Raw genomic sequence first — 141,359 nt, 5'->3', positions numbered from 1 at the left:
AGGGAAGCCCTAGTTCATTATTAATAAAGGAACAATTAAGATGTTTTAAAATGGTTCAAAGGAGAATTCAAAGAACAGACACATATATGAGCAATCCGGGATGCTGAAATTAACTTGCTAATAGATGCAAAACTGGCCTTCTCCACAGGGGGAAATCAATTACATCTCCATCAGACAATTCATTTGCTTCTCTGGGCAATAATCATTTCTGTCTCTATCAGTTTTCTACGATTTACAGGGTTATAAAATAGCTCAAAGGCAAAAAAAAAGAAAAGCAATATTCATTTAGAATCAGGTAACTCAGAAGGGACATCTAGTATTACATAGGTAGTAAACCCAGTAATTTTTTTTGCTCCTTTCAAATTTTCAAATCCTTTCCAATTTTCCTAATAACCTTCTGCTTTTCAACCATAAAAATCTCAAAGATTATTCTTGGTTATTAAGAAAAACGCTGGCCTTATTAGATTTGGCCTGATAATTTGCATAGGTGCAGCAGGTGTTAATTAACCACATACGCTTTTTTGGGTTTGCTTTGCAAATCCAGAGGCATGCAGTATTGAACAGCTATTGGAGCACAGAATTGCACTTTTAAAAGTCTCTATTATTTGCCAGCTCAAGGCTAGGAAAGCAAGCCCAAGAAACCCCACTGTATTTCACCTGCACTGTCTAGAAATTTGGATGAATTCCTCTCCATTTGAGTTCCCCCCAAATTTGCTAAGGATCCTGACCTTCCAGGAAGTGCCCTTTCTTACCATCTATAAGGATGGTACTAGGCCAGCTTTCCTGGGATGGTTTTATAGGTATTGGCTTTATAAGTAAAATCAACCTTTGTTCCTTAGAGGTGTTTGATTAAATGAGCATCATTCACAAATATGATATTACAAGGAATTGATACACAATTTTTCCAACTATATACTCGTAGAAAGGAAACTATGCAAATAACTATTGTTGTGAAAAAGTAAAGGAACTCAGAGCTTTTTAATTTGGAGGCAGAGGGAAGTTGAATGAGTTTAACTTCACTTTACAAAAGCAGAGTCCACTGAGTTGTAGATGAAAGACAGCTTAAGAAGAAAGAGAAATGGCCTCCTTATATATCCAGAAAATAAGAGTATTAAAACAACCTCAACACAACCACAGTAAGATTTCCCTCATCATCTCCTTCCATTACTTGTAATTTTGCTCTGCTGGATCTTGGGTTGATGTTCTGCTTTCATAAAGTTGTCTGCTTCTGGACTAAAAGCGGTCGTGTAAATCCACACTCACTCCACAGGTACAGCTTGAAAGTTGTCTAAGTAATGTCAGCTCAGAAGCTCCTACCCAGGAGTCTATTCTTTGAAGTGTTAATAGTTTAATGCACTTGGCACACTCCTTTACCAAGAGTCGCTGGGCCTGTGTGTCTTTGCTAAAGAACCAGATTTGGGCCTGTAGCTTATAACAGGGCCTCAGGCAAGTTTCAAGGAGAAATAGAAGAGGCTATTTGATAATGAGATGGAAAGGCTGTGGTTCATTTACTAGGTAACTAATGGTTTCCACTCTATCATAGGTATCCTTCCAGGTAACCTTGAAGAACTGTGTAGTATTCCACTGAAAGGACACCCAGTAATCATTTTTACCTATTTCAAAGCCTTTCACAGTTTTCCTATCACTGTCTGTATATCTGTATCTCATATATATAATATCTTAGAGAGGGGAAGGCCTTTCTTCGTACAAAAATACAGAAGTCACAAAGGAAGTAACTGATCTATAAAACTGTGCAACTCTCTATGACTTACAAAAGTGCCAAAGGGCAAAAAAACCCCAAAATCCAAATGAGAGACAAAACTAACATTTGCTGCACATGGGTTGCAACTGGTATGACCTGACTCTCAAATTTGACGTCGAAATTATTCAAAGTATTCCCTTGGTCATATTACCAGGATGCCCCATGTCTCTTTCTTGATGCTCCCTCCCCTCCAAAGTGTCCAAGAACCCTCAAGGCATTTGGCTTCAGAAGTGCTTGCTTCCAAACTCCAGGCAAAAGAGAAACTTACTGGTGAATTTAATCAGTTCAGAGCAGGCTTCCTTCCCACTGCAGTGCAGCTTCTGTTGCTACCACACGGTGTCACTGTTGAACACTAGCTCTGCACAGTTTGTTAATCTGTGTCTACTGTTAACAGTGGTGCCCTCACAGGTCCACAACTCCACCAGGGCTGAAGCCATGGAGGAAGGGTAACTAATCCACACAGTGCTATGGTGACTGCCACCTTGGGAACCCAAGCAAGGTAGAGCTGTTTGCCACAAGCTTGTTCCCAGCTCATGCCCTCCAGGCTGTCTGGCTTAGGCAGGGCTCCAATTATAGCTGCACACTTTATCAGAGCCAACGCTCTCCCTTTCCCCCACCCATGGGCACTGAAACCTGATATTGACGCCAGGTCTCCACCCCGGATGTCTCTCATGGTGAGTTTCCCTTTGGGGAATCTATGGGAGAGGTTCTAAAAGTAGTAAAATTCAAAACAGAAGGTATTGAGTAGGAGAATTAATATTATCTTTGTGGTGCCTCTGCAAATTTGCCTGACTCTTTCCAAAAGTCATTGTTTCAATATCCCAAGCGATGTTTGGCTTTGGACAGTCACATTAAACCACAAAAATGTTTCTGGTACAGTCTTCCCTTGAGGTAATGCCTGTCTGTTTGACTCCTATTTAGAACTTTAGAGAGGTCATTCCACTGACTTTTTCTTGTTCGAAAGTTACTAAACTATATTCACAAAGAAGCATCTTAAAGTTCTGCCTACCCAGTCCTTGGCTACATAGCATAGAGCTCGTCTCCTTAACTAGTCAAAAGCTTTTAAAAATCACTAAGAAAAATATTTAAATCCCAACAGAAAAATGGGCTACAAAAATGTAAAAAGGAGCTACCAGAAAGAGAAATAAAATAAACACTTGAAACAATGTTCAATCTAATAATCTAACTCATAAGTAAATAAATCTAATGTAGAACATTTATATACCTTTTAAAATTTTACTTTCATATCAGAAATGATTAAAACTGTTGCTATTATAGTTCTGGTAAGGGTGTAAGAAACAGCCAGTTTCATATGCAGCTGGTGAGAGTATAAACTGTTGCAATTTTTTTGGCAATATCTATTAATATTGTAAATGCTCTTCACTTTTGCCCATCAATTCCATGCCTGTGGATTTTTCTAACCCACAAGAAGTAACAGAAATAAATGAACAACGTAGTGCCAGATTCTCATCATGTCTCTTCATCTCAATTCATATCCCTGTTTTTCTTTTTTTACTGTTTCTTCTGTCCTTTGGGCTGTTTCTTCATCTCTTCTCTTTTCTTAATAAACTCTTGGACAGTCCTTATGTTAACACCACCCCCTCAGGTAAACCCAGCCCCAATCCCTATTTTCCATATTCAGGCTCCCAGTTAGCCTAGCTCCAATCACAGATAGAAATTAGAGACATTTCTCGATCTTATGCATCAGAACATTTTAATTGGTAGATTCTTGTTCAACGACAGCTTGGTTCTTCATAGCTAGTTCCAAAATGGTGATGGGTAGGTTTTATATATTTTATGAATTTAGGACAGCTTTAAAAAAATATATGCCAGAGTATTTCTTCAGGCCAATTCCATCATAATCTCTCGTGGCACAGCCAGAGATATTTTAAAAATTATCCAAAACTTAGAAATAAGACAGAGAGAAGACACAATATTGAACTGGGACATTATTTAGCAGTGCCACCCATGGATTATTTAATAATCTAGAGGAAGTACTTCTGTTTGATATGCTGTGTACTACTGACTAAAGTACCAGATTTTGTGATAAAGCTGTAAGTTGTAATATTACAACATACATAATTACATATTGTAATAGTTAAATGTAATGTGTAATTATATATTTATATATGTAATCTGTAATATGTATTGATAATTGCATAATTACATATGAAATATGTAATATTTATATACAATATGTAAATATTACAAATTATAATTTTTAAATATCACATGTTTAATGTTAATTTATAGATTTTTGTCTGTTAGAGATGCAACTGATTTCTTCCCAGTAGAAATATAACCTCAAAAGCTGTGTATTTAATCTAGCAAACTTATTCTATCATTCCTTTTTAAATGCTGATAAACAACCAATTCCTCAAAATGCCCTTTAAACTGGTTTTACTAACTTAGTTCAGATTGGCTATGTATTACCTTCAGCTTATTATTTTTATTAAGAAAACTCTAGGATGTGAAATTCCTATCCATTTTATGATATTTTATGTTGCCATATTCACTGTTCCCCTAAGCATAGATTATTTTTTATCTTTGATTCTCAGCCTCTTATTCATAATATGAACACTCTGGACACAAATTAATTCTTGATACTTTTTTTGTGGGCAAAATTTTTGATACTTTTTTTTTGCAGACAAATATTGCAAGTCCAATTTTTAAACATATTACGCAGGCCAAACTAAACACATCTGAGAGCAGGATGGGTCCCTGACCACTAGCTGGTGCCTTTTTCCTTAGGCAGTTGGAAACACACTAGGTCTGTATGACAAAAATAAACTCAAAATGGATTAAAGACCTAAATGTAAAGCCAGACACCATAAAACTCTTAGAGGAAAACATAGGCAGAACACTTTTTGATATAAATCACAGCAATATCTTTTTTTGACCCACCTCCTAGAGTAATGAGAATAAAAACAAAAATAAACAAATGGGACCTAATTAAACTTAAAAGCTTTTGCACAGCAAAGGAAACCATAAACAAGATGAAAAGCCAACCCTCAGAATGAGAGAAAATATTTGCCAATGAAGCAACTGACAAAGGATTAATCTCCAAAACATACAAACAGCTCATGCAACTCAATATCAAAAAAACAAATAACCCAATCAAAAAAATGGGCAGAAGACCTAAATAGACATTTCTCCAAAGACATACAGATGGCCAAGAAGCACATGAAAAGCTGCTCAACATCACTAAATATTAGAGAAATGCAAATCAAAACTACAATGAGGTATCACCTCACTCTGTTCAGAATGGCCATCATCAAAAAATCTACAAACAATAAATGCTGGAGAGGGTGTGGAGAAAAGGAAACCCTCATGCATTGTTGGTGAGAATGTAAATTGATACAGCCACTGTGGAGAACAGTGTGGAGATTCCTTAAAAAATTAAAAATAGAACTACCATACGACCCAGCAATCCCACTACTGGCCATATACCCTGAGAAAACCATAAGCAGAGCAAAGACGCCCTTACAAGCACAGATGCCATGTCTGATTGGGAGCAAAGCTAGACTACGGTATGTGTGTGTGTGTGTGTATGTATGTGCACACACATGATGCCTGGTCCTCTCTTCCAGGATTCTCCCAAATGACCCAAGGACAAATGGCTTGTCTAGGAGAAAGTATAATCTTTCTCAGTCTCAGTTTTCTTGACCATAAAATGGGAATAATAATAGCCACCCCATAGAGTGGTTGTGGAGGAATAAATGGGACACCACATTATAAATCACTTAGCACAGTAAGCCTGGAATACAGGTTATCAATTATCATGATGATGATCTTACTTGTGGGCCCATATCCCATGTTTCCTCTGAGTTGACAACAGAAACGGACAAGAAAACTCTACTCAGCAAGTGCAGAAGCACTGTTTATACCAGGTTTGAGGCCAGTGTAAAAGCCAAAAGAATGTTGTAGTTAAAGAGAGTCCAGATGGAACCATAGCTCTTCTGAATTCCCAAAGGGGATACTCAAGGTGGAGCTGTCACAGAGAGTCTGTGACTAGACCATTGTGTAAAAGCCAAACAAACTGCGTGCGTTAGAAAGGAGTTCTTTTCACAAGAGCAATTGGCAGAGACTGATACAGTCAAGAGGCGAAGCAGGGTAGATTCTCACCAGGAAATTGCGCTGGCAGCAGAGACTCCTGGCAGGGGGCATGGAGCGTTAGGCTAGGACGTCAGATTTGTGGGCTGCTGGGTCACATAAGTAGGGCCAGCAGGGCAAAAGCTCACCAGGAAAAATTAATGGCAGCGGAAGTATAAGAACACCAGTTCCCAAGAAGCATGAAAGGTCACGTGTGCTGTGGGACAGCTGGTTCCTTCAGTGTCTGAGATCATCATCAGATTCAATCTTTTTCTGTAATAATATATCACCTCTATTAATTTGCAGATTCCAGGGTGGGATAATATGGAAAGTACTAGATGCTGCGCAAATGGCCCCTTATATATAACTAGAAGTTAGGCGCATGGTAATTAGTTTGCTGTAACTAAAACTGTGAGCTGCATCAGCGTCACGTCAATCTTGTACCTCATGGCATTAGACGCCTGAGCTATTTTATTTTATTAACTGTCTTTGGCAGCTACCCAATAATACCTAGAATGAAGCAGTCCCTTGCCCCCCACCCAGCCTCTGCCCTGCTCCCATGTAGTCTATTAAGCTTGTTGAGTAATAAGGGCAGGAACAGGGAAAACTTCCTCACCTTCAGTCAAACTTCCTTAATTGGGCAATCTATTTGCGTATCTCCAGTCCTGACAAAAGAGAAATGTCATTTTGGCTTTTCCGGAGCATGCCCTAAGACTGCAATTCATTTATCTGAGTTCTTGCTTCTTAGTTACACATACGTAACAGCAAAGAAACAGGCTCAGCTAGGTGTACGTGTACTCTTCTTCATACTTCATCTTTCTTGCCTTTTCAGCAAGCAGAGGTTTAAAATCATCAGTTTAAATAAGAAAACACTCGATGCTGAAATGTTTACCCTTTTATTCACCTCAGGGTCATTCAGACTTATGATTGAAACAATAGCCCAAAATAGCTTTATGAGTGATTATATCTGCACAGACATCCTTTATTTAAAAGAACATTATTTAGTCATAAAAAGAATGAAATAATGCCATTTGCAGCAACATGGATGGACCTAGAGATTATCATGTTAAGTGAAGTAAGTCAGACACAGAAAGACAAATATCATATGATATCACTTATATGTGGAATCTAAAAAGAGATACAAATTAATTTATTTACAAAACAGAAATAAACTCACAGACATAGAAAACAAATTTATGGTTACCCAAGGGGAAGCGGGAGGGTGGGATAAATTAGGAGCTTGGGATTAACAGATACACACAACTATATATAAAATAGATAGACAACAAGGGTTGACTGTATAGCACAGAGAACTATATTCACTATCTTGTGATAACATATAATGGAAAAGAATCTGAAATATAGGGCTACCCTGGTGGCACAGTGGTTGAGAATCTACCTGCTAATGCACGGGACACGGGTTCGAGCCCTGGCCTGGGAAGATCCCACATGCCGCGGAGCAACTAAGCCCGTGCACCACAGCTACTGAGCCTGCGCATCTGGAGCCTTTGCTCCGCAACAAGAGAGGCCGTGATAGTGAGAGGCCCGCGCACCGCGATGAAGAGTGGCCCCCGCTCGCCACAACTAGAGAAAGCCCTCGCACAGAAACGAAGACCCAACACAGCCAAAAATAAATAAACAAATGTGGGTTTTTTAAAAAAAAGAATCTGAAATATATATGTGTGTGTGTGTGTGTAACTGAATTACTTTCCTGTACACCTGAAAGTAACACAACATTGTAAATCAACTATACTTCAATAAAAAATTTAGAAGTTAAAAAATAAAGCGAATTCAAGTACGACATTATTGGTGAAGTGATCTGAATAATTAGTTACACAAGTCTGTTTAGAATGGAGAGCTTTTTTCACCTTTTGTTCCCACATGGTAGGTGCTCTTTAAAGATTTGAAGTAGATTTGCAGGACTAGGGGCAGTTGGTTCCCAAACACCTATGTATATGTTGACCCAGGATCTAATTTTCATTGGTCAGGGGAAAAAAAATGAGAAAATTAAGGATATTATAGTGAGTTTTTCATATATTTGAAATTATTCCATTTAAAGGACTGACCTTTGTTCTAAGATTTTTGGTCTTCTTTGTATTTCCATATTTCTTTTATTTTTAATTGTACTTGTTCATGAAATTCACATTCTGGGAACCACTGCTGGAATGTCCAACAATATGAGAACCTGCCCCTAAGAACTGGCTGAGCTCACTATATTCACATTGTACAGGCTACAGAGAAGCTGCCAGCTTTGGGTCAATAGCAATCTAGCTGATCTACTGAAAATAGCCCCAGATGGTATCTAGTCTCTCCTGGTCTATTAAATCTACTCCCTCCCCAAATCTGGACCATCACTAGGTGCCTCCATTTTAAAATATGGGAAACCTTAGCCCAAACTCAGCCTTTATTTGAACCTAAGAAGAGTGAGTGAGTGCTGGGTAAACCATGCTGAATCCTGTATGACAGAATCATCCCTGAAGAATAAAAATGGAGGGAAACACACATTCTCTCCTCTCTAAAAAACAACAATGATCACCCACCTAAGAAATGCATAGGCAGGTGGCACCATTTTGATTCGGCTAGACAATTTCGCACTCGTGAAGAAAACATTTTGGCAAAAGATTATTTTAATCAAGAAGTAAAATACAGACTTCCAATCTTAGCTGAGGCCACCTATTATAACCTACATGAAAGTGCGCTGGAAGGAAATCTCTCTATCCATTGCATTGTAGTAGTTTCGATACTCATTGGACCTCTTAACATGAAGCCTCAACGTGAACACCTGTAACTGCAGCACATCTTGGGCTGAACTGGCTGGGAAAATGTATTCCCTAGAGGAAGGAAGAGCATGAGAATCCTGGAAGAGAAAGACCCTTCTGGGGCCTCCGACTGGGACTCCAGCCCACATGGATTTCAGATCCTTTGAGGTGTTTATGTTTCCATCCGTTTTGTATCATTGAGGAAAAGAAAAAAAAAAAAAACCCTCTCTCTTTATAGAAGATATTTTCAGATTGAAACTTTAGATAACTCCAAGTTCTTTCGCACTGAGGACAAGATACATATAAAACTGGCAATTTGATGAAGTCCTAGGAAAAAGTTAATGTAATTTTATAACCTTATCTGAGTATCAACAGCCATCCCTTATGCCCTCTCTTCCATAACCAGTTATCAGCTCTAGTTACATGGTAATCTTCTCAGTGATTCTTTTGGCTAGGTTTTATACCATAAGGGAAGCAGTGCTTCTGAATTTGACACACAGAAAATCTTGCTGCTAGGGATTCTAAGGAATTGAAAGCAGCGATGATAAAACAGAAGTCTGGGGCAAGAGCTTGTGTCAGTGTCCTCTTCCTCTACCTTATGTTCTCCTATTTCCTACTACCCTCCTCCGTACACACCTAAGGTCTGAGGAGGCATCATTTAATGTGATGAATAATGGATTTTGAGTAGCTCTTCGATGCTCACAAAGTATGTTCACTTTCCTGATATATTTTATCATCACAGAACATATGCTGCAGACATTCTTACTATCCTTAACTTATTGATGAAGAAACTGAGGTTCAAAAATGGATTGCAACACCAAGAAATGTGGCAGAACTGGAAGTCAAATATCAGTTTTCTTAACTTCATATCCTGTGTTTTAAGTAGCACTTGAGGCTAAAGAAGTAACTGTATAGAGTCAGAGGAAAAAATCTCAACATTTTGGTTAAATAGTCTTTCTTTTTTTTCCTCGAGATTTGTAATTCCCCAAGTTCCTAAAACATGGTTAAGAACAAAAAAACTGAAAACAAAGAATACAACCTGAGAATAGCAGAGACTTCCCATCCAATTCTCCCCTTCTCTAGGGAGATTACAGCGAAGAGCAGGAAGGAGACAGTGGACAAGCCAGTAAGACTCTGAAAGATACAGGGAGATATAGAAAAACAGTGGTATTAACCCACAAGTTAAATCAGTGAAGCTGTGCCTTGGGCCTGGAGAAGCAGGCCAAGAAACCAAGAAGAGTGCCCTCTAAGGATTAGAGAAGCTACATGAGGAAAAAACCCAATGACCGGTACCAACCTGCATCCTGGAACATCTTGACACTCCCACATATACAATGTTTGAACAGAACAGACAAACCTACTGATTCTCAAAAGATGAAACAACTAAGACTCTGCAAACATTTGGGGAAAACTAACACCTTGAAACAAAGACCAAATTCAACAAATAAAATATCTTGAACAGAGTTAAAAGAGCTTACAAGTTTTTAGAATACACATAAAAATATCTCTGGAAAGATACAAGCTATTATAACTAAAGCATTAACTGAATATTGTAGAAATTAAAAATTTGATCATAAAAGTTAAAAGGTCAATTTGGGAGCTAAATAGTAGAGTAGACACATATGAACAGCATTTTGAAATACCAAGCTGACGAATTCTCTCAAAACATAGTGGGAGGGGGCTTCCCTGGTGGCGCAGTGGTTGAGAATCCGCCTGCCGATGCAGGAGACACGGGTTCGTGCCCTGGTCCGGGAAGATCCCACATGCCGCGGAGCAACTAAGCCCGTGAGCCATGGCCACTAGGCCTGCGCGTCCGGAGCCTGGGCTCCGCAACGGGAGAGGCCACAACAGTGAGAGGCCCGCATACCGCAAAAAAAAAAAAAAAAAAAAAAAAAAAAACCCATAGTGGGAGGGACTTCCCTGGTGGCACAGTGATTAAGAATCCGCCTGCCAGTGCAGGGGACACAGGCTTAATCCCTGGTCCGGGAAGATCTCACATGCTGCAGAGCAACCAAGCTCGTGTGCCACAACTACTGAGCCTGTGCCCTAGGGCCCGTGTGCTGCAACTACTGAAGCCCATGTGCCTAGAGCCTGTGCTCCACAACAAGAGAAGCCACCACAATGAGAAGCCTGCGCACCACAACAAAGAGTAGCCCCTGCTCACCGCAACTAGAGAAAGCCCACACAGAGCAACGAAGACCCAACACAGCCAAAACAAACAAAGAAAACCCCCAAAACAGAAGACAAAACAAAACAAACAAAAGAACAAACAAAGAAAAACATAGTGTGAAAAGACAAAGAGAATATGAAAGAAAAATTAAGAAACAAGAAGGACTGACTCAGCAATTCCCAGAGCCATTTGATAGGGGTTCTGGAAAGAGAGAACAGAGAGAATGTAAAAGAGGAGATAAATGAGGAATTAGCAAAACAAAGTTTCTCAGAGAAAGAAGGTATTCATGTTGGTATCCACCAGGTTCCAAGTAGGACAAATGAAAAACAGAATTTACATCTAGATCCATCCTTGTGAAATTTCAGAATGAAAGGAATAAAGAGGGAAATCTAAAGGCTTCTAGAGTGTAAAACACAGATGATCTGCAGAAGAACAATGATCATATTAACATCACACCTCATCAATCATACTGAAATCAAGAAGAAATTGGAACAACATCTTCAAAGTTCTGAGGAAAAAATTTGACCCTTAAATTTTAACCTAGCCAAACTATAACTCAAGTGTGAAAGCAAAGACATTTTTGTAAATGTAAGGACTCAAAAAATTTATCAAGCGTGAATCGTCTTGCGAAAAAATTAGTGAAGAATGTACTTTCAAATAATGAAAAATAAACCACAAAAGAAGACACAGGTCAGAATGGCCATCATTAAAGTCTACAAATAACAAATGCTGGATGCTAGAGAGGGTGTGGAGAAAATGGAACTTTCCAACACTGTCAGTGGGAATGTAAATTGGTGCAGCTGCCGTGGAAATCAGTATGGAGGTTCCTTAAAAAACTAAAAATAGAGTTGCCATATGATCCTGCAATCCCACTCTTGAGCATATAGTTGGAGAAAGCTCTAATTCAAAAAAATATATGCACCCCAATGCTCATTGCAGCACTATTTACAATAGCCAAGACACGGAAGCAACCTAAATGTCCATCGACAGATGAATGGATAAAGGAATGGTATATCTATACAATGGACTATTACTCAGCATAAAAAGAATGAAATAATGCCATTTGTAGCAACATGGATGGACCTAGAGATTATCATACTAAGTGAAGTAAGTCAAAGACAAATATCATATGATATCACTTATATGTGGAATCTAAAAAATGATGCAAATGAACTTATTTACAAAACAGAAATGGACTCACAGATACAGAAAACAAACTTATGGTTACCAAAGTGGATAGCAGGGGCAGGGGGTGGAGAGATGAATTAGGAGTTGGGATTAACACATACACACTACTACATATAAAGTAGACAAACAAGAATTTTCTCTTTTATCACTTGTACTTTTGATATTGTATCTACGAAATCATCACTTAACCCAAAATCATGAAGATTTACTCCTGTTTCCTTCTAAAAGTTTTATAATTTTGGCTTTTACATTTAGACCTATGATCCACTAGGGTTTATATTCTAAGTGTTATCACACAAACAGCTTGGGAGTTGAGGATGGTGCCAGTTAGGTCTTGGTAGGGTCGGGTCATGTGATGCCATTCAGCCGTGGCACATTTGCTTTCTTCCAGCTCTGGTTGGAAAAGATTTGGAAGCTGTGAAAGAAAGTTATGTAATGACCCATGGACTAAACCTTATTGTAGTGATTCTTTAATACAGTGTCTCACTACAAAAGTCATAATACCTTGGGATTTGGGGGACAAGCTCAGTTATAATTCTATAACCCAAGTTTTATTGATTCTTTGCTACAGACCAGTCAGTTTTCTAACTGATTAAAATTTCTTCTGTAATGTATTGATCTTCAGAGAAAATTAGTTTTCCTTCTGTGTACGCATGGAATGAACAAATCATTCTGTACTCCAAAGCAAAACTTTCCTTGGACTCTGAGAGGTAAGTGTGGTGTTTATTCTCTTCTTTCCCTCTAGAACTCTGTTGCTAACCAGGAGCCTGTTCCTTTGTAGGTTTATTACTGCCAGATTCTTGACCTTGATGTTCCCATATATGACCAGTTTGACACCCTTCTATAAAACTCAAGGTTGGACACTCCTGAGGAACATTTCACATTGTCAGAATTCTGCCTTATTTTTGACGTATCTCAGATGATGAATTTTTTTCTCTGAACTCTTGAAATCTGTTTTTCTCAAGCCTCATGTGTATTTTATCTTTGCCCCACAATCACTTTTTTGATAATCAGAACTTTGAGATGATGTAACTCCTTTTTCACAAGGTTTCTGCTATATCACCTTAACAAATAGTTTCCTTTTTTGCTGATCAAAATTCAAGCCAGGATAGCCTTCGGAGACTCCCAAAAGACAAAACTGGTGAGCAAAGGAAGTAAAAAGTACATCCTGGTGGCGCAGTGGTTAGGAATCTGCCTGTCAATGCAGGGGCCATGGGTTCAATCCCTGGTCCGGGAAGATCCCACATGCCGAGGAGCAACTAAGCCCGTGCACCACAGCTACTGAGTTTGTGCTCTAGATCCCGCGAGCCACAACTACTGAGCCCATGTGCCACAGCTACTGAAGCCCGCGCCTAGAGCCGGTGCTCCACAAGAGAAGCCACTGCCATGAGAAGCCCGCGCACCACAACAAAGAGTAGCTCCCGCTCGCCACAACTAGAGAAGGCTGCGCACAGCAATGAAGACCCAACGAAGCCAAAAATTAGTTAATTAATTAATTGATTAATTAATTTAGAAAAAAAAGTACATCCTATTCTCTTCAATTCCATAATATCATGCCTTCATTTTGGTTTTGTAATCCACAGTAAGAAAGCACTATCTATTCCTTCCATCTGGCTGGTAATTCCTTGGTCTTCTGCCACAATAATTCTACTCCTGTTTCTTTTGATTTGATGCTCACCAAATGTTTTTCATTGTGCTCTACCCTAAAATTCAATGTTATTCAACAAATATTTACTGAGAATCTACTGTATGCAAAGTACTTCCTGGAAAAAAAGAAAACTCCATATAGATACATTACTTACATATTTTTTGCCAGGTAATAATTTTCCTTTATTGGTTAATAATTGTTTTATCATCCTATAATAGCTCAAATAGCTCAAAAGTAAAACAGATGTATCTTGGTTTATATCATTTTATCAGCTTAATTATTTCATGAGTATAACAGTACATATCAATTTCAAATAAATACTTAGTCTATATTCATTTTTTCATAAAAGCATATTGCTACAGTCTATAAAAAGGGACTTAGTTGTAGTTGCTTGATCTGCAATCTAATTTGTACAAGTATATGAAAAAGAAAATCAGATAATCCAAAATTTAACTTCTTTTCAGAAAGTCATAAGATATTGGTTATGAACTTGTGCTGTAGTAATTGATTTAGAAGAATTATGACAGTGCTGTGTAAGCAGAGGATGCATTACTCCTTCACAATATTGTTGATGGTAAAATCGTCTTGAATGGTAAATCTATCCATGGGCCTGCTATCCTATTGACTGTACTTCAAATTCTAGAACTTAGATATATTACTTCTCAACATACCTTTAATCTTTACAATTTTAACTAGGTCCTTCCCTTTTGAACAAGGTGTGTCACAAACTGCTCAAAGAAGAGAATCAAATATACTTTATTATTTTCTTGCTAATCAGTTTTGCCTCTTATGAAGCTCATAAATTCTGACCAAAAAGGGACAGAATATATATCATGAATATGGGCAATTCAAGAGCAACAGCTTTATTTAAAAAAAAAAAACAAAAAACTTAGGTACAAAATTATATTAAAACTTTATGGATTATCTACAGTCAAGGCTTCCTCTAAGTGTATAAACATATACATGTCATATATTATATGTATGTTTATAATATAAATATATATTTAATATATAATATAAATAATAAATATTTTTACAGCATCATTTCTGTGACACTTCTGCTGAAAATGCATTACCCAAATGTAATCATGAGGAAACATCAGACAAAGCCAAACTGAGAAATACTCAACAAAATAATTGGCCCATAACCTTCAAAAGTGTCTCGGTCATGAGAGTCAAGGAAAGACTGAGGAATACTGTTCTGGATTAAAGTCCACAACTAAATGTAACACACACAATCTTGAACTGGATCCTATAACTATAAAGAATGTTACGGTAACAAAAGGTAAACTTAGTTCTAATTCTTAGAAACAAAAACTTCTGGGAATTAGGTGAAAGTAATGTACCAGGGTTAATTTCTTGATTTTGATGTTTATATTGTAGTTCTGTAGGAGAATATCCATGTTCGTAGGAATTATACTCTAAAGTATTTGTGAGTAATGGTGCATCGTGTTGGCAGTTTAAGCCCAAATTGGGGGGGGGAGGTGGACTTATTTGTATTATTATTATGCAATATATATCTGATCCTAGAGTATGGGTATGGTGACAGCAGAAAATCACTATTTAGCAGCATGGCTGGCCCTGTTGGTAGCCAACCCAACTGTCATTTCTTTCTCCCATTCACTCTTGCTAGTAGAACCCCAATTTCATTGAGATATGAGTCTTTTCTACCTCCAGGAGGTGAATTTTCATTGACCTAAGCCAGTAATGGTTTAAACATGAGCATGTGATATGTAATTCTGGCTAATAATACATGATACATGAAAGCAGGTCCGTTGGGGTGGGGATAGTGGTGCTTCAAGGAAAGATTTTCCTTACAAGTAACAAAAGACCCACCGAGTAGAAATGGCTCTTCTTCTATCTGATGAGGTCATGCTATATGTAACACCTAGAATTACAACAGTCGTCCTGCAACCATGAGGAGACAAGCCTAAGGAGAAAGCCAAGACAGTAAAGATGACAGAGCAAAAAGAGAAAAAAAATCTATGTCCTTGATAATGCCATTGACTGCTAAATTAAGCACCCTGTAATCACCCTATCCCCTTGCTTGTTATGTGAGATAATAGATTTTTGCTTATTTTATATATATATTTGATATATATATAATTATTTATATTCATGTTAACATATAATATATATAATATATATTTATATCTTTATTAATGTCTTTGATTTTAAATCATAGTTATAGATTTAGAAGTGGCCTTAGAGGTCATCTATATTCTAGTCCAACCCTTTCATCTATTTATAAGGAACAGCTTAGACAAGTGAGGCATCTTGCCCAAGGTCAAAGTTAGTGGCTGATGAGATTCTAGATTCCAAGTCTTTGGGTTCCTTTCTGAGGACATCATTGTGTCTACTCCTCTAAAAAAAATGAAGATAGTTCAAAAACTTTCAGGTCATTTTGACTGAGGGGAGGGACATTGGGTAACAAATTTCCTGACAGGGAATGACTGATTTTCATACAGTGAAAGATTAATTCTATCATTTTAATATGGGCTTCTGCCAGGGACAGACAATTTCTACACCAGAAACAATTTTCTGCCCAGATTCACAGAACTGCTGTAGACTTTTGCAAGAAACACTGGCTTTTATCTAATTTAAGTAAGTATGTGGTGATTGTTTTCCCCTAAGTAACCACAGGTATTCAGAGAGCCACATACAGATATTTAGACATTATTTCATATAGAAAACTTTAGAGAAAGAAAGAAATTTTCATCTCTTGGGAAGTGACTTTTGAAAACAAAAATATATACGCGTTTACTTTTCTCTCTTTATGACTTTCACACCCAGGAGGCTAAACTGAGAAAGACAACAAACGACGACAAAGCATTATCCAAAGTAAAAGCAGTGCTGCTGGGAGTTATATATTTTGTGGCTTTAACAGTCTGCTTCCTTGTTGGAATTTGAGTAGTGTTGCCATTTTAACCACCTTAAAGTTTGCACCTTTTCGACAGGTTTTTATATCTTCATAAGTACAGCACTGTGGTTTGCAAAGGTAAGGGCATTTTCTGGACATTTTGCTTTTCAGATACAAAGAATGATGATACACATTTTTATGTTACTACCCACCATAAATAAATATACTGCTATTTTTTGCTAAGCACATTGCTGATTAATCACTACAGATTAAAACAATCCCAAATTGAAAACAGTAGTTTTTTAAAGGTTAAATCGTATTCATATGTTATTGTTGCTTTAACAGCTCGATTTGCAAATAAAAGAGCAATAATAATCATTTACCTCTAAAAAAAATAAAACAGATTTATAGAATGTTTTCTTTCATGAAAACAGCACCACCATCTGGAATCCTACAGCTTGTGCAATGAAAGAATTAAATTACAAGGTTTCGTTTTGTTTTGTTTTAGCTGGTAGAAAAGTAATTTGTCTCTTCCTGAGAGGTTTTACAGGTAAAAATAATGCAAAAATAGCATTTTGTTATCAAGTTAGAAATAGCTGTATTCCTCCCCACCACCACAAGGCATCCATGTCATTTGTGTCCTACAGGAATCAACTGATTTTAATGGTATCAGACTCTCACATGATTTCTTTTCTAGCTAATGTTATTATAAAATTAACATTTCAACAAGGATTAATTTTATTTGCTTTCCTGACTATGCATTTTCTCCACAATAGAAAAATGCCTTTTTTCTTTAACCTAATATTAAAGAAGCTGAATGTCCCAATTTCTTTGATTTTTTAATTTTATTTATTTATTTTGTTTTTTGGCTGCGCTGGGTCTTTGCTGCTGCTATCTGGCCTTCTCCAGTTGCGGCGAGCGGGGACCACTCTTCGCTGCGGTGCGCGGGCCTCTCACTGCAGTGGCCTCTCTTTGTTGCGGAGCACGGGCTCCAGGCTCACGGGCTTCAGTAGCTGTGGCTCGCCAACTCAGTAGCCGTGGCTCATGGGCTCCAGAGAGCAGGCTCAGTAGCTGTGGCGCAAGGGCTTAGCTGCTCCGCGGCATGTGGGATCTTCCCGGCCCAGGGCTCAAACCCATGTCCCCTGCATTGGCAGGCGGATTCTTAACCACTGTGCCACCAGGGAAGCCCTGGTGTCCCAGTTTCTTACTTTTTTTTCAAGAGTAGAGGTTAATCAGGGCACATGATGAAAAAAAAAAAATGGAACCAGTCCTCAAAAATTGAAAAATTTTTAAAATATTTTTAAACACTATACAAGTGTACAAAATTTATTGTTATCATTATTATATAAATTCAAGGGACCAATAATAGCATGGCATTTATAAGTATACACATGTGAATCAAATATATCTGTTTAATAGTTTTACTCAACAGTATATAAAATTATGAGAACTTTGAGTTCTTTAAAAATGAAGACCACTATGTAATGTTTGTTAGAATCCCTGCTATTCTCATGAATGGAACAGAGCAATTGATTCAAGAGCCAAAAATCACATCCAACACTCTAAACAATCATTTTCTTGTATTGTTGTATGAGGATGTTTTAATCAATGGCTTAACTGACATTGTTTTTTTTGTAAATCAGCCTGAAATCTGAACACTGCAGTGTTCCATTCAGTTGCCAAAGTCAGGCTCATCCTGCACTGAGCCATGTGCACCCTCTAAAGTGGAGCCAAGAACAATTGTGTTTCCTGGAAAACAAAGGCAAAGATTCTCCAGCTATGTCAAATGAACACCACAGATAAACATGCTTTTATTTATTTATTTTTTAACATCTTTATTGGAGTATAATTGCTTTACAATGGTGTGTTCGTTTCTGCTGTAGAACAAAGTGAATCAGCTATACATATATATATATATATCCCCATATCCCCTCCCTCTTGCATCTCCCTCCCACCCTCCCTATCCCACCCCTCTAGGTGGTCACAAAGCACAGAGCTGATCTCCCTGTGCTATGCGGCTGCTTCCCAAGAGCTATCTATTTTACATTTGGTAGTGTATATATTTCAACGCTACTCTCTCACTTCATCCCAGCTTACACTTCCCCTTCCCCCTGTCCTTAAGTCCATTCTCTACGTCTGCATCTTTATTCCCATCATGCCCTTAGGTTCATCAGAACGTTTTTGTTTTTTTTTCTGGATTCCATATATATGTGTTAGCATATGGTACTTGTTTTTCTCTTCATGACTTACTTCATTCTGTATGACAGACTATAGGTCCATCCACCTCACTACAAATAACTCAATTTCGTTTCTTATTTTTTTTAAACATCTTTACTGGAGTATAATTGCTTTACAATGGTGTGTTAGTTTCTGCTTTATAACAAAGTGAATCAGCTATACATATACATGTATCCCCATATATGGGGATATATATATATATAAATGTATATATATATATGCTGCCTTTGGGTCTCTCAGAGATGTTCGCGTGTATTTGGTGGGCAGAAGAGTTAATGCAGACTAGGGGGGAAAATCTATTTTTATTACAAGGGGAAGTACTTGATATGAGGACTTAACCTCTCAAGGCTAATTTAAATATAATCGTCCGGAGGATTTTTTTTTGCCCCACTAAGATTCAGCTGGAGAGGGTTTATAATTTCCTTAATCATCAAGATTTTTTAAAGGTTGCTGACTGGAACAATGATATTTTTGAACAGTACCATAAATAGGCTCATGAACTAAACCAGACAAGGTAAGTTTTTCCTTCAAAGACTTAGCCTCTCCACACTCAACAAGCAGTTTTTAAGCCCTGACTCTGGGCGGAGCACAGAAGATACTAAGTAAGTACATGAAACATAGTCTCTCTCCTTATAAGGTTTGCTTTCTAGCAAAGGGCAGACAGACAGGTAAACACATAACACAGTTAACTCTTATAGATGCTACAGTAAGAGTAACAAACATAGGGGTACAAAGAAAGTCTACCTGGGGAGTGAGTGAAAAAAGCTTCATAATGGGGTAACTCTTGAGCTGGGTCTGGGAGAGGTAAAAATATCTGTCTTCAGTGGGGAAGGGGCTCTTGAAATGAAAGGTCTGGATTTAGATCAAACTCCACCAACTTTGTGATCTTGGGTAAGGTACTTCAGTATTTTCATCTATAAAAGGGGATAATAATAGTACCTAACTCATGGGGCCGTTATGAGGATTAAATGGCTAATGCATGTAAAGAGTTCAGAGCAGTACCGAGCACAAGGTAAGTGGTCAGTAAGTATTAGCTGTGATTATTATAACAGCTGGTAAGGCAGTCATTGATGGGGTTCAGGACACACTACCACAAAATATGACACCTCGGTATACTGAATATTTCAAGCTGAAGAAGTCTGAGAAAACAGCAGAAACAAGACTGTCACTCTAAACACCCCCCACCCTGTCCTTCTCCCCTGAAACAATCATAAAACCCTCATGTGAGAGGTGCCCTCCCTAAACCTGGAAGAAAGGAGCATCGTTAATCTCTGAAACAAGAAAAAAGGACCTTGAGAAAGCTCCTAACACACAGGCCTTGCTAAGTTTCCCCAGTTTACTATGTGTACCTCACACCCCTTGCCCTGTTATATTTCTCTACGACTGTCCACACTTCATCAAACCCCGTATGAAAATACTCAGATTGAATTGGTTTTTTTCTGGTCTTCATTTCCTTGTGAAGGCTCCTGTGTCACGTGAAACTTGTATTAAATAATTTGCATGCTTTTCTCTTGTTAATCTGTCTTTGTCAATTTAATTTTTAGACCCAGCCAAGGACCCTAAGAAGCTTGGGGGAAACGTTTTCCTCCCCTACATCATCTTTTACTATCCTTACACCTAGCTTTCTTTCTACATATTTTTTCAAATGAACCTAAAATAATTCTGTCCACTGAATTCTTGATTCCTACTCATACATGCATAGCATATGTATCTGGAAGAGATTACAACACACTTGTAACCATAGTTTCCTCTATAGAAGGAAGTAATTTGGAACTTTATACAACTGAATTTTTAACATGTGCATATATTATTTTTTAAAAATAAAAACCTCTTCTGAGTTTTTTTTAATAACACCTTAGTATTTTAATTTGAATTGCATTCATGTGTATTGTAGACTGATTTTGCATATTTATTATAAGAACCTGGGGGCTACTGAGCCACTGAAAAGTGGCTAGTGTAACACTTTCAAGCTCTTCTCCACTCTTTTGGGTGGTGAGAGTAGGTTCTTAAGGAAAGAAGTGTTACTTTCTTTCACATTTTAATGTAGCCAAGCCTCAGTTTCAGTCTAATGAGGCCGGCTACTCTACCCCTAATTATTACCCTTACAGTTCAGAATTATAGCTCCTCCTTCAGGTATCTGTCTCAACCTCACGACTGTGAACTGCAATGAGGGAGGAGGCTAAGGCGAGTCTCTTGGTCACCAAGACCATCTTATATCCCAGTACCCAGCATGGTCCTGGGCACATGGCGGGTGTCCATAAAATATCTGTTGAGGGCTTCCCTGGTGGCGCAGTGGTTGAGAGTCCGCCTGCCGATGCAGGGGACACGTGCCCCGGTCCGGGAAGATCACACATGCCGCAGAGCAGCTGGGCCCGTGAGCCATGGCCACTGGGCCTGCGCGTCCGGAGCCTGTGCTCCGCAACGGGAGAGGCCACAACAGTGAGAGGCCCGCGTACTGCAAAAAAACCCCCCAAATTTGTTTAAAAACTGACAAAGGAGAATCCAAAACAGTGCCATGGGTCTATAAAGTAACAGAAGAGTCTCAGTTATTTAAATAACTGTCAACAACCTGTCTTCAACAATAATCATCATTTAAGAATTCCGTAATAAGAAGACAATGTATCTTACTTAATAAGCATGCAATAAAAGATGACACTATCAGCTGGAACTCCAAACACAACCTCACCAAAATGTAGGGTTTCAATAGTCTGTTCATCTGTGTATCATCTGTGAAGTGTCACTGTTTTATACATATAATCAGAGCCCTTCCTGCAAATTTTTTTTTAAATTTGAAGTGAAGAAGATAGAGAAACTAATGAAGACCAAGTTTGGTTTTTTTAAAAAATATTAATTTATTTATTTGGTGGTACCAGGTCTTCGATGCAGGTCGCGAGTTCCTTAGTTGTGGCATGTGAACTCTTAGTTGCGGCATGCATGTGGGATCTAGTTCCCTAACCAAGGATCAAACCCAGGCCCCCTGCATTGGGAGGAAGGAGTCTTATCCACTGCACCACCAGGGAAGTCTCAGGAAGATTAAGTTTTTAAAAAGAGGTGTTCAGAAGCAGCCTCATAGCACAGGGAGATCAGCTTGGTGCTTTGTGACCACCTAGAGCGGTGGGAGGGAGACACAGAGGGAGGGGATATGGGGATATACGTATACATATAGCTGATTCACTTTGTTATACAGCAGAAACTAACACAACAATGTAAGGCAATTATACTCCAATAAAGATTTAAAAATATATTAACTGAGGCAAACAAAGGATTAAGGAAAGATAAAAGAGAGAAAAAAAAAAAAGAGGTGTTCAAGGTCTCCGGAGGGGAAGGAACATTTAGGGTGAGAAGAGGCATCTATGATTTTTTTACTGTAAATGAACAACATACAAATTTAATTCAAGTTATATGCAAACCAGAGTCTACTATTCCCAGTAAACAGCCTATATTCCCAGTGAGCAGTAATTCTTTTCTATAACAGGACAGTTGTAGCAAAATAACAACAATAGTAATATTAATCTCTGCCAAAATTATAATCAATATGATACTCTTCCAATGGGACTAGGGGAATGAGACAGTCCCTAAAATTAAGTCCATCAAACAAACGAAAGACAAAATGCATGGATTTTTCTAAGTGATGTGTGGCCTTGAGTTTGTGAACAGGACAGGCAGTTCACACCAGAGCCCAGGTGCCCTGGTCCTGTTCATTTGGGGCCACATGCGCAGGACAACAAGCCTTCTCACAATAGTGTGCCAGTGTTTCCTCACCCGGGCACAGAGATAGAGTGTAGCGATGTCTACCCTGTCCTTGGCCTTCTGCTGGGCTTGTCAACAATGGTGCCACTTGGTACCAGCTCTGAGGCCCCATGGCGCTGAGAAAGGACCACCTCGTTTCCTGTGCACGAGAAAATAGTCTGCAGATGTCCACAGACAAGTCACCACCAACCTAGACTGGATTTTGACATGAGCTAGATATCCCCAAAGTCAGCCTTTCAAAGAGTGCATGCTGCTTAGATAAGAGCCATTCTTTGAAGGACGTATTTGTTAGATGAGTCCAATATAAATGTCTTCCATTTGGTATTTGACCTGATTGGACCTGAAGGGAAAGCCAGGAGACACACAAAAGCCTAAAATTATCTTAGGCCCCCAAAAGAAAATACAAGGCGTCATACAAGGGATATTGTATGATACATACAATTATCTTAAAATATTTGGATTATGCATTCTTTTAAACATTTCCACATGAAACTGGAAATAGAGACAAAATTTTATTATGCTGTGAGTTGGCAGAGAAAGAGAGGCTGTCTATTCTGCAAGTCAGCTGGATCAACAACCCAGACAGAACTGATGTCAATTCTTTTAAGCCAGCTAGTCAATTCAGCTAAACAATAAGTCATTGAAATAAATGTTTGGTGTGTTTCTCTCTTTTTCAATGAATTAACTGGTTGCTTGATGAAAATGTTCAAAGACGTTTGATATTTTAACATTAGTAGATGTAAGTCAGACTCTTTGTTAACAGGTTTTTAAAAAGGAGAGAAAGAAATCAAAACTGCCTAGCATATATTTTAGGTGCCTCTGTAGGTAAAATACACCACCACCATTTCCCATAAAAAGGTTTGAGCACGTCCCCACACTTTCACCTCGACTGTTCAATTCAGCAGCATTACAGAACAAAATGTCTGGTGCTTATGAATAATGTCTCATTTTAGTAAGTGGTAAGAAAGGGGATTCAAATAAAACATATTGCAGGGCAAACCTTTCTTTTCCACAAACAAGTTCCTATCTTGGCCCATAAAGTAGGAGCTTCCTCCCTCTCTCCCCCTTTTCTGTCATCATCCCTGCCCAAGGGAAGAGAAGTGAGCTACCCAATTAGGGTGACTGGGATACCTAGGAAGCAGGAGCTGAGTGTGCAGGGTGCAGCCTCCATCTCTTTGCCTTTTTCTCTCAGTCTCTCCGTCACTCAGAATGGACTGACCTAAGACAAGCACATTCTCTGCTCCAACATGCAGAAAGTGGTCTGCCCCTTGGAGAGAGAGTCACAGCCTCGTATGGTCCAGCCCTGCCAGCAATGGGGTGAACTCAGTTCAGGGCCAAGGAATTAGGAAGCCCCCTTGGCCACAGAGCTGTGCTGTGATCCCTTATCAAGTTTGTTAACAATTTAGTTGAGATACTGATCTTTTATCTTACCCTCGATTCCAAACTCAGGAGGGGAAGAAAAGGATGTTAGTTATTGCCCTTTCTAGAAAATTCAATACATTTAAATTCTAATTGTCTATTGTAATTGATATTTTGATTCTTCATCTGACTTTCTAATTCTGGCATCAGATTAATGCTGAATACAGGAATGGGAAAGCCTGGAATGCCTATCTATAAATATTGATGTGCTGGTAAACATTCACCAACCAGCTTTCTGGGAAGAAAAAGTCCTGGTTTTGATCATTTCTGTGGTGTGAATACTGCTATCATGGCCTATTTCAAGCCGTCAATATCAGTGACATCACTGCCTAAATGTGGAGAAGAGAGGCCGCTCTCACAAGCTGAACTAACAGGCTATTGCACACCACTATCTATAAAGTACACTCAACTTCTGTTATTTCCCGAAAATTAAATTCCAAGGATTACTGTGTCACTTTTATAAACAAACTACTACTTTATCATCTATTGGAACTAGTAAGTGACTACAACACTTATTATCCAGCTAGCTGTTAAAGAAGAATCACCCACTTCAACATGCAATTCAAATAAAACGTCTTTAGTTGAACCAGCCTTCTTTTCTTTCCCATATTGTTGTTGTTTTTTTTTTTTTTTTTTTTTTTTTTGCCTTCTCTCTTCTTTCCTCTACAAACCAGACTGTTTGGCTCTCAGTAGTAGCAGCAGAAACAAGTGTGGCGTGCTCCCTAAGCAGCTCTGCTTCTCTCTCCTCTGCTTCTTTTTTATTTTCCTTCAGGCAAGGCTTTATTGGGGCCCCTGTTGCACCAGTGGAGAGCGAGAACAAACAACAGGTTCCCTTGCTTGCTTGCTTCCTGAGGGGAGGGTAGAGGTGTGTCCAGGGGTCAGGCCGGAGGGGTGGCTTAGGTGTTTTGCCCACCCCTTAGGGGGTGTTGTGTGCAGGGGGCATGCTCAGTTCCCTGCTTTTGCTCCCAACACCCTGTTTTTGCTCCAGGCTCTTCAAAAGTGTCAGTTGGGTTTTTTGGTCTTTTGCATCTTTTTGTCTAGAATTTGCCCCAACTGTGCATGCACAGTTATTTTTAGTCCCATATAGTTTCTTAGTATTTTGTTGCTCTGGGAGAGGTGTGTCCAGGTGCAAGCCCTGCAGCACCGCAGCAAAGGGGCCCGGGTCCCAGCCTGTCTCATTCCCGCCTGAGAGACTCAACACCCTTATTCTTAAAGGGGAAGCATCCGAAGTCCTCTTCTTCTGAAAATTCTTCCTGCTGGACAGGGGCTGCAGACCCTAGCCTACCGCAGAGGTGTAGAAGTCCCTTACTGACTGTTCCAAGGACCTGTAGCGACCTGGGCCACTCGCTGCTGAATGGGTTGAACTCCTTGAACCATCATGAGCCTTACTTCAAACTGTTGGAGCCTAGAAGACACAAACTTAACCAAAAGTTTAAACAAACAAGGGCCTAAAAGGAGAACAACAATAGCCATTAAAGGGCCTAGAAAGGGAAGGAATCAGGTTAACTTTGGGAGGACTTCCTTAACTGTTGACCATCGCCCCTGTCAAGAAGCCATTCTTCTTGGGTATATATTTTTGTTAACCTCAGGGTTAAAGTTTAACATGTTTCTCTATTTTTAGAATGGAAGGTCCGGACCTGTTGGTCCCAGGTCTCCTTCTTGGACTGAAAAGCCTTAGTCACAGGTTTATAGTAGTAGGAAAGACAACGGAGCACTAGATGAAATATGGCATAAATCAGTATGACTGAAAAGAAAAGGGTTATGGGAAAATGAAAATTGCTTGCCAGAAATTTTTTATACCCTGTGGGATCCAAGAGATCAAACTAGAGAACCAGTTTTCAATTTCCCCGCCCATATTGAATAGCGAGGACTGGTAGTTATTTGTCTGCTGAAGCCAAGTAGCTTGCTGTCGAATTTTCTCAGTGTTGGTTTCTACCTGGTATGGGCATCAGGGCTGCTTTCTTTGCTTCCCAGTCTGCCCTGATGTTCCCTTGGGTAATTTGAGAATTTTCCTTTTGGTGCCCGCAGCAGTGAATGACTGCTACTAGCTTTGGTTTTTGAGCCGCTTCTATGAGATGTAAAAGCTCAGCCCCCTATTTTACAGTACAGGGGAATTTTTGCATTTAAAGGTCCTCTTTCAGATATGGGAACATATGTATATGTATAACTGATTCAGTTTGTTGTAAAGGAAAAACTAACACACTATTGTAAAACAATTATACTCCAATAAAGATGTAAAAATAAATAAATAAATAAAAAATAAAGGTCCTCTTTCTTTCCAGATAGCTGCATGGGCATGTAAAACAAAGAAGGCATATTTTGAGTCTGTGTACATATTTATAATTTTTCCTTCCCCCAAGGTTAAGTCTGAAGTTAGGGCTGCTTGGGACCTCCTAATCGTAATATGGCTCCAAGGGACCCCAAAAGGTCTCTCCCCGGTAGTGTGGTAGGACACTCAGGCACAACTAAAAAGCCATGTGAGATTAAATGCTGCTCAAATTGGCAAGTGAGAGGCCCAGTGAAGAAACAGGTGCAAGGCTTTCCATTGACACCAGTCACAGTACAGTTTTTGGAGGAAAAAAAGGCCCAGAGTGAGAGAGCAGGACAAAGTAAGTGGCGTCTGTGTCAATTAAAAACTGGTTTTCTTACCTGCCACGTCAAGGACCACCCGGGGCTCCTCGATGGAGACAGACGTCTCATTGCGGGGAGCCAGCAGAACCCCGGGGCCGCCTCAGTCATCCAGCACGGCCATCTCAGGAGCAGGAGCTCCCCTCGCCCTTTGGGACTGGGGACAGTCCCACTTCCAAGGACCTATTCATTTGCAGACTGCACATGGACCAGGGGGTTCTTTTTGGCACTTTGGGGCCCAGTGGCCAGTTGACTTACACTTGAAGCATTCCCCCTTGCTGGTTTTACCTCCAGATGGATGGTTAAACTTCCTTGGCCACCTGGGGTTGTAGCCTGTTTTCACATCAGTTTCTCTCTTCCTCCTCAGCTTGATCTCAATTATTAAATACCCCAAAGGCCTCTAGGAGTTGGGTCACTGGGGTTTGTGGGCCTAATTGTAACTTTTGGAGTTTCTGCCTAATATCAGGGGGCAGACTGGCTGATAAAATGTGTTGTCCCAGCAGGGACTGATCCTCAGGAGTGGATGGATCAATGTTAGTGAATTTTCTAAAAGACTCCACAAGCCATCCCTGAAAGAGGGCTGGGTTTTCTTGGATCAGTGCTTTTAACCTTTTCATAGTTAACTGGCTTTCTGATAACACTTTCTCATCCCTTCTAGCACACATTGGACCATGTGCTTCCTGGCTTCTGTTCCCACGTGGGAATCATAATTCCAGTGGGCTCCTGATTCGGGACTGCGTCTCCAGCCATAACAAAATGTTTGTGTTGGTCCCTGGCTAGCTGGTCAGAATGTCCCTGGGCTGTTGCCCAAGTTCTCTGTTTTTCCTCAGGGGTACAGCAAGTAGACTGTTTGGACATCCTTCCAAGTTAAATCAAAGGCCAGAGTTAGTGCCTGAAACCCTTCAATAAACCTACTAGGGTCTTCAGAAAACTGGCCCGGTCTCTGTTTGCACTGGGCTAAATCTGTTAAAGAGAAGGGCACACGTGCTCTGATTGTCCTTTTGCCATTTGCCACTTCCCTAAGGGGGTGCACTTTCCCTGATCCTGGGTAACAGGAAGTTCCACTAAGAGTTACCCCAGAGGAACTAGTCTCTCCCCTCTGGTGTAATGGAGCGTATTAAGGGACATAGGGAGGCTGAGTGTGGGATTGGTCAGAGGGCTCTGGAGAAGTAAACAGGCGGCTTTGGAGAAGCAGAGGATACTTGGTTTTCTCCCTGAAAATGTGGGGAAGGTTAAAAAGGGATCATGTAAAATGTCAGAAGTGTTTTCTGATTCCCCAGGGGTTTTGACTACAGGAGCCACATTAGAGCAGGGTTTTGGCAAAGGACCATGAAGGCTTAGACATACGGGATGTCAGTCCATTTTCCCATCTTGTGACAGAAAAGATCCAATTGCAAGATGGTATTGTAATTTAGACACCCATTTTTCTGGCCATTTTTCTCCATCCCCCAACTTATATAAAGGCCAGGCAGTGTTACAGTAGAGTTTAAGTTTTTCCCTTTTCAGCCCATCTATTTTTTGTTTTTAATTTCCAGTTTTTAAGGATTCATTCCAGAGGTATTTTTTCTGGCTTAGAAGAGGATCCTCCCATGTTGAGTAACCTGCAAGCAAGGGTGCTCCTAGAAATGAAGTCCAGCATCCCAGAGACATTTACCAGGAGGCTTTTGTTGGAAGGGGGTTGGAGTGTCCTCCAAATTCCCTTCTTACCTAATGGGATTTTGAGCATCCTCTACTGTCCCTCTCCTAACCAGACATCTCTGGCTGTCGGTCGCTCATGTGAGGAGTCCCTGATAGGGGATGTTTAAACCAGTACCAGTGCATTGCCAGGACTCTCCTTGAGGGGTATCTGTTGTCTGTAAAGCTTATGTCCTATAACAATGTTCCCTATGTTGTGGTGTAGTCCTTGAGACTGAGCATCTATAAAGCCTAGGATGTGGGCTGCTTGGAAATAGCCAGCTCAATAGGTAGTCTGTAACAAGGTTTGGGCTGCCAAAGCCTGGAGTGCAGGCCTAGAGGTGCAAAAAGGAACTCCTGGAGGAATTGGAGTTGGGTGCAATGGAAAATGCCATGGGGTCAGGACCTGAGGGCCTAGACGTGGGAGTATTCCCACAGGGGATTTTTCTGGACACAGCGTAAGGTGAGAGACTAGACAGCAGAACAACCCAAAACCCTTTCCCCTGTCTGCTTGGCGGCTACGAGAAAATCGGAGAGAGCCTGATGATTCCATCTGAAACAGGCAACAGTGAATTTGGACAATGTTTCCCGTGTAATTTAACATACCAAATGAATTCAATTAATTTAGGATTTCTCTTTGGGATGCTTGAGGAGCATTTTGAAGCACCCCAAAGTTAGTTGGAAGTCAAAAGAACTTTAGTTAGAATTCGATATTTAGGAAGTCTATCAAAAAGTTTCAAAACACCTAGTGAGATAGAGTCATAAGTCACTGTGAAACAATTATTCCTTGAGCTAAGGTGAAAAAAAAATTTCAAAAATAAATACAGATCACTTAAAGGCACAGAAACTCACACAATCTGATATCAAAAGCAACATTCCAGGAAAACTTTGTTCTCTTATGAGAGAGAGAAACCAAATCCAGTCTTACATCAGCCTCTACTCTTAATAAAATCCATTTACCTAATTAAATTTAATCCAACCTTAGAAAACCCTGATCACATACAAAATTCTTTTCTCAATGTTCCTCTTCTGCAAACCTTCTGCAACTTTCTGTAGCCATACTTTGTCCCATATTCTTTCTATTTAGAAATAACCAGCCTTAGGACAAAATCACCCTTTTTCCTTTAACGAAATATATTTCCATTCCTCATACCTTCTTTTCTGAAAACACACATCCTACTTTCCTTAGGCAACCATGAACTGTCTTTTTCATTAGCATTCTGTAGCTCGGTAGAGAACATCTCAAGGTGGCACTAAACAGCTTTAGTTTCTCTCTTACAAGAAGACTAAAGTAGGTAAATTTAGACCTGTTTAGCAATTAATGTTCCCAATATTTAATCTTATTTGAAATGGCCTGGATACTCAATGAATTCCTATCATTTAACTTAATTTAGTTTCAAATTTACCAAAATTTGAAGAGACTGTTTTAGATGGATGTTTCCAAAACATAATTATTCCTATAGAGTTTACCAAAAAGTTCTTATTTCAGTTACATTTACTTTAAAATTTAATCATATCAGGTTATTTTCCCTGTTGACAAATTTCATAACAAAAACAGTATGTACTTACTGACTTTCAGTAACCTTACGTACAATAAAAATATTATACTTACTGCTGATGACTCTAAAGACAGGTCTGTATTAATTAAACCCACAAGCTTAAGCCAGACAAACCAATTTCTGCAGAACCAAAGGTCTCATAGTTTTCCCACTTGAATTTTAATTGGCCCGTTTTTTTTTTCCCCTCAGTCTGGGAACTGCAGAAGAATCCAATAGTTCCTGAGAGTCCAGTCAGATGGTTATATTACAAAGGAGGAGAGGAGACAGATGCAAGCCCCTCCAGCTCAGGAAGAAAGAATAGTTACCCTGCAAAAGCAGAGGAGGGGAAAATGCAAGCTCCTTTCTTTTCTTTTTGTTCTCTAAAATCCCACCAAGTAACCCAAGACTGGAGTCTCAGGCACTGTGAGCTGCGTTGGTATTTCGAGGTTTAAATGCTCCACTATGCCCACAGTGTTGGCAGAGCCTTGCAGGAGCAGTTGGACAGACAAAACTACATAAAACAAAGATGCCAATGACAAAAAACTTAAAGACACAAGCAAGAAGCTTTCAGGATAAAGGGGACGGGTGTACAGATATAAGGATCAAGGCAGAGGTATGGGGAGGAGGGACAGAAATGACTGAAAAAGAGAAAGAGACAGCAGGAACATAAAGGTGAGAATACGGGGACAATCAGACTTCCAGCCACTACACAAAATGAGGTTTAAACCTCTACCACGCTCATAAATCTCCCGTCAGGGAGAGTCTGCTGGACCAGGATCTGCACGGTAGGAGGTGAGCCTCTCCCACCTCTGTTTGCCATCCATCAAGGTGAGCCACAGGGAGCTCACCTGTTGGCCACAGGGAGCGTGGCCTCACAAGCTGGGAGGAGTGATGCTGTAGCTGCCGGACATCCGCTCTCTGGGAAGGAGAAGACAGAAGTAACAGAGGACAGAGAGAGAAGAAGTAAAGAGAGATTAGGAGAAGGAAAAGGACAAGGGGGAGGGGAAAGCATTGCCTGAATGAGGGTCCGGAGGCCCCCAGGGGCCAGGAAGACAGACTTACCAAGTGCAGTGATGCTGAAATAAGAGGTTCAGGTGGCCACTTGTCACCCACTGGGAAGCTGCGTTCAGTGGTCCCGGAGGTGCCCAGATCCTCTCCCCAGAAGGGGACAACGGGCCGACGTAGGGTGCCATAAATCTGATACCACCCAGCGTTCTTGGCCTTCCCCAGGCAATAGAAATTGACTAGAGGCCAGACAAGAAATTCAGGGAAGGCTTTGCTGGGGCCCCTGCTGCAGCAGTGGGGATGGAGAACAAGCAACAGGTTCCCTTGCTTGCCTTCTCTCCTTCTCTGCTTGTTTGAGCCAATCTAGCCACAGCTTCTTATACAGCCCACATGCTCCCCCCAACTCCAGACACTCCAGTCAAACTCTCTAAATGAAGCGCTCTTCACTTGACCCGAGGTGAAGGGGAATCACACCCTCCCCTCTCCCCATGACAGTGGAAGAAGCACACAGCGTCCAAAAACTCTCTCCAAAACACATCTTTCATTCCCCTACTCTTTGGAGGCTAGGGAATCAGTCCTACCACTTCGTAGCATGTCCTGTTTGGAGAATCTGGCTCCTCCCTTTAGATTGTGGAGTCCTTGGTACCCACTGTATTGTTTGTAGCTTCGGCACTATCAACCAAAACTGAGACACAGAAAGCCACATCAATATCCTCGTCCGGGCCTTCCCTGGTGGCGCAGTGGTTGAGAGTCCGCCTGCCGATGCAGGGGACACGTGTTCGTGCCCCGGTCCGGGAAGATCCCACATGCCGCGGAGCGGCTGGGCCCGTGAGCCATGGCCGCTGAGCCTGCGCGTCCGGAGCCTGTGCCCCACAACGGGAGAGGCCACAACAGTGAGAGGCCCGCATATCACAAAAACAAACAAACAAACAAAATCCTCGTCCACCTGCACTGCTGCTCCTGCCTTCTCTTTGTTAGTATTTTCTAGTATATCGTTTCCTGTCCTTTTACTTGCAACTTCCCTGTGTCATTTTGCTTTATATGTGTCTATTATAGACAGTCAATTGATTTTTTTAACCTAATACATAATCTCTGTATTTTAATTAGGTACATTTAACTCCTTCATTGTGATATTGAATTTATTTCTGCTCTTTTCTGGTTGTTTCTTTCCCCCATCTCCTTTTTTTTTTTTTTTTGACTTTGGATGAGTTTTCTTTGTTCATTTTTTCTCAAATGGCTTGAAAATTGTATAGTTTATTTCTCTTTTAATGGCTTCTATTATTAACACACATATTAAAATTTTTTTTCTAACAGTTGCCAGCATTAATCGGAATCTATATCCCCTAAATAATATAAGAATCATGACAGGATTTTACTGACCTCTGTATCTGACCAATTCTCCCTTTCATCACCCATGTTGATTTAAATCTCTTTGGATTTTAATTACAGATTGTTATTAAATTTTTACAAACAATACCAGTTTCCAGGCTATTATGCCAATTTAAAAATGTTATTTTCTTAAACAGACTTTTGGGTAAATGACCATCTTCCTCTGTATTCCACATACTTTCTCCACATACTTTTCTTTGAAGGATTTCTAAAAGCAAATTGGGCCAGTTACTATTGGGAGAGGCAGAGAGCAGAGTGGGTAATACCTCTGTGGCCAAGCCTCAGCTCCTGGCTTTGATCTCCACTGTACCCTTGGAAGGAGCATTTTTTACCTTTTCTCATCTCCTTACCTGCTCTGATCTGAACATGGTCCTGACCACTCTCTATCCAAGCCCCTATACCTCTACCCATTTCTTATTCTTTATTTTATTTCTTAGCACTTAAAAGAAAAAAATCTATTTAGTGATTTAAACATAGGATCCATGAAGGGGTGGGGGGGAGTTTGCCCATTTCACGGTAGCCATGAAGCCATTCTCAGCCCAGCCCAGTTTCACGAGATGCCAGCCTCAGTCATTGTCCTTAGACAAAGTGGGAAGTCTCTTGGTCTGTTGTACTATAGGGCTCCGAACTTTTTGTGATCTTGCTTGTCTTGCTCCGCATAGGCAGAGCAGCATCCTTAGGGTCTATTGCCTTTGCTTCTTATCTAGCTAATAATTCTCCCGGCCATACGAGGAAATGACTCGTCAAGCTCCCCAAACTCAAGCTCTGGCGCCCTCTAGTGGCCATTGACAGACTTGCAACGTCAGCACAATTCCAGGTTCGCCTCTGAGCTGTTCTCCTCAAAGGCGTCATTTGCAGTAGTAGAAATCGAACTGCAGGAGCAAGGATAGGAATTGAAAAGGAGAACTCAGCACACTCTCCCACCGTCACCTCCAACATTGTCCCCTCTCCGCTACCACTCCTTCCGAAGAAATTCACAGACAGCTTGGAGACACTTTAATCTCCCTCTTTTAGAAGTGCTTATCTACGGTTTTCAAGCATGGCAAGAGGGTTGTCTTCTGGTTCTCAAACTTGAGGGGGTATCTGAAGGTCAGCAGTGCCCCTCTTTGGTAGTGGACATCCAGAAAACCCCTCCAGCTTCTTAGCAGCATTAAGCTGCAGGTTCAATGTCCCTTCCTGGTGGTATGACCACTGACACCATCTGCAGACTTTGCCAGGAATCTGTCTGCAAACTCCACTCACAGAAGAGTTGCCTCATCTAAAATCTGAAAGTGAACAATTCAGTCGTGAGCGTCTAATTCTTCGAAGGACTCCAGTGGGACTGGATGAAAGGAGGTACTAAGTATTGCCGGTAGCTTGGGCTTTTGCCCTCCCTCCCAAGGACCCACCACTGACCCTCGCCCAGTCCTCCAGTCACGTGTAGTGTGGTATCCACCTTCTCATGACAGGGCAGTCAGTGGGAGGCCATCTTCTCAGTAGGTATAGAGACTCAGAGATGTTGGGCACCTCTTGTGACACAGGCTATATACCACTACAGACGGACACTAACAATGGGTGACAAAGGACCCGTCATGGGGAGAGGAGGTGCTGCTGCTGCCACCCTGCGGTCCTCAGCCTTGCTTGACTCAAAGCCATGGTCAGTGATCACCTAGGACAGGGACTGGTAAGCTATGTCCACGGGTCAAATCTGGTCTGCCACTTGTTTTTGTACGACCCATGAGCAAAGAATGCCTTTTATATTTTTAAATGGCTGGGAGAAAATCAACACACAAAAACTATAGGAAATTAAAACCTCCACATCCATTAATAAGGTTTTATTGGAATATGGCCATACTCATTCCTTTATATATTGCCTGTGGCTGCCTTCATGTCATAATGGCAGAGTTAAACAGTTGCAGCAAAGACCATATGGCCCACAAAGCTGAAAATATTTACTATTTGGTCCTTTACAGAGAAAGTTTCCTAACTTCTCTCCTAGAAGATCAATGTCTTCTAGTTCATTGCAAACGTCAGGGACTCGATTGGGTGGGGTAAAAAAAAAAAATGTGTAGTGGAGCCTTGCAGGGAATAAAGGTGAATTCACATTGTGAAGGCCCTAACTGAAGATTTTGGATTTAATCCAGTGGGCCATAGCGGGTCTTTAGAGTTTGTGCAAGAATCAGAGAAGGACATTCTGGAGACTTAACATGGCACTAATGGGTAGGAAGGATTGAATGAGAGGAGACGTACGAGGTAGAGAGACTGGTGGTGAGGAGTAACAATTGAGGGCTTGATGTAAGAAGAGTCCAAGAAGAGGAAGAAGTGGCTACTGGTGACATGCTGGGGACAGGGACAGAGAGCAGCAGATAGGCTGTGATCAAAGAGGCAAAGACAAAGAGCCCGAGGACATCAGTAGAGTGTAGTAATGAGACACCAAGAGCCTGTGTCCACAGGACCTAGGGACATCCCTGAGCGTAATCTGGTTTTGCCAACTGGTGTCATTCCTAACAAGATAATCCTGCAGGTAGATTGACTTTTGCTCTCCACCAGCATCTTTAAAGTACAACACAGAAACTGACAGATTATAGACATGAACACAGGGATGGACACAGGAGGTAAGCAATTTGAGACTGATGGGTGTCATTGTATACATTCATAGGTAGAAATGGCAGGGGAACTCTGCAAGCTAATAAGTCTTTTTCAAATCCCCCTGAAGTATCCACTTCTGCCCAGACACCTCTTGGTTCCTTGCAGTACATTTTCATTAGGTTGAAATTAACTGGTATGATCAAGATTTATTAAGGAGTGGAAATCATCGTAATTTCTAAAGAAAAGCAGGCTACATAATTGTTCCTATAAAATTATATCAGAAGATAAGCTATTATCTCAGCCCTGAAAGTTTCCATGAGCAAATCTGTTTATGATAGGAAAGGGGAAAACCATGAATTTAATAGTTTCTAAAAGGATGCACATTGATTGTAATATGAAAATAACTTCACCATATTACTTGAACTTACATATGGTACTATTTACACCTTTCAGAACTCATCCTCAGTTTGTAAATGTACTAGAAAACATAAGGTCCCAATTAAACTTTGAGTTTAAGACTTCAGTGATGGGAACTGTAGTGGAAAGAACAGTTGATTTTTATCTTTTACATTTTTCCATTTTAGGGTGGAGAAGTTTTTTCTATGAGCATGACTTCATAGCAGCATAGATCATTGTAACAGACATAGATGGGATTTTTAAAGTAACAATTCATTGTTGTAAAATAGTTGCAGAGCACAAATTTAAGGGTAAGTCCCTAAAATTTTTGTATATGTTTACTTTTCTCTCATCAGTCTCAAATTTCTTACACTACTCTTAGTTCATCAATTTACTATTGCAGAACTTACTCGCTCAAAATACTTTTTAAAATGATGTTATATCTAAGAGTCTATAAGATGGGAAGACTTTCTGAGATTTTTAGCCACAAAAAGTCCATGATGCCCAAAGCTATACAAGAAGCAGTGACCGGAATCAGATTAAGACTTTCAGAACACCTAAACTGCACAAATGTGAAAAACTCCAAATGACTTTAAAAAAAATCATTATTTCAGGGCTTCCCTGGTGGCGCAGTGGTTGAGAGTCCGCCTGCCGATGCAGGGGACACAGGTTCGTGCCCCGGTCCGGGAAGATCCCACATGCCGCGGAGCGGCTGGGCCCGTGAGCCATGGCCGCTGAGCCTGCGCGTCCGGAGCCTGTGCTCCGCAACGGGAGAGGCCACAACAGTGAGAGGCCCGCGTACCGCAAAAAAAAAAAAAAAAAAAATCATTATTTCAAAAGCAATTCTGAACATAGAAACGTAAACACTTTATTTTTTATTTATTTATTTTTTTAAACGTAAACACTTTAGATCTGTATACAGAAATACCACATTGAAAGAGGTAAAGGAGAGAAATTTTAAAATAGGAAAGCTGTATAAATAAAAGGCAAAAACCAAGAGAACATTGGCCCACTTTTGATGTTCTTTCTGTCCTGGCCTCTCCCAGCACTGGATGACTCATATCAATTTTCCTTCCTCATAGAAAACTGTCAGTGAAGCTCCTGGTTCCTGACTCCAGCTGGCTATGGCTTAGAATGTAATATCTTCCTGGTGTTTGGCCAACATGGAGCAGGCAGACCCTGAGCTCACCTCCTCCTACAGGCTCACTACAACTGCGCCATTTACAGAGCAGCCATCTAGGAGAACAACCTGAAGATTAGCAGGAAAAAAGCGTGCACATCTAAAGGTGTAAAGAAGAAACCACAATCACATGGGTAGGAGGGGTGGAGACACAGCACAGTCAAGACCCATACTCCTGGGTAGGTGAGCCACAGCAGTAGGATAGTCACAATTGCAGAGGTTCTCCCCAAAGAATAAGGGGTCCAAGATCCACATTGGTCTTCCCAGCCCTGTAGTCCTTCAACAGGAGGATGAGCCCCCAGAACATGTGGCTTTCAGTGCCAGGGGGGGCTTGTGAACAGGATAGCCAGAGGGCTGTGGGAAACAGAGACTTATCTTAAAGGGTGAATGCTAAATCTCACCCAATCCAAATCCCAGTGAGGAGGCAGTAATTTGAAAGCAGCCTGAGTCAGACCCACTTGCTGATTTTAGAGGGCCTCCCAGAGAGGCAAGAGGCAATGGGGACTCCTCCTGGGGACACAGACGCTGGTGGCAGCCATTCTGGGGAGCTCATTCTACCACAAAAACACTGGTACTGGTAAGCACTATTTGGAATTCTCCCACTAGCCTGTTTGTTCTGGGGGCTTACCCGAACACCTCGGATGTTGCAAGCCCTGTGCTAGGCACTGGGGTACAGCAATTCTGTAACTGAGCAGGACCCTATGGGGCCTTCTTGGGACAGACCCCTTTTCCCATGTCCTCTGCCTGCCTCTTGTTTGTAGAAAAGCTGTAGTTTCCCAGGCCTCCCCTGAGTCACAAAAGCCTGGCTGAAGAATTAACGATGGAAAGGGTGTGAATGTTTAGTGACAAAAATAGCAATTGGGCCAGGAGAACTGGTAATAATTCAAATGGTAAATCAGCCATATGGCAGTCACAGAATCTTAAGTTCCTCCCTGAAGTACCTAGATAACAGTATCTGATAAACATTTCCTGAGTTGTTTTACAGATACTAAAACCCCCAGCAAATAGAAGTTAACTACTTGATGACCATGAGCACATAACCCCCAGACCTACTGGAGCCTGAAGGTTGATAATGTTAACCCCTGTGACACCACCTTGTTGCCTTACCATCATCCAGAGAATTGTGCACGAGCTGATCACATACCCCATGATTCTCCTCCCTCACATTGCCTTTATAAACCCTTCCCTGAATACCATCAGGGAGTTCAGGTCTTGAACATGAACCACCTGTTCTCCTTGCGTGGCCTTGCAATAAACTTTTCTCTGCTCCAAATTCCAATGTTTTGGATTGTTTGGCCTCACTGTGTGTTGGGCACATGAACTTGAGTTTGACAACAATCCTATCCTTAGGCAGCTTATAATCTAGTGGGGGAAGTCAGAATAAACAATAATTGCAAGTAAGATGCATGCCACAAAAGCAGAAGCACAGTGTGCTGTCTAGGATGCCAGGGAAGGCCTTCCTGAAAAATTGGCATTTCCACTGAAGGATGAAGTAGAATTACCTGGGCAAACAGGGAAAAGATGGAAGTTGGGGCTTGAAGAGAATTGCAAGCAGAAGGAAAAGACCCAGAGCTGAGAGAGGGTATCATCTCTATAAGGGACTAAAAATATCTAGTATGGCTAAATGTAACAATTAAGGGAAGAGTGGTATGAGATGTGGCTGCAGAGGAAGCAAAGGAGAGCTGACCAGCTATACCTGCAAGTCATGTGAATGCCTTTGTGTGAGTGTCTCTGGTCACAGCTGTTTCCTGTTTGTCTTCAGTAAGGGTTATTAATAATTAAAAAAAAAGTCTACTGTGACTGCTGAGGGCAGGGCTCTAAGTCCAGAGCACCCCACCACTGAGGTCTCCTCTGACTTGGTGGGCACAGTCTCATATGCACTGTTGATGCCTAGGAAGACCTTATCTACCTATATCACCCACTAATGCATCCTTATGTGACAAGTAAGTTCATGTCTTTTTGAAAAATAAACTTTTCATTTTAGAAGAATTTAAGCTTACAGAACTGTTGCAAAAATAGAACAAGAACTTCCACATACCTCCCGCACAGTTTCTCCCCTTTTGTTAACGTCTTACATTAGTATAGTACATTTGTCACAACTAATAAACCAATATTAATACACGATTATTAACTGAAGTCCATATTTTATCCTGATTTCCTTAGTTTTTACCCAGCGTCCCTTTTTTGTTCCAGGATCCTATCCAGGATTTTATACTACATTTAGGCATCATATCTTCTCTAACAGTGAGAGTTTCTCAGACTTTCCTTGCTTTTGATGACCTTCACTGTTTTGAGGAATACTGGTCAGGTATTTTGTAGAATGTCTCTCTATTTGGGGTTTGTCTGATGTTTTTCTTATGATTGAACTGGGGTGTATGCATTTTTGAGAGAAAGACTGTAGAGGTAAAGTACCAGTCTCAACACATCATATCAAGGGTACCTACCACCAATCAGCCAAAGCCCTGCCTACTTTCCTTCACAGGCCAAGCATGTTCCTGCTTTAGGACCATTGCACTGGCTATTCCCTCTGTCTGGAATACTCTTTCTCCAGATCATTGCATGGCTGACTCTTTCTCAGGTCTCTAATCCAATGTCATCCCTGAAGAAAATCCTTCTCTGACATCCTAACTTAAACATTTCTTCTTCTGCCACCACTCTATTCCACTATCTTGTTGGTGTTGACCTCGATCACCTGGCTAAGGTAGTATTTGTCAGGTTTCTCCACTGTAAAGTTACTTTCTTTCCTTCCTTTCTATACTGTCTTCTTTACAAGGAAGTCACTATGCACAGCCCACACTTAAGAGGTGGGGAGATATGCTCTACCTCCTTGAGAGCAAAGTATCTATATAAATAATTTGGAATGCTCCTGCACAGAAAATTTGCAAGTATTTAATTTATTTATTCAATCATTTCTTTATATTAGTATGGACTCATAGATATTTATTTTATTATGTGGGTTATGATCCAATACTATTCATTTGTTTTGTGGCTAAAATTGTCCCAGCTTAGGCCATTGGGAGCTCTTTCAGTTGGCTCTTGTGGCCCTTTGACAAACCACATTGCTGTGGTTTTTATTTCTTTGAGCATGTCTTTACCTTCTGGAACTACAAAACACTACAGGATCACAATGTATGTTCCTTGTCCCCTCTCTAGAATAACCTTTTCTCCAAAAAGCCCTGGTTCCAAGGAGAACAGTACTAGAAATCAAGATCTGGGTGTTGGGTGTGTTCATAGCTACTGGGGTGTCATAGCTTCTCGGCTCTCTTAGCTGACGGAGAAAGGAAATACATGTTTGTGTGCTGACGCACATATGCACACGTATCTGAATATTCATGTATCCCTCTGTACCTATATGAGGCTAAACATGAGTTCGTATTGACGTTTCTAACTGAAATCCTTGACCACATATATAAATCATTCCGAACTTTGCTTCTTTTCTTGTCTATAACCTCCTACTTCGACAGTCAGAAACGTAGCTCCCACAATCTGCTATCCACTCACTTAATTCCAGCATACATTTTTAGTGATTTCAGAATTGTTAACTCATATCTCCATGAAAAATGACTTTACCAACTAGAGTACAGTGCTTATGTGCAGTTCCTTTTGCATTTAGTCTTTGTTCCCACTCATTTCCAAAGTTAGTTAGGTCAGCACATCCCCTGACCCCACTCCCCTAAAAAGTTACAGTCTTTTCTCACAGTCTGCATTCCATCCTGGGATTCCCCAACCTCCTAAATAATTTTTAAATTATTTACATTTGCTATCAATACATTAAGGTTCCCTCTTTGTGTTGTAAATTTCTTTGGATTTTAGCAAATACACAATGCCGTGTATTTATTATTACAGTGCCATACAGAATATTTACTGCCATAAAAAATCTCCTATTTTACCTATTCAAACATCCCTCCTCCAAAACTGATCTGTTTACCATCTCTAGAGGTTTGTCTTTTCCTGAATGTCGTATAAATTGAATCATAAAAGATATAACCTTTTCAGACTAGCTTCTTTTTCTTAGCAACATACATTGTCTCATTCACTCATTGATAACAACTTCAGGCTAAGAAAAAAAATCTGCTGCTTTTTACTAATAGTAACAAGGGTAAAAAGGGCTTACATGTCAAGATATTGAGTAGATATTAATATAATGTAGCCAAATTTTACTTGACATCGCAAATTATGTCACATTTTTACTAAGGCCCAAATTTTACTGCATAGTGATGATGGAGAGTCTCTGATCCCTTGCAAAGTACCCCCTAAGTAGTCCTCAGATGTCTTACTTGTCCTTAACTCCCACCATATTTATTCTATTAGAGTACAGAAAAACAAAAACACTCTCCCACTGTTTTATCTAACAAAGTAATTCTTTGCTGATGACTACTGCTGCCCTATTGAGCACTGGTGGGAACTTAATACCATCACATGCTGTTCCTCTGCATTTCATTGTCCCTCCTACAGCTTTGCCAGGCGCAGCAGTTTTCCAGAGACAACCACACTTAGCTCTCATGGTGCCCAAGCCTCATTGTTGTCCAGAGTAGGAATGGGCAGATGGCTCCCTCAGATTTCTAAACTACTCTGAGTGCAGTGCCAAAGACGTTTGGGACCCAGTGGGTTAAAGATTTTAGTAAAAGAGTTCTTTCTGTTTTTACTTAAAGCCATTTAGTTTTCTCTTCCTGGGATCCAGAACTTTGTCCAGGGAGCTAGACCCAAGGTAGACTGAGTAATAATCACTGAGCTATACTCAGAACCCTATTCCGCCAGCAGAAAATATGGCCATATCTCAAGCTGAGAATCTCTATGTTCAATTAGAGGAAAGCATTGCTAAAATGTTTTTTCTTACTAAATATACAGAGGAATAATATTTAAATTGAATACTGATAATATTTGAAGTGTACAGAAGGATAAGACTTGAATTTTAAACAATTGTACCTTTTATTCAACAATTATTTGTTACTCCTCAGTCTTTTCACCATTAAAATGACATCACAGAACTTCTGGTTTCCAATCCAACATATAAGGAGGTTGGAAGTTGCTACTCCATCGCAACAACAAGTAAAAAGCTGAACAGAAAAGATGAGTGGTTGCCACGGGTTTGTGGGGGAGGGAAGGATGAATAGGCAGAACACAGAGGATTTTTACAGCAATGAAACTATTCTGTATGATTCTATATTGGTAGATATATGTCATTATATATTTGTCAAAACCCATAGAATGTACAACACCAAATGATACACTTTTAGTGAAAATGATGTGCCATTGTAGATACATCAACTGTAACACATACACCACTCTAGCGAGGGATGCTGATAATAGGGGAGGCTATGCATGTGTAGGGGTAGGAGGTATATGGGAAATTTCTGTACCTTCCACTCAATTTTGCTGTGAACCTCTCTAAAAAATAAATTTTACAAATTTTATATCTATCTATCTAGATATAGATCTAGAGAGATAAGACTGAGGCGTATTGCTTAAAGAGTCAAATATACCCAAGTGGGCTTTTGAAATTCTTAAGAGGGTCAAAATTCTTGGATGTTAAGGTTTTTATTGATAAGATTCAAGGATTTCAGTAATTGCAAGAGCTAAACTTTGCTCAAAAAGGGGGGGAGGATTATTTTAAGTTCTCAAAAGCTGTGAGCCTTCATGCCATAAACAACACAATTGGGCAAACTGGGGACGATGTTAAGTTTCTACAATCCAAAACGAGATTAACGTTTATCAACCTTAATGGGAGAAGGGGAAAAGAGAAAAACAAGAGAGAAATAGGCACAGATGTGAGTCTTTGAGAAGGGAACCTGCATACTCACCCTGGGAAAAATTCTGGATTGGTAGCCAGAGAAACCCCAAAGAAGTTTTCAGGCTTTGGGGGGTAAATGGGTCTTGAGGCAGCAAGCCTGATAGAGAAATCCTCCATACAGATTGCTGAGGTTAGTCCTAGCATGTCTAAGCTAGGAGGGCCAGAAATCCCTCCCCCAAACTCTATGAGGATCCCCAAATGATCAAAGGAGAGCATATGAAAATTTTCCAAGACCCTGAGGAGGGCACAAAGTGGCTTAGAGAGACCAGCGGGTGGTGAGAGGCTCTAGATCATGCTGAGTGGATGCCATTGTGTTCCCCTGACAAGTAAGAAGGGCCACAGATATGAGAAGATGCATCACAAACAGAGGCTCATGCCCAAGGACCTACTAGGAACAAGGTACACCTTGCTATGATGAATCTGTGGAGATCAGAGATCACGAATGAGATACCCTTATGTCTACCATGGTTTGATTCCTAAGTTCTCCCCAAACTCAGAAACTTCCCTAGAAGAGGAAGGTAAAAACTGAATTAACCAGGTTTAAATTAAATTCAAACATGAAATGGCAGCAAAGCACTGCTTTGACTGAGTTGATCTGGAAGTGATGAGATTAAGTTTTCTGAATCAGTTAGAAAGGGGCCTTGAGACAGAAAGTAAATTCAATTATATAAAAATAAAGTTATATTTGGTAGTCTAAGTTTCTGATTACAGATGTTCATACCCACTTTTTGGATGACTCTCCTCTACTCAGTAATCACATCCTAATGATGCAGAGGACACCTTAACTACCATCCAAGTCCACTTTCAGCTACAGTTGAGTATGGTGAAGAGGCTTCTTTGCACAGGGCTGCTCCTTTGGGCATAATATTTTGTAGCCAAAACACATTTGGGGAGAATAAGCACAAACTACCCAGCCTGAGTCAACTCAATCGAGTGTCTGTCTTGTTTGGCTTCCTTTTTGTGACATTTAACTCAAATAAAACCAAAGCATTTAAGCCTCCCATGTATTGGAAAATATTTCTTTTTCATAGAAAGAGTATATCTCAGTACTCTCACAACATATCATCTCCACCAAACACACTATAGTGGAGTAGCGGTAAGCACCCATCACAAAACCTCTCGGGTGTGCCTACTTGAACTGTAGAGGCTGGGGAACTAAAACTACATTCCCTGGTGTCCCTTACACCTAGGGCTCCAGAAGTGGCCTGGGTCCTTCCAGGCAGACAGAGTTGCACAAGACTTAATAGGAAGAAGTGAGCAATGTGAGATAAGTCACACATGAGGAAATTGATCCTTCTTGCAAACATGATGGCAAAGTTACTGGTTTTTCTGGAGAAGTTCTGGAGGAGGTGCTAATGTCTGGTCCTAGAATAACAGGTGACAATCAGGGTAAGGGAGTGGCAGTGGGTATTTTTTTAGGACAGTCTTGTGGTGTGGTTGGATGCTTCTTCTGGCTGCTATTGCTGTTGGTTGTGCAGCAACCCACATCTACTTCGCTGGTCCTCTCACAGTTTTTACAAACCACCTGTTAACCTCTAATAAATCCCTCTTGCTTAAACTTGCTAGAGTAGATTCTGATATCTGCAATCAAAATCCTTGATCCTTTATATTAGCCCATGCCAGAGTATAAAGCAATCTTGATGAAACACTACTAAGGTTTAAATTATAGTAACATCACAATAAATTCAATCAATTCCGTCTAAATGTCAATCTGGATATCTCTGTAGTTATGCGCACACATATATAATGAATGTTCTGGCATTGTGTTTAAACAGTCAGATACATACAGATCTGTCAGGCAGAAGTCTCATATCTCTGGAAAAGGGCTAAAGTTTTATATGATCAAAAGAGAAAAGATACATTAAATTACTTATAAAGATCTCAACGGATGTTAGATTTAGGAAAATTTATTCTTCCAGCTATGCAAGTGACAACATGATTAAATAGGCATTGGATAAGATAAACTTAAAATTTCCAGCTAAATAATCCAAAAATGGTCGTAAAGTCAGCTGCATTTTAAAAAAATCCAGTCCTGTTATTCTGTTTTCTATTTTATCATGGAACTACTCCCAGTTGACTCTAATGACCCACCATACAAGGAAAAGAGATCAGTTACACAAAGCTTTAGAGTGCTGTCATAACAAATGTTTCATTAGTTGTTTTAATAATGGAAAATTCTCTTCTGTGTTCTTCTCTGATTATTTATAATGCTCCTAGGAAACTCTCTTTGTATGAGGAAGACACTAAACAATTTCCAATAGTAGTGGCTCTAATCCTCTGTAGCAAAAGATTCTAGTTTTCTTTTAATCTAGGAGGATCCTAAAACCAGTATTGAGGCTGCTGTTTCTTTCTCTTTGCTAATGAAGACTAGGGCTGGGGTCTGAGGTGGCAAGAACTGATGGGCAATGTCACTTCTATCTTCAAGACATTATCTTCCCATATGCTGTATGGTTAGTCAAAAATCTAGATTTTGAAATCATTAAAAATTTGGTAGATGTATATGTTAACCTAGAAATTTGTCCAAGACGTATTCAGAAAAGAAAGCTCCATAGCAATGGGTATAGTTTGATTCCATTTTTTTTAAAGAAAAATCCTTTCTATTTTAACATAACAGCGTGTAAGGCTGGAGATCTGGTAAGGAGGGAGACAGTCTACATTGTTAATAGTAGATACCTCCAGTGGGTGGGAGTTGAAAAAGAGAGGAGAAAAGGAGTAATTGTTTTCTTTGAATATGTCCATATTCCTTTGCAATTTGCAGAGGGCACTTGTGAGAATTTATTAAACGGCTTTTCAAAAGAAAAAAAATGAACAGGAAATTATTTAGGTGACTGAGTTAGTTCCTAAAACACTGATTCTTCTACAGATAACAAGTATAAACTTCGGACAAAATACAACAATTACTTGAAGATTCTGGAGAGTAAGTACAGTAAGAAACAACAGGCAGTTCTTGGAGGAAAATTTTTAAATTGAGAGATGGGGTGGCACAAGGCATTTCACATTTTGGGGTGTAAGATGGTTTAGCCTGAGGTCAGGCCACAGTTGTGACAGTGTTCAGGACTCAAACAATCTGTAGTCTATCTGGCCTACAGAATGAAAATACAGAGTTCAGGGCAACCTGAGTCCTTAGAAGGTGTGAGTGGAATCCTAGAAAAGAGAGAACCAAAGAGGGATGCCTAAATTCTGTATCTAAAATATTACCAAGTTTCTAGCTGATCCCTGAAGCATGAGCACACTGCAAATAGCTCAGGTATAAAAGAACTAAACTGAGATTTGGCCTGTCACTAAAAGAGTCTGCTGTTTAATACCTGAGTTAACTGCAAGCTCATCCAAAGAGATCAGCAGTCTTTAAAACAGAATCCAAAATCACCACAATGTAAAATTCATAATATTCAAGATACAATCCAAAGTTAAGTGGCATGGCATATGAAGGATCATGGAAATGTGATTTACTCTCCAGAGAAAAGACAATGAATGGAGGCCAATCTAAAGATGACTCAGATGTTGGTATTGGCAGACCAAAGTCAGCAGACAAGAACTTAATCTAGCTATTACGACCAGGCTTAATGAGGTAAAGAAAAATGTACTGTAATAAATTGAAAAGAAACTCACAAGAGGAATACAAATTATGAAAAAGGATCAAATGGAAACCCTAGAACTGAAAAACACAATATCTGAAACAAAAATTCACTGCTTTTACCAGCAGAATAGTGATAACAAAGGAAAGAATCAGTAAACTTGAAAATGTATCAATAGAAATTATCCAATCTGAAGAACAGAGAAAGAGTGATTGAAAGAAAATGAAGAGACATTAACAAACCTGTGTGAAAATACCACAGTCCCAAGATATTTGAAATTGAAGTCACAGAAGGAAAATAAAGAGAGAATGAGTCAGAAAAAAATTTTTGGAAAAATAATGGTTGAAAATGTACTCAATTTTCAAAGAAAGCAAAAGAAAGAAAATGTCAGGTTCATGTGGATTCACTGGTGAATTCTGTAAAATATTTAAGGAAGAAATACTACTAATGTTACACAAACCTTCCAGAAATTAGAGAATAAGGGAACACTTCTTAACTCATTTCATGAGGCCAGCATTCCCTAACACAAAATCTGACAGACAGTATTGAATAAAACAGATGAAGCTTTCATGTTAAAGGGGCTGGCAATAAATACTTCTGTAAACAAATATTCATCCCCAAATATATGTAAACTCGCACCTATGAACTTGCAGGCTTACACTTTTCTACTAAGACCTAGATTGTCTTATTATTAGACACAGCTGTATGAAGGAATATTGTGGAAACTTAGAGCTATTTAATTAAATTAACACTGTTTCTTAGCTTTTTTATTTATTAAACACTTTACAAAGCTTTATTTCTATTTCAGTAATCTTTGTTTTGTTTTTATACAGCCTCAAATCATTTTTCAAGTATGTGAAATATACACAAAGACATAACTGAACTATTCTAGTAGCTAGAAAGAAAAACAACAATTAATTAAATTGTGAAACATCCTCATAGGAATATTGTAGTAACTCAATTCATGTCAATCAAATGACAATAGCAAAAGTTTTATGCCATAATAACAGAAAAATAAAAACATAAAATGTGTAAACACTTGAATTGTAACTATGTGCTATGTGTACTATATGAAGAAATACTGAAAGAAAACATGCATAAATGAAAAAAATATTATACGAGTGGGATGATGATTGCTAATTTCTCCTGCTCTGTATTCTAGAGTTGTTTTACTGTTGTTCAATGTTCATCATAATTTTTGGACGGGGAAAATTAAGAACAAATTCACTTTTATTTATTGTAAAAAGCAGGTGTAAAGAGGCACGTTCTGAAAATATTTCCCTGATGTTAGAGCTTAATTAAAGACTGTGTTTAAAAGTTTTTTGTTGTTATAGAAAGCACCGAGACTAAATTACTTTGAAACCAAATCCAACCAAGAAAAGATTCAATTTGTAAAATAACCAATTATTGCTTGTCTGCATACTAAAATAGATCTTTCTGAGAATAACTTCATCTCAAAGATGTTTGTTATACTATTTAAAAATGAATCTATAATAGAAAGCAGAAATCAGTGAAACTCATTTATGAATTCAGAAGAAATGCAGACCTATATATATATTGAATGTTAATATTCTGCTGGTTTGAGAGGTGTACAAATATGCTTGTTAAAAATAATAAGACATAAGAATTCCTTAAATATACTGATAAATAGTAAAAATTAATAATAATTTATGTGGCTGGCAAAGTATTGTTGTTAGCTGAATATGAGTATATAAATTTTTATATGCCAAGTATCATTTTAAGAAAGAATATGGTAGCTTTTTTGAATACCCTGTTTTCTGTTGGCTCTAACTATTATAGGGTAGCTCTAGGGTAATGGGACTTAAGTGGCTGGTTTATTAAACTGATGTAAATTTTCCCATACGTTTTAATAAAGGAATTTCTCAAGGGTGAGCATATATTTGTCTAATAAATCCCATTGTGTCTTTTGGGTTTTCAGTGCTTGAGAGAGTATTTTCTTCCTATTTCCTAAGAGAGCTTCTAGAAAATAGCCAGAATCTTTAAAGAGTAAAATATCTCATTTAACATTAAATAAAAATTTTAAATTAAACTAAGTACCACTATTTAGGACTGCTTTGAGTAGAACTGCCGTCTTTTCTGTAGTCTATTTCTATCTTTAATTAGTTGTATAAACATGGGCAAGTCATTTTATCAATCTGGACATCAGTTTCTTAATTTTTAATGAATTACAGATGGAGAATGAAAAAAGACAGGTAAACATGTATATGATCCTGGGGCCAGAGTCAGTGGGAGAAGCTTTTCTAAGCATGGCACAAATCTGGACATCATAAAGGAGAAGTTTGAAAGGTTTTATTTTCTAAAAACCAAAACCAAAATTTCTCCTTAGTAAAACAAACAAAACTTCATTATAAACAATGCCAAATGGGGAACTCCCTGGTGGTCCAGTGGTTAGGACGCTGTGTTACCACTGCAGGACGCATGGGTTAGATCCCTGGTTGGGGAACTAGGATCCCACTTGCCGTGCAGTGTGGCCAAAAAAAAAAAAAAAAAAAAAAGCCAAATGGCAAACAATCACCTGGGGAAATTATTTGCAATATATATGATGATATACTAATATTCCCTATATATAAAGAGCTTGAATGAATTTACAAAATAACAAGAAAAAATATTCAAATAAGAAAAATGAGTAAAATCCCAGGTAATTTCCAAAAGAAGAAATGTTAGTCTCCAATTTTTAAAAAAATGAAATGACTCAACAAATGCAAGCTTTTATAAGTGTGATATCTTTGTTACTTGTCAGATTGGTTATGACAAAACAACAGGGAATATCTAGCATGGTGGAATGAAAAAAAATATGTGACTAGTTTGTTTTAGGGAAAGAGCTGCCTTTGCATTAAGTCCCCTACATATGAACGAGTTCCATTCCGAGAGTGCATTTGCAAGTCCAACAAAGTTAGCAGAGGTACCCAACTAACACAATTGACTATATAGTATTGTACAGTAATAGGCTTATAATATTTTTCAAACAAATAATACATTAAAAAACAAACACAAAAAATAAAGAAAACATTTTTAGTCTTACAGTACAGTACCTTGAAAAGTACAGTAGTACAACAGCTGGCGCTTCTTAGCAGTACCAGCTACATCACCGCTGCTTTTACACTTGCTTCTGGACCTCCTGGGCTTGAAATAAAGATACTGTACTACGATACTCTATACAGTACTGTGAAGTACACAAAAGCACAACCACTTGTAGAGGGTGCATGCATGTGACAATGTACGCCAGACACGTGAACATGTGATTGGACATGCGAATGCATGTTCGTCTCTTTGAAAGTTCCCAACTTTAAAGTTCATATGTAGGGGACTTACTGTGAAAAGATCTTGGTAACTTATTTGGGATTGGCAAAGTAAAGAGAACTAGATAAGTCATTCTACTTAAGAAATAAACAGGGATTTGGGGATGGGGCAGGGAGAAGAAAAAATAAAGAGAATGGGGTAAAGCTCCTTACAGAAGGCTGAAGCTTGTTTTGGGAGAAATGGCCAAGGTTCTTTTTCTTTAAAAGGGAAGCCAAATATTCAATTCTAAACTATTGGCTCTATGGTTCTTTGATGAGGCTCTGACATCATCTCCTGAATTAGCAGTATAAGTTAAGTAACATTAATGTCTTGCCTTTATCTGACAAGGCTACTAGTTGCCATTAATAAAAGTGGACTCTGGCTGAGTTAAGCAAAAAGGGATTTATTTTTAAAAAATATTGGGCAGCTTACCGAAGCACTAGAAGGGCTAGAGAACTAGGCCTGGAAAAAGCACCCAAATCATGCCTGAAGCCTGGTTCTGGCAGGGAGGTACTTATCACTGTGGAGAGAAAGAGAGAGAGAGAGTGGGAGGGAGAAGGGGAGAGAGAGAGGAAGAGAGTTTTACCTTACTTTTAGTGGCATTAGATCTCAAATTATATGCAAACTAACGTGTGTCTGATTGGTCGTATGCCCCTGTCTTAGAACCAAAGGAGGTTGCAGAAGTGAACTGCTTTAATTCCTGCAGTGAGAAATGGATTTTTCTCCTTACCAAGACTCACAAGAAGTTCGGATTTCAGGTACCAGGTAAATGATAAATGATCACTACAGCGGTATTTGGAGGAAAATCAAGGAGAAGTAGCCATGCCCCATATTTGGGCTAAGAGCTGGACATTGATGAAGAATCAATTGCAAAAGACAGAGGTGAACTAAGAAATCAAATGCAGCTACATATAAAAAGAATTGTACACCATAACCAAGTGAAATTTATCCCAGAAATGCAAAGTGGTTAATATGAGAAAAATCAATTAATGTAATGTTCTAGTGAACATTAGAACAAAGGACAAAAATGGCATGATTGTTTCAACAGATGCAGAAAGAGCATTTGACAAAATCCAACACCCCTTCATGATAAAAACATTAAGCAAACTAAGAATATAAAGGAACTTCATCAACCTGATGAAAGACTTCAGTGAAAACCCACAGTTAACATCATACTTAATGATGAAAGACTGAACGCTTTATCCCTGAGATTAAGAACAAGAAAGGATGTCTGTTCTCACTGCTTTTATTCAGTATTGTACAAGGGCAACTAGGCAAGAAGAAATAAAAGGCATCCAGATTGTAAAGGGAGAAGTAAAACTTTCTATTTGCAGATGTCATAATCTTGCATATAGAAAATCCAAAGGAATCCGCTAAAAAACTATGAGAACTAATAAATGTGTTAAGCAAGATTGCAGGATGTTAAGGTCAATACACAAAAGTCAACTGTATTTATATACACTTGCAATGAACAATCTGAAATGAAAGTAAGAAAACAATTCCACTTGCAATAGCATCAAAAAAAATAAAATATAAATTTAACAAAAACCTCACAAACCCTATTCACTGGAAACTATAAAACACTGTTGAAAGAAATGAAAGAGACCTAAATAAATGGAAAGGCATCCCATGTGTTAGATTGGAAGACTTAATGTTAAGTCTTAATGTTGTTAAGATGGCAATACTTCCCAAATTGATCTATAGATTCAACCTGATCATTATCAAGATTCCAGCTGCCTTTTTTTTTGCATAAATTGATAAGCTGATCCTAAAATTCATAAGAAAATTCAAGGGACCCAGATTAGCTGAAACAATCTTGAAAAAGAAGAACAAAGTTGAAGAACCCATACTTCCCAATTTCAAGACTTATTACAAAGGTATAGTAATCAAGACATAAGATCAGCTGGCACAAGAGGAGACATATAAATCAATAGAATAGAATTGAGAGTCTAAAAATAAACCTTCAAATTTATAGTCAATTGATTTTTAATAAAGATGCTTGATAATCTAATGGGGAAAGGAAGTCTTTTCAGTAAGTGATGTTAGAACAAATGGATATCCACATGCAAAAGACTAAAGCTGCATAAACTCAAAATTTATACATATATACATACAAAAACTAATAGATCAAAGACCTAAATGTATGAGCTAAAACTATTAAACTCTTGGGGGAAAACATATGCATAAATCTTTGTGACCTTGAATAAGGCAATGGTTTCTTAGATAAGACACCAAAGCACAAACAACAAAAGAAAAAAATGGAGGGAATTCCCTGATGGTCCAGTGTTTAGGACTTGGTGCTTTCACTGCCAGGGTCTGGGTTCAATCCCTGGTCGGGGAACCAAGATCCTGCAAGTTGTGTGGCATGGCCAAAAAAAAAAAAAAAAAAGGAAAACAGAAAAAAGAAATAAATTTGGACACTATTAAAATTAAAAACATTTGCGCTTCAAAGGACACCATCAAGAAAGTGAAGATAATCCACAGAATGGGAGAATATATTTGCAAAGCATATATCTGACATAGGACTTGCATCTAGAATATACAAAGAATTATTAGGACTCAGTAGTTAAAAGACAAATAGCCCAACTAAAAATGGGCAAATGATCTGAATATACACTTCTCCAAAGTAGATACACAGATGGCCAACAAACACATGAAAAGATGTTCAACATCATTAGCTATCACGGAATGGCAAATTAAAATCACAATGAGATACAAATTCACACTCAATAAAATGGCTATAATCAGAAACACAGAAAATTACAAGTGTTGTGTGGAGAAATCGGAACCCTTGTACACTGCTGATGGGAATGTAAAGTGGTGCAGCTGCTTTGGAAAAGAGTTTGGCAGCTCCTCAAAAGGTTAAACATACTTACCACATGACCCACCAATTTTACTCCTAGGTATAAATCCAAGGGATATAAAAACATTTGCCACACTAAAACCTGTACATGAATATTCATAACAACATCATTCATAATAGCCAAAAAGTGGATACAACCAAAAGGGCTATCAATTGATGAACAGATATATAAAACGTGGTATATCCATACAACAAAATATTATTCAACAATAAAAATACATAAATAATACTTTTTTTTAAAAAATGAAGTACTCCTCCATGCTACAACGTAAATGAATTCTGAAAACATTATGCTAAGTGAAAGAAGCCAATCACGAAAACCCACATATTTTATTATGATTCCATTTATATGAAATGTCCAGAATAGTCAAATTCATAGAGACAGAAAGTAGATTAGTAGCTGCTAAGGCTGGAGGATTGGGGTGGGAGATGGGGAATGACTGCCAACAGGTATGGGATTTGGGGAAGGAGGGTGTTGAAAACAATGTTCTAAAATTGAGTGTGGTGATGGTTGCATAACTCTGTGAATATATCCACAAACCACTGTATTGCATACTTTAAATGGGTGAATTGTATGGTATGTGAAGTATATCTCAATATAGATGTTATGTTTTTTGCATAAAGTTATTTATTTATTTGTTTTGGCTGCGCTTGATCTTTGCTGCTGCGCGTGGGCTTTCCGTAGTTGCAGCGAGCGGGGGCTGCTGTTCGTTGCTGTGCGCGGGCTTCTCACTGCAGTGGCTTCTCTTGTTTTGGGGCACGGGCTCTGGGTGCGCAGGCTTCAGTAGTTGTAGCGTGCAGGCTCAGTACTTGTGGCTCGCGGGCTCTAGAGCACAGGCTCAGTAGTTATGGCACATGGGCTTAGTTGCTCTGTGGCATGTGGGATCTTCCCAGACCAGGGCTCTAACCCATGTCCCCTGCTTTGGCAGGCGGATTCTTAATCACTGTGCCACCAGGGAAGCCCTATAGATTTAATTAAAAAACAAACAAATAAACAAACAAAAAACCAAAAAAAAACAGAAGAGAAAGAGAAATCAATTGAAGTCAGAAATTAAATCCAGAAGTGACTAGGAATAAAGTACATTCCTGGAACTTTCAGAAAAGGGGTTGGGGGACTCTAGATTTACCCCAGGACATAAAATACAAGTTTTAAGAAAATGTTATCTCCCTCTTATGGGAAGTGCTACCTCCATAGACATTAAGATTACATTGCTGTTGGTGAGTATATGAGGAAACTGGCACTCTCATGCCCTGTTGCTATGTGGGTAAATTGGTGCAGTGTGTCAAAATTTTAAACATGCATACCCTTTAATACAGCAAACCCACTCCAAAGGATGAATGAATAAAGATGTTCATCAGAGTTTTCGTAATATTGAAAATTGGAAATGCTCGATGTCCATCTACAAGCAAAGCTGCTCAACCCTAGCCAACTCAGTCCCCTTCTTAGAATAAATATTTTATCATACTCCCTTTACAGTCCTGAAATGAAAGTCATAGATACCTACAACAAAATATACCTAATTATTATATCAAAAAAAATAAAAGGAAAGTAATTTGTAACAAAATAATACGTATTTCAATATGTAAACACTCTAGACACAAAACATACTCTAGAGGGCAGTACCACTTAGTTAACTCTATTATTTAACTGGTTAAATAATTTATGATATAGCTAAACACAGGAATGATGTAGATCTAGATTCATTGACAAATTGTTGAATCAAAAAGCAAGTTGTGGGCTTCCCTGGTGGCGCAGTGGTTGAGAGTCCGCCTGCCGATGCAGGGGACACGGGTTCGTGCCCCGGTCTGGGAAGATCCCACGTGCCGTGCAGTGGCTGGGCCCGTGAGCCATGGCCGCTGAGCCTGCGCGTCCGGAGCGTGTGCTCCGCAACGGGAGAGGCCACAACAGGGAGAGGCCCGCATACCGCAAAAAAAAAAAAAAAAGTTGTAAAACAGCAATTACATAGGATGTTTTATTTATGTGAATACGTATAGAAAGGTCTAAAAAGAGGCTCATCAGGATGTTGATGATTTGACAGGAATTGTCCCTAATAATGAGATTTGTAAGGATTTTTTTTCTTATAAATTTGTATATTTGAAGTTTCCTGTCTGTGTAAACATTTAAGTGTATGGTAAGCCCCAATGGGAGAAAAACAACATAGATCCCTAGGGTTCTCAAGTGACAGCACATCATTTGCAGTGGAGATTTATATACCTTTTGTAGAATAGTTTCTGGCTTTTCCCAGACAGCTGCCAAAGGAAGTGGAGGAGCAGGTCCTGGCACTTAAATAGCTGAGGCCATCTCCTGGTCTCCAGGCAATCATCATAGCTAAGTAGTTACTCCCAGGCAGGAAACTGGTGGTCATATGCTGTGAGGGCAACCACACTTCTGGTAATTTCTACAGAAGCAAGCTGCAGTACCTGGTCTTCCACAAATGTATAAACACCAACTTGTCCTGAGGTTCTTCCAACATATGGGCCCTTAACACTTCCAGGCCCCTCCCTGCTTCTGTTGGAAGAACTGTGTGAAGCACTTTGCCAACTTAAGACCAAGTGTGAGGCCCAGCCCTGGACTACCTAAAGGTATTTGATGGGATCCAGCCCTTGCCCCCCTAACTCATGAGAAAAAAAAAAAAAAACAGATAAGGGAGAAGGATGGGGAAGGGGGATAAAGAGGTCTGGGAAAAGAGACAGGTGGATGAGGCTATAAAAGTGGGTATGAAATGTGAAGACTTTGTTTCACTTGTTAATGCCCAACAGAGAGCATCCATCACAGAAGAGGCAGTAAACAACCAGTAGAAACAATGACTTGTCCACATGATATCAGTCAGGCTCTGCTGCTAGCTACACTAGTGTTGGTCCAACAGGAATGTGATAAGAATGGGGGCAGGAATGGAGGTTATACATGGGCCCAATGGCATGGGCTCCCATTTACCGACGCTTATCTACCTACTGCCACTGTCAAATATCCAACCTGCTAGCAACAGAGACCAATGCTTGGCTCCCAATATGGTACCATCCCTTTAGAAAACCTACCAGCTACTTGGTGGCAAGTTGGACCCATTCCCTACACTGGACCTATTCATTCCTACAAGTAGTATCAATCTATTTTGACTGGAATTTAAACATATTCCGACTTAGACCTCCTGCCTGAAGGGTCTTAGCAAGTACCACTGAGGGTTTAAAGTGTCTTATCTACTGACCTTGGTGTTGGTGCAGCAGTGGGCACATGACCATGGGCTCCACTGATCCTTTCATATACACCACCACCTAGACAAACTACTGACTGATAGAGTACTGGAATGACCTGTCGAAGATTCAGAGTAGGTGTTAGCTTGCAAAGAATACCTTGTGAGGAGAGGCACCACCCTCCAGGACTCAAGGTACACTGTAAATTGATATTCATCATATGGTGCAGGGTCCTCGGTAGGGAGAGTATGTGAATCCATTGGCTAAAGGGTGGACATGGGAGTACCTCTGTATACTGGTTCCCAGTGATCCATCTGGGGAATTTTTAAACTTCTTTCCCCAGAGGCGAGAGGTTTTGGCCTCCAGAGGGGAAATGCTTCCACTAGGGGACACAGGAAGAGTCCTACTAAATTCCAGCTGTTGCCTGGTCACTTCTGGCTCATCATTCCAAGAAACCAGCAGGCAAGGATAATTGACCTCGATCTTCATTAGGCAGCTGTTAGGCAATAGGGATAAGAAAGAATATGTTTGATACTTAGGTTATCCATCTGTGTCTTGGTTTTCACTTGCCTAATTTACATGGTACATGGACAGGTACAGCAGCCATAACTAGAAAAGGATCTGGTGATGAAGGTGTCAGGCCCCTTAGTGAAGAGGGTCTGGGTCACTGCACTAAGTAAGCTACCTAGACCAGCAGAGAGTGAGAGGAATCTACAAAGAGTGGCAGCGGAAAATGATCAGCTTCAATTATGGCCCGAAGAGCAGCTTCAAGGGCTGTTGTTAATCCTACCAACTCTTTTCTAGTAAGTTTCTCCAGGAGTAAAGACCCAAAAGAATTTTTGAAGAGTTGTTCCTAGATCTTATTATATGTAAATGGGTGGACGGTCATGAATATCCTGGTGCAGAGATCTCCCAATCCAGGACTGAAGAAGTCATTCTACCAGCTGTTGGAATTGTTGGAGGCTGATAGCTTTCAACTGAATCCTTCTCCAGAACTTACCCCTGGCTCAAGAGAGCCACCTTGCCTTTCAGGTTTTAGTCAAAATGATTGGTCATTGAGGTAGAATATAGTCTTCAGAGCTCCATGTAGGAATGGCTGAGGCCTTTGTTAGACTGCATCACAATTCAACTTCTTCCTCTGCCCAATCTTGCTTCCTTTACTCTTTCCACAGGTGAGTCTTGAAAACAGCCATGTTGGTGAGTCCCACAGGGCCAGGAACTGGGCAGCTCTAGGAGCTGAAAACAGTGGCCCTTCAACAGCCAGGAAGAAACGAGAGCCCTCAGTCCTGCAGCTTCAAGAAGCTGAATTCTGCCAACAGCCTGAGTGAACCTAGAAGTGGATCCTTCTGGGACTTCACTCATGGTCCAGTGGTTAAGAATCTGCCTTCCAATGCAGGGGATGTGGGTTCGATCCCTGGTCAGGGAACTAAGATCCCATATGCCACAGGGCAACTAAGCCTGCACACCACAACTACTGAGCTCGGGCGCTTCACTAGAGCCTGCGTGCTGTGAACTACAGAGCCCATGTGCTCTGGAACCTGGATGCCATAACTGGAGAAGAGAAAACCCTTATGCCACAACTAGAGAGAAGCCCGCACACTGCAAAGAAGATCCTGTGTGCCGCAACTAAGCCCCAATGCAACCAAAAATAAAATAAATAAATAAATAAATAATAAACCTTTAAAAAAAAGATACATGCATAGGATACTTACTCCAGCATTGTTGATAACGGCACAAAATCCGGACAAATCTGCATTATCTATCAATAAAGGAATGGCTTCAAAAACAGTAGGTGAATACTACATAATATTGTGCAGCTAGTTAAAAAAATGAGCTAGATAAGAATACCCATTGTAAACTGTTGAGTAAAAAAAGGAAGTTGCAGAAAAATATATATGATGTGATGCATTATTTGTAAAAATAAAAATCAAAACCTCTATTTATATGTATGTGTTTCTTGGAAAAAGAATGGAGAGAAACATCAATCTTTTAACATTGGTTTTATCTAGGACTCTCTTTTTCTTTTTATACCGTCTTTTTCTTTATATACTTCTGTGTTGTTTGAATCATTGAAATGAATAGTTATTACCTTTAAAAAATGAATGGAAAGTAAAATGAGGAAGTGTCTTAAAATGTACACCAGGGACTTCCCTGGTGGTGCAGTGGTTAAGAATCTGCCTGCCAATGCAGGGGACACAAGTTTGATCCCTGGTCCAGGAAGATCCCACATGCCACGGAGCAACTAAGCCCATGTGACACAACTACTGAGCCTGTGCTCTAGAGCCCACGAGCCACAACTACTGAGCCCACGTGCCACAACTACTGAAGCCCGTGCGCCTAAAACCCAAGCTCCACAATGAGAGAAACCACCGCAGAGAGAAGCCCACACACCACAACGAAGAGTAACCCCCGCTCGATGCAACTAGAGAAAGCTCACGTGCAGAAGACCAACGCAACGAAGACCCAATGCAACCAAGTAAATAAATAAATAAAAATTAAATTTAAATAATGTACACTATTTTTAGATTTAGAGAGAAGAGATAAATTAATCTACAGTAGAGAAGAGATTGAAAATGTGAAGACAGAGTAACCCGTGGAGTAGGCCCTCAGGGGATCTGTTTCAGAGCAGAGTCCCAAGTGTACCAAGGCTGATGACTTCACTGTTCCACAGGAAACACAAAAAAAGTATAGTTCATAAAAATTTAGTTTTTTTGTGTTGCAAATACATTTCTTTTAGGAAATCATGATGTTAAAGAGATGGGAGGACTGTTATTTGTCAGGATTAAAAAGTTAGCAGTCCTATGTCAGTTCCCAAACTGTTAGAAATGGTAATGGCCTGTAAATCCTAAATTCTGGAATAAATGGATCTACAGCACCAGTAGAAACCTAAGCCTTAATCGAGAGACGAGATAGTTCTTCCTCTGTGATGGAGGAAAACAAGTGTGTGTGTATAGACAGTTATAGACAGACTTTGTAGGTACAGGGAAAGAAGTTGAGGAAGTTATTTCCTATAAAGACGGTGATAAGATCTTCTGCTGGGTTCAAGGTTGAGGGGCTCAGCGGGAGTGACTGTAGGGTGAGACCTGAAGGGAGTGGTAAAAGAGTGGAGGAGGTGCTGTGGGGAATTGGAGACTAACCTGACAGAAACTGGAGACTTCAAATTTGGCATAATGTCTGACTATATTTTGTTTAGATTTGCTCTTTCATGAAATTGTTCTTGGTCCTTGTTGTGTTCTCTCCCTTATTTGACAATCCCTGCCCCGACCCAGAACTTTCTTTTTATTCCTATTAGGTCATTTATATTCTTCCTTAGTTTTTGTATTTATCTGTCCCACTAAACTGTCTCTGACACACTGTTCATTTATCTATAACCACCTCATAGCACCCTCCAGATAGTAGAGAGCCAATTGATTGTTGCTGAAATAAATTTAATTCCACACAGAAGACAACTGGACAATAATCAGTATCATACTGATTAAAATTCTTCACAGTTGTGAAAGCAAGAATAAACCACTGGCTTTTAAAAAATATTCCTGTAAACTAACTTAGCAAGCATTTTTCATTTTTTACAAAGATACTGTATATTTGGTCATGGTTTGCTTGTAAGAGTCTTAAACTGTACATCCTTTGAATTCATACACTTCTGCTATAAAATTCCACAGAGATCATTAAACTAAAAACTTCCATTGGAATAGATATGGAAACTGAGGACCAGAAAAATTAGACAATTTGTTCAAAACTGCAAAGGTCCTAAGTGACAGTCTATATTAGAACCACATTCCCCATGTAACCAAGTGTCTTTATACCATGATTAATTACCCCTCTTGATTTGATTTTTATTTTGTATTGAATTCAGAAGAGTTAAATTAATGATAGCTGTTATCGCTGATAAAGCTCTGTCAAAAATGAGACACTGATTACCTTTCATTTCTAAAGATGCTAATATAGGTTTCTGTTGCTGCATGACAGGTTTGATATGTTATGTTAAGTGCTGGGTAAAGTGCAACATTCCAATTGGACAATCAGTTGAAGTTTGTTTTATGATGCATATCATTTGTGTATTTTATGGTTATAATAAAATCTAAAATTTTGACAGTGGTGGTTGGCATATCAATCTTTACTCCTACATTTTACAGTTCATCTTTTATTTATTTAAAACTCAGTATCTCTTTATTATATTGTAAATAAAAAATACTGAAACAACAGAGAGAATAATATATCTTCATCATGCAAACATTATTAGGAGAATACTGCATGTACAGAAATACACATGGTCTTTTCCCTGGGGATGCAAGAGGTGGCCTATCATAAACCATCATCATCTTTCCTATTTGCACATGAAAGTAAAAAGCACTAGCACATTAGCACAAGAGTGTTTTTCCCTTAAAACATGCTCTCATAATACCTAGGCGGCCAACTGTAAAAAAGTGAAAATTTTACTATCTGCCAGTGAATAAATATATCAAAAGATTTATGTTGTTTAGTTTTGCTGAAATGGTATACTGTTATTGTCAATTTAAAAATCGTTGAGGGAGGAACACTCCCAAACTTGTTCTACGAGGCCACCATTGTCCTGATACCAAAACCATACAAAGATATCACAAAAAAAGAAAATTATAGATGAATATCACTGATGAACATAGATGCAAAAATCCCCAACAAAATACTAACAAACAGAATCCAACAACACATTAAAAAAATCATACACCATGATCAAGTGGGATTTATTCCAGGGATGCAAGGATTCTTCAATATATGCAAAACAATCAATGTGGTACATCATATTAACAAATTAAAGAATAAAAACCATATGATCATCTCAATAGACGCAGAAAAAGCTTTTGACAAAATTCACCACCCATTTATGATAAAAACTCTCCAGAAAGTGGGCATAGAGGGAACCTACCTCAACATAATAAAAGCCATATATGACAAACCCACAGCAAACATCATTCTCAATGGTGAAAAATTGAAAGCATTTCCTTTAAGATCAGGAACAAGACAAGGAATTCCACTCACCACTATTATTCAATATAGTATTGGAAGTCCTAGCCACAGCAGTCAGAGAAGAAAAAGAAATAAAAGGAATACAAACTGGAAAAGAAGAAGTAAAACTGTCACTGTTTGCAGATGACATACTATACAAAGAAAATCCTAAAGATGCCACCAGAAGACTACTAGAACTAATCAATGAATTTGGTAAAGTTGCAGGATACAAAATTAATGTACCGAAATCTCTTGCATTCCTATACACTAACAATGAAAGATCAGAAAGAGAAATTAAGGAACCAATCCCATTCACCATTGCAACAAAAAGAATCAAATACCTAGGAATAAACTTACCTAAGGAGGTAAAATACCCGTACTCAGAAAACTATAAGACACTGATGAAAGAAATCAAAGATGACACAAACAGATGGAGAGATATACCATGTTCTTGGATTGGAAGAATCAATATGTGAAAATGACTATACTACCCAAAGCAATCTACAGGTTCAATGCAATCCCTATCAAATTACCAATGGCATTTTTCACAGAACTAGAACAAGAAAATTTTCAATCTGTATGGAAATACAAAAGACCCTGAATAGCCAAAGCAATCTGAAGAAAGAAAAATGGAGCTGGAGGAATCAAGCTCTCTGACTTCAGACTATACTACAAAACTACAGTAGTCATGACAGTATGGTACTGGCACAAAAACAAAAATACAGATCAATGGAACAGGATAGAAAGCCCAGAGATAAACCCATGCACATATGGTCACCTTATCTTTGACAAAGGAGGCAAGAATATACAGTGGAGAAAAGACAGCCTCTTCAGTAAGTGGTGCTAGGAAAAATGGACAGACACCTGTAAAAGAATGAAATTAGAACATATCCTAACACCATACACAAAAATAAACTCAAAATGGATTAAAGACCTAAATGTAAGGCCAGACACAATCAAACTCTTAGAGGAAAACATAGGCAGAACACTCTATAACATAAATCACAGCAAGATCCTTTTTGACCCACATCCTAGAGTAAGGGAAATAAAAACAAAAATAAACAAATGGGACCTAATGGAACTTAAAAGCTTTTGCATAGCAAAGGAAACCATAAACAAGATGAAAAGACAACCCTCAGAATGGGAGAAAATATTTGCAAATGAAGCAACTAACAAAGCAACTGACAAAAAAAATCTCCAAAATATACAAAGCAGCTCATGCAGCTCAATATCAAAAAAACAAAGAACCCAATCCAAAAATAGGCAGAAGACATAAATAGACATTTCTCCAAAGAAGATATACAGTTTGCCAACAAACACATAAAAGGATGTTCAACATCACTAATCATTAGAGAAATGCAAATCAAGACCACAATGAGGTATCACCTCGCACTGGTCAGAATGGCAATCATGAAAAAATCTAAAAACAGTAAATGCTGGAGAGGGTGTGGAGAAAAGGGAACCCTCCTGCACTGTTGGTGGGAATGTAAAGTGATACAGCCACTATGGAGAACAGTATGGAGGTTCCTTAAAAAACTAAAAACAGAACTACCATATGACCCAGCAATCCCACTACTGGGCATATACCCTGAGAAAACCATAATTCAAAAAGATACATGTACCAAAATGTTCATTGCAGCTCTATTTACAATAGCCAGGATGTGGAAACAACCTAAGTGTCAATCAACAGATGAATGGATAAAGAAGATGTGGCACATATATACAGTGGAATATTACTCAGCCATAAAAAGGAATGAAATTGAGTTATTTGTAGTGAGGTGGATGGACCTACAATCTGTCTTACAGAGTGAAGTAAGTCAGAAAGAGAAAAACAAATACCATATGCTAACACATATATAAGGAATTTTAAAAAGCATTTCTGATGAACCTAGTGGCAGGGCAGGAATAAAGACGCAGACACAGAGAACAGACTTGAGGGCACGGGGGCGGGGGGAGAGGGAAGGGGAAGCTGGGATGAAGTGAGAGAGTAACATTGACACATATACACTACCAAATGTAAAATAGATAGCTAGTGGGAAGCTGCTCCATAGCACAAGGAGATCAACTCGATATTTTGGGACAACCTAGAGGGAAGGGATAGGGAGTGTGGGAGGGAGACGCAAGAGGGAGGGGATATGGGGATATATGTATGCATATAGCTGATTCACTTTGTTATACAGCAGAGACTAACACAACTTTGTAAAGCATTTATACTCCAAAGATGTGGAAAAGTTTTTTTTAATAAAAAAATAAAAATTATAGTTTTCTCTTTGGCAAATGCTATCATTTGACCTTTGATTAATTTTTTTTATGAGAGAACATTTCCCCCAAAACAAATATGTAAAGAGATTTTTACGTAAGTTTTTACATAAAAGAAGAATGTTGTACCAGAAGTCTCTATCTGGAGTTTTACTCCTAGAGGTTGGATTCTCCTGGGTGAGGACGTGCATATATATGTAACAAAGCTACACTCTCATTCAGTCGGATGGCTCATAACAGTGCTTGTTGATCTGGTTACATCACATAATTCTTTAAACAAAGTTTTCAGTGATTGTCTTAGTCATCCTTTATCACATTCTTTATAATGTACTGTTATAAACTCCTCTATATCATTGTTTCTTCAAATATCCCAAACACAGTAGAGCCCATCTAAATTCCCAAAGCTCATATACAAAACTATACATTGTAAAACTCCCAAGACTTTGAAATAGAAACAGACAAGGCTGCCATTCATATATTCCTATATACTCCTTCCGCAATTATTTACCAAGTCCTTACTGAGGGACAGGCACTGTGCCAGGAGCTGTTGTTCGGAAAGTGTTACGGCATTGTTCCCAGGGCTCACTGTGTGGGACAGGCATTGAGCGGACCAAACACGCTGAACGGGATGGGGTTGTCAGAGAAAGGAGAGGGCACAGCAGTCAGCCTAGTCTGGGCGAGTGCCGGAGGGAGGTACCCAGTCGGCGGGGTCCCGAGAAAGTGGGGAGAAATGTCATCCCAGGCAAGGTTCAGCGTGGCTAGAAGAGCGCAACGCGCACGGAAAGGGAGGAAGGGGCAGACGACCGAAAAGGTGCGAGCGGCAAGGCTGGATGTGATTGAGACTTGGGTGAACCAAGTCTGCGGGGTGGCCCGTGGGCAGAGCTTCAGCACTCGGGGCTGTTGGCTGGACAACGGCGAGGGCGGGGTGGGGGGGAGGGACTGCAAGGACCTGCTGGTAGAAGAGGAGTAGACACCGATGGCAGGAAGAGTAGTCAGGAGCGTGAAGAAATTGTCCGGAAGAGAAACTATAAGGTTAAAGAGTCAGTGACTTCAAAAAACAGCGTGAAAGGTATTTTTGAGGTAAAATAAAAGATTTGGCGACCCGACGGAGAAGGAACTGACAATGGCACGCACATTCAGTATCGCACGCTCCGACATATTCTTGAATGAATCATCGCATGTCACTACCATCAAGTGGATCCGGATCAAGTTTAATTTTTTTGTTGTGGGAATTAAGACACGGGGATGTGCCTTGGCTTGGAAATCTCTACAAGGCCTTTTACAAACGCCCACCCGGAGGGAAGAAAGAGGTGGGCTTACAAGTTATGGCCACTTCAGCCCCCTCGCAAGATGTAATTCAGGCGGGCGACGCTGCTGGGTGAAAATTCAATACACAGCCAAACAACATATCAACACTTTTCAATATCAGATTACCATAAAGATAGGATAGCAAATGCCGCGCAGACCCCCTCACGTCCCGGTCCCCAAGACCCTTTTTCATTGTCTTCAGCAGTTTAGCCCGTACAGCCACCAAAGCAGGGCGGACTCCAGCGTGCCACGCAAGGCGCATGCGCAGGACCCGAAGCTTGGGAGGAGAGCTGAGGCTCTGAGGATGTTTCCCAGAAGCCCGGGCCACGCGCTACCGTCCTCCCTCTCGCTCGCCGGCCGTATGACGTGACTCCGCCCGTCACGTTCCTCTGTCGCAAACGGTGGTTTGCCAGCGCCCCCTTGCGGTCCGGTGCACGCACGGCCTGAGCGAGCGAGTAGGGAAAACGCGGAGGGTCCCGCCGCCGCCGCCGCCGGCGTCACCGTAGCGCGCCGACCTGTGGTGGCGCGGCTGAGTGGATAGGAGCGGAGCGGGGGGTGAGGGGGAAGAGGACGCGCGGAGCGGGGAGGGAGGAGGCCAGACGAGGCGGGGGGAGGGGGAGCAGCGGTGGCGCAAGCCGCGCGGAGCCGCGCAGCCCGGGTCCGCTCCCTGCTCCGCCGCCGCCACCCACCCCAGGCAGCAGAGCCGGCGCCCCAGCGGCCCCCGGAACACCTCAAAGCGGACGAAGGAGTCCATGTTGGGGAACTTGGCGGCGGCGTGACGGGGACCTAGGGACCTGCAGTGGGGCCGTCGCCGCCGGAGCCAGCGCCTCGACCTCAGTCTGAGGTAAACACGGGCCGACCCCGGGAGTGGACGGGCGCGGGCAGCTGTCGGGGCGGGGTGGGGGTTATGGGCTGGCGCAGAGCCGGTGAGCGGGCCCGGGGCGACGGGAGGGCGGACAAAGTTTCGGAATCCGCGCGGCCCAGGCGGCGTTCTGCGCACGGAGGAAAGTTGAGCCGCTTCTCGAAGCGGGGAAAGCTACGGCGGGGAGGGAAGGGGGGAGCACCCCCCTTTCGCCACCCCCCCTTCCCTTTCGCCACCCCCCCTTCCCTTTCGCCACCCCCCCTTCCCTTTCGCCACCCCACGAGGGCGGCCCCGTTTCGGCCGCCGCCTCCGCCTCGCTGTCGGTACCCCGTCCCATTTCCTCCTTGTGGCCTACCCGCCTCCCGCCGCCTCCGCCGGCGCAGCCCGTACCCGCCCGGGGGTCCTGGGGGAGTGGGTTGAGGCTAGAGGCTCAGCTACAGGGTCGCCACACGTCCACCCCCTTCCTCCGAGGAAACGTGTCTTTCTGGGCTTCCGGGCGCTCCCTGACCCCCGCGCCCGCTTGACTTGGGAGACTTTGCTTTTGTCAATAGCGTCCAAGCCCGCTTGTGAAACCAAACTTTACTGCGCCGTGACCTCTCGGAGTGCGCGAGTAGGGAAGTGCCGGCGCTTCTAAGCATCTGTGTTTACCCCATGCCCTGAATTTCAAACTCTTCTCCCACCGCCGATTTTTAAACCAATTTCCTGGACTGACAACAAAAGGGCCGGGAGATCTAAACTTAGCTGCGCCCGTCGCCCCTCCTCAGATACTAGGAATTTTGAACCATTAAAGTCACATCTTAAGAGATGGCTGGCCGTCCTCCTCCCCCGCTCCCCATTTTGAAAAATTGTTTTAAAAGTAAGCTCCTGATTTAGAGTAGTTGATTAAAACATTCAGACTCGAATGCGGAATTTTAAAATATCCTCAAAGTATTTCTGTACCGCATTACATAAAGTGTCTACGAGGTGAGCGTTTTTCATTCATTTTGGATTGCATTTTAACATCTTTGTCATACTACTAGTGAACTAAGATTTTTAGGCAAAACTGACCAAAACGTTTTTAATGTAATGCTTTGGCTAGTAGATGCTGTTCTAAAATTTTCCCAATTTGGGAAATTTCACTGAATATTGGAAAGAGCATGTTTAATAGATGCATTTCTTTCATTTTAAAAGAGAAGCTAATTCATACATATGACCACTTAACCTCAGTAGCAAGATATTGAAGTACATTCTTAAATAACTGGTGGATTTTGTGTTTTATTGGTATTAAAATTTTGATATGTAATCGAGTCTTTTTCCAGACTCTTGCTTTCTCTTTCCTGTTTCTTTGGCAGTTGGCTTAATCATTTCACTTTTTTTGCTCTTGGCTAAGAGCTTCAGTAAAAAGTTTGTAGGACTTTTGTTTTTGTTGTTTAACTTACTGGACAGAAGAAATGAAACTGTCTTTGGATTTCTTTTGTCTTATACTGTCCTATCAAAGATAATCTGAATTTACTTTGTATTTTGTTTATGCATTATGATGGTTTTTATAAAAAAAATAGCAATTCTTATTGTAACTGCATTTTTTCGCTGTATTATTTTTTGGTGCTTGCAAGTATAGTAATAATCATTCCGTTTTACATTCATATAGTGACCTTTTTGCCTGAGAATTTGAGTACATCTTAAGTTTTTGGCTTGGTAAGATTTGGATGTCGGCTTACTCTAAGAGTATTCATGCTGTAAAGACACTCTTCACTATGTTAAGGGGGAAAAGAACTGTGGAAGAAAATGGTTCCTAAATATGCTGCCTGAAACATATGTCAATGGGGAAATCTTTAAGGGAAATTTTTTTGTATGCCTTTAGGCAGTGGTAATGGGGTCCTTGGGTTAAGATTGAAACTTTTCAGAGATCATTAAGCTTCCCCATAATTCTTTGGGCACTAACCAATACTTTAAGCAATTTTTTTTAAAAGCTGTGCTGTTAATCAGGGATAGGATGAATCAGTGCTGTTACATGATGTTGATTCATCAGTAGCATCTTTTAGTAATAAGAGAGTGCAGAATTATCCTACTCATCTACCTAATACTGAACTTTTTTTTTTTTTTTTTTTTTTTTTTTTTTTTTAGTTTCATCAGTGAGAAATAGTTGTAAAACCTTACTAAGGAGAGTGGCAGGCATAAAAGTAATAAAGAGTCAGCCTTAGAGTAAGTTTCATTGTAACTTCCTTTTGGTAAGCTCTACCATCATTTACCCTTGTCTTTTAGTGATGTAAATTGGATCTTGACTTACCTTGCCCAGTGAAATAATCTTTTTTTAAAAATTAATTTATTTTATTTTTGGCTGTGTTGGGTTTTCATTGCTGCTCACAGGCTGTCTCTAGTTATGGCGAGCAGGGGCTACTCTTCATTGCGGTGCGCGGGCTTCTCAATGCGGTGGCTTCTCCTTGCGGGGCACGGGCTCTGGGTGCGCGGGCTTTAGTAGTTGTGGCACATGGGCTCAGTAGTTGGCAGCTTGCGGGCTCTAGAGCGCAGGTTCAGTAGTTGTGGTGCAGGGGCTTAGTTGCTACGCGGCATGTGGGATCTTCCCAGACCAGGGCTCAAACCCACATCCCCTGCATTGGCAGGCGTATTCTTAACCACTGTGCCACCAGGGAAGCCCAGTGAAATAATCTTAATTGTATACTCTGTCCTGAAGAGTAAGTTAATAGCTTTGTATCTTATCTTGCATCCAAGTGCTTACTTTTAGTAGCATTGACTAGAGCCTAGAGTTAAAATACCCTTTATCATTTTATTGCTGTTCCCAATCTTTGCATTGTTGTGGTCCTCGCTTTTCTTATTTAAGGCTGTGGCTTTGTAATTCCTAGTACTTAAGCACATAAAAGTTCAATATAAAATGTAAAAACAGCATCGTCATCTCTCACAAAATAATGTCCTAAAAGGTTTCACCATGACCTTTCTTCACCTAGAATCTCTAACACTCAACAGCCAGAGTGACCCTGATAAAATATATCAGATCATGTCACTTCTCTTCTCAAATGGCTTCCCTTCTCAGTCGTAGTAAAATCCATAATCCTTATTATGGTCTCCCAGGCTCTGAGCCTTTTGAGTCTCTTCATCCTCTCTGACTTAATTACTTCACTCTTTCTGTAGCCACACTTCTACTCTACTACTGAGGTGTTCTTTGACTACTCTGTAAGACACAGGCCCTCCTCCCACATTTCTTAGTCCTTTTTAAGCCAGATTTTTCTCCATAGCACTTAACACTTTCCAAGATACTGTAGAATTTACTAACTTAAGTTTATTATATTTTTTTTCTTTACTCAAATGCAAGTTCTGTGAGAATGGGGTTTGTCAGTTTGGGTCACCGTTTTGTCCCCAAACACTGAACAATGTGTGATGCACAGTAGATACTTAACAAATACGTAATGAATTAACATGCTTTCAGCTAGAAAACATTACAAATAGTAATTGTGGTTTGAAACTTGCTACTATGCGAGTCTCATTCTTTTGCATAAACTGCTAATATAACTTGGAAAAAAGAGATGCTAAAATGGAATCACAGTGGCCTGTAACATTAAAAAAAAAAAAAAAAGTTTGTTGGAGGAATGTGAGCTCCCAAAGAATACTGTGAAGGTCAGAGAGGAGGTGAGTGTGGTATTACAGAAACCAAAGGAAGAGAGTATTTCAAGGGGAGAGTAGTCAGTACAGTCAAGTGATGATGAGAGTTGAATAAGGTGAGAGCTGAAAGATTTTTCTTTAGGGAATCCCCTGGTGGTCCAGTGGTTAGCCCTCCACACTCTCACTGCTGAGGGCCCGGGTTCGATCCCTGGTCCCGGAACTAAACTCCCACAAGCTGCGTGGCGCAGCCAAAAAAAAAAAGGTTTTTGTTTACGTTTAACAACATGGAGCTCATTGGGTTTTTGAACAAGCAGGATAGTAAGCTTATTTTTAAACCGATGCTCCAGTAATTGCGTAACTAGATCTAAAAGTACTGGGATCAAAGATTAAGAAATTATCTACTCACATTACAGAAGAGACCTAATGTCTATCAGATATTTACTGTGTGCCAAACACTCTGTTCTAGACATTTTGCATGAATTTTCATTTGATCTTTTCAGCAGCTTTGCAGTATTGGTTGTATTTAATCCATTTTACAGAAAGGAGTCTGAGGCTCTGGAGAAGTTAAGAAGTCAGATGACTTGCTAAGTGTCAGAGCACTTGCTAAGAATCTATACCCAAGTCCATCTGACTCTTTGGCCTTTAGTTAGTCGTTACGTCAAGTTGACCTCCCAAACTCTGCATTAGTGTTGTCTAGTAGTAGAACTTGCTGTGATGATGGAAGTGTTCTGTATCTCTGCTGCCCAATATAGTAGCTGATAGTAACTGTAGTAGATAGTGGCTGTTGAACACTTGAAATGTAGCCAGTGCAGTCGGGGAACAGAATAGTGGTACTGTGTTGGACAGTGCAGATATAGATCAAAAGAATCCCATGAATAATAAAGCAGAGTCTTTTCTTATTATAAAAAGAGATGGAAACACATATTCCTCATTTGAAAGGAATACTGTTTTGCTTATATTCCAGTTTTAGATGCTGTAAATGAATAATTATAAGTAATAATCTTCTTTTCCTTTTTTTTTTTGAAAACAATCTCAAACTTTCAGAAAAGTGCCAAGTGCAATGCAAAGAACTTTTCCCCCAAAGCTATTTGAGAGTAAGTTGCAGATGCACTCTCATCACCCCAAACAAGAACAAGGACTTTCTTTCTGTTACATAAACTATATTAAAATTAGGAAATTAACCTTGCTATATTACTACGATATAACCCTCACACCTCATCCAAGTTTTGCCAGTTTTCACAGTAATTTCCTCTATAACGAAATGATCCAGTTCAGAATTTTGTGTTGCATTCATTTAAGTGTAATGTCCTTCAACCTAGAACAGTTCCTTAGCCTTTTATTGATTTTCATGACCTTGACACTTGGAAAGATTACAGGTCAGTTTTGTTGTAAAATTTCTCTCGATTTGGATTTGCCTGATGCTTCTTCATGATTGGATTCAGATTGTGCATTTTTTGGTAGGAGTATCACAGTGATGATACTGTTTTCTCATGGCATCCTATCAGATGGCATAATACAGTTTCTGTTTGTCCCGTTACTGATGATGTGCATGCACTTTGATCACTTAATTAAGGTGAAGTCTCCCAAGCTTCTTCACTGGCGAGTTTTTTTCCTGTCTTAGTAATTAATAAGTACTTTGTGGGGAAGTATTTTGAGACTATATTAAGCCCATTCCTTATCAAACTTGCTATTTGTTGATTCTCAAATTGTCCCAGCTTTGGCCAGTGAAAGCCCCTTCAAGCTAGTTTTTGTGTTCTTTTGACTTGCTTTGAGCACTTCCTTACTTTTGACACAAGAAAATGTTCCAGGCTCATCTTAAACTTTCCTTGCCACAGCCCTGGAATGAACCATTTCTCCAAGGAGTGGTTTCTTTTAGTGGAGAAAGGAATTTAGAAACCAAGATTTGAGCACTGTATTTATGTCTCCATCTATATGTAAAAAACCATGAGTTGGTACCAGTTTCTCCAATTTCAATACACAGTGTTTGCTTTAGTTTTCTCCTTTCAAAATTTGTAACTCCTTTCTCTTAAAAGGAATAGCCTAGCTCCCATTATCATCCTTAGTGTATTTACTTACATGATCAATCCCCGGTATGTAGTCAGTTTCCCATTGCCACTGCTGCTTTCTCCCCCGTCTTGCATAACATTTTCACTCTACTTTGGCTCTGACACCTTGTGCCAGGATGCATTGCTCATTCCAGGCTTCTCTTATACCTCATGCAGAGCATCTTGGTATTCTGCTTGAGTTCTAGTACCTCACTCTGGGTTCTTTCACCATCCCTCATGAGGACACCTTGGTCACAGAGTTGGGTTCCAACACATCCAGGAAGAATAGCAGCATACAGACATGTTCTGTTAAGGATTATACTTACTTGTTTTTATAAAAGATGATTATACCAAAGGTTATAGTGAAAATTAATGACCAGATATGTTCTCAACTTTTAATTTAACCCCCCTTGAGATTGTCACATCTCTTAGTGATAAGACTGATCTTCCTCCTTATTTTTCCTTTTACCTTAGAGTTCTCAGGTTTACTTCTGAGAGAGTCTTCTTAATGTAATTTTAGTTGTAAGGTAAAAATTAGTTGAGTTCTTTTATATGTAGATTTCGGAGTCAATCAGACCTGGCTTTGAATGCTGATTGTCCCATATACTACTGATTGTCACCTTTCCTAGGTGACTTAATCAATGTCCCAGTTTCCTCACCTATTTTAATTTTAAGTAACATTTATCTGAGTCCAGTGGTAATAGCAGCTAACTCCATCTCTGTCTTTCATCCCCTTAAGTTAGCTCTGTTTAGTGAGTGATTTTGAAGCCGTTTTTAGCAGTGTTCTAGTATTGAATCTTGGTGGTGTTTTAATTTTTAGAATGTACTGTGGTATGTGTTTTGAGGGTTAAATGTGCAAAAGTGTGCCAGAGTATTCAGTTCATTTCCTGATACAAAGTAGGCATTCTCTCTACCTTTAGTTCTGTGCTCCAGGTTTGTTGATATCTATGTGTCTGTTAAGTCTGGGGATGAAACATGGCCTTTGCCCTTGGGGAGCTTAGTCCTAATCAGGCCTTCTTTATTGCTTCCCAGTGTTGTTTGTATTTTTTCCTAACTAGTTTTCCATAGATTCCTCACTTTCCCCACTTTCTGCTGCTGCATTATTTTCAAAACTCCCAATTTAAACATCTCAGAAACTTCTCTCAAAATAGATAAGTGAGAGAGAGGTGGACTTTTCCTTAATGATTCTCTACTGTTTACAAAACACAATTTAAGTCCTACCTTGGACTTAAACTTTTAAGTCCCTTTACATTCTGGCCCATAATTATGTCTTTGCCCTATCTTCTATTAGTGTCCTAAATGAATTCTTTCTGACTAAATTAGTCCTGAAAAGTGACCTGTACCTCACATTTGGCACTTAGCATATGCTAGTTTGTTGTTCATCTTTTGTATCCTATTTTTGCACTTCCACATTTTGAAAGGATATAGTATCTTAATCTGTCTTTGTAGTCCAATGCTAGGCCCAATACCCTAACCATAGTAGTAGTTCAGCAGCTTGAAGTAAACAAAAACAGAAATATAAACATTAAAAAGAGCAGCCACAGCAACATTGCTTTGAAAATTCTCTGGGATCGGTAAAACAGCTTACAAATGATACATGATTTGTTAACATAAATATTTTGTATGCCTGGATGGCCTGTCAGGAAAATTGTTTCTTTAAACTACTGTTCTAACTGGGAATAAAATATTAATAACTTAAAATTTTGTAAGCTATCATTCACCTGAAAACCTTATCATAGAAAAGCCTTCTTCAGGGGCTTCCCTGGTGGTGCAGTGGTTAAGAATCTGCCTGCCAATGCAGGGGACATGGATTTGAGCCCTGGTCTCGGAAGATCCCACATGCCGCAGAGCACCTAAGCCCGTGCACCACAACTCCTGAGCCTGTGCTCTAGAGCCCGCAAGCCACAACTACTGAAGCCCACGCATCACAACTACTGAAGCCTGCACACCTAGAGCCTGTGCTCCGCAACAAGAGCAGCCACCGCAATGAGAAGCCCGCACACTGCAACGAAGAGTAGCCCTCGCTCACCACAACTAGAGAAAGCCCACGTGCAGCGTGCGCAGCAACAAAGACCCATTGCAGCCAACAATAAATAAATGAATGAATTTATTAGGGGGGAAAAAAGGCTTCAGATAGGACAGCTTTAATGATTTAGGCCATATTTCTTTAGGAACTGTTGTACATGTCCAGTTACTTGGACATAAACATGAGTAATATGAGGAAGATGCATGAAACAAAATATCTTTATTGTTTCAAAACTGCTACAGAATTAGATAAAACTGAAACAGAACATGAAGGAGAAACAAATTCAATCAAGCCCTTAAAAGAAGTTTATAGTATGTTTCATATTAATATAGCCATTCCAACTTTCTTTGATTATTACTTGCATGATGTAATTTTTTCCCATATTTTCATTTCCGTACTTTTATTTACAATGTCCTTATGTTTAAAGTGAGTTTCTCTCGGCCCCCCCCCCCCCCCATGATGTCACGATTCCCTCCTGGCTGTTCCTAAAGGCAGCCATGGAGCTCAATAAAATTTACTTTCCTGGAAAAAGAAAATAAAGTGAGGTTTTGCAGACAGCATGTCAGTCTTTTTAACAATCCAATCTGACAACCTCTCAATTGATATATTTAGATTATTTGCATTTAATGTAATTATTGATATGGTATGCTCCTTTGTTCCCCATTTACTGCCCTTTTTTTTCATTCTCATCCTAGGGCCTTTTTTTTTAAACATATACATATGTCTATTCTTTTTCAGAGTCTTTTCCCATATAGGTTATTACAGAGTATTGAGTAGAGTTCCTTGTGCTGTACAGTAGGTCTTTGATGATTATCTGTTTTATATACAGTGGTATGTATATGTTAACCCCAACTTCCTAATTTATCCTTTCCCCACCCCCAACCTTTCCCCTTTGGTAACCATAAGTTTGTTTTCTGAGTCTGTGAGTCTGTTTCTGTTTTGTAAATAAGTTCATTTGTATCATTTTTTAAGATTCTGCATATAAGTGATATATATATATATCTTTCTCTGTCTGACTTCACTTAGTATGATAATCTCTAGGTCCATCCATGTTGCTGCAAATGGCATTTCATCCTTTTTTAATGGCTGAGTAATATTCCATTGTATACATGTACCACGTCTTCTTTATCCATTCCTCTGTCAATGGACATTAGATGCTTCTATGTCTTGGCTATTGTAAATAGTGCTGCAGTGAACATTGGGGTCCATGTATCTTTTTGAATTATGGTTTTCTCTGTATATATGCCCAGGGGTGTGATTGCTGGATTATATGGCAGCTCTATTTTTAGTTTCTTAAGGAATCGTCATTACTGTTCTTCATAGTGGTTATACCAATTTACATTCCTGCCAACAGTGTAGGAGGGTTGCCTTTTCTCCACACCCTCTCCTGTTTGTAAACTTTTTGATGATGGGCTTTCTGACCAGTATGAGGTCATTGTAGTTTTAATTTGCATTTTTCTAATGCTTAGTGATGTTGAGCATCTTTTCATGTGCCAATTGGCCATCTGTGTGTCTTTGGAGAAATGTCTGTTTAAATCTGTCCATTTTTTGATTGGGTTGTTTTCTTGATATTGAGCTGCAAGAGCTGTTTGTATATTTTGTAGATTAATCTCTTGCTGGTTGCATTGTTTGCAAATATTTTCTCCCATTCTCTGTGTTATCTTTTTGTTTTGTTTACAGTTTCCTTTGCTGTGCAAAAGCTTTTAAGTTTAATTGGGTCCCATTTGTTTATTTTTGGTTTTATGTTCATTACTCTAGAAGGTGGATCCAAGTAAGTCAGTCTTTTTAACAATCCAATCTGACAATCTCCTAATTGGTATATTTAGATTATTTACATTTAACATAATTATTGATATGATATGTTCCTTTGTTCCCCATTTACTGCCTTTCTTGGACTAGGTGAATATATTTTAGTATTCTACTTTAAATTTATCTTTGGCCCTTTTTTTGGGCTGCATCTCTTTGCATTCTTTTTTAGTGGTTGCTTGAGATCTCCTCTTGACAACTTGAAATATACCTAGTTTAAATTGAAGTGTGCAGTAAATATACAATACACACTAGATTTAAAAGACTTACTACCACAAAAATAATATAAAATGTTTCATTTAATACATTTTTTATTGATTATATGTTGCAGTAGTAATATTTGGACATAATAGGGTTAGTAAAGTTTACTAAATTTATGTTATCTGTTTTAACTTAAAATATGCCTACTAGAAAATTTTAAAATACATATGCATTTCACATTATATTTCTGTTGGACAGTATCTCTCTAGGGATCATAATATATATGCCAGAGGATTTACTTAGAATTCTATTTACCAGTTGAAGTAAATGTAGAAGCCCTATAATTCCCCAGTGACATTTATCTTATGTTGTTATATGTATTATATGTATACATGCAATGAAAACCACATAAGACAATTATGCAATTTTTGCTTTCAATAATCATATACTTTTTAAAAGGACTTTAGAGGAGAAAAAGTAGTTTCTTAAATATTCCTAAATAGTTACTATTTTGTTGTTCTTTGTTAATGAAACTTCAGTTTTCTCTCATGTCATTTCTCTTCAGCCTAAAGCACTTTCCTATAGCCTGTTTTTTAAAGTAGCCCTGCTGGTGATAAATTTTCTTAGTTTTTCTTCACTGAAATATCTTTTCCATTTTCATTTCATTTTTCTTTTGAGTTAGTCTTATTTGATGTACACAAAACTGTCAAGTTTTAAATTTGTGCCTTTCACCAAGTTAGGGAGGTTTTTTGGACATTATTTCTTCAAATATTTTTTCCTGTTCCAATCTCTTTCTCCTTTTTCTGGACATGATTAGAACTTCGGATGTTGTCCATAGGACCCTGAGACTTCATTTTCTTTCAGTCTTTTATTTCTCTGTTCTTCAAATTAGATCACTTCTATTGTACCTTCACATTCACTGACTCATTCCTTTGCATTTCCATCCTGTTGTTGAGATCTTATTTCAGACATTGTATTTTTCACTTATGAAATTTCCATTTGTTTTTTATTTTTAATATAGTTACTATTTATCTGCTGAGAACCTGTCTTCCTATTCATTTCTAAAGTGTTACTTTTTTCCCCATGGAGCATAACTTATTTATATATTTAGTTTAAAATCATGCCTGACAAATGTGTTGAGTAATTATTATCTAAGGTTATTATACATATTAATAAATCATTCAAAGCTGTTTATTGGGCACTCATTTGAAGGCATGGTGCTGGATCCTGGGTTATATAGTGAATAAGGCAGATAACAACTTAACAACTTTGTAGTCATTTGAGTCATTAAGGGTGTTATTGCTTCTCATTGTTTGAATATTTTAAATATTTAGTGACTTGGATTAATATTTGTTTTATTTTCTGGCAAAAGGCTAGTGAGTTCCAATCCTACTACTTACCACTGGCTTTGCGACCTTGGACAAGTTACTTAATTTCACTGTATGTAAAATGGAGATACTTTCTTCAGAAAATACTGTAACAGTTAAATGAGATAACTTATGATATATCAGAAAGTAATGGCTAGACCAGGACCAGATGGCTTCACAGGCGAATTCTATCAAACATTTAGAGAAGAGCTAACACCTATCCTTCTCAAACTCTTCCAAAATATAGCAGAGGGAGGAACACTCCCAAACTCATTCTACGAGGCCACCATCACCTTGATACCAAAACCAGACAAAGATGTCACACATAAAAACTACAGGCCAATATCACTGATGAACATAGAGGCAAAAATCCACAATAAAATACTAGCAAACAGAATCCAGCAGTACATTAAAAGGATCATACACCATGATCAAGTGGGGTTTATCCCAGGAATTCAGGGATTCTTCAGTATACGCAAATCATTCAGTGTGATACACCATTTTAACAAATTGAAGGATAAAAACCATATGATAATCTCAGTAGATGCAGAAAAAGTTTTGACAAAATTCAACACCCATTTATGAAAAAATCCCTCCAAAAAGTAGGCATAGAGGGAACCTACCTCAACATAATAAAGGCCATATATGACAGACCCACAGCCAACATTGTTCTCAATGGTGAAAAACTGAAACCATTTCCTCTAAGATCAGGAACAAGACAAGGTTGCCCACTCTTACTGCTATTATTCAACACAGTTTTGGAAGTTTTAGCCACAGTAATCAGAGAAAAAGAAATAAAAGGAATCCATATTGGAAAAGAAGAAGTAAAACTGTTAGCTGTTTGCAGATGACACGATGCTATACATAGAGAATCCTAAAGATGCTACCAGAAAACTACTAGAGCTAATCAATGAATTTTGTAAAGTAGCAAGATACAAAATTAATGCAGAGAAATCTCTTGCATTCCTATACACTAACGATGAAAAATCTGAAAGAGAAATTAAGGAAACACTCCTATTTACCGTTGCAACAAAAAGTATCAAATACCTAGGAATAAACCTACCTAAGGAGACAAAAGACCTGTAACGCAGAAAACTATAAGACACTGATGAAAGAAATTAAAAGATGATACAAACAGTTGGAGAGATATACCATGTTCTGGGATTGGAAGAATCAACATTGTGAAAATGACTGTACTACCTAAAGCAATCTACAGATTCAGTGTAATCCCTATCAAATTACCAATGGCATTTTTCACAGAACTAGAACAAAAAATTTCACAATGTGTATGGAAACACAAAAGATCCCAAATAGCTAAAGCAGTCTTAAGAAAGAAAAATGAAGCTGGAGGAATCAGGCTCCCTGACTTTAGACTATACTACAAAGCTACAGTAATCAAGACAGTATGGTACTGGCACAAAAATAGAAATATAAGCCCAGTGATACAGCCACACACATGTGGTCACCTTATCTTTGATAAAGGAGGCAAGAATATACAATGGAGAAAAGACAGCCTCTTCAATAATTGGTGCTAGGAAAAATGGACAGATACATGTGAAAGAATGAAATTAGAACATATCCTAACACCATACACAAAAATAAACTCAAAATGGATTAAAGACCTAACTGTAAGGCCAGAAACTATCAAACTCTTAGAGGAAAACATAGGCAGAACATTCTAACATAAATCACAGCAAGATCCTTTTTGACCCACCTCCTAGAGTAAGGGAAATTAAAAAAATAAGCAAGTGGGACCTAATGAAACTTAAAAGCTTTTGCACAGCAAAGGAAACCATAAACAAGATGAAAAGGCAACACTCAGAATGGGAGAAAATATTTGCAAGTGAAACTGACAAAGGATTAATCTCCAAAATATACAAAGCAGCTCATGCAGCTCAATATCAAAAAAACAACCAAATCCAAAAGTGGGCAGAACACCTAAATAGACATTTCTCCAAAGAAGGTATACAGATTGCCAACAAACACGTGAAAGGATGTTCAACATCACTAATCATTAGAGAAATGCAAATCAAAAACACAATGAGGTATCACCTCACACGGGTCAGAATGGCAATCATCAAAAAATCTAGAAACAATAAATGCTGGAGAGGGTGTGGAGAAAGGGAACCCTCTTGCACTGTTGGTGGGAATGTACATTGATGCAGCCACTATGGAGAACAGTATGGAGGTTCCTTAACTAAAAACAGGACTACCATACGACCCAGCAATCCCACTACTGGGCATATACCCTGAGAAAACCATAATTTAAAAAGAGACATGTACCACAATATTCATTGCAGCACTATTTACAATAGCCAGGACATGGAAGCAACCTGAGTGTCCATTGACAGGTGAATGGATAAAGAAGATATGGCACATATATAAATGGAGTATTAGCCCTAAAATGAAACAAAATTGGAATATTTGTAGTGAGGTGGCTGGACCTAGAGTCTGTCATACAGAGTGAAGTAAGTCAGAAAGATAAAAACAAATACCGTGTGCTAACATACATATGGAATCTAAAAAAAAAAAAGTGGTTCTGATGAACCTAGGAGCAGGACAGGAATAAAGATGCACACGTAGAGTGGACTTGAGGACACAGGGAGGGGGAAGGGTGAGCTGGGACAAAGTGAGAATGGCATGGACCTGTATACACTACTAAATGTAAAACAGATAGCTAGTGGGAAGCAGCTGCATAGCACAGGGAGATAAGGGAGGCGCTTTGTGACCACCTAGAGGGGAGGGGTAGGGAGGGTGGGAGGGAGACACAAGAGGGACGGGATATGGGGACATATATATACATATAGCTGATTCGCTTTGTTATACAGCAGAAACTAACACACACTGTAAAGCAATTAATACTCCAATAAAGATGTTAAAAAAAAAAAAGAGGGCTTCCCTGGTGGCGCAGTGGTTGAGAATCTGCCTGCCGATGCAGGGGACACGGGTTCGTGCCCCGGTCCGGGAAGATCCCACATGCCGCGGAGCGGCTGGGCCGCTGAGCCTGCGCGTCCAGAGCCTGTGCTCCGCAACGGGAGAGGCCACAACAGTGAGAGACCTGCGTACCACAAAAAAAAAAAAAAAAAAAAAAAGAGAGAGAGAGAAAGTAATGGCTAGAAACAGTGTGAAAATCACAGCCAGAAGTCCAGTTCTTGGGGCATTTGAAGCCCCAGTAATAAGATTAAATTTCAGAGAGAATCCCAGTATCTGCCCATGCCTGATGCTAGCATGAAAAAGTGTTGGGTTTTTTTTTTTGTTTTTTTTTTTTTGCTTTTTTTAAAAGTAAATTTTCATGGTATGTAATAACATTTCTAGGTTAAAATAGTAGTGTACATAGGAGTAGAATTGTGAAATGCCTCTTTAAATTATGTGTGAAAAATTCATTTGAGAACACATTCATCATATACTTACATAACATAATAAAATTGTGTTTATGTCTGAAATAGCTACCTAAGTTGAGTTTAAAAAATTCTGATAATAGGCATGGCTAGAGTAAAGAGAGAGTGGATGTCCTGTGTACTATACAAAACAGTTGCTCCCCCCTCCCCCCGTATTAGTTTCACTATAGCAACTTGTACGAATTTGGAAGGGATTAGTACAAAGGAAGTGACATTTCTTGAGGAACCAGTCAAAGAATGACATTTAACATCTGTGCAAAAAAGAGACTGATATCTGGAGCTGAAATTCTATAATGTTTAAGGTTTTTAAAATCTTGTTTAAACAGAACAGAGCAATATTTCAGAAGCAATGTTTTGAACCTTGTCTTTTTCCCCCCACTGCTATAGATGAAATTCATTTCCATTCCTCTGTAACAAGCATTTGTATGTGGTATTTTATTATGTTTCCTCTCTAATTCTTAGGATTTGTTTGTTTATTTGCGAATGTTTCCTGTGCTTTACATAATTTTCCCATCTCCTTTTTTGGGAGGTAGGTAGACAGGGATTACCATTTAAATTTAGGAGTCTCTGTAAGGTAGATTAAAGGTTAAATTAAAGAAATGGTCTATATTTTTCCTGTTTGGGGTTAGAAGAAAAGTATAAAAAGACTTCATTCTTTCTCTCCTTCCTTGCTTCCTTCCAGGATCCCCTTTCCTCTTGGTTATTCTGCCCAGATATGAGGGTACATTGCTCTTGATCCCAAGGGCTCCTGTAGTCCTCTTGGGAGGTTTGTTGTGAGGTGAGTCTCTAACACCTCATTGTTCTTTTTGCTTTTTTGTCTCTAGTAGGCATAAGGTTTAATCTTCTAAATGTAAACTCTACTTTTCAGACTTGTAACTCTTGCCTTCAGCAGACCTGTAATAAATGTTGAGGAATGGGTGATGGAAAGAAACAAAAATGTAAGAGCTTTAGGTTTGTCTTTATCATTTAAATTAGTGCTTTAGTAAATGGGGTTGAAAAAATGGAGGTGAGAATCTCAAGGACAAATGAAGATTACATAAGCACTTCCTTCTTTTATTCCCTCCTCCATACCTTAGGCAGGGGTGGGATTTATTAGAGAAGAATTGCATAAATATATATTGAAATTATTAGAGTACATATAACATGCTGCTGTTCTATAATTGTTTCTCATTTGGAGAAATAGTGTAAGCCTGTCATATTATTATGGTATCTTTATCAAATTCGTTATGGTTAAACTATCCAAGCATGTAGAAGGCACTCATTTTTCTTTTTTAATTAAAGTACTGCATTGTAGGAATATTCTTCTCATAGAGTGAACAACTATCACATAAGAGTAACCCAACTGGGAGCCATCTATAGTGCCTGTCTTCCCCCATACAATGAGAAACCTGCTAGCTCTATACCATCTCTAGGGTCTTAGAACGGATCTCTTTTTATAGTTCCGTCTTAGAATTCAGTGGGGTTGTGAAGTTGTGTCTGTTGCTTTTAATCTCTGTGTCTCCCCAAGCCATAGGTATGTGTTGTCTGTGAGACCCTTCAGTGCTACAGAAATGCAGGAACCCTCAGATACCTCCTCTCAAGCTCAAATGTGGTGATGTAATTTGGGTGGTCTCTGTGTTGGCGATAAAGACTGAGAGTATGAGTGAAGTCGTCAGTGAAAAAGTACCTTTGTTGAGAAAGTTGATTTATATTCCCATGATTGCTCTCTCATGTTAGTCTTTACTTTTAAAAGCATTTTAACATTTATTAACATATAGTAAAATTGACCTTTTTGGGGTATGTAGTTCTGTGAACTTCAATACATGTATAGATTTTTATTACTACCACCAGAGTCAGGATTCAGAATGGTTTCCAGAAAACTCCCTTGTGCTATCTTTGTAGTCTAACCTTCCCCTGACCCAGGCAGCCACTGATAATGGTTCTTCATTACTACAGCTTTGACTTTTTGAGAATGTCCTATAAATGTAATTATGTATGAGTAATAGGTAATCTTTTGAGACTGGCTTCTTTCACTCAGTCTATTGCCTTTAAGATTCATGAAAGTTGTTGAGTGAAACGCCAGTTCATTTCTTTTCGTGGCTGAGTAGTATTCTACTGTATGGATGAACGTATCATAGATTGTTTATTTTGATGAAATCCAGTATATCAATTTGTTCTTGTATGGTTTTTGTCTGGTTTTGGTATCAGGGTAATGCTGGATTCATAAAATGAATTGTGAAGTATTTATCTTCCAAACTCTGGAAGAGATTGTGTTATTGAAATGTTTAGTAAAATTCACCAGGGAAATTGTCTGGGGCTGGAGGTTTCTTTTTTGGAAGACTTTTAACTACAAATTCAGTTTCTTTGTACTGGGGCTATTCAGTGCTATTCTACTTAATTAGTCTTGCTAGAGGTTTCAGTTTTATTGATCTTTTCAAAGAATGAGCTTTTGGTTTTATTGATTTTTTTTTTTTTCTGTTTTTCTGTTTTCAGTTTCATTGATTTCACATTTGTCCTTTAAGGATAATTTCACTAGCTTGAAGATTTTAGGTTTTTAAAGTTCTTTTCCATTTTAAACTAAGAATGTTGTTTCACTTCCTTCTGGCCTGTGTTATTTCTGATGAGAAATCAGTAGTTATTCAAATCATTAACCTATCTTCCCCACATAAGTAATGTATTGTTATTTCAATCTACTTGTAAGATTTTTTTTTCCTTTGTAATTTTCAGCAGTTTGTCTGTGATGTGTCCAGGAATGAATTTCATTGGAATTATCCTGTGTGAGGTTTATGAGCTCCTTGAATGTAGAGGTTTATGTCTTTCAACAAATTTGGGGAGTTACCAGCCATTATTTCTTATTATTACTCTCCTTTCCTTCCCCTCCCCCCACCGCACCCACAGTCATTTTCCTCCCCTTCTTGAGCTCTTGACAAGAATGTTAGGGTATTGGCATTGTTCCACTGTTTCCTGAGGCACTAATGATTTTTTTTCTATGTTTTTCTCTCTGTTGTTTAGATTGGGTAATTTCTGTTGCTCTGTCTTCCAAGTTCACTGACTTTCCATTCTGCTATTGAGTCTGTGCAGTGTATTTTTTATTTCAGCTATTGCGTTTTTCAGTTCTAAAATTTCCATTTGGCACCACTTTATTTCTTTGTTGTGATTTTCTAGCTTTCCATTTGTTTCAAGAGTATTTGATTTTACTTGTTGGAACATTTTTATTCCCTGCTTTAAATCTTTGTCAGACAATTCACCCAATGCTGTAATATCTGTGTCTTCATGGTGTTGGTTTCTGTGGGTTGTCTTTTCGCATGAGTGTTTGAGATTTTCCTGGTTTTCTGTATGCCAAGTAATTTTGGACATTTTGAACAATTTACAGGTTACTGTCTCAAGCTCTTTCCTCTCTGTTATATCCATGGTATTTTCTAGATCCTTGGAACACCCCCACCCACCCACACCCCACACACACTTTTCTGTCTCTGGCTAGAAAGCTCAGTCTTTGTTTACTCCACTGTGGTGTATACTTTCCACAGTTGCATCTGGAGCCAAATGACAGGAAGACAGGAGAAAAATCAATGAGATTAGCCCAGAGTTTCTTCAGTCAGCGAGTATGGTACTTTTCCCTTAGAGTTTTAGGCTTCTGCTGACCCTGCTGCTGTCACTGTTGCAGCCATCACCACTACAGGATTGCTTGGGAACTGGTGCATGAAGAACAGAAAGAAAAAAAAAAAAGATTTCCTTCACTCTTGAGTATTGGGAGGCCCCTTTCTTACTCCTTGGGCAGAGCTAGAGGGCTTTTCTTAGAGTGCTAGCCTGTGCGCTCGCGCGCTCTCGCCCTCTCACTCTCACTTTCTTGCCCTCTCACTCTCTTGCCCTCTCACTCTCTCACTCTCTCTCTCACTAGTGGTCACTTTATAGGTTTCAGGCTTCATGAAACCCAGGCTGGAGGGAAAATTGGATGGGGAAGAAATTATAAACGCACTACCAGTTTGATAATATATCAGATTTTGGGCTCTTCCCCAATCTACCTGTTATTGCTTACTTTTAAATTTTCAGTTAGCTGCTCCATTTATTCTGTCTAGGTTTTATAGTTTCATTCAGTGAGATTAACAAGGTAGAATGTGCTTATTCCATTTTACACAGAATGGAAGCTTCCCAGTCTAACTTATTATCTGTTTTAGAATGTCATGGCAACTTGAATCTCCTTATTTTGTAGTTAAATATGGTTTGTCAATTATATCTTATTTTTTTCAACATATATGTGACCCTGCCATGTATAACAGTGCAAGTTTTGTCAAGGAGATGGTACCACATTAAGTGTAGAAGGAAATGGGAACATTAATTTTTCTTTTAGAGTAATAGCATAGATTTCATGAACTCTTACCAAAATTATATTACATTTGAAAAACTGTTTTCCTATTTTCAATTTAATCGATGTTTTCCGCCTGAGGATTTCTGGCTTGCTTTCACTTTGGAAATGTTTTAGTTTTATTCATTTTAACCTTTTAAAAAAATGATTTGTTTCAATAATTAGGTTATTGGTCATCATAGAGCATAGTATGAGGTGACATCCTTCATATTAGTGGAGTCTTTTGGCGCTCACTTCTTGTTGCAGACAGTGTAAGAATGTTAGAGACATTCTGAAGACATATCTTTACTTCCAGGATCGATATATGAAGCTGGTTTTATTATAAGACCTATAAATGTGGATGACTTCAGGTTCTTTATTTTCAGTTTACCTGGTAAACTATAAGACATAGGATTATTTGTTCATCAGTGAATGGTGCTGAGAAAGCAAGCCTTTTTTTGAATATAAGTCCAGAATGAATGAGTTGAATATGAAAAGATTCCTCGAAATTGCTGCTGTTGATCAGCAGCTGACAAGCAACCAAATCACTGATAACCCTGTCAAAAACTGAACTAGATAGAAAGTATTTCCAGGGCCTGATATGCAATACTAACTGAAAGCAGAGCATGTGTCTTAGTCTGTTTGGGTTGCTATAACAAAATACCAAAACTGCGTGGCTTGTAAAGAACGAAATTGGGACTTCCCTGGTGACGCAGTGGTTAAGAGTCCACCTGCCAATGCTGGGGACACGGGTTCGAGCCCTGTTCCGGGAAGATCCCACATACCACTGATCAACTAAGCCTGTGCGCCACAACTACTGAGCCTGCACTCTAGAGCCTGCGAGCCATAACTACTGAGCCTGTGTGCCACCACTTCTGAAGCCCTTGTGCCTAGAGCCCGTGCTCCACAACAGGAGAAGCCACCGCAATGAGAAGCATGTGCACTGCAACAAAGAGTAGCCCCCGCTCACTGCAACTAGAGAAAGACTGCGCACAGCAGTGAAGACCCAACACAGCCAAAAATGAATAAATTTTTTTAAAAAGAATGAAATTATTGCTAGAGGCTAAAAGTTCAGGATCACGGTGTTAGCGTGGTTGGGTGAGGGCCCTCTTCCAGGTCTCAGACTTTCCCTTGAATCCTCACACGGTGGAAGGGATTAGGGATCTTCTTGGAGCCTCTTTTATAAGGCACTAATCCCTTTCATGAGGGTTCCACCCTCTTAACTTAAGTACATCCCAAAGGCCCCCCCTTACTAGTAATACCATCACCTTTAGGGATAAGGATTTCACCATGAATTTTGGGTAGATATAAACATTAAGACCATAGCAGCGTGTAAATGAATCAATAAAACAAAAATTGAGTTTTATGTCTATTTCAGTTTTACTGTTGGTATTTATAAAGTTGGGGTGAAATTGAAAGTATTGGCGGGAATGAAAATTTTGTTGCTGTTTTTGTAAATAGATATCATGATTTGTTGGTTCTCCATTGAATTATTTTCTGATTAAGAGTTTTATTTTTAACTAAAAAAATCTGATGTTGAAAAAATATGTAACTCGTGATCATGAATAGAGAGAAACTGGTGTGTTGAAGGGCAAACACTTTGTTTATTAAAGACCTGTAAATTATTATTTTTAATTCATTACGTTCACTTAGATATTAACATACTCAGATCATTGTATGGAACTGTACTATGTTATAAAATTTGAAGAAAGAGAAAAGATACGTTTCTCCACCTATATGTCTAAACATTAGTCTGAAAAGCTTTTTCTGGGGATAAAACTTTATTGTGTGGGATCAGGTACAGTGTGTGTTTCATGTTTGCCTAATGGTCACTCCCATAGAGGCAGTGTAAAATAGTCAGAAAATCACCTCACCTGTTTGCATATATCTTTCGTTTGTTTTAAAAATTAAAATGTCACTATCATGTTGTAAGTTGACAGTTCCATTTTTGAGTCCTTTAAAGATGGAAATGCTATAGTGGTACAGAATAGTTGGGTGGGGATGGAAAAATACATTTAAAATCTATTTGGTCTTCATTGGGAAGCCATTTTTACAAAGGCATATGTTGCAAGGATACATCGGTGCTCATTGTGTGCTTCTTTAATATCCTGTGCTTACCACCATTACAGCATCTGCTATACTCCATTGTTATTGATTTTTGTTTTTGTTTTTATCAGGTGTGTCAGTGCTTAAGGCCTAGTGGTACCTAGAAAATATGGAGCACTGACTAAATATTAAATAAATAAATAGAAAATATGGAGCACTGACTAAATATTTAATAAATAAATAGAGAGGGAGGGAGGGAGGGAGGGAGAGAGAGAAAGAGAAGGAGAGAAAGAGGCAGGCTGTAGAAATGTGGGGAGTCCGGTGTGGGGCCGGTTGAAAAAGAAGAGAAAAAAAAGAGAAAAGGGATTACTGGCTAAGGATACTAAAATCTGGAGTTCAGGAAGTAATTTAAATACTAGTAGTTGAACTTCTGGGCTCTTTAAATATCTTCTTGTATATCTTTTTCTAAATTGTTTTCTTAGGTGGTAAGCCTAAGTGTATTTGTTGGGGTAGATTTTCTTCTAATTCTCCATTACTCTGTTTTCAGTCGGTTTTCTCCTATATGCTGAAATGTGTTTTCTTGTGCTTCTCCCTCCCTGAACAAAATGTTTTCATTATTGTTTGCTTCCACTACATATGTGTGTCTTCATATCTGCAGGCATATAGTCACTCTGTCAAAATGTTTTATGTTCTAGATAAATTATACTCACATCTGGGGCCCTCTGTAATAAGTACTTCTTTATACTTTCCTAGTCTCCTTTCTTCTGTACCCAAGTTAAAAAAGGGAGCATCTAGGTGAAAATGAAATGAAATAGGACTAATTTTCATAATTCCCTCTCCAGAAAAGTTTGATGGAAAACCGATTACCTGACTGCTCCACCTGAAGAATCTTAAGGGTAAGAAGCCTTGTAAATATTTGTATACTTATTAAAAAACTAAATGACACTCTTAGGTACCACCTAGGAAATTGTTGTTGGAGCTTCACTTAAACATGACCTCTTCTTTTTTGCTAGAGTTGCCATATGTTATGGCATTTAGTGTTTTATCTCCTATATCTGTATAAAGTAGAAAATAGGATACAAAAATCCTAGGGCTGTTTACTTTGTGAGTCCTAGATTTTGTGTCTTGCTTCAACATTTTTATTTCCAGATAAACAGGAATCTTGATAAATATTATCAACATAGAATGAAGAACTACTTATCTTTGTGTAAGTTCCGTTTGAAGAACTATTTGACAATTTAAATTTTGTAAATATTTTACTCATATTCTTTCTATATGTGGATATTCTTTGAGTTACAGGAGTTTTTAAAATTTGTTTACTTGTTAATAATGAAAATCTGAGAGTCATACAGATTTATCAGTTTTAATCCTGTGATATACGTAAAATCCATTTGGGGTGGGGAGGTATTCATGTGTTTGTGCATGTGTGCTAGTTGTTGATTACTTTGTGCTAATCTGAACACTTTAAATGGATTATGAAATTATGTAATTTGATTGTCATAATGACCAAAATGGTTACTGTTTTATCTCCATTTTATAGATGAGGAAACAGGCTTAAAGAAGTCACACTACTAGTAAGTGTCAGACTAGTTAATGTTTGAACCCAGGCAGTTTTTTTCTAAAACCAGTGCTAAAGGGACATTCCTATCTATACTGAAGAGTGCTGGTATTAAAGCTCCAGCATCAAACTTGCAGGCGAAGGATATTCTAAAAAACTTGACAGAATAGCCCACTTGAAGCAAACAAGTCATCTACTTGCAAAGTGTGGTAAGAGTGTTGTATGGTGGAAATCAGGTAGGAAAAAAAATTAGAGGGACCATTCTGCAAAGGATTTAAAAATTAACAGTGACATATTAGAAGCAGGAGGCAGTTGATTATGTAGCAAAGAAGCTGGAAAGGAAATAACTGTTAAGCTGAAGGAGTTAATTGCCTTAACCTTACTCTGAAGCAAACAGATTGAAAGCACTAGGGCAAATATCCATGATAGTTAAAGCCAGATTGATAAAATAAATGTAGATAAATCAACAAAATCACATAGCCTTCAGGGAATTTTTAAAGAAACTCAAGGACACCATTGCAGAACCATTGACTCAGATGTGTAATGAGAAGCTGTTGTGCCATAGTACAGGTTGAATACAAATGTAAATAGATGCCTATACTTAGAAAAGCTTGAGGGGCCCTCTGCAGTGTAAAACTGAGCCACATCTCCAAACTAGGCAGCCTTCTATAGTCTTTAATAGGGTTGGCAAACTTTTTCTGAAAAGGTCCGGATCGTAATTATTTTAGGTTTTGCCAAGTATACAGTTCTGTAGTAATTATTCAGCTTTGCCATTGTAGTGCAAAAGCAGCCATAGGCAATATATAAAGGAATGAGCATGGCTGTTCTTCAACAAAACTTTATTTACAGAAACAGCCAGTTTTTTGACCACTGGCCTATAATAATGGATCGAATTCCACCCCCCACCCCCACCCCCACTGCCTCCCCGACATCACTAACAAATAGCCTTGCTTATGGTTTCTTCAAGGGAAAATAAAAATAACATTCTTAGAGGGAGTATCAAATTTTTGAATAGTTAATTGGCAGGCACTTAATGGTTTTAAGACTGGGATTAGGATGGAAGATGTGCATTAATAGTAATGGTTAACATTTGAATGCTTTTATTGCTAGACAGTGTCATAAGCACAGGTTTGCTTATGACAAAAATTACAATTTTTTTTTTTTTACATTCTCAGGTAGTTAGGATAATGGGGTAAGATGGTGTGGTATGAATTTCCCCAAATGAAGAATTACACTCAATTATAGAGCATACAGGGGCATAATATGATTCTAAAATCAACTAAGTTTGGAAGTTGGCTTTATTGTACATATGAGTCTTGCACAAATCTTGATAAAGTGCAGATTCTTATTCACTAATCTAGGGTGGTGCCTGAGGTATCTTTGTAGCAAGTTCCCAAGTGATATTGATACTGTCCTGAGTAAATATCAAGTGGAATAATAACCTGTGACTATCGGAATATTTTTTAAAGTATTCTTCTATCTCAGCAATTCCATCAGTCTAGTTACTCAAATCAAAATACTGTGGAATAATCCTGGAATCTTGCTCTAACACATATGCTGCATTTAGTTTGTCAGCAAATCCTGATGGCTGTATTTTGAAAACTGCTGGAATCTGAGCACTTTTCATCAACTTTGCTACTACTTTAGTACAAGCCACTGTCATTTCCCCCTCTAGATTATTGCAGTAGTCTGCTTGCTGGCCTCTGCTTTTCCCTTTGCTGCCTCCTCTGCCTTAAACCCCTTACTGGCTTATCACACTCAAAAGAAGCCAATGTATTTACCTTACTCTATAAGCTGTTACCTGATACCTGAAGAATAGCACCAGAACTAAAACAAACGTTTATGTAGGCTGAGTGGGAAGTTTTCCTTTTGTTCTTGACATTCTACTTTTACTAAGGTAGACTATGATCGAATTAACCTTTTAAAAGTAACTTTAATCCTGACTCAAATTTCCAATTTGTAACCTACTAAAACCTTTAAATTATTCTTGTATGTGTTAACTTCTTATTTTCTGCTTGGGTTTTGAATCAAAGTATGGGCCTTTGCATTTCTCCTTATTTATTCTAATACAGAATTTTCCTAGGCAGTACATACTTTTAATGTAGAAACTCGCCATGTGTACGTTATTTAACAAACTAATAGAAAAACTACTTCATGTACACATGGAAGAATCATAACTGATGAAATTGGGGATTTCTTGTGCCTAGATATTACAAAGTGTATTTGAATACTTCATTGCAATCACTTGTCTTGCATCAATTCAAGAAAGAATTCTAAGAGTTGATTTAAAAAATAATTTTACCTCATAAATTTGTTCCCCTTGACTAACAAATTAATTTCCTTTCCTCTGTTTCTCATTTTGTCTCTTGTAATCACCATTTTCCTAGTCCCCTAGGTCAAAATGATCTTTTACTCTTTCCTTTGTATTTATTTAGTCACCAAATGTCAGAAATTCTTCAGCTCTTTAAAATTTCTTTCTTTTTAATTCACTTCATAGCCAATTACTCTAGCTGTGCAAACATCTCTGCTTCCAGTCTCTCCCCTCTATAATCCGTTCTGTTTTGCAGGCAGATCATTCTTTTAAAAGATTCATTTACATTGCTTATATCATGTCAGTCTTCCTCAGAAGAATCTATAGGATTGACTCTAAACCTCTCAGTCAGTCGTTAGAGATCTGTCTGTAATCTAGCCCTACTTGATTTATATTGCTCTGCTTATTACTCTCGTTACCCTCACTGTAATCTTTCAGATGAACTTCTTGGCTTACATGCCCATTCCTTCTCAGTATATACACATAGTTGCTCTTTCACCCACTGACCTTTTTTTTTTTTTTTTTTAACATCTTTATTGGAGTATAATTGCTTTACAATGGTGTGTTAGTTTCTGCTTTATAACAAAGTGAATCAGTTATACATATACATATATCCCCATATTTCTTCCTTCTTGCGTCTCCCTCCCTCTCACCCTCCCTACCCCTCCCCTCTAGGTGATCACAAAGCACCTCCCTTATCTCCCTGTGCTATGCAGCTGCTTCCCACTAGCTATCTATTTTACATTTGGTAGTGTATATATGTCTATTCCACTCTCTCACTTTGTCCCAGCTTACCCTTCCCCCTCCCCGTATCCGCAAGTCCATTCTCAACTAGGTCTGCGTCTTTATTCCCGTCTTGCCTCTAGGTTCTTCATGACCATTTTTGTTTGTTTTTTAGATTGCATATATATATGTTAGCATACGGTATTTGTTTTTCCCTTTCTGACTTACTTCACTCTGTATGACAGACTCTAGGTCCATCCACCTCACTACAAATAACTCAATTTCATTTCTTTTTATGGCTGAATAATATTCCACTGTATATATGTGCCACATCTTCTTTATCCATTCATCTGCTGATGGACACTTAGGTTACTTCCATGTCCTGGCCTATTGTAAATAGTGCTGCAGTGAACATTGTGGTACATAACTCTTTTCGAATTATGGTTTTCTCAGGGTATATGCCCAGTAGTGGGATTGCTGGGTCGTATGGTAGTTCTATTTTTAGTTTTTTAAGGAACTTCCATACTGTTCTTCATAGTGGCTGTATCAATTTACATTCCCACCAACAGTGCAAGAGTGTTCCCTTTTCTCCACACCCTCTCCAGCATTTATTGCTTCTAGATTTTTTGATGATGGCCATTCTGACCAGTGTGAGATGATATCTCATTGTAGTTTTGATTTGCATTTCTCTAATGATTAATGAGTTGAGCATTCTTTCATGTGTTTGTTGGCAATCTGTATATCTTCCTTGGAGAAATGTCTATTTAGGTCTTCTGCCCATTTTTGGATTGGGTTCTTTGTTTTTTTGATATTGAGCTACATGAGCAGCTTGTAAATTTTGGAGATTAATCCTTTGTCAGTTGCTTCATTTGCAAATATTTTCTCCCATTCTGAGGGTTGTCTTTTGGTCTTGTTTATGGTTTCCTTTGCTGTGCAAAAGCTTTTAAGTTTCATTAGGTCCCATTTGTTTATTTTTGTTTTTATTTCCATTTCTCTAGGAGATGGATCAAAAAGGATCTTGCTGTGATTTATGTCATAGAGTGTTCTGCCTATGTTTTCCTCTAAAAATTTGATAGTATCTGGCCTTACATTTAGGTCTTTAATCCACTTTGAGTTTATTTTTATGTATGGTGTTAGGGAGTGTCCTAAATTCATACTTTTACATGCACCTGTCCATTTTTCCTAGCACCACTTATTGAAGAGGCTGTCTTTTCTCCACTGTATATTCTTGCCTCCTTTATCAAAGATAAGGTGACCATATGTGTATGGGTTTATCTCTGGGCTTTCTATCCTGTTCCATTGGTCTATATTTCTGTTTTTGTGCCAGCACCATACTGTCTTGATTACTGTAGCTTTGTACTATAGTCTGAAGTCAGAGAGCCTGACTCCAGCTCCACTTTTCATTCTCAAGATTGCTTTGGCTATTCGGGGTCTTTTGTGTTTCCATACAAGTTGTGAAATTTTTTGTTCTGGTTCTGTAAAAAATGCCAGTGGTAGTTTGATAGGGATTGCATTGAATCTGTAGATTGCTTTGGGTAGTATAGTCATTTTCACAATGTTGATTCTTCCAATCCAGGAACAGGGTATATCTCTCCATCTATTTGTATCATCTTTAATTTCTTTCATTAGTGCCTTATAATTTTCTGCATACAGGTCTTTTGTCTCCTTAGGTTGGTTTATTCCTTGATATTTTATTCTTTTTGTTGCAGTGGTAAATGGGAGTGTTTTCTTAATTTCACTCTCAGATTTTTCATCATTCGTGTATAATAATGCCAGAGATTTCTGTGCATTAATTTTGTATCCTGCTACTTTACCAAATTCATTGATTAGCTTTAGTAGAGTTCTGGTAGCATCCTTCGGATTCTCTATGTATAGTATCATGTCATCTGCAAACAGTGGCAGCTTTACTTCTTCTTTTCCTATTTGGATTCCTTTTATTTCTTTTTCTTCTCTGATTGCTGTGGCTAGAACTTCCAAAACTCTGTTGAATAAGAGGGGTGAGAGTGGGCAGCCTTGTCTTGTTCCTGATCTTAGTGGAAATGGTTTCAATTTTTCGCCATTGAGAATGATGCTGACTGTGGGTTTGTCATATTTGGCCTTTATTATGTTGAGGAAAGTTCCCTCTATGCCTACTTTCTGCAGGGTTTTTATCATAAATGGGTGTTGAATTTTGTCAAAAGCTTTCTCTGCATCTATTGAGATGATCATATGGTTTTTCTCCTTCAGTTTGTTGATATGGTGTATCACGTTGATTGATTTGTGTATATTGAAGAATCCTTGCATTCCTGGAATAAACCCACTTGATCATGGTGTATGATCCTTTTAATGTGCTGTCGGATTCTGTTTGCTAGTATTTTGTTGAGGATTTTTGCTTCTATGTTCATCAGTGATATTGGCCTGTAGTTTTCTTTCTTTGTGACATCTTTGTCTGGTTTTCATATCAGGATGATGGTGGCCTTGTGGTTTTGAGTTTGGGAGTGTTCCTCCTTCTGCTATATTTTGGAAGAGTTTGAGAAGGAAAGGTGTTAGCGCTTCTCTAAACATTTGATAGAATTCACCTGTGAAGCCATCTGGTCCGGGGCTTCTGTTTGTTGGAAGATTTTTTTTTTTTTTTTTTTTGCAGTACATGGGCCTCTCACTGTTGTGGCCTCTCCGGTTGCAGAGCGCAGGCTCAGCAGCCATGGCTCATGGGCCCAGCCGCTCTGCAGCATGTGTGATCTTCCCGGACTGGGGCCGAACCCTTGTCCTCTGCATCGGCATGCGGCCTCTTAACCACAGTGCCACCAGGGAAGCCTTGTTGGAAGATTGTTAATAACAGTTTCAATTTCAGTGCTTGTGATTGGTCTGTTCATATTTTCTGTTTCTTCCTGGTTTAGTCTCGGAAGGTTGTGCATTTCTAAGAATGTGTCCATTTCTTCCAGGTTGTCCATTTTAATGGCATATAGTTGCTTGTAGTAATCTCTCATGATCCTTTGTATTTCTGTAGTGGTGGTTGTTACACCCACTGACTCTTATTTGTCAGATTGGCCTAGCTAAATGCTTTTTTATTCCTTCATACTGTTTTGCTCCTTAAATGTGTAAAGCTCCTTAACATACATAACCTATCAACTTCAATGAAAACTTCAGTCCAAATGGATCTCTTTTCTCTAAGCTCCGATTGTATTTATGTCTGTACCAAAAAATTTATTATTAGTCTTTGTTGCTTAATACTTATATAAGGCTTCTCCTTTCAGTAAGACTGTACTTGGTGTCAAGGAGTATAAAAGTGTACTGGATTATCCAAAAAATTTACTGGCTTGGTTTGTATTGTGTTCTTTTATGTGTAAAATAATTTCTTACAGTTTGGGGGGTTTTTTAATATATATATTATTGGGACAAGGCAAACATAAAATTTCTCTATTTTAATTCATCCTATAGGAAACCCTTTTTCAAGGAGAAATGAAGAAAACTCTATATACTCTAAATGTGGGAGATCAGGACTATGAAGATATGGAAGGTAACTTAATTTTTATAAAACTTGTGTGTTGAAAGCAAAAGTTAGTGTTTCCATACTGTTTGTTAACAAGGAGTTTTTTTGTATTTACATATTTTTGTTGTTTTTAAACTCTGGAATAAGCTGCCTAAATAAGAAGTGCACACCTTTTTTTTCCCTCTTCTCATGTCTTATTTTCGATCAGTCAGTTTTTAGTTCATTGAGCTCTGCTCTTTTTCTTCTTAAGTTTTGCTCCCTACTGGTTTAGGAATGACATTTTTCTGTTTGTTTTTATTGTTACTGTCCTTGGTTTTTTTCTCCATTCCCTTCTTCCTGAAAAAAATCTCGAGTTCCTTTAGTGAAAGTCTGTTGGTGGTAAACTTAAGTTTTTGTATTTATTTTATCCTCTTCAAAACTATTGAAAGATATACAATTCATATACAAACCCATGCTGGGACCACTTTAGCCCCATTTGAGGGTCTTGGCTTAAAACTGGAATCTCCTAGGATCAGTTTCCCTACCTGGATTGGTCCTAAGGGTTAGTCTCCAGATCTGAACACTAGAATGTACATGTGTTTCCAGGGCGATGTCAGCTTTTACATTTGCTTGGCATATACTGGTCACATTTTACCTGACCATTTCTGTATTTTTATTTTGTTTTATGTTGAATCGTGGAGTTTCTTTTACTTTTGAGGGAGCACTGCTTACTTCTTGTGTGTTGGTTACATTGCTGTTAGGTGTTTAAATTAGTACAAACCCTAAGGAGTATAATTTGGCAGTATCTATTCATAATACAAGTGTACGTACACATTGGTCTAACAATTCCATTTTTAAGAATTTATCCTGTAGGTACACTATTTAAAATGGGAAATGAAAAGTATTTCATTGCAGCATTGTTTGTAATAGCCCATGGTTGAAAACAGGTGAATGTCCCATCCATATCTTGAAACAACAAAAAACACAGACTGCTGTGTATAGTGTTATAGCATTTGTGTGAAGAAGGAGGTTTGAAAGAATATATATTAGGATTTGCTTGTCTGTGCATTCTGTCTTGTCTCTGGAAGAACACAAAACAAACAACAGTTGTTAACTTGTTGCATTGGGTGGAACAAGATAGATGGGAGTAGATTTGCTTGGGAGATTTGTCACTATAACCTTTTTTTACTTTTAAATATTTGAACTATGTGATTATTACCTATTTTTAAATTAATTCATGAAAAATTCTTTTCACTCCTCCCTTAAGTTATAAATCAATAAATGTTGGGGATGTTGTGCTCAAGGAGTTTGTTTCTTATAGTGTATCTAAGATCTAATTACTTTGTAGAAGGAGGGCCTTTTAGAGTATCTAGTCCATCGTACGACCACAAACATAAGTCATTTGGTCTGGAGAAATTAAAAGCATATGTCGTTGCTTTACTTTATAGGTGAAGAAAACAAAGATAATACTGCTACCACTGGTCTGTTGTACAGTGAAGCTGATAGATGTCCAATATGTCTCAGTTGCCTGTTAGAGAAGGAAATTGGTTTTCCAGAAAGCTGTAATCATGTCTTCTGCTTGACCTGTATTCTTAAATGGGCAGAGGTGAGTCTAAGTATTAAATGTTATTGTATTTTAGTTCCCTAGCATGATTTCATTCCACCTAGTCTAAAGACTTGATACTGCCTTTCATAAATTATTTCACAGTAATGTGTTTTCCTCCACTTAGGACAAACATCTCTGTATTGCTCAAATTTTGTTAGTATATTCCCTTCTAAATTTTTTATATTCAGCTTTTTGTTCTTTTATGATTAAAAAATTTTAAATGCATACCGTTTAAAAAAACTTACGGGAATAACGGATTAAGTATTTTTTTCTGGTAGAAATGCAGTAATTCATCTTCAGTATACTTGACCCTCTTGTGATTATATCTATTTACTACTACTAATAACACCTTCTCTCTGCTTTGTGTTTTATATTTTTCAGACAATTTTTACATAGATTATTAAATTTCTTCCTTATATCAGCCTGTGGGATAACCAGACAGATATAACAGTGTCTTTCCATTTTACAGATGTCGAAACTTGGATTTTGTGTTCTATAACTTGGCCAAGGTCTCATAGCTTAAGAGACAAAAATAAATTTACAACTGCATTTTTTAGTTCCTGTGTTTCATTTATTTTGAACTAATTTCAAAGTTAGAGATATTATTGAGGTTCTTCATAGATAGTTAGTTAATGATAAAGAAACAGGAAAATTTGGGACTTTTAATGTATTATGTTGATTCAATTTGGGCCAAGTAGATCACGGTACTGTATATTGAATATTAATTATGAGCCCCATTGTTAGAAATTGTGAAATAAAAATTTATCATACTGCTCATGCTATATTTTCTGAGTTAGTAATTTGTCAGTGTGTAAAAATTAGTAAAAGAAATAAATCTCAAAAATGTTTTTAACATTAGCTGCATTCAAATTCTTTGTTGTCCTTATGCACATTGGAATTAATTGTCTGTTACATAACTGGAGTTTTCAAAGTTCTGTGTCTTACTTATATTTCATTAATAGTATGAAAAAGAGAACATAACTGTATACTGACTCTATGGCCAAGTTCTGGGAGGGGGAAGAAAAAGATTTGTTATACCAATTGAGTTCATAATAGTATACTTGGAAACAGTACTAATTAGTTAAAAGTCTAAACTGGTTTTTGGCAAGAAAGGACTAAGGATAGGTGAAAATGTATTCTGGGAAAAAATATTTTGAGTTTAATTTAATTATTTAATATAATTGTAAATCTCTGTGTTTGCAGGAGCATTGACTAATGAAATAAGAATGCATATTTTTCTCTGCCACCCAACTAATGATTTCATCTGTGTTGAATTTAGTGCACCGTGGTTTGCTTTGTGATTAGATATCTTAAAAATAGAGATTTTGCTTCCAATAGAGAATAACTGGATGGCTAGAAGGCTTCAATTAAGTGCTTTTTGTGAGATTGCATTCAGTGACCACATAATTGGGAGGTTCAACAACCATGATTTGAGTATGTGTTTTTCTCTGAGGATTAGAATGTGTAAAATAGGCTTGATTCGTCATCCATCATTACACTACATGCATCTTTGATACAACCATTATCTTTATCATGGTGTACAAGTTCAGGTTTCTCTAGGGTAAGTATCTAGAAGTGATTGTAGACTATGTACATATTCAACTCCACTAGATAGTGCTAAACTTGTCTATGTTTTTAACTATTGTTGAATATTTTTAAGTTAAAAATACTTGATAACATACATAGTATTGCAGCCAGCACTTTTCTTGCATGTAATATTTTTCTTCTTTTGTGTTACTCCTTTGGATAGAAACATTTTGTTGAAGCCAAATTGCTTCTAAAAGAAAATACTTACTACCATAAATTGTGATGGGCAGTGGGGGAGTTGAGGTATTATTTAAACAAAACTAGTTAACCTTGAAAGCACAGAATAAACAGAATATTCTGAATTATTTCATTGTCCCTAGTGGGGATAGCAGACATCAGTTAAATAAACCATTAAGTTGAGCAGTAACAAGAGCACAATCTACTAATAAAATGTTCATTATAAATAATAAATGATTACTGGTTAACAAAATCACTTAGGCTTTGAACTAAATTTTCAGTTTGAATCTTTTATTGGTATGATAAAAATTAGGTATGTTTTGAAGTGTATAAGTGCTTTGACAAATAGAAGCAGATTTCATATTCACTAGTGTTTTTATTCATGGCCATGAGTTATTAAGATCTCTCTTATCATTTTCCTCAACCTCCTTCTGTTTTGAAAAAGAGGCATGTAGTTTACTTTGGATTTTCAGAATTAGGAATGAGCATCTGTATTCAGACTCTGCTAACTGGCCCGGCCTTGTGCTAAGGCTTTCTTTTATATTCTTTCATTTAAATTACTATGTTAATGTTTATTTGAAATTCAAGGCAGCGATCCTGAACTCTTAAGTTGTTTCTGAATACTTCAAGAGCCTGAAATTAAAATAATTTAAAGAAATTGATCCATAGTTTTAAATTTTACTAATGTTCACTTTTAGTAGGGAGTTAGAAATCAAAAGTGAAATTTACAGAGGTTGGAAATCTACAGAATAAGAAAAAAGTACAAAATGTATTCAGGGTCACCTTCCTAGTCTTATGTGTCTTTCAGAAATTCTGCTGAGCTATCTGAGATTTAGTCTCAAGGTTTATTAAAATTTGATTCAGAATAAGTATCAAGAACCAAGAAGAAGGACTCATTTATTTACTTTCACCTTAATATTTTAGGCATTGAAGAAATTCTCTATAAGAAACAAGTAAAGTTAAAGTATATAATAGTCTAGTATGTTTAATTTGGACACATTCCTGAAATTTCTCATGTTCTTAAAATATCTATATCCAGAGTCACAATCAGTTTCAATCTCTTCAAGTTCTAAAATTTTGGTTCTTTGGTTATTTAAAACAAAAGACATGTAAAGACTAATTAAGTAACTGAATTTAGTTGCTAGATATTTCATAGAATCTACTTACCTAGGGCAGAAAGATTCAGAATAATGGAAGCTGGTGGTCTTCATGGCCCATAGCCTAATTGCCTCCCATTAGGGACACTAGAACAAATTGAAATTAAACATGTTCATTCTGTGTTTAGTTTCAAGAAATTCACAGATAGTAAGGCTGTTGGTTTATAAAATAAAAATGATTATGTAAAAATAAAATATTGATCTAAACAAAGACACAGTAATTGACACTTAGGAAAGTTGAAGTTCTTGTTAATTTAAAGCATCAGTATTAGAACTGAGAATCTGGAACTAAAGAAGGCCTTTAACCTGATGAAATATGTATAGAACCAATACACTAAAGTTTATCAGCCACTTAGTAGAAAGTTAATTATTTTATCCATACTGTGAGCAAAAATACAGTCTAAACATATTGAGGGCATTTAGTTTACACATAAGTTTAATCTTGATTGCCTGAGTTTGCACATTTTAAAGTAGATAATTAGAAAGGTGAAGGCTAGGAAAGTTTGACACATGGCCATAGCATTGACAACCAATCATAACTATGATCCTCAATAGACAATAGGGTAACCTACACACACACACACACACACACACACACACACACACACACACACACACAGAGAAAATAAGATTTATGATTTGGCAGGTTGCCAAGAAGTGGTTACTGTTTTGACCCTTAAAAGGGTTAAAGTTTGAGGACTTGGAAACATTTCATGTTTGAAGTGGTTAAGAGTTTTTACTCTATTTAAAAGAACATGCAATATATGTGATTAGGAAGTTTTTGATATTCACTGGGATTCTTTTCTCTTTTAAGTAATATAAATATTTCCCTTATTTTTAAAGTAATTTTTTTAATGTGATTAACTTTCCTACTATAAGCAAATTATCCTCCCTCAACTTATTTCTCTCAGTCCTCCATTTTATATCAAATGCTGACAGCTTCAGTTTGAGAAAGTAAAGTAAGGTTAATGAAATCAAAATTGCACAGTTGGCAAAGGTATGTTTTCTCTCATGAGACTAGAAATGAAGAGAGTCTTACTGTGGTGATGTACGGTTCTTGAAGAAGTCAGACAACAGTGTTCAATGCAGACAGGTGAGGAGTATGTTTTTGGATTAATAGTACATACCAAAAAAATCAAAATGTGACTCGTTGACTTATATCTTGACTACTGATATGTTTTATATACAGATGTTCCCTTATGCAGTGAGTAGAAATTTATACATCATTTAGTGATTAGATTATTGGTTTGGTAACATAATTCAGCAAAGTTTTATTGCCTGGATTTTCCCAACAGTTTTTCCTAAGATTTAAATTTTTTCTTTATTCCTGAACTAAACCAAACCTCTCTGTTATGTACTTCTCTGTGAACAATAATGTAAGCATATCTGTGGAGCACTACTGTTAGTCCTTATCTTTATAATCTATAAAGCGTTGTCAAATAATTCATTTAATTATTACAACTTGTGCAATAGGTGATTCAGAGCTGTCTTATCTTCATCCTTAAAGTAGATTAGAGAGGTTGCTAGTTCTGACTCCTCCAGAACTTGAATTTGTGACTAATTATTCCAAATTCCTAGTTGTTTTCACTCTGTATTAATCCTTTGGTAAAACCTTTGGTAGAGCAAAGACTATTTTTATATTGCAAATGCTCATTACCTAAGGCATATATGTAATAGGTTTTCATTTAATATTCTATTTTTATCAGTAGGGTAAATTAATGTATATTTCTGTATAGTCTAATTTTAAATGTCAGAATTTGTAAAGTGATTTATACAGATAGTTTATGGGATTTTCTGTTTTTATGCTAGAAAACGAAAGTCTTAACTATTAAATGTCAAAAGAAAAGAAAGGTTAAAAGTAATTCTACCCAACTGTTGTAATATATTTTTAAGAATACGAAAGAGTTCCTTTTGAGTAGTTGGATAAAAAGTTTTCTTGCTGTTTATTTTATTACTGACAGCCGTTTGCCCTGTAGGGATACCTTTCTGAAAGCTCTCTTGAAAGAACTGGTTAAATGTGATAGTGTACATGTAGGCCGACTACAGGTGAGCACTTCTTTAAAGGTGCAGACTAGGTATCTTGGGACCATCAAGAAGAAATGATAGGTCCTAGTGAATGGCTTTAAAATAAGCAGCAACCTCTCATGGTATGCATTCCTAAATCATCTTTATTTGATTTTGAACTGCAGTTTTATATAATGTGCTCTATTTATTAGTAAGAGAGATAAATGTTCTAGAGATAGATTCCCATGAACAGACAAACCAACCTAAAACATAGGTACTGAGATTTAGTCTTTAAGCACTTACCTTTAACACTTGCTTCTCTCTCTCTAGGAGGGGCTATCGGTAGGCAGCCTTTGTGATTGAGGATAGAGCAGCAGCAGGAAGCAAGAAATATTAGAAATCAAGAATCCTGAATTCCCAAATAAGGAAGGTTTCCTGTTCTTACATTTAAATATGGGTTTATCTGAGCTGGGAATTTACAACGCTTCAGAATACTAGGGTATGTTTTACTGAAATCATTAGGAAGATTATTTTTTTCTATCGAAATTGCCTCCTTAGCTGATATAACCTCCGTACAGAGCATTCACAGTAAAATGAATGCTCTGTTTTTTAATACACATTACATTGTAAAGTAGTGATCAAATTCTGTTAATTTTGTAGCTGTATCACAAAGTTGAATGATGATATTGGATTACTTTGACTATGAAACTAATTAAATTAGATACTTGAAAAAACATTGAAATAAAAGTCATTGTCAATTTAAATAGGTGAATAATTGAAGGATATTTTTGTTGTATATAAGAACTCAAAATGGTGAATAACCAAAGGGTATTTATTTTTGTTGTATACAAGGAAAATAAAATTTGGGATAATTTTCTTTAAAACTAAAAATATATTTTAAAGAAGAATTAAGTATATTAGCTAAAATTTTTCAACCTTAGTTTTAAATGTGAATTTTTTAAACCACACACTTAAAAACTAAATTAGTTATTTTAGTGACACAAACTCTGGAAACTAAGATTAAAATATTTTTGAGATTTTCTGAATGGATATCTGCTGGATTATAAGGATGAAGATTCCTTAGAAATGCTTTAGAATTAGGCCAATGCAAACCATTTTTTAAAAGGCTTTTTTTTTTTAAACTTTCCTATGAAAGCCTTTTGATCATCATGTGATATATAATTTTGTGCTTTAGTACCTATTGATGATGGTGTCTGAACTTTGGCTAATATGCTAATGTAAAGTAGCCTTATATTTTTCTTACATTATACATTAACAAAAAATGAAAGATCCACTTAGTTTTTTAAAATCTGTTTTGATTTCTTTTTCATTAAGTTCTTTAGTCACTATTTATTGAGATATGCTGTGAAGACTTAACTCAGGATAACTGAATTCCTTTTCTGTTTCCCCTTTGAAATGCTTTGCTAAACTGTTTTAAGGTCAGAAATGGATATCATCATTTCTCAGTAGCCATAGCAGAGATATTTTGTCTGCTATAGGTAGCTTATATTCTGACCTATGCTTTTTTTTTAATCTGAGGAGGATAACCTGCTTTTAAGAAATTTTTCTGACGGTAAGCCTGAGCCAAAGAAAATCTATTAACTTATTTTCTAGTGTTAACTAGATTATTTTTAGGAAATGTAAGTATATACAGATTATCATAATAGATAGCAGTAGTTTTCGGACTACTATTTTTTGTTTCTGTTTTCTTTCTTTTTGTTTTTGAAATAGCAGTGGAACCCTTTCTCCACATGAAACCTTAGACAAATCTATGACAATTATAGTTAAGGAAAAAAGAACAAAACCAAAATCTTACTCAGAACCCTAATACCTGTAACAGATCAAAATGGAACGGCTCAGGTGAAAACTCTTGTCAGTTTGAACATGGTAAAGGGAAGAGTGCCATTTAGCTGATGTCAACAGAGGAAATTTAATAAAGAAGAAAACGGGATTTTGTAATTTGGGTTTTTGAAAGGTTCAATGCATCTGATATAGAATAAATTTCTTTAACACAGTGGCTTTCTTTGGATCTTTGTAAGTGTTACAACTTGAAATAGATATTAAAAAATGGAAAGTTTAATTTCCATATATGTCGTGAACTTTGAAAATTCCAACCAAAAAAATCACTAAGAATTCAGTCTCTCACATGTATATGTATATCCTATTGTGAGTTATCTTTTTGTTAGTGAACCAAGCTTTTTTATTGTTAGTGCTGTAAAGCTAGTTAATGTTTAGAAGACTTTACACAGTACTTAGTATATGCCATTAATTACTGTGAAAACCTCAGATTATTATTATCCCCATTTTCACAAATGAGACAAAGAAAGGCTATGTAATTTGCTCAAGGTTATACGCAGGACAAGATATAAAAATAGACAGTAAATCCAGAGCCCTTATACATGTCTTAATAGTTTTTTAAAAAAACATTGAAGGAAACAAATTTTATTATTGTTTTATCTTTTTTTTTTACGATTTTTTTCTTTTCTTTTTTTTTTTTTTTGGCGGCAGGCGGGCCTCTCACTGTTGTGGCCTCTCCCGCTGCGGAGCACAGGCTCTGGATGCGCAGGCTCAGCGGCCATGGCTCACGGGCCCAGCCACTCTGCTGCACGTGGGATCCTCCTGGACCAGGGCACGAACCCGTGTCCCCTGCATCATCAGGCGGGCTCTCAACCACTGTGCCATCAGGGAAGCCCAAGATTTTTTTTTTATGTGGACCATTTTTAGAGTCTTTATTGAATTTGTTACAATATTGCTTCTGTTTTGATTTTATGGCCACAAGGCATATGGGATCTTACCTCCCTGACCAGGGATCAAACCCACATCCCCTGTATTGGAAGGCGAAGTCTTAACCACTGTACTGCTAGGGAAGTCCCTGTTTTATGTTTTTAATGAATTTTATCTACATTTACCTTTAAAATAGAAATACAAATATATTTTGATATTTTAGTAAAAATAAATACTTGAAAGTTTCCACTTTAAAGTATTCTTTTGAATTATAAATGTGTTAATATAACCTCTAGTCTAAGAAATTTCGTGCAGTAAATGGTAATATAAACAACAATCACATAGTTACGATGTTGAGTTCTTTGAACTAGAATTGCTATTTGTAATGCATTATTAAAAAGCTGTGGACAGCTTTGTTGCTACTTGTAGTAAAGCTTTTTAAGGTAAAATTTTCTGTAGGGGAAGTACTAGCATCCTAAATTCATAGTACTTGGAAGTAAGCTGAGCTGTGTTCTACCAGTCTGAATTAGTTTAATATAGTCAGGAAAGTCAAATTTCCTAATTCAGACATGGTGTAAAGCATTTTATCAAGCCCTACCTACTTAAGAAAAGAAAAATCACTTTTTAGCAGAATAGTAAAAAGTAACTTTATATTTTAGCTGCTTCCAAAGTGACTCACAAGCTTTGTGAAAACGTATTATATGATCAAGGGCCACACACAGTCTGTTGTACTTGTGCTTGTGTAAACATATCTTGGTATGTGCCAAAGTCCAGAAAAGCAAATATCACATTTTTCCACTCAGGAATATAGAATAATTTATCAAAACTTCATTATTATCTTATCTATTAGACTATTGCTATTAAATTGCTGGAATCCTGTTTTACTTTTATAACCATAGGTATTAAAATATCACCTTTCAGTATTTTCTTCTTAGGCTACAGAATCTTCCCTTTTACCCTAGTAGACAACATACTTTATCTTAAATTATTTAAATAATATAAGCCTATTCCTATACAAACATTTAATAGTATTATCAGAGAAACTGAATTATAGTTGATACATGTTAATTTTGAAAGTACAGGAAATATATTTATGTCAAGATAAAGATGATTTAGAATTACAGAGTGAACAAAGGATAATTTTTCTTAATTTGTATAGAAAGCCTACAATTCAGTGTGAAAAAGACCAGTAACCTAATAAGAAAAGTTAGGCAAAAGGCATGAATAGACAGTTTAAAGAAAAGGAACTTTGAAGAGCCCTTAAACATGGAAATATTTTCAACCATACTCATATAAAAGGAAATGTAAATTAAAACTATATGACATACCATGCTGTTAAGAATGGGACAGCTCAGAAATAGTAATATGAGCCAATTTAAAATACGTAATTAAGAGAAAAACAAGGTTCAGTTCAGCATCTGAATTATATTTTATATTTAAAAGATACACGTATGCATAAACATTGGGTGTCTCCAAAAGGATACATAAGAAACTACTTCTGGAGAGGGCATCTACATGGCTGAGGGAGCAGCGGAGGAATCCTTTCTTTTCTTCATATCTACAATTTTTTTATTGCTGGTACAACTGGCTAATCAAAATTATTTTGGGGGAAAATACTGTCATAGCATATTGAAATCTCTAAGGGACCTGTCCAAGGCATTCCTTTTACAGCTTATTTAGAGTTACTCAAGTGCTTTGGATCAGAGAACTAGTGATTTCAGCCCAGCTTTCCTTTCATTATAGCTGTAGTACTCAACTGTGCAGCAAGTCTTAATAGCTATTATCTTGATAACAAAGATCTTATCTCTCTGTTCATCGTGTATTCCACTTATTTAGCCTACAGTAGGTGCTCAGTAAATGTTTGAATGAATTTTTAAAATTATGGTATTACTTTGTGGAGTGATACAGGTGGAAAGTATTTCATCTTTATCTTTGAAAGAAGAAAAAATTATTTTTCTATTGTTTCCTCTTCTGGTGAAAAACTTAACCATAAATGCGTTTGTTATAGTTTAATTTTGATCTGTTTTAAAGAGACATTCGTAAAGTTATAATTCGTCCATCATTTTTCAGACACTGGCTTCATGTCCTATTGACCGGAAACCTTTTCAGGCGGTGTTTAAATTCAGTGCATTGGAAGGTTGTGTTAAGGTAAGGTTTAGATTTTATTTTGTAAAACAAACTCTTTAAACTTAATTGAGATGATTTTGCTTTAAATTTCCAGTTTGAGTATATTTGTGAATTGTTCAACTTTAAGCTTAATGTGTTTAATTTCCATTGAAAAAATGTTTGAATGGAATATTAGATTCAAAGACAAACCCCCACAAAAACTTAAGTCCAGAGTACCTGAAAATTATGTTTTCATGAAAAACATATAATGTTGAGAAGATTAAACAAATAAAATTAAATATAAAAGGGTGTCTTTTTTCTTAAATTTTGGTGCTTGAAGGAAACTGAGTTTAATTGGAGAAGAAAAAGGGGGTTTGTGAAGATCTTGAGGGGCCTTCTCACAGTTTCAGGGTTGTCATGGGCAGATGACTTCTTTTGTTAGGTACAGTTTTATTGTAATGCTTAATCATAATCACATTCTGAGATTCACATACCATGCTGATGTTACTTATGGTTATGAACCATGATTATGATTTGTATTCACTTTTATTTTTGGCTTACAAATAAAAGAAGAAAGAAATAAGAACATATTCCTGAGTTAATGAATAAAAAATGAAAAGAGGAAAAGAGAGGAAGTAGTAATTTACGTAAAGTGAAATGTGTAAGAAAGATTTCTTGAGGTTCTCATTAGTCAGGAATGGTATACAGTTAAAAATGAGAATACTCAGTATATACATATATGATGCCATTGATGGGAAAAACAAATTTCCCAAGTAGCACCAACACTTTGGTTGCTATCTTTGATTAGGAAGGGGCATGTAAGCAACATAAAACTATTTAAGCATTAGATGTTCTCAGTGTAGATGTTTATAATTTGTTTTGATATATTTTTTCCAGCTAAGTCTCAGTGACATAAGGTACAAATGAGATTGCAATTTAAATAAAATGACATATTTAAAAGATACTGCATGTTGTAATTGTGTTAACTCTGGACATCTATGCAAATTACTATATATCTTGGAGAAAAGATAAAACGTTATATATCTGTGTGATAGTATAATCAAAATTAAAGCAACACTTCTCTGAAAGACATGTTCTGTTTTTCCAGACTGTATACGCTGAAGATTCTTTAGCGTGAACTAGCTTCCAAAGATCTTCTGTAAAATTTTGTTCTGTTGCCTCATGTGAATTTTGTTCGGTTGCTTGGAATAAAAATTTATGTTTTACTTAATAGGGTTTGAGTGTTACTTAAATTGCAAATTTGGGGGAGTGTTAATCTAATTTTGTCAAACTTAAAAGGTATTTCTTATCATGTGTGATATTATCCATATATTCTTTTTTTGTTTGAATTTTATTTTATTTTTTTATACAGCAGCTTCATGTTAGTCATCCATTTTATGCACATCAGTGTATACCTGTCAATCCCAATCTCCCAATTCATCACACCACACCACACCCCACCTCCCACCCACGCCCCCCCACCGCTTTCCCCCCTTGGTGTCCGTACGTTTGTTCTCTGCATCTGTCTCAATTTCTGTATTGCAAACGGGTACATCTGTACCATTTTTCTAGGTTCCACATGTATGCGTTAATATACGATATTTGTTTTTCTCTTTCTGACTTACTTCACTCTGTATGACAGTCTCTAGATGCATCCACATCTCTACAAATGACCCAGTTTTGTTCCTTTTTATGACTGAGTAATATTCCATTTTATATATGTACCACGTCTTCTTTATCTATTTGTCTGTCGATGGGCATTTAGGTTGCTTCCATGACCTGGCTATTGTAAATAGTGCTGCAGTGAATATTGGAGTGCATGTGTCTTTTTGAATTATGGTTTTCTCTGGGTATATGCCCAGTAGTGGGATTACTGGGTCATATGGTAATTCTGTGTGTGATATTATCCATATATTCTTAATATGTTCCTTTGCCCTTTTACTTCTTTTGAATCTTTACTGTCCTTTTCCCTTTACAATTAAACTCGAATGGGTCATATATAGTTGCTTATATTTTCAACCACTTGTTGGACATCTCCATCTAGAATACCAAAGGAATCTAAATATTAACAAACCCCAAACTCATCTCATTCCCTGCCCCATCCTCCAACCCCAGTTGTATGGTACTGTAATCCCAGTCACCCAGATCAAAAACATCTGGGAGTTTTCCATTTTTTCGCTTTGTCTTATTTTTGCCTGTTCCTCTGCACAAGGTCTTAAATTTGTTCCGACTTCATTACCTCTTTGTAGGCCCTCATGCTGTCATCCAGACCTGTTCTACCAATAGAAATATACTACAAACCACTCTATAATATAAAATTTTTAATAGCCACATTAAAAGACCAAAAGGAAACAGTTAAATTGAATTTTTATGTTTTTTTTTAATCCAACATGTCTAGTGCATTATTTCAACATGTAATATTTTAGAAGAATTATTATTGAAGGATTTTATCTTTTTGTTGTTGTTTTCATTGAAATCCGGTGTATATTTTACACTTACAAGTACATCTCAATTTAAACCAGCCACATTTCACATGCTTAATAGTATGTGGCTAGTGACTATTGTCTCATACAATATAGATCTGCACTGTTACAAGAACTTTTTTCCAGTTTCCTGGCTTTTATAGTTTCTCCTTAACTGGTTCATTCTCCATATCACTGCCAAAGAAAACAAATTTGATCATCTCATTCACATGCTTTTAGAACTCTATCTTCTGATTCCTATAGAATTATTTTCTTATTCAGGACCTTTACAATCTGGTCCTAATACATTGTATCAGCTTTATATCCTAATTTTTTCTTCCCCTTCTGCATTGGCTTCTCACTGTTTCTTATAACTGTGTTCCCTCCATTTAGAATATTTTTTTCCTTATACAGATTCCTACTCATTCTTGAAGACTGACTCATAAATCATCTACTCATTAAAGTCTTCTCTGATATCCTCAAAGTCAGTTCTACATGTATACAAAGATCTGTGTTTATATTTGTTATGAGCATTTAATCTATTTACATGCCCCTCTCTTAACTGTTACGTTTCCCCAGAGCTTAGCACACATACTGATTTTATAGTTTATCATGCTTGAATTAATAAGTGTATGAATTTGGGCTGCACATTCATTCAGACAGTTTTGTTTCTTTAATTTTTTGTCCTTTCAAGGGAAATGTGTAGGTTATCATTTGTGATGCCAGATTATCAGTCTATTAAATAGGTGATTTTGCTTTTTCTCACAGGTTCACATAAAAAGACAGTTGAGAGAAACAAATGACAAGAAAAATGAAAGCTCTTTTAAGAAACAGCTGTCCTGTCAGGAAAATTCTAAAAGCTGTATGAGGTTAGTGATGAACTTCAGAAGTGGCATCCAACTGTGTAGAATCAGAAGATAGCTACTAAAAAAAAAAAAAAAGTACTTAAAAAAATGAGGTTTTTTGTATTTAATTTGAGGTGAGGTTTAAATGTATTTAATTACTTCTTTTAAAGCACACCTTTGATAAGTTAAGGATGGACCAGCTAAAATCTGAGAATATAATTTATTTGACCTCTATCTTTGATGAATTAGTGTTTTTTAGGTTTTTCCTAATTTGTTTTAGATCGATATTTTTGTACAGTAAAAGTTACAAGTGTAAAATTTCTGTAAAATTTTCTGAATGCTTACGCATTTTTGTACATATCACAAACCAATATGGATAAGCATTGGTGCACAGCCCACATTTTAAGTAACTGCTCATGTATTTATGGACAGAAAGTAGAAAGTAACTAAAGATATAGTACAACATTCTTCATGAGACAGTTGTAATTGAAACTACTGTCTTTCTCATTTTGTTTCTCTGTTATAGCAGACACTTGCTACTACTATAACAAATGTTTGTTTAAAACAATTTTTAAACATGTTTGGATTTGTTTCTTTAACTGCTGTTGTTAAAACATAGTTGCCTAGAAATACTTAGTATGCAGGTTTAACAGGTGTTAACATATTTCTGAATTAGATTGAATTAGTAGTGTACTGGAAATTCATTTATTATTAATACGTAAAATAACTTGTTACAGTACATTTGAAATTGAAGCCCTCTTTGATCTGAAGTATATTTAGAGCTGTCCAAAAGTTGTCAGTCATAATTAAATCTATGATTCATTAGTACATTTCATCAGAATACTAATATCTTAAGAGAGTAAATATATTAGTTACCAGAACAGTTAACAATATTCCTTGAGATTTATTGAATCATGCCACTAATTTAGAACCCTGTAGCTCTTTGGAAGTTATAGACTTTTGGGAAGTTATAGACTTCTTTGGTAATCTGAAGAAAACTATAGACAACTACTATCCGAAAACATACTTAGAGACAAAAGTTTTTAGATTTTAAGGGATTCCTGGAACACTCAGTTCAAGAGCCTACCCATAAAGCCAGTTAATAACTGCAGTAGAGCAAATTTTACTTACAGTTTCTTTTAATTATATCTGAGTCAGCTTTGAGTCTTCCATTTATGGTCATATAGTAAATAGCACATTTTTCCCAGGCATAGTGAAGAAATACCTTTTGCTAGCTTCATTATTGATTCATCTCCTATTCTTGGCTGTGACAATGTCATAGATAGGCACTTTTTCAGAATTACCCAATTCTCTTGGCTCGTGCTGAGAGTGCAGTGCTCATCATTGTATGACCTGTGATAGGGTCATACAGTGGGTCTAACAGAGCTGAGGTAGTCCACATGCTTAACTTTTTTCTCAAGGACTTGTGGTAGAGTGATGGTATAGGGATGTAATGCAAAATAATAATGCAAAATAATAATTTGCTTTTGCTCACCAAGTCATACCCTTAATGATTTCTTCCAAGGTGGAAAATCTGTCAGCTATTAGATTTTTACTGTACATTTTTTGGGGAGTCTTTTGGATGTTTTTAGAATTCCTCTCATTCAATCTTATGTTTATGAGGCATATGCCTCATTTCCTGCACTTAGAAAATATCCCATTCAGTGTTGCTTCTCCCTTCTAAAGCTGTAAAACTCCTCTTTCTGATACTTTCTCCCAGTTCCAGGGAAAGGGATTGCAAGAGTGTTTTGTTTCTTGTTAGTGAATCTCCATTGCAGTCATTGGAGTGGCAACTAAGTGGGGAGTCCAACTAATCATGCTTTCTTTGCTAAAATTTAAAACTCAGTGCATAATACTTTCTATTTGGTGGGCGGTGGATTGAAAATAAATGAGCAAAGTAACAGTTTTCTCTTATTTCATCTCTTTATTGGTGTTTACAGAAAAAAAGTCAAAAGAGAAGATCTATTAAGTGCAAAACTTTATGACTTGAAGATGATATACAGTAAGTGACTTTTTTACTGGTGTGTTCTACCTTTTTTTGTTTCTTACTTTAATGCTTGTGCCATAGTTCTTGTAAGTAATATTTTGGCTTGGAAAATAGTCATGCACAGAACTCTGCTGAGCTCTGTACACTGTATTCAGTCCTACATAAACTGCTTTCATGGAGTCATTTATACTGTTCCCTCCTCTTTTTGTTTTCATGCTCACCTGTAAGGAGGGAAGGGGAGAGTGAATGAGTGTGTGTGTGTGTGTGCGTGTGCGTGTGCATGTATGTTGGGAAGGAAAAGGAGAAAAGGATGTTTTCCAACTACTTGGTTAGCAACCTGCATTGTGGTCTTACTCCACTCATTAGTGCAGAAGTCCTTATAGGAACTGAGATGAAATACCTTGTGGGCCAATAACTGTAAGCAGTAACAAGAGAAGCCCTTGACAGTGAGAAGTTAATTCATAGTTCCCAGAGGAAGTTGTGGTTTGGATTTGAGCCACACTTTTAATTTGAAACTTCATTTGGAAATAAAGCATTTCTTACATATTTATCTAAATGAGCAGTTAAATATGCCTGTTTCTTGTTGTTGTCTAGTGTATGGTTCTCTAATACAGGAAAGCTTTGCAGCAGGGCCTGAGAAAAAATGGCACTATAGTGCTTTGTGACTCCTCTTTGGAGCTCTAGTGGTTTATTCTTGTTACAAAGAACAACTTACTATAGGCTAATTTTAAGCAGGGAGAAGTGAGTATTTATTTTCCAGGCCAGGTTATAATTAATTTCTGTTTATCGATAGAAAGAATTCATTCATTGTTCTTAAAACTAAATGATAATCAACTTCATTTTTTATACGTTTGAATACCAAGTTTGGTTGTTGTTGTTATTGGCTTTTTTATTTGAATTAACATGATCTCAGGATTATAGATAACCCCAGATTTACAGATTAATGAATGTCTGTCTTTGATAATTTACTATTAAAGGGCAATTTCACTAAAAGGACTTTATGGTTAGATAAGCATTTTTCTTTTGTTAAAGAACTTTAGGTATCAAAACTTCTTTGTTTTTCTGTGTCATTGCTGTAGAATAGCATCTTTTTTAATGAATAGCCTTTGTTTGGTAATTCTAGGATCTGATATAAAATTTACTGCTAAGGAAGAGTAAATGATATTATAGATATTCTCTAGATAATCTGGGCCACTCTCCCTATGATATGATCTTAGTTTTAAGACTACTGTAATTTTCTTTAAGTATGTATCTCCTGCCTGGACTTATTTTGAGAGAGAAAACATAGGCAAATCTTAAATCTATAATGCTTTAGTATAGTGAAGGCCATTTATAAGACTCTGATTCATTTGGATTTGAGAATTTGTTTTACTATTCAGAATATGAAGTACTAAACAAGTTTTCAGGGGACATCGTAAGCCAGTTGAATAGCTAATTTTTTTCCTTCCAATTTATGTATATAAATTATGTATATATACATATATAAATTATGCATATAAATATATAAATTATGTGCATAACTTATGTATATTACATATATAAATTATGTATGACATATACAACACTAAGTTTAAAGTGTACAGCATAATGATTTGACTTACATACATCATAAAATGATCACCATGGTAAGTTTAGTGAACATTCATCATCTCATATAGATACAACATTAAAGAAAGAGGAAAAAAATTTTTATCCTTGTGATGAAACCTCGTAGGATTTACTCTCTTAATGACTTTCATTTATAACATACAGCAGTGTTAATTATATTTATCATGTTGTACATTATATCCCTGGTACTTATTTATCTTATAACTTGAAGTCTATACCTTTTTACCTCCTTTATCCAGTTCCTCCTTCCCCCACCACCTGCCTCTGGTAACCACAAATCTGATCTTTTTTTCTATGACTTTGTTTGTATAAGTGATATCATACAGTATTTGTCTTTCTCTGTCTGACTTATTTCACATAGCATAATTCCCTGTAGGTCCTTGCATGTTGTTGCAAATGGCAGGGCTTTATTCTTTTTCATGGCTGAGTAATATTCCATTGTGTGGAATATGTGTGTGTGTGTGTGTATATCTCACATCTTCTTTATCCATTCATCTATTGATGGGCACTTAGGTTGCTTCCATATCTTGGTTATTTTAAATAATGCTACAGTAAACATGGAGGTGCATATATCTTTTTGAATGAATGTTTTTGTTTTCTTGGGATAAATACCCAGGGATGGAATTGGTAGATCATATGATACCTCTAGCTTTAATCTTCTTTCTCAAGATTGTTTTGGCTATTCAGTGTCTTCTGTGTTTCCATACAAATTTTGGAATTATTTGTTCTCGTTCTGTGAAAAATGCCATTGGTATTTTGATAGAGATTGCATTGAATCTGTAGATTGCCTTGGGTAGTGTGGTCATTTTAACAATATTAATTCTTCCAGTCCATGAACATGATATATCTTTCCATCTGTTTGTGTTGTCTTCAGTTTCTTTCATCAGCGTCTTATAGATTTCCAAGTACAGATCTTTTACCTTCTTAGTTAGATTTATTTCTAGGTATTTTATTCTTTTTGATGGGATTTTGAATGGGATTGTTTTCTTAATTTGTCTTTCTGATAGTTTTTTGTTAGGGTAGAGAAGTACAACAGGTTTCTGCATATTAATTTTATATCCTGCAACTTTACCAAATTCATTGATGAGTTCCAGTAGATTTTTGGTGGCGCCTTTAGGATTTTTTATGTATAATATCATGTCATCTGCAAACAGTGACAGTTTTCCTTCTTTCTTTCCAATTTGGATGCTGTTTGTTTCTTTTTCTTGTCTGATTGCTGTGACTAGGACTTCCAAAATTACATTGAGTAATAGTAGTGAGAGTGGGCATCTTTGTCTTGTTCCTGATCTTAGAGGAAAATTTCACCGTTGAGTGTGATGTTCGCTGTGGGTTTGTCATATATGGCCTTTATTATGTTGAGGTATTGTCCCTCTATACCCACTTTATTGAGTTTTTATCATAAAGGGATGTTGAATTTTTAAAAAAAGCTTTTCTGCAGCTATGAGATTATTATATGGTTTTTATTCTTCAATTTGTTAATGAGTATCACATTGATTGATTTGTGGTTATTGAACCATTCTTTCATCCCTGAGATAAATCCCACTTGATCATGGCATATATGATCGTTTTACTGTACTTTTGAATTTGGTTTGCCATTATTTTGTTGAATATTTTTGGGTGTATGTTCACCAGTGATATTGGCCTTTAATTTTTTGTGTGTGTGATATCTTTGTCTGGTTTGGTATTAGAGTTGCTGGCCTAGGAAGCGTTACTTCCTCTGCAGTTTTTTGGAATAGTTTGAGAGGGGTAGATGTTAACTCTTCCTCTCAGTGTCTGGTAGAATTCACCTGAGAAGCCGTCTGGTCCTGGACTTCTGTTTGTTGGGAGTTTTTAAATTTTGAATAGGTAATTTTAAATTATAGTTCTTAAAACATATTGCCTGCCAGAAGGTTAACATTATCCAAGGCCTTAACTTAATGCCATGTCTACTTAGTTAAGATGCCTGAAGTCATTTGTGTGGTTTAGGATAGGCAGAATATTCTTTATACTTATGAGTGGGTTGAACAAGAGTACTAATACCTATCATGTAATTATTAGCAGATGTCTTAACTGAACAAATCTGGATTGAGTTAAAGGGTATTGGGTACTTACTGATTACCCATTTAGATTTTTTTCTGTGATGTTGCTTTTTACTTGTGGCATTTAATACGTCTTACTTAGCCAGTTTTTCTTCCAGCATTGAGATAGATTATGTACCTGATGAAATAGCTTACATTTAGTTATCATGTTTAATGAAGATTATTCAGGTGTAAATTCTAAATCCATACTCACCACATACTCAATATGAGAAGTTCATACTAGGAGAGCAAAAGGGAATTGAGATGAACTCATTCATTCAACAGACTCTGAAGCAGCTCTGGACTCTTAGGGTTGTAGTAATGCACAAAAGAGACAAAGTGCTTGCTGACAGAGTATCTTTTGTGGACAATAAAGAGATAAATGTATAATATGACAGGTGTTATAATGCTTCAAAGAAGAATAAAGTAGGGTAAAGGGACAAAGGATGATGACATTCTGGAGGTGATTATATAAAGCATCAGGGAAAGCCTCTTGGATTAGATTATATTTGAACAGCAATCTAGAATAAATAAGGGATCAAGCCATAAATGTATCTAGAGTGTTGCAGGAGAGGGAAGAGCAAGTGCAAAAGCCTTGAGACAGGAGCAATCATGGTATGTTCAGAGAAGCACAGACAGAGGTCAGTATGACTAGAACAATTGAGTTACATAGATGGAGGAGGAAGAGTTAAGCCATTGGCTGGGAGGTCATTTAGGGCCTCCTAAATGGCAAGCATTTTTAGGGATAGTATGGACTGACATATTATTAAAGGATCTCTGGCTGTTAAGGAGAGAATAGTTCATAGGAGGGCAAGGTCCTCATAGGAGGACTGAGAGACTAGTTCGGTGGCTGTATTCCAGGCCACAGATTATGGTGGGTTGGGCCAGGAAGATATTAGTGGAAGTGGTGAGAAGTGGCTGAATTCTGCAAATGTTGTATTTCAGAGGTGAAATTAAAAGGATTTGCTGGGCCTCCCTGGTGGCGCAGTGGTTGAGAGTCCGCCTGCCGATGCAGGGGACATGGGTTTGTGCCCCGGTCCGGGAAGATCCCACATGCCGCGGAGCAGCTAGGCCCGTGAGCCATGGCTGCTGAGCCTGCGTGTCCGGAGCCTGTGCTCTGCAACGGGAGAGGCCACAACAATGAGAGGCCCACGTACCGCAAAAAATATATAATACATTTAAAAAAAAAAAAAAGGATTTGCTGGTGGATTGGATGTGAGGTAAAGAAGTCAAGGGTGAGACTAAAGTCCTGGCCTGAACAACTGTTAAAATGGAGTTGCCAATTACTGAGGTGGGGAAGGCTAATAGGATGTTTGGGATGGTATAATAAAGATTTCTCTTGGACATATAAGATGCTTACTCTACAACCAAGTAGAGATGCTCTGAAAAAATATGGACGTTTGCATGTTATATGCAAAAGATTTTTTCATATATAGATTGTTTTAGTGGTGATTGGTTCATGTTGACATGTGAATTAGTGTTTGGCGCTTAAGTCAAATTGATGGTTTCTTCCAGTTACCATTTCTTTCCCCACTCTTGAGTTTGGGCAAAAATGTTAATAAAGACCATGATCAGAAATAAGACTGGAAAGGAAGGTTGAGGCTGTCATAGAGAGTTGAGCAGTGAAGCTAAAATTTCTGCATATTATCTTACAAGGAGTAATGTTATGCAAAAAGATACCATTAAAGGTTTTTTTTCACTGAATTACAATGTGGTGAGACCATTTTAGGAAAACTTGGTAAAAGTTATTCCAAAAAGATAGGAAGCTAAATACCTGTTAGAAAAATTCTATAGCTGTCTTTTTTCTCAGGTTGTGTTTCTTTTTGTCTTTATGACTCATTTAGTATACGCCTTACTTGATCAGTTCTGAGAACCCTTTTTTTTTTCCCCATTCTAACATCTCTGAAGTGGGATTCTATCTTATCATTTGTCTCGTATGATCACTATTGACCAAGCAGCTGCATAGTTGTCACTGCCTGTGACTGTATGAACATACAAAGTGCTGTCATTAAATCTGGAGAAAGCAGAAACTTGGGAGAAGATCCATAGATAATCCAGGAATTTTCTTAACTCCTAGACCTCTAACTGAGAGAGAATTGGGGGAAATTCATCAGACACATGCACAACATTCCCAAGAAAGTCATAAGTTGGCTAATTCTGTTAAATACATACTTAATTGCAAGGCCAATATAAGACGCCAGCACTAATGATTTAGTTCTTGTATGGATTTCCTGAAGAATCACCACTGTTCTTTTTTTTTCTTCCAGTTTTATTGAGATAATAATTGATACATATAGCACTGTTTAAGTTTAAGGTATACAGCATAATGTTTTGAGTTACATACATCATGAAATGATTATCACAGTAAGTTTAGTGAACATCATCTCATAGATACATTAAAGAAATAGAAAAAAAATTGTTTCCTTGTAATGAGAACTCATAGGATTTATTCTCTCAACAACTTTGATGTACGGTGGTGTTAATTATATTTATCATGTTGTATGTTACATCCCTAGTACTTATTTATCCTATAACTGAAGTCTGCCCCTTTTGACTACCTTCATCAATTCCCCCTCCTCTCACCCTTCATGTCTGGTAACCACAAGTCTGAGCTCTTTTTCTATGAGTTTGTTTGATTGTTTGTTTTTGAAGTATAATTGACCTACAACACTTTGTTAGTTCCTGGTACACACATAATGATTTGATATTTCTATACATTTCAAAATGATCACCATGATAAATCCATTTACCATCTGTCACCATACAAAGATATTACATAATTTATTGACTGTATTCTCCATAAATCACTGTCTTGATAGCATAGAGGTTGATATCTTGTGAAAAATGGTCATCAACAAACTTGGGTGGAAAAGTAATTAGAAAAAGTTGGATTTTGCATGTAAAGAAGTTTTATGAATGTCTTAACCAATTTATTATGCCTACATATTCACTTTTATTAGTCAATTAAAAACTATACCTAGGTCTATATTAGTTTCCTAGGGCTGCTGTAAAAAATTCATTACAAACAGCTTGGTGGTCAAAAACAGCTCTTTCAGTAATTCCGAAATAAAATTTCTAAGTGATAAGAAATCACTGTGACCCAACTCTTACGCAGAGATTGTGTTCTCCAAATAACATTTCCTAATAAAAGAACCAGGCCTCCTTGAAATCAATGACTGTTTCCAGGTTTGAGATTGTAAATAAATAAGATGTGCCGAGAATTTTTTTTTCTTAACAGAAAGCAAGGAAACTTTCAAAGCAGTGCTAGGATTGTAAGAAAACATCTCAAGAATCAACTAGGTTGGGCTCCCTTTAGCCAAAAATGGAACCGTCTGAGCATGAAGAGGATAATAACTTAAGTAACTTTCCAGGACAGTTACTGAAACCTGTCAGATATGTTTAGTTCATGAGTTTATCATGCTACCTTTTTTTTTTTTTTTTTGCGGTACGCGGGCCTCTCACTGTTGTATGGCTCACGGGCCCAGCCACTCCAGGGCATGTGGGATCTTCCCGGACCGGGGCACGAACCTGTGTCCCCTGCATCGGCAGGCGGACTCTCAACCACTGCGCCACCAGGGAAGCCCATCATGCTACCTTTTAAGTAAACAAACACAAATTGGTCTATTTTAGAGGATGCTAGGAAGTTAACTCATTTTTAAATCCAATATATGAAAGGAAAGATACAAGCATCTACCTTGCCTTTTGTATATAAACTGTACATCAAGGTAATTGAACAGGTAGTAAAGGAAAGTTTATTTTTTATAGAAATATTTCTGCAACTAATTGAAGATTATGGAATTCGAATATTAGCATTTTGTAAACTTTAATGAATTAATAGTTCTAGGCAGTGATCAGCAATGGCTGTTAGCGTCCCAAGAAACAGCCAAACATTAAACATTTCCTTATGGAAGTAAGTAACTTACAAATATGCAGTAGTGTGCCTAAGAAAAGAAAAGAAAAAAAAAAAAAAAAGAAAAAAGAAACCCCCAAAACAAAAACCTGCATCTGATTAAGAAATCTAACTACTAATTTATAAGACATACAAGAGACAGAGATGCATGTTAAGTGACAAGAAGGAGATGCAATCAACATAATGTAGACCACAGACAAATGACCTGGTTTCTTCTGTCAAAAAGTTCCAAGGAGTTTAAAAGTGGGAGAGGGAACCCGTAGATTAAAAGAGACAAAAGAAAGATTCAACTAGTCACAGTTGTATTATTTGGATCCTTATTGTGACATGTTGTAAAAAGAAAGTAAAAAATATATATATAAAACTTTAAGGACAGTTGGGGAAAATTGAACTTCAGGTGTTTGGTATTAAGGAGTTATTGGAGGTTTTTTGTTTGTTTACTTGTAATAATGGTATTAATGTTTTTTTTTCCCCAAAGAACACTTATATTTTAGTTAGTTATTTACTGAAATAGTTGTGCATTAAAATGACATGATGTCTAGAATTTGTTTCAAAATGACTTGAGAAGGTAGTAGATAAATTAACAGTGGATGTGAATTAATAATTCTGGAGTCAGGGATATGGGTATAATGGAGTTTCATTATACTATTCACTCTATTTTGGGTTTGTTTGAAATTTTCTGTAATTAAAAAAAATGTACTATGAGAATTTAATTGACCATTTTCCCCTGATAGTGGTGCATAAAATAGTTCAAGTTCTTACAGTTAACTTCAATGAAATAAAGTATATTAGCTTGTTTTGTGGCTTTTTTTTCTAGTAAGATTTTAAGTTGTGAATAGTTGTGTTTTCTGTATGGCATTTTCCAGGATATCATACAAAGTGGTAATGGTAATTAAGTACTTAGTATTTGATTGTCCTTGGCTGTAGCTACCTGATGATAAAAGGTAACTTATCTATGCCTGTAACAGACAGCAAACAGACTTCAGAAAGCTTCAGTAATAAAAAGATGCGTGAAAATAAAAGACAATTTTAGGAAAGTAGTTTTCTCTTGAAGGCAAAGAGACTGAAACAAAGATTAATATAAAAGTAGAATAACTAAATGTTAACAGTTAAATCTGCCCTGTAGGTGTCATTTTTTGTACTTTATGGAATGTTCAAAATCGTTCATAATTATAAACTTTAAAACAATTTTAAAAGGCTGAATATCTTGGCCAAGATCACACAGTTGGAGCAGACAGAATTTGATCCAGTCTTCTGACTCTATGTCTAATGCCTCCTTCCCACTACAGAATAATGCTAAAGTATGGTATTATTAATGTTACTCACCTTAAGCCTCTCACTTTGTGGTTGTCTACAAGCTTTATTAACTCAAATTATCACCTTTTTCTAATGGCTCGATATAAATAACAGACTGCTGTCTACTTAGCAGACCAATTAACTTTGTAATTAACTATGATTATTTTGTGTTTCCTTTCAGAAATGTAATAGAGAACAGGTTTTTTTTTTTTTTTTTCAGGCTGAAGTTTATAAATCATAACTATAGGAATAGAACCTTTAAGGGTTTTAACCTTTAATTTTCACATTGAGATTTCTTAGATATCATTTATTAACAAACTGCCTCATTAGAAGACTATCTGTAAAGTTACTTGTAATTGTCTCAAAGTTTAGAGGCAGTAATGAACCTATCATGCAAAAGAGAAGCAACCTTGGACTCTTAAATGCAGGCATTTGATGACTGAGCAAGGAACTAAGATGAAAGTTAAGGTGAAGGTCGAGTTAGTGGGAAGTTGTGCAAATTAAGTACATTTTTATGTATTTACCTAGTTAGACTGAGCAGGAACCATGGTGCCCAAAGGATAATTTAAATTTATTTTTATGAAAGAACTTCTTGAGAAAATATTATGTCTTTTTATGATTGCTTGGCTAGATTTCAGAAGCAATGCGGTTTAGTGTCTTTAATTTTTTCAAGTTTTTCAAAGTGGGAAGGGGCTCTTCTTTGAACATTCGTGTGTGACTTTCTCCCTTAAGTTATTATCTTTATATTATGCAAACTCAAACTAATGTATAGAGTGTATGAAATTGTGAAATTCTTTTATCTGGATTAGAAATTATAAGTATAACATTAGTTAAAACTTCAGCAGGCCTAATAGATATTTTTATTGGAAGTTGAGCCACTTGGGTTTTGTACTAGTTTTTCTGTTAAATCATCTGTGGCTCTAATAAAATTATATAAACTGTTTAATTTACTTTCTTCGTTTAATGAAGATGGTGTTGCCTCACTGGAGGTATTGTGAAAGATTAGATAGCATACCTTTTGGAGAATTTGTTAAGAAAATATCACTTTCATTCTTCAGTCATACTAGATAACTGAGTTGCCATACATTTTTTTTTAACATCTTTATTGGAGTATAATTGCTTTACAATGGTGTGTTAGTTTCTGCTTTATAACAAAGTGAATCAGCTATACATATACGTATATCCCCATATCTCCTCCCTCTTGCGTCTCCCTCCCACCCTCCCTACATACTTCTTTTTAAATTTAAACTCCTTTATGTACTTCGTTCTTGGAATGAACATAATAATCTTTGGTTTGGGCTAATAGTTTATAATTGATGTAGTTTATAAAAAGTATCCCCTTTTAAGGCATTTCTTAATGGAGTACTTCCTTAGGTACATGCTAGACCCATTTAATTATGGCTCTATTAATTTAGGATCAATTAATCAAACTTTAATTGGGTGCCTGCTGAGTACTAGGCTCTAAGCTCAGAGCCTTTGTTATATGGTTCATATTGTAGAAAAAGATGTTGTCATGAAACATCTTTTGGGATATACTGAATTCAGAAAAGATAAGCTTCCAGTTAAGCATAACAGATTGAGCACCTCTTTAATTCTCTTATCCCTCCTAGAACCCTGTGGAAATGACCATAAAGGAATGAAAAGAAAATAAAAATTTAAAGCCAAAACGATAAGAGAACTAGAGAGAAGGGACAGCAGATAAGAGATGTCCATAAAATAGAAGCTTGAAAATGGTTGTTTGAGGTGAATGGTAAACTTAGCAGAAAGCTGAAGCCCAAACCTTTCATGGAGAGAGTGGGGTTAAGAATCAAATCAGTTCATGAACCTTAGTCCTGGGTCTGGGGGCCTCTATTATCTCTGAAAGCAGGTATATGCGGTTGTGCTGAAAAACAGAATTGGTTAAATTTTTTTAAAGGAGCAGTTTATCCTGCAGATTTCTGGCCAGTGTAGGGGAAGGAGTCTATGCAGGCAAAGACTGGAGGCTTACTCTCTAGAATGAGTGGTTGAACCAGATTAAACTATAGCACAAATGGGGGTAGAGGAAACAACAGAGTAAAGAAAAGGAAATTAAGTCAGATGTTGAGGCCTCTAGTTCCCTACCCATGATCACTTCCCAGAGCACTTGCAATCTTGCTTGTTCCCAAAGTGGGAGATAGACGATATCTTCCAGGATACTGTCTTGCCTAAAAGACTTGGTGATACTGCCATTTGGATGTGTCTGGATGAAATAGCCAGATCTGTGCTTGATCACCTTACAGTGAAAGCCATTGAAAGACACTGACCACCCATCAACATCATCTTCAATCAGTATTTTAATGTCCTGCAAACAATCAAGGATCACCAGAGATTTGAAGGTACCTCCAATATAATAGAGATCAATAAAGAGACAAAGGAAAGGAACCTGATAGAAACCCAGTGCTGGGAAACAGGGAACTACTTGAAAATTAATATCCTCAGAGATAAGAGAAGAGATATTTCATCAATGAGACAAGAAAAGACTAAAAAAGAAAACTTTTGGAAATTAAGAATATTATAGTAGAAGTTTAAAATATTGAACAGAGGTGGAAGATGAGCTTAGAAACCTCAGAAAGTGGGATAAAAGTCAAAGAGGTGATAGGGTATTAATTTATGAGGTTCCAGTACTGAGTACTAAAATTCCAGAAAGGAAAAATAAAAGGGAGAAATTTATCAAGAAAAATACAACAAAAGAAAATTTCCCAGAATAGTAGAGTATGAGTATCCAGATAATTAACCTAATACCTAGTAAATGAGGAAAGAATTACACTAAGTGCTTTATAAAATCGTAGAGCTCTGCATATAACAATATTTGACGAGCTTCTAGAGAGAGAAAATAGACCATGTGTAAAAGAATGTTGTCAACAACAACAGATGGAGCAGTGGAGCACACTCACTGCCTTGAAAATTCTGGGGAAAACAATTACTAACCTAGAAAATTCTGTACACTACCAAACCATCAGTCAAGTGTTAGGGCAAAATAAAGACATTCTCAAATACATAAGAGCTCAAAAATTCATTCCCACACATCCTTTCTCATAATTATACTGGAGGATATGTATGTGTCACTTAATGAGAAAGTGAAGGAACAATGTGAGATTCAGAAAATGAGTTCCTAAAAGAAACAGAGAAAGGAGAAAAAAAATAAGAAAATGAGTTTCGACCCAGGAAAAAAGGGGATCGTGACGATGATAGAGGACAGTCTCAGAATGATGGTTGAACAGCTGCTTTTAGAGAGTTATCAGTTCAGATTGGAGCAAGACAAAAGAAGAGTATTTCCAAGAGAGTGGGGAGCAAACTTGATGGATGAATTGATGTATTTGAGTGTATTAAGAGGAGATGTATACTTTTGTTGTAGAGTTAGCTAAGTTAATGATAGATAATATATTAAAGAAAAAAGAAAACAAAGCAGTCATTATCCCTAGGAGAAGCAAGAAGTTGTGCAAGAAAAGCAATCATAATTCAGTACATGGTTCAACTGAGAATGTCTGTATAGTTATAATTATGTAATATTGCTTATGTCAAATGTTAATATATCAAAAGAACATTAGGGTAGAGGAGCAAAAGTCTTTATCTTCTATAGAAAAAAAAATGGAAAATATCTGAAACCAAAAAATCAACGTAGAGTAGTTTAAGCATGTTATTTAGAAATAAAGAGGTAAATATGAGAGGAAACAGCTAAAGGATTTGATGAGTGCTTTGGTGGAGCTGAAATCAAAAGTGGGGATAGCTGTAGTTTTCTTTTTTTTATTTAATAAGTCTAGAAATGCTGTTTGACTTCTTAAAGTATGTACATGTATTACTTTGATAAAAATTAAATGAAAAGATGTATCACTGCTGCCCAAAGGATAGATTAGTAGAATGAACTTGTGAAATGGTCTCCAGGAAACCACAGTTTAGACAAATTCACCATTGGAGCTGCTCATAATCACCTGAGAATTACCCAGAAATATGTGAAATAGCTTTTGGATGAGATTTTCATACTTAGCATTGGCCAGAAAACTAACAGTTCTTCCCACAGAGAGCATTTCATCTGTCGTGGCTTCTTGACATAGGCTTCCAAGTGAAGGAATGCTGTGTAAACAGTACGTACTTATTCAGTATTGAATGAATGAAACCTGAATGAGAACAAGTTAGCACCCTTTGGGCATAAAAAATACTGTGTAGCTACAACACAGCAATTCTCCATCTAGTTGAAGGAAGTTGTTATTTCTAAGAATGTGGCTGAGTACCTATCACACATTTTTATTCCTGGCTTTAACCACTTGAAAAAATCAGTATCATCTTTTAAATATACATCAAAGGGTAGGAAAATAAGTTCCTGGAACTCAGCCAGCACCCCTCTCCCCAGCATGAAATTTCATTTGTTACAGCAGTTCTGGGTGGGACATGTGTGAAGGATGGATAATAGCATGAAACCATACAGCTGTTGTATAGTAACTTAAAAGGAAATTAGTATGTTATTAAGTAGAAAGTAGGCTGTTACCAACTGGACAGAAGAAACCCAAAATACTTACAATCTTGCAGTGGCAGGAAATGCCTCCCAGTCAGTCAGGTTGATTTATTTTGAACAAAGTTAGCAGGGCCTTTGTGAGACAAGCTTGACTGGAGATTGAAAGACCAGTTGTTGATTGCACTAAACTTTTCCCAGAGTTCTGAGGAGAGAGCATTGGCAGTACCAGCAGCAGTTTATTGCAGACAAGTGTACTGACAAGTAGAGATGACTAATAACACAGGCTTGATGGTAAAGAAAAACCAAGAGCAGTAATCTATAAAAATGTTAACACAATTTTTGGTTAGCAGGAACTCTTCGTCCTTTATCTTCCTTAACCTGGAAGTGTGTATCCATAGAAATAAATTTTCAGATGGGACAGGTAAAACCAAAAAATAAGTCGTAAGCAATACAACCAAAAACGTTGCTATAGCAGAAAGCTGTTTTAATCAACACTTCTACTTTTCCTAATTCTGTAAAGTTTGAGGAGGAAGGGGGAGGGCACTTAATTAAAATTGGTGACTGTGGCCAAATGGTAATTTATGGTTGACAAGGGCTGATGGCCCCAGTTCCCCGGTCAGCTTCTACTTGAGGTGAGTTAACAGTACCTGTTGTTTAGGTCATAACTTGAAAGGATATATTAAGTGCATTATTATTATTATTATTTGCGGTACGCGGGCCTCTCACTGTGGCGGCCTCTCCCGTTGCGGAGCACAGGCTCCAGACGCGCAGGCTCAGCGGCCATGGCTCAGGGGCCTAGCTGCTCCGCGGCACGTGGGATCCTCCCGGACCGGGGCACGAACCCGCATCCCCTGCATCGGCAGGCGGAGTCTCAACCACTGCCACTGCGCCACCAGGGAAGCCCAAGTGCATTATTGATATTAAATAATTTGACTTCTTTTATATGCTTTTTATTATAAGACGGTTTAAGTTTGCACATGGTTCCAGAAAATATTGACTAGAATTTTAATACTTAATGCTCCAAGCATAGCAATTTTACATGCTTCACTAGTTTTCTGTATTGTGGCCTCTTATATTTTCCTTTTGTCTGTGCCTTAACAAGATAAAATTAGCATTTAAAAAATTATATAAATACAAGTACTGTTATTTTAAGTACAACTTTTCTACACATTTTAACCTTCTCTTGTCAGTACGTCAGTACCAATACTCATTTAAAACCTTTTAAAATAAAAATTAAGGCAAGATCTTTTTGTGTCTTTGTACAGGAAACTCTAAATACAGTGAAACGGGAGGAAAAGAAAATGCAATAATTAAGACAAATAAGGTTTGTTGAAATAAAGAAAAATATTTTTCTTGGATAATAAGTCTGTTATTGTTTTGGTACATAACTCTAGTGCCTCAGCTATATCAAAATATTTAAATATAACTATTGGGTGGGCCAAAAAGTTCGTTTGGGTTTTTTGGTATGATTTAACAGAAAAACCTAAATGAACTTTTTGGCTAACCCAATACTGTTTACCTATTGTGGAAAGATTTTGTTTGCAGTAACACCAACCTGTCTTTACTTTTCTAGCCTCAAAGATCAAATCCGTGTACAAATCATTGCTTCAGAAATTTTTTCTCCAATATCTTCTCTTCTAGTAGTCACACTGGAGAGTCTTCTTTTACCTGTACAGCTTACCGGTTAGTATTTTCTGCTTTTAATTTATGCTTTTTATATTTGATATTTTAGTTATTACAGTTAACTTTTGGTAGAAATTTAAACTTGGCTCAACAAACATGAAAGCACCTTGTTTTATGTTTTTGTTTCTTTTGGCAAATAAAGGGAAACCTGTTACTTTGTGACCCTCTATTATGCAGTGACTGCCTATTCTAGTGGTCTTCCTTTTCCTTAATAATAAATTAAGTTGTTCTACACAAAGTTTTTATGTGATAGAGAAGTAGGCTAGTTGTTAAATGATGAGGGAAGTACCTAATAAAGCACAACACTTTCAGAGTAGACTCAGTCATCTTTGAATCCTTAGTAACTGGCATTATAGATACTGAGTAGATATTTGTGGAATTTGAAGATTAAGTTGGAGTTTTAAAACACGTGGAGTTGGTTGAATGAACAAGACAGATTAAGATTGTGATTTAATTTTAGAGGTTGGCAAGTTACCAAAGAAAACAATTATATCTGAGTAGCCTTTTGAAAAACTGAACTGTACCCATTTTTAGTTTCAAAAATAACCATGCCGTCCTTTATTTTCTTCTTTTGTCTTATGCTTAGTTTCAGATGGCAAACTATTGCACCTAGAATTTTGGCTGGAACTGCTTGCTGTAACTTTGGTTCATGAGATAGACGTAGTGTTGCTTTTTTCTCTAAATAATAAGGATATTAGTCTGAATTGACTTTTTAAAAATTCTGTCACTTAAGATAGAAATTCAAGCGTTATTTTTATAAATCAGATTAGTACAATTTAGATTTATAATATAAAAATTTTAGTTTAGGAATGAGTTCATTTTGAAAGTTTAAATAGAAAAAGGTTCTTTTTAAAAAAAATGTGATTTATAATGCTAGGTATAAAAACTTCTGCTATTTATGGTATAACCCAGTTGTTACTCTGAACTTAGATATTTGGAATTCTGATGAGGGTCTAAAATTTATCTTTTAGTACAGAATTTATAGAAGTCAATGAAATCAGTGCATTGATTAGGCAGAAGAGACAGGAACTGGAATTGTCATGGTTTCCTGATACATTACCTGGAGTTGGAAGGTAAAAAAAAAATTGTTTACTAAAGTGTCTACATGCTAACATGTGCATAAGATATCATTAATAAGGCACAGAGGTATCTTATTGAATAGGTATGTTTCTAAGAAAGTTTTGTTTAATTCAACTTTGGTGTTTCGGATGCCTAATGAAAAGCCCCTATTTAAAGAACCCCTTGAAAAGTAAAGAATATTTTATTTATTTGTTTAATAAATGTAGATATTTGATTACTTTAACAGGGAGAGCACCCAAATGATGATTCATTATTAGTAATAGCATTCAGATCTTCCATCCTTCTTCTGTCTTTTCCTCCATTCCAATCTTCCCTGTGTGCTATTAGCTGAAGCACTGATTTTATCATGACACTTCTCATCTCCACAGTGTTATTCTAAATAACTACTTGATCAAGTCCCTACTTTGCCCTGGCATTCATGACTTTCTATAATCTAGCCCTTTCTTTCTTAGTTTATTCTGAAACTACTAATACATTGGTAGGTACACGATGTATACTTAAGTCAGGCTCCTATGTAAAGACCAAGTTCCTTGCCAGAATTTTATATTCATTCCTGTAACATTCTGTAACTTTTATATATCACTGTAATACAGTTCTGCAAAGGGCCTTCACCCTCTAGGAATAACAATGGAACATAAGTAAAATTAGAAAGTCGAGATATGTATAATATGAAACCTTTTCTTAGAGCTGTTTTCTTTGTACATGTGCAAGTTGCACATTGTTCTTCAAGCTTCTTTCCTCCTACTCCAGAATCTCACCTTAGACTGGGTGAGATAGTCTTTTGTTAGGAGACCTGACTGAATATAATATGAATCAGAGTAGGAAGAAGCTGAGAGGGTGGATTGGTTGTGAATGAAGAAACTTTGGGGTCTTAGCAGGTCCATAGAGACCCTGGGAACCTTGAAGAGCCATCATCCTCAGATTGAGGAATTTTAGAATATAACATAGCAATAGAAATCAGGTGTTTTTTTCCTTTTTAAAAATGTATTTATTTTGATGTTTTTGGCCTTAATATATGCTGTAAAAACATAAAGAAGTCTAATAAAAAATGTGATAAACATCCATGATGGTTATCACATTCAAAATTCAAGTGATGTAGTTTTACTTTCAGTTTTTGTTACTTTTTTTAAATGTATGGACTGATTCCCCTTTGACCTTGATAATTTCTTTAAAACCTGATTTGATTAACTCAACTAAATTATCTCATTGGTTGCCTGGAAGTGGAGGGGGGCTGGTGCAAGGGGCATGAAGGAGCTTTCTGGGATGGTGGAAATGTTCTGTTTCTTGTTTGGGGTGGAGGTTATACAGGTATATACATTGATCAAAAGTCATCACACTGTGCACTTAAAATCTGTGCATTTTATTTATCTGCATTTTATTATCCAAATTTATTATTTTTTAGAGTGGTGGGAAAAAAAGACTAAAAAATTTTTTGACAAGGTGTTACATTAACTTATTTAAACAAGAAACAACTGTTATGTATTAAGTTGCCTTTGATCTCCCTTAGCTATTAATTTATCAAAAAACGTTCTTTTAAAAAGTTTTTTGTTTTGTTTCTGTTTTTTGCAGCCAGTTGGTAGCCATCTTTGAACAATGAGTAACCTTGAGCTTACATTTTTAGCTATTTGGCAAAAAATAATTTAAGCACCCTATATTTTAATGTTGCTAACCTGATTTGGAAAATTAGTACCTTAAAATTGCTGGTTTAATTTTTAAACCATTTAAACAAAAATGTCTTTATTTTGTTTTGAATTTTCAGAATTAGTTTTATACCCTGGAATATTGAAACAGAAGTCCTTCCTCTCATCTCCTCTGTGTTGCCAAGAACTATTTTTCCAACAAGTACCATATCTTTAGAAAATTTTGGTAAAGTTTTTGAAATTCTTTCTAGTTTGAAAAAAGTTATTAGCCTCTTTCTGTCTCATAAAAACTATGAGTGTTGATGACTTAGAAAAAGTGTAAAATAAGGTATAGATAGTAAGTCCTAGATATTTCTAAATATTTGTACAGTGACTTGACTTTAAAATTGTCCCAACTAGAAAATTCCTTTTAAGAAATTACAGCTTCATGTCTTTGAGGAACTGATTAGAAGTCTCCTTTCTATTTAGGGCTTCAGTGTTCAAACCATAGATCTTTAAAGTAATATCTCCTATTAATTATGAATAGTTTGAGTCTTTACTATTTGTGGATGGATAGCTGTTGTCTCTTGCTTTTGCCTAGTGATTCATTAAGCAAATGGCAGTTATCAGATGAAACATTTTCTTTTTTTTAACCTATAAAATTCCCCACATGGATTCAAATCTTGGGATAACTCATTTCAGTAGCATTAAAAAATTGGTATTACTTAGGTGTTAGTAGTTATGCATTTATTTATAATTTGATTTACAAGTATATTTTGTTTCACTGTGTTATAGATGTCTATTTTATGCTAAAATAAGCTTAAGCCAAACTGTTATCATTTTTTGAAACATACACTTACTTTGTACTTTTTAAAAAACATGTATTATTAGGTACTTCTTGCAAAGGATATGCATTAGCACATACTCAAGAAGGAGAAGAGAAGAAGCAAACTTCTGGTGCCTCAAACACCAGAGGATCAAGACGAAAACCAGCAGCAACAACTCCCACAAGGAGATCTACACGTAACACGAGAGCTGAACCAGTCAGTCAGTCTCAGAGGTCCCCAGTATCAAATAATTCTGGGTGTGATGCCCCAGATAGTAATAATCCATCTGTAAGTGTTTCCTCTTCAGGTGAGTCAGAAAAGCAAACAAGGCAGGCTCCAAAACGGAAGTCTATAAGAAGAGGAAGAAAACTACCTTTACTGAAAAAGAAACTTCGGAGCTCTGTACCTCCCCCTGAAAAGTCATCTTCCAGTGATTCAGTAGATGAAGAAATAGTAGAATCTGACATACCACCTGTGTTAGAGAAAGAACATCAATCAGATGTAGAAAGTAGTAACACTGTGCAGATAAATGTAGAAAATGAGTCTGCTAATGGCTTGAGAAGTTGCACTGAGCCAGTAGAAGTAAGTGAGGAACATAGTGAGACCCATGATACAGAGGAAAGAGTAGAATCTTTATATTCTGAGTCTGGTACCCAAGGTCCTCCTGTGCTAGTTGGAGAGGAGGAGGAAATTCAAAAAGTTGAGAATACAGGTATAGAGGCTAATATTTTATGTCTGGAAAGTGAGATTTCTAAGAATACTTCTGAAAAAGGAGGTGACCCATTTGAAAATCAAGACCAAATAGCTTTACCTTCAGAATCAGAAGTAAAAGCAGATGGATGTACAGATCATCTTCCAAATGATTTTCTTAAATATTCAGGATCTGAAATTGAAGTACACCAACCTATATCAAGCCTAGGTGAGATCCCTGAGAATGCAGAGTCAGCAGTTAATGAAGAAAAAGTTATGGAGAGTCCTATAATAAAAATTATTGATCATAAAGATTCTACAGTAAAAACAGAACATCTTATTGACAGCCCCAAATTAGAATCTTCTGAGGGTGGAATTATACAAACAATGGACAAAAAATCTATTGAGAGCTCAGAGGTTCATTTGCTTGGGCATGTTAAAAATGAAGATTCAGAAATAATTGCAACATGTGATACTTCAGGAAATGAAAATTTCAATAGTATTCAAGACTCTGAAAACAATTTATTAAAAAAAAATCTTAACACCAAATTGGACAAATCTTTCGAAGAAAAAAAGACTGAATCTCTGGTTGAACATCCCAGATCTACAGAATTGCCTAAAACACATATTGCACTGATTCAGAAGCATTTTAGTGAGGACAATAATGAAATGATACCTATGGAATGTGATTCATTTTGCAGTGACCAGAATGAATCTGAACTCGAACCATCTGTAAATGCTGATGCTAAACAATTGAATGAAAATTCTGTGGAGCACAGTTCCCAAAAGAATATGTCATCTTCTGGTCCTTCAAATGAAAAGGTTGAAACTGTATCTCAACCATCTGAAATCCCAATAGATGCGATAGATAAAGCCAAAAAGCCTCGTACTCGAAGATCTAGATTTCATTCTCCATCTACAACTTGGTCTCCCAACAAAGACACTGCACGAGAAAAGAAGCGGTCTCAGTCTCCATCTCCCAAAAGAGAAACTGGAAAAGAAAGCAGGAAGTCTCGATCACCATCTCCCAAGAAAGAATCTGCAAGAGGACGGAGAAAATCTCGTTCTCAGTCCCCAAAAAAGGACCCACGAGAAAGGAGGAAATCTCAGTCTCGATCTCCAAAAAGAGATAGCACTAGGGAAGGCAAAAGATCTGAATCACTCTCCCCAAAAAGAGACACTTCTAGAGAAAACAGAAGATCTCAGTCAAGACTGAAAGATTCCTCCCCAAGAGAAAAATCCAGGTCCCGGAGCAGAGAAAGAGAAAGTGATAGAGATGGGCCAAAGAGAGATCGAGATAGAGAAAGGAGAACCAGAAGGTGGTCTCGATCCAGATCTCGTTCTAGGTCACCATCAAGATCTAGAACAAAAAGTAAGAGTTCATCATTTGGTAGAAATGACAGAGTCAGTTATTCTCCTCGATGGAAGGAAAGATGGGCAAATGATGGTTGGAGATGTCCACGAGGAAATGATCGATACAGAAAGAATGACTCAGAGAAACAGAATGAAAATACAAGAAAAGAAAAAACTGACATCAGTCCAGATGCTGATGATTCAAATTCTGCTGACAAACATAGAAATGACTGTCCCAGTTGGGTAACAGAAAAAATAAATTCTGGGCCTGATCCGAGGACCAGAAATCCAGAAAAGTTAAAAGATTCTCATTGGGAAGAAAATAGAAATGAAAATTCAGGAAATTCTTGGAATAAAAACTTTGGTTCAGGTTGGATGTCGAACCGTGGTAGAGGTAACCGTGGCAGAGGCGCTTACAGAGGTGGTTTTGCCTACACAGATCAAAATGAAAACAGGTGGCAAAACCGAAAACCCCTCTCAGGGAATTCAAATAGTTCAGGGAATGAGACTTTCAAGTTTGTGGAACAGCAGCCCTATAAACGGAAAAGTGAGCAAGAGTTCTCATTTGATACACCGGCAGATAGGTCAGGGTGGACATCTGCATCTAGTTGGGCTGTGAGAAAGACTCTGCCAGCAGATGTACAAAACTATTATTCACGACGAGGGAGGAATTCTTCAGGTCCACAGTCTGGATGGATGAGACAAGAGGAGGAAACAACTGAACAGGGTAACATTATGTTTATTTATCAACACTTTTATTTGAAGAAAGAAATTATAAATTTAATACCTTATTTATATGAATTGAAATAATCCCTATTTATAGTTTTATGTGAAAATGAATCCCAGTTATTTACAAGTCACTTTGTATTATATAATAGATATACACTTCAATATTTATTTTCTTTTTTCACTCCATGCCTGCCCCAAACCTTGCCAAAGACATAAATATTTTAAGTATAATTTGCTACAGTAGAAGAATTTGAGATAGTCCTATGCAGGATTTAAACTCTGTTTCATTTATATCAGATGTGTATACTTGAAAATTTTTTTAAAATGTTTCATTTGAATTCTATTTATTTATTTATTTATTTATTTATTTATTATGGCGTGTTGGGTCTTCGTTTCTGTGCAAGGGCCTTCTCTAGTTGTGGCGAGTGGGGGCCACTCTTCATCGCGGTGCGCGGGCCTCTCACTGTCTCACTGTCTCTTGTTGCGGAGCACAGGCTCAGTAGTTGTGGTTCACGGGCCTAGTTGCCCTGCGGCATGTGGGATCTTCCCAGACCAGGGCTCGAACCCGTGTTCCCTGCATTGGCAGGCAGATTCTCAACCACTGTGCCACCAGGGAAGCCCTACACTTGAAAATTTTTTGCTCATTGTTTTCCTATAAATAAGTCACTGCTAAAAAAAGATATATCTTTCCTTGACTTTTCTTGGGAACATTGCAAGAAAAACTCTGTTGCATATTTTTTAAAAGTGATTAACCTTCTAATTTAGTAATCTAATTAAATTTTATGTGATTATTTCTTTACCTAGGAAGTTTCTTGAGCTACTGATTCTTTGTGAGTGTTGACCGATGTTATTGTGTGAAGTTATGCTTTAAAATAATTTTAGTTGAATGTTTTCTTTCAGCTAGAAAATCAGCCCACATTATTTAGGAATGACAGGATTAAACTGAATAATTGGGTATTGGTTTAGGTGTTCTGTTAATTGCTATTTTATTGTAACCAGTGGTTCTTTGTTTCTCTGGCTAAAGAAATTTGTAACGTGATTTTTTTTTCATAAGCCTTTTTTCTTTTGATAGATTCTAACCTAAAAGACCAAGCAAACCAACAAGGTGATGGTTCTCAGCTACCTATAAATATGATGCAACCACAAATGAATGTAATGCAGCAACAAATGAATGCACAACACCAGCCTATGAATATCTTCCCATATCCAGTGGGTGTTCATGCTCCTTTGATGAATCTCCAGCGCAATCCGTTTAACATTCATCCTCAGCTGCCCTTGCATCTGCACACAGGAGTACCTCTCATGCAGGTAGCTGCTCCCACCAGTGTATCTCAGGGACCACCACCACCACCACCCCCTCCCCCTCCATCCCAGCAAGTCAGCTACATTGCTTCACAGCCAGATGGAAAGCAATTGCAGGTATGTTTTCAGCAACTCAAGTTTAATCAACATAGCCATTGTAAACATATAGCCATTAGGGACAGATGTTCAAGAAAGGGCTTCCTGGCTGGATATCCATACACAGTGACTTATTTGGCTAGGTTTATGGTAAACCTTCATAACCCCTTTTTCACTGTCCTTCTCCAAACCTCCCACTCCCAAATGAGAAAATGAACTGAATACATAGTATCAAATCTGAGCTACATATAGGCTATTGCTGATACCCAAACAGATTTTTCGGTCAGGTTAAAAAGACCAAATTATAAGCCAAACTAGAATCAAGTGGTGGACACTTTCCCTGATTTATTGGACTTTTAGGGGGTGGGAACTTGTTGTGATTGGGTACTGTGATAAACCTTGTACTGTTTTGTTCAAACACCAGATAAAGCTGTTCATTGTCCATTACCCTCTGTGTTTCATTTTCATGGATTTACCATGCTGAAAAAAGTGCCTCTGAGGCACTTCTTAAATATAGAAAAATTTCAATAATAATCTGTAAACATTGTGTTGATTATAGTTTCATGTTTACATCTCAGAAATTCTAGAATCCTGACAGCAAGAGTTGGAAGACCAGGGGAGTGGGAATTTGGGATCTTGTATCTTTTTCTGTTGTCAACTCACTGCAAGTCATTTGACTTCACTGTCTCACTTTCCTCCATCTTTGAAGGGGGGGCACCTACTCTAAAGAGTCTTGTAGGAAAGATAGTGTTATTAATGCTGCTCTGCTTCTTGTTGGTTTTATTGTTGCTGTCAGAACGTGACAATACATACATATTTTTTAAAAGTCATCATGAAATATTTAAATGGGGCTCTGTTTAAGAATGTTACTCATTTTTCTTCAGAGTCCTTTAGATATAAATGACCTGAAATATGCATTTCCCTTAAGTACTTAAGTATTGGATTGCTTTGATTTTTTGTTTCTGATGTTATTTCTAATAGGTGACTAAAAGACTGTTATTGAGTACAAGTAATTCATTAACTGATGATAACTCTTTAAAACAGGGTATTCCTAGTGCTTCTCATGTAAGTAATAACATGAGTACACCAGTCTTGCCTGCTCCGACAGCAGCCCCAGGAAATACGGGAACAGTTCAGGGACCAAGTTCTGGTAATACTTCGTCATCAAGTCACAGCAGAGCTTCTAATGCTGCTGTAAAATTGGCAGAAAGCAAAGTAAGTGTTACAGTGGAAGCCAGCGCAGATAGCTCGAAGACAGACAAGGCAAGTTCAAAGTTGAGAGCAACCTACATAATTCTGTATATGATAAAGATGAAAAAATAACAGCTTTCTATTGTATAAGTGGTGAAGGGAATTTATTGTTGACAGTCTTAAATTTCAATATTATTTAAAGGGTCTGTCTAAATATGTTGGTGCCAATTGAATTACTGGTAGTATTTCATATTTATTTTTAGAAATGTTTGGTATGTGTTAGTAAACAACTGTTTTGTATTTATAACACTAATATTTGAATAGTTCCTTACAATATTGTAAATGTATAGTGTTTTCAATTTTATATTTTTAAAGAATTTTTTTTGAAAGTATGTGATTGGGCAAATAATAATTATACATTTTCCTCTTATCAGAAATTGCAAATTCAAGAAAAAGCAGCACAGGAGGTAAAATTGGCCATTAAACCATTTTATCAAAATAAAGATATCACCAAGGAAGAATATAAAGAGATTGTGCGGAAAGCGGTAGATAAAGTAAGTTATAGCTTTAGTGGAGTTATGTACATATTGTTTTGAACATGCCTGTTTTAATAAAGGAATGCTTAATTACATTAATTAAAATAGTAAGAGGTAGCTTCTACCATTCTTGTCTGTTTTTTTACCTTTTGAGATAACGAAACATGTACCTGACAGGAGATAATGAAACATTTTAAAATATCTGGTTATCTCTGGCATATTTGTTTTTCATAAAGCTTTCCATTTTCCTTTAATCTGTTTAAGTATGAGAAAAATATTCCCCCTTCTTTTTTTTATAGGTTTGTCATAGTAAGAGTGGAGAAGTAAATTCTACTAAAGTGGCAAATCTGGTTAAAGCCTATGTAGACAAATACAAATATTCACGGAAGGGAAGCCAAAAGAAAACTCTGGAAGAACCTGTGTCTACTGATAAAAACATAGGCTGAAGTGGGGAGCACTGTAAAGGACACTGTCAAGATACCTGCAAAGTGCAATTTCAACATGTACCTTTAATGGAAAATCATGCATAACTGTGATTGAATTTGGTTTTGATAAAATTATTTTTTTTAATGTAGGATATAATGTTTTGCTCTAAATAAATATAGTTCTGCACCGCAACTTCTATATCTTTTCCTCCCTTCCACCCCGCCCCCAAAATAAAAACAAATTCAAGGGAAAGTAAAGGGGTTAAAGGAATGTGCATTTTTACTAGGACTGTTATATTGTGGATACTGCAAGATGTACAGCTTTTTGATTTGAACAATGGAGTGCATAAATGAGGAACTTCTAAGTGCACTGGTTTTGGAAGAGATATATATAATACATTTATTCTGTCAGGCTAAAAATAAAGTATGATCTTTATGATTTTTCTCTCTTAATTATACAAAAATAATGTATTACCATGAAAAATATTTCTAGTAACAGAACATACCAATTGCAGGGTTCCTACTGTGTATTTTTAAAGCACACATCTGAGTAAATTGCTTAGATAGAAAACAAATTATCACACGAGTAAAATTCAGTGTTCAAAACTTTAGAACACTGTTTACCTATTGTATCACCAAATAAAGGTTATGCTGCTTGTTTTTCTTTTGTGCCTTTTTTTCCCCCAGTTGAGATGAAACAGTTTCATTTGCTAGATTTACAACTTCGGCAGTCTAAGCTCTGTTGAATTTAGAAGACCTGTTTGGAGAAAGTGTTGACTTTGTAAAAATTATGTTCTTCCATAATATCTTCTACTTATAGAGATGGTAAATTGTGCCAATTGGAGAATTGCTTTTAAGTAGTAACCCTTCCCTGTGGCTATGGTAGAATCATGACACTTGCTTCAGTGGCTTTCAGGTTGTTGCTCATCTGACTAATCACTAATGAAATTCTTTTCACATTTGAGAAATCTTCAAATGCTTTACAGTGAATAAAGTGTTAATTTGGTGACCATATGGTGGCCATTAACCATGTTGCGAAATTCTAGACATTAAAACCGGTGTTTTGGAAAAAGGAGAGGAATTAAATAATGGAGTCTTGGTTAGGCTTTCAGGGACTAGAGATTGGGTTTTTTTTTAGTATGGTTTTTTTTTTTTTAGTACTATTTTTATTAAAGGTAAGTTTAAAATGTTCTAGCCTTATTATTTTATTTGGCATCTTGGAAGAAAAAAATGGATTATTTCCATGATAAACTGTTTCATTCCAGTAACAGTTTTCAATAGATACCAAATAACTGGAAAGCACTTCAGATAAGATGTTAATGGCACAAAGATGGATCTGTGCCTCAGTGAGACAGACTGACCCTTGTACTAGCTAAATAGTGAAAGCAGTACTCTTTAGGACTGTGCTTTTCTGAAGTAAAGATCACCTGTTTCTCAATTTTATGTGTATAATACTTTCCTGGTGCTAGCTTTGATAGGAGAATTTTGAAATATTGGCCCCAGTAATGATTGTGCTAGTTCATAATCTTTATTAGATTATGAGTATAATCCCAAAAGTGGTAGAAATATTCCAAGCAGTTTCTGATCTTTATTCTGCATTTCTGGGCATTTGTAATATGGTATTCTACTGATTTATATATATTTTTAATTAAGGTTTGTGTTTAGATAATGATGGGGAAAGAGTTTTGGAAGTATATTTCTTCTAATAAAAATTAAGACAGTGTTTTAAATATCAATGCACACCTCATTTGTTTGTTTTGAACTCTAGAAACAATTGTGTGAATTTTTAATCGATTTTGGGTTAAAGCTGGTTCACATATAGAAAATTTTGTAGCAAATTGCCTAAATTGTTTAATCACACATTTTTCCGACATTTTCTTTCAGTGACATTTGGGAGTTGGATGGCAATTTAAAATTTGCTTTATACCGTTTAGCTTGCGCAAACATGTTTAAAAGTTTTGAAGAAAAAATAGGTGGTGTGGTCAAGAGTTAAAAGTCTCGCATCTTTGGTAGCAGTGCCAAGAATTAATTCCACCTTTCTTGAATAACAAGAGTGTACCCTGTATCTGGTTGGGGTACTGGTTGGCCTGCAACTGAAAAGCTAATGAAGACTATTACTGGACTAGAATCAACTTTGAAATATTTAAGAATGTATTAGAAAGTGCATGCTTTATGTTAAAAAAATACATTGCTTTTTAACATTTCCCATTCTTTTATCAGAAATTTACATTAATTTTGCATGTGCACCAACTTAATCAAAAACATTTTGTGGGGTTACAGATTCCTCTTGTTATTTATGAAGATTCAGTATTAACCTTTGAAACCTTGGTCTCTTTAACTTTCTAGTCATATTGACTGATGTTTTAGGCTATAGTGATGCCTAGAATTTTGAGACTAAAATTAGTTGTTATTTTAACATTCCAAAATTTTTGATTTTTCTCCTCTGGTAATTATATTTTTTCCATTATTTTCCTTTAAATGGCCACAGTGTGTACTGCTTGAATGTTCCATCCAAAAGATGTAGCTTCACAAGCACAGTGCTTGCTCCATGGTCCATGAGACATTGTTTGTAGTATGAGGATGGAGTGCTGTCTACTGAAACAATACTCTTATTAAACAGATATGTAGTATGTAATATTTTCTAATAAATTCTTTTGATAAACAAAGTAGTGTCTTTAACATTTTATTATTAAGATTCCTGGGAAGTGGTGACTTTCACCACATAAACTCTTTCCAAACGTGTTGCAGTATTTCTTGGATTTGTACCAAAGTAGTTAGGCTTAGCATCATAGTTAACGTAAATGTCTAAGTTGTAAAGCAAGCGGAGTTAGCTATCAGCATGTATTTTAATAGCATTTTTCCTAATTACATATCATTGCAGGAAATTAGAAAACCTGTAAAAGAGGGAAGAAACCTAAAAACAAAAGGAGAAAAGTAGCCTGTTATCCTACCACGTAAAGGTAACAACTGTTAACACTGATCAAACTGCACGTAACTATGTTGTAACATCTTTTTCACTTAATGTATTGAGAAGTTTCCATTTTAATAAAAATTCTGCAGCATGACTTTTAATAGCTATAATAGTATTCTATTACAGATATACCATTACTTAAAACAGTCCTCCACTATTGGATATTAAGCTATTTTTACTAATATAAATAATAAAATTAGCAAAATGTAAATTGTACTAATATAAATGACTGTAAACATCTTTATACATAAATTGTACCCATATCAGGTTTTTCTGGGAATTGATTCCTGTAAGTGGAATATCTTGATCAGTTTTTATTTCCCCCTAAAATTTTTTAAGATGTAATTATATACATACACTTGAAGTGTAATTTTTTAAATTCAGTTTAAAACTGAATATATTTAGTTTAAAACTCCATCGTTTTCCTAAGCTGATTTGTCTCTGCAGAGAACCATCAGAAAGTTATTTTTCCCAAACGCTTCAATGCATTTATAAGATGCTTTTTAGGGCTCCCGGAAAATAGTTTTCACAGATCTTTTTCCCCAGCACATGAATTATATCCTGTAAACTTGTGCATTTCTAGTCCCCTTAATAACTTGAAGATATAGTTATGTCCATGTTCTATTTTATAGGGGCTATATCGTGTTCCTCTGTTGATGGACATTTTATGTACAAGTTTTGGTTACTAGAAACAATGTTTTAACTAACACCCTGTGTGACTTACCTCTGCGAATCTTTTTGTATACAAGGTTACATTGAATTTCAGGATATACACATTTTTCATTCGGATAGATGTTGCCAAGTTGCTCTCTGAAAAGTGTCCTAATTTATAGTCCCTCCACGGTGTCTGAGCTTATAGTTTACTCTTAGTTCCAACTTTGATATTGTGACAGCATGTAAGATTGCTCATTTTTAGGGTCTTAATGAACATTCATTTTATTAAACAGTGCACACCTACTGTGTGTCAGGAATTCTTGGATTCTTCACATATTACCGGGTTTAATCATACCACAGTTTTCTAATAGCATATTAAGCCTGTACTATGTGATAGGCATTCTGTCAGACATATTTACCTTATCTATAAAACTAATTCTAGTAATTATCTTTGTTCTACTGATGAGAAAATTGAGATGCGTAAAGCTTTAACTGAGTTACCTAGTTACACAGCTACTTTGTGATAGAGCCAGGATTCAGACCTAGGATCGGTAGATGCCAAAGTCTGCTTGACTTGGGGTGTTAAGTTGAGCTCACAGATGTAAACCAACATATCACATGTGGGAGTAATAGCTGAAATAAAAAGTATAGTGGGAGCACAGAACTGACTTTGCTTGGGGGAATAAGGTGCGAGGAAGGGTGATAAAACCAAAAAACCTTTAAAGGGAGTGATAGCCTTCAAAATCAGGATAGTGGTCACTGATGTGGGAGAGGGAGGAGGCTGTGACTGAGATGGGAGAAAGGGCTGGGAAGGAGGGGGGCTACCAAGGTCTGCTTCTTGACCTGGGCAGTTGTTACATAATAAACTCTACTCTTTATGCACTTTGTTATATGTGGTGGTATATTTCACAGTAAAAAAATTTGTAAAAAAAATCCAGAGGCCAGCAATTAACTCAAAGCCATTGTTTAGATTTTTTGGTAGACAAATTTACCATTCTTCATCCCTTCCCTTTCAATCTAGTCTCAGTGGGAAAAAGAAATCCATGAATTTGGGGAGAAAAATAATTCCCCACTGAAAGAATAATTATGCATCACATAAAATATGCTTCTGTAAGAAATGTGCAAGAGAATGAAGTGTGCAACACTTAAAAGTGTGCTTTCTATATTTATTAGATGGTGGCAGCTTTCAGCTCCCTTTTTTTTCTCTTTCAATGATGAGCATTTTTATGGACTGTGACCTTTCCCCAAATAAGTTATGTTTTTGCTTATTAAGTTGAATATTTTTCCTTTTTATTATTTATTTTTGGTTGCATTGGGTCTTTGTTGCTGCACGCGGGCTTTCTCTAGTTGTGGTGAGTGGGGGCTACTCTTCGCTGTGGTATGAGGGCTTTTCATTACGGTGGCTTCTGTTGTTGCAACAGCACGGGCTCTAGGTGTGCAGGCTTCAGTAGTTGTGGCACGCAGGCTCAGTAGTTGTGGCTCGCGGCCCTTAGAGAAGCAGGCTCAGCAGTTGTGGCGCACGGGCTTAGTTGCTCCGCGGCATGTGGGATCTTCCCGGACCAGGACTCGAACCCGTGTTCCCTGCGTTGGCAGGCGGATTCCCAACCACTGCGCCACCAGGGAAGCCCTCAGCTCGCTTTTTTCACTGTTAATTTTTTTAACAAATCATGCCAAGTTCCAAAGCATAACTCAAAAGTTGCCGGTTCTCAGGCAACTGCTCTGCAAGAGTGGATTTGTTTAAAAGGGTCAACCTGAAAATTAGGCTAGCGTTATCTTTCACAGTTAGCTGTAAACAGGGCATAATATCTGATAAGTCAGTGAATCCTCTCTAAAGCAAAGGCTAAACATTTTCCTCATGAATTTAGGGAAGCTATAATATATAGTCAAGGGATTCTGGAAGCCTCAACCAAATGTGGTTCAGCCTTGTGTTTTAATTCCAGACTACACTTTGTGGAGCCCATTAGGTTTTCTTGGTGGCCAAACCATTTCTCTGCTTAGCAACATCTAACTCACTTTGCTCCTCCCTGGAATTCTTCGTTTTATTCCATGCATTTTGTTTGTGTGAAAAGTGTTTATAACTTTGATCTCTTACTAGTTATTTAAGCCCTGCACTAGTTAATCTATAACCTCTCTCTTCCTTACCACTATACAGTCTGTCAAATATCTACAGCCCCTTAAAGTCTCTAATTAAAAGACATTTTTTCTCCACAGAGCCCTTCCCACTTTGCCTTCCTCACCCATCAATCCAATGAAGCCTGTCAAATGATGGAACTCTCAAAACACTTTATAATTTTCTTATGGCCCTTGTCGTACCTTTTCTCCTTTATTACTATTTGGTCAAAATGACCCACGTGGTTAATCCTGTAGCTGTGCTTCTGCTTAGCAGCTCGTTTTGGTGATAAAGAACATTGTGCTTCTCTGTTGTTTAATGCTTTAATCACAGTGATTAAGATCAGGACAGAAGTCACTTATCCAAAACATTCTCATTTTAAAAATCATTTTTATTGTCATTTTATGGTTAAAAAAACATACATGGCATGACTATAAAGTAATGAGACGAGTTTTCATGTGTGGCTTCTATTACTGAGTCTCATTAGTATATAGTCACATCCTGTCTTGAGCTTGGAAGAAAAATATGCCTTGGCTATATGATTATCAATTTTGTTACTTAAAATTTATTGGGTGCCAACAGCACTAGGCACATATATAACACAGAATTTACAGTCTCTATGTTGTAGACTATATTATTTACATAGATTTCTCAAAGATAACATTAAAGCATGTATTTACAGAACTTTAGACAAAAATAACAATACTGGAAATCAGCAAGTTTCTGTCTAGCAAGGAGCACCTTTTCATGAATGAGGGTTATGCAGAACTAATTGTGCAAGAGCACTTTAATTCCATTACCCAGCAAGTCCATGTTATTTCATTATATAGTTCTATAAAGCTATAAGACAAAAACCTA

General features: G+C 37.4%; 1 protein-coding gene across 10 annotated transcripts; it reads left to right on the top strand.

Moving 5' to 3' along the window:
* Window positions 1–64,099: 64,099 nt before the first annotated feature.
* Window positions 64,100–134,959, top strand: SCAF11 (SR-related CTD associated factor 11). 10 transcript variants are annotated; one of them, XM_067009142.1, is made up of 18 exons: window positions 64,153–64,379; window positions 86,044–86,097; window positions 93,211–93,289; window positions 94,690–94,847; window positions 98,790–98,861; window positions 100,103–100,271; window positions 104,567–104,644; window positions 107,833–107,933; window positions 109,850–109,911; window positions 124,501–124,559; window positions 124,809–124,918; window positions 125,890–125,991; window positions 127,758–127,864; window positions 128,509–131,214; window positions 132,289–132,635; window positions 133,659–133,877; window positions 134,240–134,359; window positions 134,641–134,959. In XM_067009142.1, exons 8-18 carry the CDS (start codon window positions 107,929–107,931, stop codon window positions 134,785–134,787), a joined length of 3,984 nt encoding a protein of 1,327 aa, XP_066865243.1. In that variant the 5' UTR covers window positions 64,153–64,379; window positions 86,044–86,097; window positions 93,211–93,289; window positions 94,690–94,847; window positions 98,790–98,861; window positions 100,103–100,271; window positions 104,567–104,644; window positions 107,833–107,928; the 3' UTR covers window positions 134,788–134,959. The 10 variants fall into 10 exon arrangements, with proteins under 10 accessions (XP_058938071.1, XP_066865239.1, XP_058938067.1 ...); XM_067009143.1 differs by lacking the exon at window positions 100,103–100,271 and having other exon boundaries at window positions 64,105–64,379; XM_067009139.1 differs by lacking the exons at window positions 98,790–98,861; window positions 100,103–100,271 and adding an exon at window positions 86,742–86,775 and having other exon boundaries at window positions 64,133–64,379; window positions 133,659–133,829.
* Window positions 134,960–141,359: the final 6,400 nt, after the last annotated feature.

The sequence above is a fragment of the Kogia breviceps genome, chromosome 12 (genome assembly GCF_026419965.1).
Source record: "Kogia breviceps isolate mKogBre1 chromosome 12, mKogBre1 haplotype 1, whole genome shotgun sequence".
In the NCBI taxonomy this organism is placed as follows: domain Eukaryota; kingdom Metazoa; phylum Chordata; class Mammalia; order Artiodactyla; family Physeteridae; genus Kogia; species Kogia breviceps.
Note: the sequence above shows the minus strand (reverse complement) of the source record. Positions and strands in the feature narration are given on the sequence as shown.

Bases quoted from the DNA above. Each gene is read 5' to 3' on its own strand.
- SCAF11 (XM_059082084.2), top strand. From the start codon at position 93,232: ATGAAGAAAACTCTATATACTCTAAATGTGGGAGATCAGGACTATGAA. The intron at 93,290-94,689 runs GTAACTTAATTT...TTTACTTTATAG, and splicing joins GGACTATGAAGATATGGAAG to GTGAAGAAAACAAAGATAAT. The intron at 127,865-128,508 runs GTAAAGTTTTTG...ATGTATTATTAG, and splicing joins CATATCTTTAGAAAATTTTG to GTACTTCTTGCAAAGGATAT.